Raw genomic sequence first — 144179 nt, 5'->3', positions numbered from 1 at the left:
GTTCTTTTATTGTTTTTATTGTACATATTTTGATATATAGTTGAATAGTTCATAAAGGTTTAGGTTGAATGTGTTTCAATATTTACAAAAATCCTTTTCTTGCGTACCTCAACTAAATAAATGACACACTAAGACTATTCGGTTCATTGTTACCTAAATGATAATTTTCAACAGTTTGCACACAAAAATTTCTTATATGAAACTTATTAACCGTTTATGTGTTCTCCTTGCACAGATTGTCTTCCTAAACAACACTTCGTCAAATGACCTGTTAGGTGTAATTCCACCAAATCATAGTACGTCACATCCGGTTTCATACGAAGAAGGGTCGAAAAAAAAAATATTCCCTTGAATTTGACAGTTGTAGGAAATTAATCCTACATTTCATTGAAGTAATAAATTTCTGAGTCATAAACATATATCTTGGGTGTTTCAAAGTTCCATTCTTTTTTTATTTGGTGATTCTATAAAATATTTTGAACTTGAGGTTACATGGGTACTAAATTAAAGCTTGTAAACAGGAAAAAAAAGGGGTTCAAATTTGATTAGCTAACTTCCGGTTATGGTTATTATCTTACATACAATGGAATGTTATGTGAAATATTGTCTGTTGTACTGGACAGGATAAAACTATACTCATGTCAAGTATTTTTTTATTTGAAACAAAGCTAAATTCTGCACATTTTTTTTAAAAGTGCCAATTTAACAAAGATTAACAGGGGAAAAACAATGGTGGTATTACTCCTGTTACGTGGTTTAGGTCAGAAATCTGAGCAAGGTTATTATCTCCCGTTATTTTCCCATAGCGGTAGTTAACATACTTACGTTTTAATGGTGTGCTGAAGGAAACCGGGATTTACAACATATTACAATAATAAATCTTACCATTTCAATTACATAGTTGTAGTCATGGACAAAAAGAATTACAAGAGATGTAAAACACATGACATAGTCAAAATCTCTTTGATCTTACAGTGTTATAATCTGGATAATGCACCGCTAAGGTGTGCATTAACGACCTCAGATATACTGCACAGCTCAAAAGTACTCTTATCTTTAGGGGCAGATTTCCATAAAATAGAAGTAATACAGCCGAGCGCTGCGAGCTTACAAAATATTTTGACGATTTTAGGCTAAACCATTATATATTTTCTAATCAAAGGGGTCGTACGACTATTTCGCCACCCCTCCTTTTCCACCGGAAACCGTCACTGACCTTGCAATTACAACATTGTTGATCAATTAACAACTTTGTACAAGCTTCGTCGTTTTAAAATATGAATTTAAAATTATTTTTCTACCTTGGAACATTTTATGATATTTTGCATACAATATTAATGTAAATCTTAAATCAATGTTTCAAATTCCAACAAAAATAATTATTCTTCTTTTTATATGAACATTATATGAAGTATAATTGCCAATGAGACAACTATCCACCAAAGTTCAAATAAAGTGGATGTAAGAAATTATAGGCAACCGTACGGCCTTCAACTATGAGAAAAACCCATACCGTATAGTCGACTATTAAGGGTCCCGACATGAAAAATATGAAACGATTCAATTGAGAAAACTAACAGCCATAATTTATAACTAAACAATTTACGAAAAAAAAAAACAAATATGACAGACATGAATATTTTATTTCGATAATTTCTTTCAATATTTTAGAAATTCCAAATACTTGACTAGTTTTGTGCTCAATTGAATTAATAACGACTTTTTAAACATTAATTCCTTTAAATTTTAATGACTATTTTGGGATCGAATTTAATAAGGTTTATATTTAAGTATATATGACATAAACAGGGGGGATATACAAGTAGGTTGGAGATCAATCAGATTTCGTTTAAAGTCGACATATCTTCAAAATCATACAGTTGAAAAATCGTGGGGGGAGGGGGGAAGTTAAAGATTGAAAAGTGAAACTTTTTTTTTGTTTTCTTTGCACTGGAGATTTCAATACATCTCTCGTCGATTAATTTTTCTCTGGTGATATTCTTGAGGGAAAGAAAACAATTAATGTATACTCAATAAACCCTTTCAGTTATGATTTGTCATAAACCGATTTAAAAGTACACCAAACGGAACTAAAACTATAGGAAATGTGGGTTATACGTCAAAAAGACAGCAACCAAACGACAAAAACAACCTAAGGACATATAGAGGGTAATATACATGTAGTGTTCAACAATAAACAAGGTGTCTACACAATATGCCAAGTTCTTTATCGTCACAAATTTATATAAAAACAAAACAATCAAAGATCTGCCATTAAAACGAAATTCTCCAAATAATGTAGGAGAAAGCCTGAATATCAAAACAATTAATAATTCAAAAGTAACCAACCTTTTACTTCTTAAAGGCATGTGTACCCCTTTCTTTACCTTACAAAAAACGTTCCTAGGAGCCGTGTATTGAGTATCGTCCGAATATTTCAAAAACGTTCGTGTAAATTGGTGGCGTCATGTGTTTAAACAGTTATTGGCCAATCAAATCGGTATATATCATCTAATTTACTGGTTGGGATGATCCTTTAACCCAAACTCTACGTCGTTCCGATTAAGTATGGTCACGCGAGTCATGCATATACCGATTTACTTGTTCTATGATTATAACATATCGGTATGGAAATGAACAGAAGTATTTACACAAATGTTAGAAAATGAAAATTTTTACTTATTGAATTATATAAAACCCAATCTATAACTGATACATTGTTATGACCTCTAGCGTCCCCACAAATCACCTCTTCTATCCGCTCATCATGCTTTCTTTAAAGTCAGCATTAACAACACTACACATTTATTCAGCAGTAGCGGCAAATCGCTTTTTAATATAAATCATCGCAGATACATACGCGCATAGCATCAGACGTACATTACTTTTGAATATTGCCAAAGAAACAATCATCCCGTGTTCATTACTTCTTACGCTGGAACTTAGACATACACCTCCTTTTCTGCTGGAACTTAGACATACACCTCCTTTTCTGCTGGAACTTAGACATACACCTCCTTTTCTGCTGGAACTTAGACATACACTTCCTTTTCTGCTGGAACTTAGACAAATAACTGCTTCTTACGCTGGAACTTAGACATACAACTGCTTCTTACGCTGGAACTTAGACATACAACTGCTTCTTACGCTGGAACTTAGACATATAACTGCTTCTTCCGCTGGAACTTAGACATACAACTGCTTCTTACGCTGGAACTTAGACATACAACTGCTTCTAACGCTGGAACTTAGACATATAACTGCTTCTTACGCTGGAACCTAGACATATAACTGCTTCTTACGCTGGAACTTAGACATACACCTCCTTTTCTGCTGGAACTTAGACATATAACTGCTTCTTACGCTGGAACTTAGACATACAACTGCTTTTCTGCTGGAACTTAGACATACAACTGCTTCTTACGCTGGAACTTAGACATATAACTGCTTCTTACGCTGGAACTTAGACATATAACTGCTTCTTACGCTGGAACTTAGACATACACCTCCTTTTCTGCTGGAACTTAGACAAATAACTGCTTCTTACGCTGGAACTTAGACATACAACTGCTTTGTTGCTGGAACTTAGACATACAACTGCTTCTTACGCTGGAACTTAGACATATAACTGCTTCTTACGCTGGAACTTTGACATACAACTACTTCTTACGCTGGAACTTAGACAAACAACTGCTTCTTACGTTGGAACTTAGACATATAACTGCTTCTTACGCTGGAACTTAGACATATAACTGCTTCTTATGCTGAAACTTAGACATACAACTGCTTCTTACTCTGGATGGTAGACATACAATTGTAGAAAAAACTAATGAAAACTTACAATTTTACATTTACTTTTTTCGAGTAACGTCCCTTCTATGTGAAATAAAGAGATGTGATATGATTGTCAATGAGACAACTCTCCAACACAGTCATCTAAATAAAATGAATATAAGCAAATATAGGTCACCGTATGGCCTTCAATAATGAACAAATCCCATATCGTATAGTCAGCAATAAAAGGCCCAGACATGACAAAATGTTACCCGGGACAAGCACATACAGAATGTGGAAGGGTTAAAGATATTTTGATACGCTCAACCCTCTCCTAACATGGTACAGTGGGACAACAATACAACACAAAAACAAACTGATGATCGAACTCGCGAAAATCGCAACGGTAAATCGTTCGCAAAAATTTGTCTTTGACAGTTATTCGTATTGTTTAAAGATAAAGAAGATGATATGACACAAAACCACAAATGGTATATGGTGGGTAAACATTTAATCACCCTACCTACACAGTAACCTTGAACATTGACCGCATTCACGTTGATTTAAGGAGTTTACACATTATAAAAAAATCAACAAAAACATAAATGTATGCATTAACCATGCGGTGTTCCATCATAATGAATCAAGATGTGGTTTTTTTTTCCTGGTAGATTTTATTTCCTTAAAAACTGATCTATAGCTGTGTAAGGTAATGAAATTTAAAGCAGGTGCACACGGTCCTGTTTATCACTTTATGAGATTTTACACTAAATGCGTTGGATGGGTGATAATTGATAACTTAATCAAGAGAACATGATTTATTTGATACAATGTAGTTGTTTTTGGCTTTGAACTATCTATCAGTAACTGAAAGTAATCTTAGATCGGCAATTACTGTCTCTTATCTTTATTTCTGTTGATTTTTGAGCTTCGTGCAAATCTGATTATTCAAGCAATGTTTAGCTGATTTCAAGTGTGTTCTTATGTTGTGCTGTTACACCACTGACCCAGGTTAGGGGAAGATTTAGCGCTTACAAACATGTTACGTTCCGCCGCCACATTCTTTAAGTGCCTGTTATAAGTCGGGATCCAATTTTTAGTGGTTGTCGTTAGTTGCTGTCTGTCATATTTGTTTCAAGTTTATTGGTTTGTCATAAGTCAAGTCGTTTTTTTTCGTTTGAATTGTATCACATTTCATATCGAGGACTTTAAAAGCTGACTTTACGGTATTTGTTCATTGTTGATGGTCTGACGATAACCTATCGTTGCTTACATCCAATTCAGTTCCAAATCACCTTATTTTCATAATACTTTATTATTAGTTTGAAGGCTTCTGCAAGTGGAACAGTCATCCTAATATGATTAAGTGACTAAAAAAGATCTGTATTTGTCAATTACAGACTCAAAACAAAATATTCACATGCACACATACACAATACATGTGCATATTACCAATTTCTGCGCGCACGACACATATACATGTATATATATATATATATGTATTGGGGATAACAGTCACCATGCAGGTACATGTAAGCTCCAAGCTAAAAGTTGAAAGCTAAAACCCGAAGAAATATACAATTCGTTTCAGAGCCCTGACCAGTATAGCCAAAATATTCTAAGTTTAAATTTTACCTAAATATAAAATAAAAAAAATAATAATGCGAAATGAAGTGATTGCCAATGAGACATATATCCAAATGAGACATAAAGTCGAGGATGTAATCACTATAGCGCACTGTATGGCCTTTAACAATGAGCAAAATCCATACAGTATAGTAAGCTTTTAAAGGCACCGACATGACAAAATGTGAAACCAACATCGTGATTGATTGTAAAACAAAAAACGAAAAACAAACGGATTGTTTGTTGTTGATTATCGCCCCCTCATGCTCAATCGTACATGTTTTATTAAGACACTATAATTCTGTCGTAGTTGACAAATTTTAAACCTGCTTGCTCAAACATTTATTAGCAATTAACCGTATTGTTTTAAGTGATGACAAAATTTATTTCACTAAATTCTGATGTTCCTTTAACAATTCATTACGTAGAAAAACAACATTTGCTACTTATTCAAACAAATCTGATATGAAATTACGTTTTTGTTGGGTTAAATAAACAAATAAATACAACTAATGTTCCAAATATTTGAATATCAGTATTTCAATCATGGTCTCTGCATGTTAAGGAATACTTATGACAACTCTTTGATGGGTCCATAAATAGCATGTTGTCATGCACAATTTATGTCCACAGCCAAAATACCTTCGTTTTCAAGTGACATTCCAAATTTCACGCCGTTCGTTATTGCTTTTTCGTTCTCTTCCTTAACGTGCACGAAAAATTTGCCGCTGAATATTATGCAAACAATAATCAATCAACAAAAGCTACTAAAGAAACTGACATTTCTACGCTATGAGTCCAGCATAAAATATAATCTGATCCTTTCACAATCGTGTAGCATTGAGCAACACTTACCAGGTTTTCGTTTAATATCGTAGCAGCTAGTATAGCCGCTATGTCTTAGATATCTATCTATGTTGAACGATATGCTACGAAGCTAAGCAATTCAAAATGACGTCAGTAGTAACAACCGATCCGACGCCATTTTGGATTCTCTAGATAGCATGAATTTTTTGGGCTATCTAGATCTTTGTAACAGCTGAGCTAGCTATACACGTTCAGTAAGCAAAATATACGTAGCCGTTCGTATCTGCTACGATATTGAACGCAACCCTAAATGTTGTTTTAAAAAATCATCATTATCATCATCATCATCATCATTTTATAGAGTTTAAAGAAAGTTAAAAGATCAAGAAAATGATAATGATGATCACGATAATTCAAGTTTTTGGAAACTTTGACACAAGTAAGAGGTTTAGCTAGCTATAAAACCAGGTTTAATCAACCATTTTCTACACAAGGAAATGTCTGTACAAAGTCAGGAATATGAACGTTGTTTTTCATTCGTTTGATATGTGTGAGCCTTTGATTTTGCCATTTGATAAAGGATTTTCCGTTTTGAATTTTTCTTAGATTTTTACTTTTTTGATGTTTTGTTTCTCTGATAAAAAAATAAATACTACTATTACTGATCATTGATTGCAGTGGACAATACATACACGGATAGTCATGAGCCATTCAACTAGTCCACTTGAGTTTATACTAGACGTGTTACGAAAAGGTATATACTCTACGGTGAGGTTGACAAATTAGACTTTAAATGTGGGGACTGTGTCAAAACATAGTAAGCGTGGATTACGCCACACTATACTAATTTACTACAGCTTAATCCAATGAAGTCCATTGAAGCAGTAAGCGTGGGTATGTTGCCACACTATACTGTGCAATGAAGATAAAAGTTAACTACCTAATTAAAACCAGTGAAATTGCAGAATAACGATTTCCGTGGTTCATATATATACATGTACATGTAAATAAACTGTATATATTGTGGAGGTGTTTTAAATTTTAAATTTCATGATAGTGAACTAGTTCATATTTTTACGCAGGTATATATGTATATATACTACTCTTTTAATATTAAAATATATTAACATTTAAAGATGATGGATGACTACCTACGTGAATTTTATATTTTAAACATTAAGATACACATGTACTTTTAATCTGGTTTGATGGTAATTCCAGTAAGCACCTCTAGATTAAAAAAAATCATATAAGCCAGTTTAATTTTTCTATTAACTACAGTAACTGTTCTTCGAGCATACTTATCAATCTGACACTCCACTACTTAACCTCGTTCTATGAAAGTGTCGACTGTAGTGACAGCGACTGTATGGATTGGCAATAAGTTCCACCGAGTTATGGTATATTGAAAAAATGAAAATTCATAAGTATCTTTTTTAGTTGAAATGTGTCTGAAAGTGAAATCATGATTTTTGCGGGTTCTACTGTCTGATGGTATGATAATAGCAGATGGGATTGCTACGACTTGATGGACTATTTTGTAGAACATTATAAATCTTGTGCATAGTCTTCGTTTTTGTAGTGTTGGTCAGTTTAATAAGTTTATCATGTCTGTAGGTCTACTGATGTTATGGTACCTGTTACAGACATATCTGGCAGCTTGACTTTGGACCATCTCGATTTTAGAAGTTTGTTCAACTGTGTGAGGGTCCCATACTGAACATGAATATTCCAGTTTTGGTCGAACTAGCGCCAGATATGCCTGAGTTTTGATGTTCTGATATGATGTTTTTAAGTTTCTTTTTAGGAATTAAAAATTTTTTAGTTGTAATGTAAGAAATGTATACAGTATACATTTAAGGGTGAAGACCTGGCCATTTTGTGTCAAAGGGTTCAAATGAACCTTACGTTATTGTGTTAGACATGTGCATAGTATATATTTAAAGTTTGGGGTTAAGACCTGACTATTTTGTGTCAATGGGTTATACTAAACCTTAAGTTGATGTGTTGGACATGTGTATAGTATAAATTCAGGGGTGAAGACATGGCCGTTTTGTGTCAATGGGTTCAACTAAACCTTAAAATGATGTCTTGGACATGTGTATAGTATAAATTCAGGGGTGAAGACCTGGCCATTTTGTGTCACTGAATGGGTTCAAATGAACCTTAAGTTATTGTGTTGGACATGTGCAGAGTATAAAAGCAGGGTTGAAGACTGGACCATTTTGTGTCAATGGGTTCAGCTGAACCTTAAAATGTTGTTTGTTACGGAAAGCCTCAAAGGCAAACATTACATAAATTGCTATTGTTTTTTTGTTTGACAATTATCTCACACTAATATTGTTATACGTTATAATAACTCGCTACTGCTATATTTAACCCAATCAAGGTTCACTAATGATGTTGATCCGATGTAGATTACACATTACCGAAAGATGATCACATTAACCATACTCGATGAAATTGATTAGGTGACGTCTACAGTAAATTCTTGAAAGTGATTATTGTCATGAGGCTTCATTAAATTTCAATAACATTCTACATTATAGAGACACGTTACATATCCGATTAAATTAGCTTCTAATGAGGAACTAAACTATAGTAAATGGGATTTTGACAACCATTAATATTTGTAATAAGGGACATTAGTGTAAAGTTAACCTTGAAGATTAATGTAAAATACATTGCGTAAAGAAGATGGTATGTAATGTGGCAATTTTTGCGGTCTTTGAATTTGAAAAAAATAAAATAAATTGATGTATCAAGTAGCATCTGGCCGATGTTCACAAAAGAAAAGTCTGTCATATATCAACATAGATTTGTTTCGAATTTTTACGAACATTATCAAAAAAAGGAGATGTGGTATGAATGCAAATGATAAAATTGAGAATGGAAATGGGGAATGTGTCAAAGAAACAACAACCCGATCATAGAGCAGACAACAGCCGAAGGCCACCAATGGGTCTTCAATGCAGCGAGAAACTCCCGCACCCGGAGGCGTCCTTCAGCTGGACTTCTATCCACCAGAGTTTAAATGACGTGAATATAAGCAACTACTATAGGTCACCATACGACCTTCAACAATGAACAAAAAGTCAGCTTCAATGTATTTGCTTCTGGGAACTTCTTGCATTTAAGGGTAATAACAAACTTGCTTAAGGGTACCCAACACGTTGAATTAAATATATTTGACTTGTTTAATTTTCATAAAATTTTGACAAAATATTTAAATTGACCTGTTGACAAAAATATATAAATATTTCAAGAAATTTGAACCACACAATTTACAGCAATAATTTCATTGTACATATAGCAGTTTGATAAACACTAATTTTGATCATCGAGAAGCTTAATTTGTCTTTCCTTATAATATGTGATTTAAACATTCAGCTGATTGTTAAAGCGTTAACTCTCTTAGATATGTGTACCCCCTTAATTAGCCTCATTTTGAGACCTATCGTTAAAATTTTCATATGAGCCAGAATATATAGTTTTGCTAAAAGATATCTTATGCAAAGATGTCATTGTGAGTAAAAAAAAACTTCTTGGGTAACGCTGTTGTTTATATTTAATTTTCCCACAAATTGTTTATGGTCATTTGTGGTCATTTTTGACATGGAAATGACGTAAAAATTCTGATGTTATGTCTTTACCAAGTGACTTTATCATCCTTTTCATTCATCAATAAAACAAACATGTTTTTGTTATGATTGAAATGTTGACTGTCTGATAATTTCAGGTGATTTTATTATTAGCATGACTTTTTTTTTTGTACTTCCGCCTTTATTATACATTTTACTGTATTATGTGTATAAACATAAATGTAGTAGTTGTATAATGACCGTTTGTTTTCTCTTTAAAAACTTTTTATCACGTTGAGGCCTTTAATAGCTTACTACGCGGTATGGGTTTTGCTCATTGTCGAAGTCCGCACAAAGACCTTTATATAGTTATTTACATCCTCTTGTGATTGTTGTCTATTTTGCAATCATTCTACATCTCCTTATTTTTATATATAAAATAAAGACAAATCGTTTAGACACCTTTCTATTAATCAAGACGGTACGTATGTTGGCCCATAGGGTATTTTTTTTTCTATATTTTTCGTTAAGTTGCTGTCAAATTGACGTATACCATATAAAAGTCTCATTATGCATAGAAAAAACAAAGAATATTGGGTATCCATCCATGACACAAAATCAGTACATGCACAGCAAAAAACACACAAAAAATAATAAGCAAAGGAACAGCAATTTTATTGCTGTTCTTCATCTCAAAGTCACAGTCAGGTCTTCAACACAGAGCAAAACAAACTCTCACCTTACTGCAAGTTTAAGACGGCCCCTAGCACCGGCTTGAGCGGAATTCTTTGCAAAATTAAATTTGAATAGAGAGCGGAATTCTTTGCAAAAAATAAATTTGGATAGAGAGCGGAATTCTTTGCAAAAATAAATTTGGATAGACTTTGTAAGATGTAACATCAACTAATCGGGCCCGGTCAAAAAAGAACATACTGGAAAGTAGTACATAATTAAAACAAAATAGTCCCTAAGCATTGCATGTATACATTTTATTACATTTTTAGATAACTAATCTTATGTTATGTCAGCCAAATAAAAATTGTCATGTTTGGGAGTAATATGGGTTGCTATAAGTAATTAAATCTCATAATGAATTCTACTTGATAGGAACACGGTCCGTGTATATTTGCATCCATTCGTTTTTCATTTTGAAATATCAAAAACAAAAAACAAAGAACGAGAGTGTTTTCATTTTTCGTTTTTGATTTCTAAAAAACCAAAATGAAAAACAAAAGTGTTTTCGTTTTTCGTTTTTTATTTCTCTAAAACCAAAACGGAAAACGAAAGTGTTTTCATTTTTTGTTTTTGATTTCTCTAAAACCAAAATGAAAATCAAAAGTGTTTCCGTTTTTCGTTTTTGATTTCACTAATGATGAATTTTGTATGTAATTTTATTATTTCTCGTTTTATCATGTACAATGTTTTCCTTTCTTGTTTCACAGATATTGATAGTAAATAAGGCCAATGTAAACACCCCGGTGATCTTTCAACACAATGTAGACAAAATAGACCGCCTGACTTATAAATTGAACTACGGTGATAAAAGCCTTTCAAATTACCTTGTTTATATCTTTACTAAACAAAATTTATTATATTTAAATATTAAACGAATCATAAATTTAAATTGTACAATATAATATTATATAAAGATGGTACAAATAGATAGATAGATTACAACATCACATTAACAAGGGAGGTTACTACTTTTAAAACTGATAAGAAAACTAGCCCAGTCGTTAAAGTGTATACATGCACAGCGGTTATCAGGATCTATAGTATTTAAATCGAACTTAATTAATGTGGACGGATGCAAAAGTCTTTATCAATCTGAACAATAAGGGCGCGTGATCTTTACTTTTAAGTTTAGAAAGGTTGATCTAAGATGATTAGAATTGATGACCAAGGTCCATCTGCCAGTATTATACGAACATTCAGGACGATAATGTGTTTTGCTTGATCAATTGATTGAAACGCAAATTTGCGCAATTTCACAATTCAAACCGGGATTAGCATTCAATTATTTTGCCATTCGGAGCCTATTCGGTATTAGTTTTACTTATTTGTGAAAGCTATATGGTGACCTTAACTTTAGGGTGTGGATGGGGGTTTACGGAATAGAGAATAGTGGGCAAAAAATATAAATAAAAGAGACAATGAACCAAGACATAAAAAATAGAATAATGAGGTGTTTAAATATGAATAGAAAAAAATAATTGGCAAAAAGTAAAAAGAAATAAAGAATAGAGATAAATGGCCTAAAACACTAATTAAAGAATAGAGAAAAATGATATAACATATCAAAGAATACAGAAATGAAGAACCCCGCATCCAGACCATCGTACTAGTTGCCTAAACCAAAGTTATTTTGTCTCCGGTAGGTTGTTATTGGTTATCATACGTTTTCTTTTTATTTCTATGCCTATTAATTAAGACGTGAGCTTTCATAATTTGCCAGCTTATTACATTATAAAAAAAGACTAAGCCGAACATCACCCTGGATTTTTTCTCAAGTAGACCTCAGCTACCCACCCTACCACACCATTACCGAAAAGTTAATAAAAAAATTTCTACGGCAATACTTTTGTCCGCACTAGTGCAAAGGGAAGCTGGGTAGCTGAGGTTTACAGTAGAAAAAATTCAGGGTGTTGTTCGGCTTAGTTTTTTTTTCTAAAGTAGGTCCAAAGTTGAGGTCGGATACCCTACCCAACCCTTCCCGAAAAGATAATAAAAAAAAAATCTACGGCAAACTACTAGGTGCAAACGTAAGCTAGAGATCTAGCGCCTACTTGATCAAAATTCCTAGTTTAGGTATAGCACGGATTATTTTTTTTTAAAGCTAATAAATAATTTCCTTGTCCACCATACTTTGAGTACAAAAAATAACCTTTCGTCCAATCATAAGTAAGCAAAATCCACTGGTTCAGAAGTAGAATGTTTTGTCAAAACAGTTTTGTGTGGCAAAAAAAAGTTAAAGCACGAGTGAAACTTTTTTTCTTCTAATGCAGAACAATAGTTACTTTTCATGAACTATTTGACAGGATGCTATTTCACACAATAGTGCAATTTTGCCAACATTTAAAATAATTTCATAATTATTTACGATTCTATATACACTCAAAAGTGTTGACTATTTAAAATGTAAAGCGTGCAGCACGCTGTGTGATATATTGAAAGCGATTTCTATTGCATTTATATAATTAATGAACAAGAAATGAAATTTTAAAATTCATTGAATAATGTCTTTGACTGCTTAATTATATATTAAAAACTGATAATATAGTGGTTATATATTAATAAAAACATCTGAAGAACGTTTGAATCTTATGCAACATTTGGGTTTATAGAAATATCTGAAAACTGGCTGCTAGCAAAGTGGCTGCTAGCGAATGGCTGCTTGCTTGAGCCTGGTCTTACAAACTCCGCATTTTCATCCACGTCTTCACATTACAGGTTGTAACACCATGCCAAATTATTGGGTTCCAATAAACGTTTAGCAAATTATGCAACAAAGGATTTCTAGCAGTAACTGACATGCCAGCTCCAGACCTCAATTAAACCGATTGAAAAATTATGTCTTCATCGAATGAAAATCATGCACAATCCCTCCTGTGAGGGGTTTAGTATCATACCGTCATAAAATATATGAGAAGAAAATGCTAGGCTCAAGCTAGCAGCCACTCGCTAGCAGCCACTCCGCTAGCAGCCAGTTTTCAGATATGTCTATAAACCTAAAAGTTGCATAAGACTCAATTATTTTCTATACTATATATAACTCTTTTTAGTTTAACAATCGAAGACACTATGAATGCGTTTTAGGGGTGGATCAAAGAATTTTGAAGGGGGAAAAGGGAGGGGGGTGGGGTAATTACCAAAAACGATATATATATATACCGCCGAATGGAGGGATACAAAAAATTGTTGGAAGATTTTATGCAAAAAATAAGAAGATATTTTTCCGTTGGAAGAGGAGGGTGGCGTACGCCCTCCACGCCTAATCTGATTCCGCAACTGACTTTTACATTTTCATTTCTTGATCAAGAATTAAAAGACATTTGTATATTTTATCAGCACACCGCGCTGCACGCGTTGAAAGGGTGAGACATAGATAAAAAAAAAATATATAGTACACTGCAAGAGTGGAGAAATAAGGAAATACTTTTTTAAAACACAATGTTAAGCAGTATTTTTTTTCAAACAGTTTAAATTGTAACCCTCAAAAGCATGGAAATGTGGAAAACAATTTTTGTAAAAAATCTTTAAAAAATATGACTTACCTCCCTTTAAAACTTACTACTTTAGAATGATTAAAATATTAAGTCTTCTTTGATGCGTAAAACTACAAATACTTGTATCATAAGGTGTCAAGCATTTATTCATTAAATATTAATGATCATGTAACAAACAGTTACAGAAATTATATATAATTGAGCTAATTTCAGTTTCATTTTATGCCTATTTCATGAGACTCATTGTGAATATTCATGAAGTTCGAATAACTATGTTACAGCATCAGCATTTATCCGCAAATGATGCCAGAAGAACGGGACTATTATTTATTCTAATTCGGTTGATGAATTTTAGCTAGTTAGAACTGAATAAAATCAATGAAATGAATAAGCTGTCATAGACAAAGTGAGAACTAAACATAACCTATCTTGTCGAAAACAGGATGAAATGAATATTCTATCCAAAATAAAGAATTATTGTGTACGAAATCGAAAATAAATTTTCGCCTGGCTTTGCCGGCCCAAAAAATGACTATTGTGAAGCTAGCCGGCGATAACAGATCATAACAGTCGGCAACTTTCTATCCAGTCTGCAATAATATTCATGAGCCTGCGATAATATTCATGAGATGACCTGGGTTCGATTAAGCGTTGTAAGGAAGTATCGTTTATTAGGATAAAATCATGTTTGCTGTTTATATTTGATATTGCTAGAAATAACAATAAAATCTGAACACTATGGGTGTCTTCTTCGAGGTCTGCGTTTACTTAATCAGTTATAAAAGGGGAACGCTTACGGAGAACCGATAATTACAAATATTTATTCGGTAAATTATATAAAATGCTAATTGAAACATCAATGAAAAGCCTTTTATATAAAAACATTAGGCTGAACCATAAATACAATCTACAGATGCTTCTCGGTAAAGACACGTTCCATATAGAATTACAAAATGGTTGTTATTAAATTCTCTTACATGCCGACGTGACAATTTTTACTGGTTTTAAATCACTTTCATAATTATACAGTACTCCTATTATAAACAATCGTTTTCGACCATATTTAACAGGTCAGACTAAAAGATAAGACCAGGTACCCCTACCCTATGCTGACAAACTGGTACGGATTTAGGGCATAGGTTCTATGAGCCACTTTAGAGGCAACAACTGGTACCAACGTGAATAATATCTAGGTTTGGCTAGCCAACAGAAGTGAAGTTGGACTATGTGACATATTAGGATATAAAGACCCCCCACCACACATGCTAACACACTCGTACGGGTCTCAAGCAACACACCCTTCGTTTAATAGTGACAAGCTCGTATGGGTCAAGGACATAAGTGCTCAGAGCCATGTTAGAGGCAATGTCTTCATCTTCTTCTTGTTTCATGGCCAACGTGGTGAATCTCTTAGTGTGGCCAGCCAGCAATAGTTAAGTCGAACTATGTGACATACCCGGTACCCCGACTCCCTCGCCCTATATATGCTGACACAATTAGTGTTTGACTTGCCAGCAATAGTTAAGTGAGAGTATGACATACCAGGTACCCCCACCCCATCCTTCGTTCAATGCTGACAAGGTCTTAAGGGTCAATGGCATAAGTCATAAGGGCCATTTTAGAGGCAATTTCTTCTTCTAATTCTTGTATCATGGCCAACGTGTATAATATCTAGGTTTGGCCAGCCGACAGTAGTGAAGTTGGACTATGTGACATAGCAGGATACAACCCCGCCCCCCACCCCCCCCACCCCCCCCCCCCCCCCGCCACCACACATGCTTACAAATACGTAAGGGTCTAAAGCATACGTGCTATGGGCCATTTTAAAGTTGGACAATGAGAGGTCCCCCTAACCCAATACTGAAAACTCGTACGGCTCTAGGCCATCAGTGCTATAGGCCATTTTAGAGGCAATGCATATATCTACTTCTGATATCATGGTCAACGTGAATAATCTTTTAGTTTGACCAGCCGGTAATAGTTAAATTGGACTATGTTACATATTAGGTGCCCCTTTTTATCCAATGATGACGAACTCGTACGAGTCTACGACATAAGTACTATGATGCATTTCAGAGGCAATATCTAGCTCTACCTCTGGTACCATGGCCAACGTGAAGAATGTCTTAGTTTGATCAGCCGGCAATAGTTAAGTTGGACAATAAGACATACCAGGTCCCCCTAACGCTATGCTGAAAACTCGTACGGCTCTAGGCCATAAGTGCTATAGACCATTTTTGAGGCCATTCATACCTCTACTACTGGTATCATGGTTAACGTGAATAATCTTTTAGTTTGACCTGCCGGTAATAGTTAAATTGGACTATGTTACATATTAGGTGCCCCCTTTTTATCCCATGCTGACGAACTCGTACGAGTCTACGACATTAGTACTATGATTCATTTCAGAGGCAATATCTACCACTACCTCTTGTATCATGGCCAATATGGAGAATATCTTAGTTTGGCCAGGCGGAAATAGTAAAGTCAATCTATGTGACGTTCCAGGTACAACCCACCCTTCGGCCAATATTGACAAGCTCGTATGGGTCAAGGGCATAAGCGCTCAGAGCCATGTTATAGGCAATGTGTTCCTCTTCCTCTTGTATCATGGCCAACGTGGTGAATCTTATAGTGTGGCCAGCCGGCAATAGTTAAGTCGGACTATGTGACATACTCGGTACCCCGACTCCCTCGCCCTATGCTGACACAATAAGTTGGGCTTGCCGGCAATAGTTAAGTGAGAGTATGACATACCAGGTACCCCCGACCCACCCCTTACCCAATGCTGAAAAGGTCTTACGGGTCAAGGGCATAAGTCATAATGGCCAATCTAGAGGCAATTTCTTCTTCTACCTCTCGTTTCATGGCCAACGCGAATAGTATATAGGTTTGGCCAGCCGACAGTAGTGAAGTTAGACTATGTGACATACCAGGTATGCCCCATTTAACCTTATGCTGACAATCTGCCTACAGATCTAGGGCATAATTGTGAAGTGCTATTTTAGAGGTAATGTCTGTCTCTACTTCTGGTATCATGGCCCAAAGTTGATAACCTTTAAGTTTGGGCAGCCGGCTCACTGAAATATGCTGACAAACTTATAATTGTCTAGGGCATAAGTGCTCAGAGCCATTTAAGATGCAATGCGTATCTATACCTGTGGTACCATGGCTAACGTGGAGAATTTCTTAGTTTGGCAAGCCGGCAATTGTTAAGTGAACTAGGAATCTGATGTACAGTAGTTGTCGTCTGTTTATGTAGTTCATACGTGTTTCTCGTTTCTCGTTTTTATATAGACTAGACCGTTGGTTTTCCCGTTTGAATGGGTTTACACTAGTAATTTTTGGGGCCCTTTATAGCTTGCTGTTCGCGATCGGTGTGAGCCAATGCTCTGTGTTGAAGGCCGTACCTTGACCTATAATAATTTACTTTTATAAATTGTTACTTTGATGGAGAGTTGTCTCATTGGCACTCATACCACATCTTCCTATATCTATGTAATAAACCAGGATACAACGACCCCCTTCCCACCCACCACCCCAACCCCAAAATGCTGACAAGCTCGCACGGGTCTATAGGGCATAAGAAATAGTGCTCTGAGCGACTTTAGAGACAATGTCTTCTTCTACCTCTGGTATCATGGCAAACATTGTGATCTCTTAGTTTGGCCAACAGATAATAGTAAAGTTCGACAATGAGACATACCAAGTACCCTAAACCCTATGCTGAAAACTCGCACGCGAACGGGTCTAGAGCATCAATGCTACGAGCCCCTTTAGAGGCAATGTATACCTCCACCTCTGGTATCATGGTTGACGTGAACAATCTTAGTTTGATAGTTAAATTGGACTATGTGATATTCCAGGTCCCCCCCTTTTTAGCTCACCTGGCCCGAAGGGCCAAGTGAGCTTTTCTCATCACTTGGCGTCCGTCGTCCGGCGTCGTCCGTCGTCGTCTGTCGTCGTCGTTAACTTTTTACATTTTGAACTTATAGAGAACCACTGAATGGAATGAAACCAAACATGACATGAATGTTCCTTATGAGGTGCTGACTAAGTGTTGTTACTTTGAAGCCGATCCATCATCCAAGATGGCCGCCAGCTGGGGACTTAGTTTAACATAGGACCCTATGGGAAATACATACAAATGTCTTCTTTTAGAGAACCACTGAATGGAATGAAACCAAACATGGCATGAATGTTCCTTATGAGGTGCTGACCAAGTGTTGTTACTTTGAATCTGATCCATCATCCAAGATGGCCGCCTGCGGGGGACTTCCTTTAACATAAGACCATATTGGAAATACATACAAATGCTTCTTCTAGAGGTGCACTGAATGGAATGAATCCAAACATGGCATAAATGTTTCTTATGAGGTGCTGACCAAGTGTTGTTACTTTGAAGCGGATCCAGAATCCAAGATGGCCGCCTGCGGGGGACTTAGTTTAACATAGGACCCTATGGGAAATACATACAAATGTCTTCTTTTAGAGAACCACTGAATGGAATGAAACCAAACATGGCATGAATGTTCCTTATGAGGTGCTGACCAAGCGTTGTTACTTTGAAGCCGATCCATCATCCAAGATGGCCGCCATCGGGGGACTTATTTTAACATAGGACCCTATGGGAAATACATACAAATGTCTTCTTTTAGAGAACCACTGAATGGAATGAAACCAAACATGGCATGAATGTTCCTTATGAGGTGCTGACCAAGCGTTGTTACTTTGAAGCCGATCCATCATCTAAGATGGCCGCCATCGGGGGACTTATTTTAACATAGGACCCTACTGGAAATACATACAAATGTCTTCTTTTAGAGAACCACTGAATGGAATGAAACCAAACATGGCATAAATGTTCCTTATGCGGTGCTGACCAAGTGTTGTTACTTTGAAGCCGATCCATCATCCAAGATGGCTGCCCGCGGGGGACTTAGTTTAACATAGGACCCTAAGGGAAATACATACAAATGTCTTCTTTTAGAGAACCACTGTATGGAATGAAACCAAACATAGCATGAATGTTCCTTATGAGGTGCTGACCAAGTGTTGTTACTTTGAAGCCGATTCATCATCCAAGATGGCCGCCTGCGGGGGACTTAGTTTAACAAAGGACCCTACGGACAATACATACAAATGTCTTCTTTTAGAGAACTACTGAATGGATTGAAACCAATCATGGCATGAATGTTCCTTATGAGGGGCTGACTAAGTGTTGTTACTTTGAAGCTGATCCTTTATCCATGATGGGTGCCAGCGGGGGGACTTCCTTTAACATAAGACCATATAGGAAATACATACAAATGCTTCTTCTAGAGGTGCACTGAATGGAATGAAACCAAACATGGCATAAATGTTTCTTATGAGGTGCTGATGAAGTGTTGCTACTTTGTTGCTGATTTACTGTTCAAGATGGCCACCAGGATTTTTTTATTAACTTACAGGGCCAATATTAAACCAAATTTGGCCTCACTCATTATTAGGGTATCTGTTATGATTTTAATCTATTTTAACATGATTTCCAAAACCAAAGTAGAATCAGGTGAGCGACACAGGCTCTTGAGAGCCTCTAGTTACTCTATGCTGACAAACTCGAACAGGTCTAGGACATGAGTGCAACAAGCCATTAAAGAAGTAATATCTGCCACTACCTATGGTACCATGGCTAACTTGGAGAATATCTGTTTGGTCAGGCGGCAATAGTTAAATCTGACTATGAGATATAACAAGTTCGCAAGTTAACATACCAGGTACACCCCCTCACCCTTCACCCCATGCTGACAAGCTCGTATGGGTCAAGGGCATAAGTGCTCAGGGCCATTTTAGAGGCAATATCTTCTTCTACCTCTTGTATCATGGCCACTGTTGAGAATCTCTTAGTATGCCCAGCCCTTAATAGTTAAGTCGGAATATGTGAAATGCAAGAACCCCAAACCCTATTCTAACAAATTTATACGGGTCTAGGGGGTAAGTGCTAATAGCCATTTTAGAGACTATATCTACCTCTTCCTTTGGTACAATGGCTAACGTGGATAATCCCTTAGTTTGGCTAGCAGGCAATAGTTAAGTCACACTATGTGATATACTAGGAACAACGCCTCGCCCTGTTCACCAAATGCTGCCAAGCTCGTTTAGGTCGAGGGCATAAGTGCTAAAGGCCATTTTAGAGGTAATGCCTCCACATTTTGTATCATGGCCAACATGTAAAATCTTTTAGTTTGGCCATCCGGCAATAGCTAAGTCGGACTATGTTACATACCAAGTTCCCCCACCCGATGCTTACAAACTCGTACGGGTCAAGGGCATAAGTGTATAGACCATTTTTGAGGCAATGTCACCATCTACCTCTGGTAGTATTGATTTTAGAGAATAAAGTATTGTATGGTACCATGGCCAACGTGGAGTATCTTTTAGATTGGGTATCCGTCAATAGTTAAATCGGACTATGAGATATAACAAGTTCGCCCCATCCGATGCTGACAAACTCATACAGGTTTAGGGCATAGTTGCTCAGAACCATTTTAGAGGCAATGTCTACCTATATCTCTAGTACCATGGCCAACGTGGAGAATTTCTTCTTTTGGTCAGCCGGCAATAGTTAAGTTGGTCTATGTGATATATGGATGGTAACCACCACCACCCCACCCCTCCCCTTTTCACGATATGCTTGCAAATTGTACGGTTATAGTGCTTCTTTGCTATGAGCCATTTAAGAGGCACTGTCTTCTTCTTCCTCTGATATCATGGCCAACGAATTGAATCTCTTAGTTTGGCCACCCGGCAAGTTTACTCGGAAAATGTGACATACATGGTACCCTAATTCACCCCCATCCCTCTCCTTATGCTGACAGGCTCGTATGGGTTATTATTTAGGGGCATAAGTGCTAAAAGCCAATTTATAGGCAATTTCTACTTCTACGTCTGGTTCTATTGCCAACGTGTCTTGGCCAGCCCAAAATAGTTAAGTTTGACTACGTGACAAACCAGTATCCCCCTCATAACCATATGCTGACAAAATCGTTCGGGTCTAGGGCATAAGTGCTATTGGCCATATTAGAGGCAATGTATGACTCTACCTCCAGTACCATGGCCAAAGTGGAGAATCTTTTATTTTTGCCAGCTGGTTCACTCTAGTTTGCTGACAAACTCATACGGGTCTAAGACATAAGTGCGAAGGACCATTTTAGAGGCAATGTCTACCTGTACCTCTGGTACAAAGGACAACTCGGAGAATTTCTTAGTTTGGTCGGCATTCGATAGTCAAGATGGACTATGTGTTATATAGCAGGTACCCCCTCTTTTTCACCATATAAAAGTGTACGGGTATAAGGCAACAGTGCTATGAGCCTTTTTTGAGGCAATGTCTTCTTCTACCTCTGGTATCGTTACCAACTTAGAGAATATCTTAGTTTGGCCAGCCGGTCATAGACAAGTCGGACTATGTGACATACTAGGTACCCCCAACCCTATGCTGACAAGCTTTTACGGGTCTATGGCATAACTGCTATAGACCATCTAAGAAGCAATGTCACCCTTTGCCTCTTGTAGTATTGAATTTTAGATAAAACTGTATTGAATGATACAATGGCCAACGTGGAGAATCTTTTAGTTTGGCCTTCTTGCAATACTTAAGTTAGACTATGTGACATTCCTTGTACCTCCCTTTTACCTGATACTGAAAAACTCGTATGGGTCTAGGGAATAAGTGCTTAAGGGCATTTTAGAGGCAATGTCTACCTATACCTCTTCCACTTCCTATGGTATCATGGCCAACGTGGTGAATCTCTTAGTTTGTCATACTGAAAATAGTTATTTTAACCATGTGACATATTAGGTACCCACAGCCCTATGCTGACAGACTGGTACGGGACTAGATCATACGTGCTAAAGACGATTTTAGGGCAATGTCTAATTCTACCTCTGCTGCCATTGCCAACGTGAAGAATGTCTAAGTTTGGCCAGTCGCAATAGTTATTTGGAATATGTGACACAGTAGGTACTCCTCACCCTATGGTGACAAATTCGTACCGGTCTAGGGCAGAAGTGCTATTGACCATTTTAAAGGCAATGCCTACCTCTATCTCTGATACCTTGGGAAACGCGGAGATGTCTAATGTCTTAGATTGGTCAGCCGGCTCATTTTTTCCAGATTTAGGAACTTAGTAATTTTCCAGCAAATTGAAAGAGGGTACAAGTTTTTTGTAATTACCTCGTTCTACAGTTTTCAAGCTAAACTCCTGAAACTTTGCAGGATATTTGTACATATATTGAAGCTATTATTGAATTGTTTGGGGATTTTTCTCTCATTTTTCAAGACATTGGAAATCATTCATTTTTCAGCAACATTTAGTAAAAAATGGCGTCAGGTATTTCATACCACGATTTGGAACTAATGCTGTAGACCTTCCTTGAGTTGTATCGCCTGGGCCTTTTAGTCCAATAAATATTTGGCCTCTGTCTTTCATATGCGCCTAGTGCAAATAAAATTATCGACGTAGGAATCTTTTCATAGATTAAATATTAATTCAGGCTGTGAAAAGAAACTTATCATAGATACAATGATTAAAATTGTGTACGCCAGACCCGCGTTTCGTCTACAAAAGACTCGTTAGTGACGCTCAAAATTAAAAAGTTTAAAATGGTAAATTAAAGTACAAAGTTGAAGAGCAATGAGGACCAAACAATTCCGAAAGGTTTTGCAAATACAGCTTATTTATAAGGTGGCCTATTCCTGAGGTAGAAAATCCTTTTTTATAAAAGTTTAAAGTTTTGTTAATTTATGATTATGACCATAATTATCAATGATAATTCATATCAACCCACAGTGGTCAGTAACGTCAGAAATGTGTTGTAGACCTTCCAAGAGTTGTGTTAAAATGTGCAATTTGAATCAAGAAACCGTAGGTCACTGGTTTGATTTTGTTACTAGCGGGGATAAAAGCATTGACGTATAGAGTTAGATTTAGAGTAGCTTAGGGGTCTGTTATATCAGACTCTCATATTCAACATAAAAGGTAGTCCTTGCGTGAGTCCTCATACCGGGACATTTTAGTCTAGGAAACCTGAAGTCATTGCCTTTAGGTGTCAGACCTAAAATTCATTCACTCCAATCTAGAACGTAAAAGTAGCCTATTTCTTGACTAAAAATAGTGCTTTTGATATCATTGTTTACTTAAACTGACCAAAAAATTTGCAGATATACAACTGTTGATGTAAGAAAAATATATATTGAGCCAAAATTTACTTGTCCATAAGTTTGCATTAAAAGTTGAGGATTAATGCGCTCCATAGTATACATATTCAAGACTTCCAGAAAACTAGGGGTTATTGACAGTAGTAGTTACCTTCGGAACGTTGGCATTTTACTACAAGACGTCAAAGAGAGGTGAAGGGGACATTCAAACTCATAAGTCAAAATAAACTGACAACGCCATGGCTAAAAAAGACAAACAGAAAACAACAGTACACAAAACACAACATAGAAAACTAAAGACTAACCAACACGAACCCCACCAAAAACTGGGGGTGATCTCAGGAGTTCCGGAAGGGTAAGCAGATACTGCTCCATATGTGGCACCCGTCGTGTTGCTCATGTTGGAACCCAGTAATAAGTCTAATTCGGTAGGTCATATTCGGGGAAAGGGGGGAACGGGGTTGTAGTTACGACAATCGGAACATATCCGTTATCGGTTATCATCTGTGAATCGGATATTCCATAACAGTCAACCAACACGTGATGGCGTCCGTAAAATTTACGAAGGGATGATTTCAACTTCACCACTTGGAACTCTTGGTTTAGAAGTTTCCTTGTGAGCAGCAACCCTCTATCAAGGAAATCATGACAAGAAATACAAGCCCTGGAATATCGTATCAACTTGGAGATATATACTCCGTATGCAGGCGCTGTTGGATGAGTTGAACATGGGTTGAAAATTAGCATGTAGAAAGGTGATACATGTACAATTCAAGATATAACTGGTTACCATGAAGTTAATCTTAAGGTAAAATATTTCGAAAGCTGCGAAAATGGAAAAATTGGTTGAATAAATGGGGATTTTGAATTGGTGGCCTGACATCTTTAATTTGCATCATGTGCGGATCAAAATATTGTCGTAAGAATCTTTTTAATTAAGTGATGGTAAGGGGTCATTAATCCCGATTTGTAGCCTATGATGTGGATCTTCTGTTAGTAAGCACATCTTGGCCTTTTGGTCGGTAAAACCTTATAGTCTATCCGTCAAATGCTATAGTCAGGATAAAAGTACTGCAGTTGGGATCTTTTTCGAATTAGATTTAGACCATAGGAAGGAGTTAAGTATTATCAGACCTCGATATTGGATCTGTGGTGAGATTTATCGAGGGTTTTTCCCCCTGGGTATTTTGTTCCAGAAAACATTAGGCCAGTACTATATAATTGACAGTGTGGCTGCACAAAAACATAGCACTAGGTTTTAAAATATAAACCCGAAACATTAACCCTTAACCATTACAAATAATAGTCTAGTTTGACAGAACAATTGACCTGGCATGAGAATGATAAAAAAGGAAATACAATAAAGACATGGCATTGAAAAATAAAATGGAAAGTGAGGGAGATTGTATTTACACAGATGATCTGAATGAAAACGAATAAAAAAACTATAAAATGGAAAAAAAATACCAGAAAATGTGATATTTAAAATCACAGAAATTACAGAATTGGATGTAAAATTCTGACAGAGTAAAATTTTTAATTCTTAGGAATAGAAGAACTGAAAATTAATACAGTCTGGGCTTTCACTATACTAGAAAAAAAGAAAATGAATTGGTTGTTAAAAGTAACGGTTTACAAATAAACTCTAAATCATAATAGGCTTATTTTCCATCCTTGTTGATAAGTAACTAGTATCGGGGTAGGTATAAAAGAATTATTAAATAAACTTTGAAATGATAAAACAATTGTTTAGAAGGATGATAAAACGATATACAATACCGAAATGGCATTAACAAAAAGAAGGATGTTGGATGTTGAAAAAGTAAAACAGTTATTGCAAAGAATCAACTGCTTGAAAAAATGAAAAGATTAAAAAAAGCTTATATAATTGAACTGATTCAAACAAAACGGACAAAAAGGAAAGGTAAGGAAAAGACATACAGGGAACTTTAAAGGTGGACCCGGAAAAAGAGAATCAAGGGTGTTAGTGGAATGAAAAAGACTGCTTTGTTAAAAAGTGTTGTGGAGAAACAAGAAGAAACAAGGAACAATCGTAAGAGAAGTAGGAAACCCTAGGAAAAAACCTTGGATGGGTTATTTGCCTCAAGGACAATTAAACTCACAGTCTAGATGGATAATGTGATTTTACATTGTATGATTGAAAAGATGGTTGGTGATAAGAAGGAAGAAGAAGAAGCTTAGTAATTATTCATTGCTGGACAAAGTATTCACAAAGGCGACCAACTTTGAAGATATTTTGAAAACCATGTATAATAGCTTTGGAGAGAAATTTGCAAGTTGAACATAGGATAAAAGTGACGAGGCACTGAAAGAGGTGATTAGTATAAAATTTGATATCGGCAAATATAGATCCATTGCCGGATCTCAATACTAGGTCTTTCATAATTGTCTGGCAGACAATAAAGCGATCATGGATGTGAAGAACCAGGACGAGCAATGTTTTGGCATCAATACACCACGAATGGTAGACCTTAAAAGTCACGGCCGGGTGAACAAGTACCAGCGATGGGAGATGAGTTAACGTTGAAAGGATTGATTTCCCAGTGATCTCAAGAACATTACCAAGTTTGAGAAAAACAATCCAAATATATTCATCAACATGAATGGTTTAGAAAAGAAAAAGAATCTACCAACTGATGATATGAGACACTGCGAAAAGAGAACTGAATGTGGACTTGTTGACGATTGAGAAAGACGGATTGACACATTGCTTTGTGTACTTGTTTTTTTTTTCGTCGTGCTTTGTTTTTTGCCATGGCATTGACAGTTTGTTTTCGACTTGTGAGTTTAAATGTCTCTTTGGTATCTTTCGCCTCTCTTTTAATCACTTCCAAAGTGACCCTATCCCAGCAAAAAAAGTAAGACAATAACAAGATAACTGTGAATGTAAAGATGCCGGATCAAGGGGCTTTACAAGATTTTACGAACCACATGAGATCAATGAAGGTTCCATTATTTCGAAGAGTACGCAGAATTTGACTGCTTTCCTGAGTGTCATGAAAATAGCGCAAACTACGTTCCTCTTTTATTGTACTTTCGTTTGTCGACGTTGGTACGTCAATGACGTCGGCTTGGGCAGAAGTCGAAATATGATGTTATCAAATGGTAAACCTGAACGACTGTATATTTTACATGTCTCCTGTCGCCACTGCATTTTGGTGCCGTGACTGTTGGAAATAGTGGATTCGAAGTTGAAAGCAGTACGGGCAGGACACAGATGACAAGTGACACGGTTACTAAAGAAATTCGAGGACATTGAAAAGAATTCGGACTTAGACAAAGACGAAATGAAACTGATAGCGGATGCCATTAAACAGAAACAGAGGACTATCGTGGAATTAAATGAAAAGATACTGGATTCAACGTCGGAGGAGGATGTAGCGGAGGATGAGATGAGATGAGTATATGTTTAATCAAGAGTCCAAGCTTCGGAAAATTCGAAAAAAACTGTCTCACTCTGTCTCAAAATGTAAGAGTCGCATCAACGTCTTTAGATCCAAATGCAAACAGTTTTACGCCAACTTACCCGACGAGTTCATTTCTTACCAATGGCAATGTCATACACAGCAATGGAAATGGAATAAATGTACAACAAACACATTTTGATGATTTCCGCTCCATGCTAAATATCCATCGTGACTTGCAGTCTACAAGTAATTTGTACAACCAAGGCTTTTCTTCGGTATCAAATAGCAGTTAAAACCACAGATTATCGAAACTAGATTTACCGCACTTTGATGGGGACATTTTACAATGGCAAACCGTTTAGGATTCGTATGAATCAACTATCCATTACAACAGTAATTTGACCGAGATACAGACATTTAGTTACCAGAAGGCCCAACTACATTGTCACGTCGCCCAAACAATTGAAAGTTTCGCACTGACAAATGCAAATTACACCACAGCCATCAATTTACTCAAAAAGAGTTTTGGACAGCCCCATAAGATAATTCATACCTACATGATAGCGTTAATGGAAATGTTAAACTACACTCGAATGTTTTGTTGAAAACCGCAATAGCACATTTTGAACACATTTACGCAGAAACAAACATTTTATTTCACGAGGGTGCTCATCGTTCTTTCATGACTGAGAGTTTAGCCAGGAAAGTGAATGTTAACGTCACAGGAAAAGAAACAGTTCAACTTGCTGCATTTGGAGATGTGAGTAACAATGTACGTCAACCTGAATCTGCAACCATTGATATACAGACCGATTCTGGAGAGAATATACCAATTCACGCATTGATTGTTCCAACCATATACGTTCCTATGCAGACCAACATGACACGTAACGTGAGAAATCTGCCGTATTTGAGAGGACTTAAATTTGCGTATCTACTGACTTCACATGAACAGTTTGAAATTTCGTTGCTGATAGGAGCAGACTTTTACTGTAAGATAGTATAGGATAAGGTGATACGAGGTGATTGACTCACAGCAGTTAGCTCCAAAATTGGCTTTTTATTGTAAGGACCAGTTAGCGATAACAGGACTTCATCAATTTCTCCCGTCCTTTTGAACATCATCAAGTCATCATATGGAGGAGAAAAGAATTGAAAACAAATTTAAATGATTTGAAAACGAACAGTACCAGGCCAAATTGCCATGGAAACATGAACACCTTGACTTGCCATTAACTTTTATATCGCTAAATCGGAAACAGAGAGCCAAATCAGAAGACTTTGTCGGGAACTAGAGTTACTACACAGATATGGGGATATTATTAAAGAGCAGGAGAAAAGAGGATTCATCGAAAAGGTAAATTAAGACACAATTACAGTCAAAACTCATTACATTCCACACCATGCTGTAAGAAAGGACTCAGCTACCACACTCATTAGAATAGTACACGATTGAAGCTGCAAACAATCGCAAAACCATGCCAGCTTAAACGACTGTTTAATGCAGATACCACCAGTACTTAATGATCTAACAAAAATTCTGATGAGATTTCGACTCAACAAAATTGGAGTGAGCACAGATATTGAGAACGCCTTTCTACATATTGGCCTAGACAACAGTGACAGAGATGTAACACGCTTCATATAGATCTAAATAATCAAACTAGCCAGCCGACTACTAACAGGTTTAAATCTGTTTTATTTGGCACAAAATGCTCTCCATTTATCTTAAATGAAGCATTACTGAAGCACTGAGATGAATACAAAACGGAAACTACGTTCACCATGAAGAAGGATTTGTATGTTGATATCATTTTGTCAAGCCTTGAAAATGAGAAGAAAGCTCTTAAATACTTCCGTGAAGCAAGATCATTAATGTCAGAAGCTGGGTTTAATCTTCGCTCATGGACATCAAGTAGTAACCATCTCCCGAAAACTTGCACAGGTTGAAAATGTACTGGACAAAGACACCAAAACGAAAATACTTGGACTACGTTGGGATACAACAACAGACAAACTAGTCCGGAAGTAAAATTGAACCAGGAAATCGGGAATATCACAAAGCGGGAGATTCTTAGCCAGTCTTCATGGATTTACGATCCGTTAAGTCCTATTACTGTGTGAGCCAAACTACTAATGCAAGATTTATGGAGACAGAAAATGGACTATGGATAAAACTTGCTAAATATTTAAAGATCACAACAACTGCAAAACTGAAACACTTTTTCCGAAGCTCGTCAGTCAACATGGATCACAATGAACTACATGTTTTCGCCGATGCAAGTATGGGCGCATATGGAGCAGTAGCATATATTGGTAATGAAAGTAATTTAGCAGTAGTAATGGCGAAAAATCGTGAAGCATCACTAAAGAAGTTGACTCTTCCACAACTAGAACTAATGGAAGCACTTATCGGCGCTCGCCTCGCTAGCCACATCAGGACTACCCTACCTAGCAACAAAGTGGTATTTTGGTCAGACAGCCAAATTGTTCTACACTGGTTGAATACGTCGAGACAGTTAAAACGATTCGTTCAGAAAAGAATTGATGAGACAAAAAATTTGACTGCACAGGATGAATGGAGATATTGTCCAACTAAAGAGAATCCAGCAGACTTACTGACTCGAGGACTGACTGCGGAACAGTTTTTATAGAACACACTCTTGTTTAACGGACCCGAATGGGTAACAGATGAGAAAAAATGGCCGACATGGAACTCACAAGTAGTACCGTATAATCATCCTTCGTAGAACACGACAACAAGGACAACACCCCAACAGAAGAAAGGAACAGTCTAAAGAAAACAGGAATTGATATTATTATGAACATTACTCGGTACAGCACCTTATACAAAACGATCCGAGTGACCCCCTCTATTCTGAGATTTGTAAACAACTGTAAAATTCCAAAATCACAGAGAAAAACCGACCAGCTGCTTGATACTAGTGAACTACAATAACTTGAAGTCACAGACCAGCAAAAGATTGTCACTCGTGAAACAGTTAAGATTATTTTTTTATTTAAATGGAACTACTCGTTGTGGTGGTAGGATTCACAACGAACCATTGACAGAGACTGCTAGATTCGCTTATTTATTACCTATAGATCCCCCACTTACTCCATTGGTTGTACTGGATGTACATGAAACATTGAAACATTCTGGAGTACTAGCTACAGTAACTCATGATCAGATAAGATAAACATATTAGGATCCATGCATTCGCCAGTACGCGAAGAAGGTTCTACAGAAACGTACAACTTCCCGAAAAGTTAGCGGGAAACCACACAGAGAAACTGACCCGCCACCATTGCCGAAAAGCAGATTGACAGAAGCATCAGTACGAGCGAATGAAAAAATTCACAAAATCAAAAAAGTGGATACACGGACAATAATTTGTGAAAGTTAAAGTTAAATTCACTGAAATCAAATATTTACAGTTTAAAGTTAATTTCACTTTTTGCCGTAACCATGGACATGTTTTGAGAATTATTTGATTTAAAGTCATTAATTGGTAACTGGAAATTATTTTTTTTTATATAATTGTATTTATTTTCTTTGCGTGCCCGGATAATGTCGCGAAAATAGCGCGAACTACGTTCCTCTTTTATTGTACTTTCGTTTGTTGACGTCGGTACGTCGTCTTGGGCGGAAGTCAAAATAAGATGTTATTAAATGGTTGACTTGCACGGCTGTATATTTTATATGTCTTCATCGCCACTACACTGAAGACGTCAAGTCAAAAAATTGTCAAGGGTCGAAGAGAAATCAAGCCAAAGACTTTGTAAAATAAATCAATAAACAGAAAGAGATCTCAGCCGCAGAAATTATGAGTCACTGGTGCCAAAAGAATGACTGCAAACCAGACATCAAACCCTACCAGAAGCACACACCGCCCGAAATTTGCTATATCATTAAATGCTATGACGACAGGGTGTTAACAAGAGAACCACTTTGTTATACACATTGTACAATGCAGTGGCCAAGATCTTTGTGAATAAACTAGAATAAGATTTTTGAGCGCTGTACCAGAAAGATAAATATCAAAAATACAATGATATATCGAAGGAGAATAAGCAACGGGTCTAGAGTATAAGTGCTAAAGTCCATTTAGAGGTAATGCCTCCCTCTACCTCTGGTACTATGGCCAACAAGGAGAATATCTAAGTTTGGACAATCGGCAATAGTTATTGGACTACTAGTATGTTACACACCAGGTACCCCTCACACTAATGTGACAAGTTCGTACGGGTCTAGTGCATAAGTGCTATTGGCCATTTTAGAGGCAATATCAACCTTTATCTCTGGTACAATGGGCAACGTGGAGAATATCTTAGATTGGCCAGCCGGCTCGTTAAAGATTCCAAGAACTTTCTTGTTGACCTAGTCTAAACTTTGGATATATGGTCAGTCGGGTAATTGGAGATCTCGTACCACTAAGCATATGTTTATATATGTATTTGTAAATGTCTCTGGTCTGAATATTGCAAACGAGACTTAGTATTGTGTGTGAAGCAGATCGTGGCTCGCGTTCCATATTTGGTTTTTATGTAGTCTTATTCATAATCAGTCATCAGTGTTTTAGCAGGTTCAAAATTTCCAAACGTAGGTAGATTGGTTTGTCAAATACCAGCTTGGTTCGTGTCCTGTGGATTACAGCTAATAAATTATTAAATATAGTCCGTTTCTTGAATTTGGGGATGATTGCTAGTTTTAAAGCTTTCGTGTTGTTACGGATACCAACACGGTTCCGGATATTTTCAATGCTTTTGCAAACAATTTCATCACTATTGAATTCTTTTTTAAATGTTGCCATATGTTCGGCTCGGAGTTTCGTTTTCTTGTCAATGAAAGGTTTCATTGCTGGGCTTTGGTTGAACATGATAACTTTATGTAGATTCCTAAGTTTCAACCCCGTGGCCAGATATCTCTTTAAGTGCACATGATGCACCACATATATTGTCTTGTTCTGAAGATTAGCTACTGGTTCTTGATTTGACTCCGTTCATTTACAAAGATTGTGGAGCCAGTGGACATTCATTAGGTAACATTTCTTTTGCTATCATATCTCCATCGATTTCCTTAACAGGAAAGGTGATGTCACAATCAATTACTTTTTACTTTCTGGGAACACCATTGATTAATCAAGGCAGTCTGTTGCGTGATACATATTCTTTGCGAAAAAATTAATCCATTGAACACAAAAGATGGTACATTTATCCAAACCTCAGCCGAGGTATGTAGTTTTCAACAAAGTAAAGGCCAGTAAAATTTGGTGACCATTCTTCGTGTAAATCTCATACATGTAGTCTTAGCAAATTGAAGTGTGTGTCTAATTTTTCCAGCTTATATTTTGCAATCCGAGTTTAACCGCAGTCTAGTATCATAAGAAAAACTCTTACTGCAAGTAATGCAATACACATGTATCACTGAGGCTGGCTAGGTAGTCGCGTATTCATGTTTACTGGGTAGTCGTGTCTACTGTAATTCGTTTGATATAGCAAGCCCTCAGTTGGAATTCATCCGGATCAAGGGAAAATTTCTCTAAACACTTTCCGTGCACTATGATTGGAACTTTCATTTATCTCATATGGTTTTTTAAATCTTGCAAGGTTCCTTGATCCGGCACCGTTAAATTCGCAGTCATCTTTTTTTATTACAGTATTCTCTTTGCTAGGTTAGGATCTGCTCACTTTGTGATTAAAAGAGAGGCGAAAGATGCCAAAAGGATATTTTTAAAGGGTAAGCAAATCCTGCTCCACATGTGACACCCGTCGTGTTACTCCTATAAAATATGTTCATTAACTTTATCAAAATGAAAAGATGATTTATGAGCTTGTTGAAAGCATGTTCTCGATGGGTAAAAAAAATCCAAAAACCTCGACAGGGCGATTGTTCAATTGAAACATACGACTGAATCTGAGCGATCACGTAAAACCGACAATGACAAAAAAGTGGTTAACCTCATCAAAGTCCTTTTTCCCATACTAGGTACAAACGAAAGTTGGGGAACTAAGGTCTGCCTGAGAAATAACATCCAGGGTGTAGTATCTCTTATATTTTTTTGAATAGGTTCAAAGTTGGGGTCCGACACCCTACCCTACCCTAACTTTCAAAGTTAATAAAAATTTTCCTACGGCAATACTTTTTTCCACACTAGGTGCAAATGAAAGTTGGGACCCTAAGGCATGCTTGACTAAAATTTCCAGGTGGGGTATAGCACGGATTTTTTTTAAAATTGGTCCAAAGTTGGGGTCCGACACCCTACCCTACCCTAACTTTCAAAGTTAATAAAAATTTTCCTACGGCAATACTTTTTCCCACACTAGGTGCAAATGAAAGTTGGGACCCTTAGGCATGCTTGACTAAAATTTCCAGGTGGGGTATAGCACGGATTTTTTTTAAAATTGGTCCAAAGTTGGGGTCCGACACCCTACCCTACCCTAACTTTCAAAGTTAATAAAAATTTTCCTACGGCAATACTTTTTTCCACACTAGGTGCAAATGAAAGTTGGGACCCTAAGGCATGCTTGACTAAAATTTCCAGGTGGGGTATAGCACGGATTTTTTTTAAAATTGGTCCAAAGTTGGGGTCCGACACCCTACCCTACCCTAACTTTCAAAGTTAATAAAAATTTTCCTACGGCAATACTTTTTCCCACACTAGGTGCAAATGAAAGTTGGGACCCTTAGGCATGCTTGACTAAAATTTCCAGGTGGGGTATAGCACGGATTTTTTTTAAAATTGGTCCAAAGTTGGGGTCCGACACCCTACCCTACCCTAACTTTCAAAGTTAATAAAAATTTTCCTACGGCAATACTTTTTTCCACACTAGGTGCAAATGAAAGTTGGGACCCTAAGGCATGCTTGACTAAAATTTCCAGGTGGGGTATAGCACGGATTTTTTTTAAAATTGGTCCAAAGTTGGGGTCCGACACCCTACCCTACCCTAACTTTCAAAGTTAATAAAAATTTTCCTACGGCAATACTTTTTCCCACACTAGGTGCAAATGAAAGTTGGGACCCTTAGGCATGCTTGACTAAAATTTCCAGGTGGGGTATAGCACGGATTTTTTTTAAAATTGGTCCAAAGTTGGGGTCCGACACCCTACCCTACCCTAACTTTCAAAGTTAATAAAAATTTTCCTACGGCAATACTTTTTTCCACACTAGGTGCAAATGAAAGTTGGGACCCTAAGGCATGCTTGACTAAAATTTCCAGGTGGGGTATAGCACGGATTTTTTTTAAAATTGGTCCAAAGTTGGGGTCCGACACCCTACCCTACCCTAACTTTCAAAGTTAATAAAAATTTTCCTACGGCAATACTTTTTCCCACACTAGGTGCAAATGAAAGTTGGGACCCTTAGGCATGCTTGACTAAAATTTCCAGGTGGGGTATAGCACGGATTTTTTTTAAAATTGGTCCAAAGTTGGGGTCCGACACCCTACCCTACCCTAACTTTCAAAGTTAATAAAAATTTTCCTACGGCAATACTTTTTTCCACACTAGGTGCAAATGAAAGTTGGGACCCTAAGGCATGCTTGACTAAAATTTCCAGTTGGGGTATAGCACGGATTTTTTTTAAAATTGGTCCAAAGTTGGGGTCCGACACCCTACCCTACCCTAACTTTCAAAGTTAATAAAAATTTTCCTACGGCAATACTTTTTCCCACACTAGGTGCAAATGAAAGTTGGGACCCTTAGGCATGCTTGACTAAAATTTCCAGGTGGGGTATAGCACGGATTTTTTTTAAAATTGGTCCAAAGTTGGGGTCCGACACCCTACCCTACCCTAACTTTCAAAGTTAATAAAAATTTTCCTACGGCAATACTTTTTTCCACACTAGGTGCAAATGAAAGTTGGGACCCTAAGGCATGCTTGACTAAAATTTCCAGTTGGGGTATAGCACGGATTTTTTTTAAAATTGGTCCAAAGTTGGGGTCCGACACCCTACCCTACCCTAACTTTCAAAGTTAATAAAAATTTTCCTACGGCAATACTTTTTCCCACACTAGGTGCAAATGAAAGTTGGGACCCTTAGGCATGCTTGACTAAAATTTCCAGGTGGGGTATAGCACGGATTTTTTTTAAAATTGGTCCAAAGTTGGGGTCCGACACCCTACCCTACCCTAACTTTCAAAGTTAATAAAAATTTTCCTACGGCAATACTTTTTTCCACACTAGGTGCAAATGAAAGTTGGGACCCTAAGGCATGCTTGACTAAAATTTCCAGGTGGGGTATAGCACGGATTTTTTTTAAAATTGGTCCAAAGTTGGGGTCCGACACCCTACCCTACCCTAACTTTCAAAGTTAATAAAAATTTTCCTACGGCAATACTTTTTCCCACACTAGGTGCAAATGAAAGTTGGGACCCTTAGGCATGCTTGACTAAAATTTCCAGGTGGGGTATAGCACGGATTTTTTTTAAAATTGGTCCAAAGTTGGGGTCCGACACCCTACCCTACCCTAACTTTCAAAGTTAATAAAAATTTTCCTACGGCAATACTTTTTTCCACACTAGGTGCAAATGAAAGTTGGGACCCTAAGGCATGCTTGACTAAAATTTCCAGTTGGGGTATAGCACGGATTTTTTTTAAAATTGGTCCAAAGTTGGGGTCCGACACCCTACCCTACCCTAACTTTCAAAGTTAATAAAAATTTTCCTACGGCAATACTTTTTCCCACACTAGGTGCAAATGAAAGTTGGGACCCTTAGGCATGCTTGACTAAAATTTCCAGGTGGGGTATAGCACGGATTTTTTTTAAAATTGGTCCAAAGTTGGGGTCCGACACCCTACCCTACCCTAACTTTCAAAGTTAATAAAAATTTTCCTACGGCAATACTTTTTTCCACACTAGGTGCAAATGAAAGTTGGGACCCTAAGGCATGCTTGACTAAAATTTCCAGGTGGGGTATAGCACGGATTTTTTTTAAAATTGGTCCAAAGTTGGGGTCCGACACCCTACCCTACCCTAACTTTCAAAGTTAATAAAAATTTTCCTACGGCAATACTTTTTCCCACACTAGGTGCAAATGAAAGTTGGGACCCTTAGGCATGCTTGACTAAAATTTCCAGGTGGGGTATAGCACGGATTTTTTTTAAAATTGGTCCAAAGTTGGGGTCCGACACCCTACCCTACCCTAACTTTCAAAGTTAATAAAAATTTTCCTACGGCAATACTTTTTTCCACACTAGGTGCAAATGAAAGTTGGGACCCTAAGGCATGCTTGACTAAAATTTCCAGGTGGGGTATAGCACGGATTTTTTTTAAAATTGGTCCAAAGTTGGGGTCCGACACCCTACCCTACCCTAACTTTCAAAGTTAATAAAAATTTTCCTACGGCAATACTTTTTCCCACACTAGGTGCAAATGAAAGTTGGGACCCTTAGGCATGCTTGACTAAAATTTCCAGGTGGGGTATAGCACGGATTTTTTTTAAAATTGGTCCAAAGTTGGGGTCCGACACCCTACCCTACCCTAACTTTCAAAGTTAATAAAAATTTTCCTACGGCAATACTTTTTTCCACACTAGGTGCAAATGAAAGTTGGGACCCTAAGGCATGCTTGACTAAAATTTCCAGTTGGGGTATAGCACGGATTTTTTTTAAAATTGGTCCAAAGTTGGGGTCCGACACCCTACCCTACCCTAACTTTCAAAGTTAATAAAAATTTTCCTACGGCAATACTTTTTCCCACACTAGGTGCAAATGAAAGTTGGGACCCTTAGGCATGCTTGACTAAAATTTCCAGGTGGGGTATAGCACGGATTTTTTTTAAAATTGGTCCAAAGTTGGGGTCCGACACCCTACCCTACCCTAACTTTCAAAGTTAATAAAAATTTTCCTACGGCAATACTTTTTTCCACACTAGGTGCAAATGAAAGTTGGGACCCTAAGGCATGCTTGACTAAAATTTCCAGTTGGGGTATAGCACGGATTTTTTTTAAAATTGGTCCAAAGTTGGGGTCCGACACCCTACCCTACCCTAACTTTCAAAGTTAATAAAAATTTTCCTACGGCAATACTTTTTCCCACACTAGGTGCAAATGAAAGTTGGGACCCTTAGGCATGCTTGACTAAAATTTCCAGGTGGGGTATAGCACGGATTTTTTTTAAAATTGGTCCAAAGTTGGGGTCCGACACCCTACCCTACCCTAACTTTCAAAGTTAATAAAAATTTTCCTACGGCAATACTTTTTTCCACACTAGGTGCAAATGAAAGTTGGGACCCTAAGGCATGCTTGACTAAAATTTCCAGGTGGGGTATAGCACGGATTTTTTTTAAAATTGGTCCAAAGTTGGGGTCCGACACCCTACCCTACCCTAACTTTCAAAGTTAATAAAAATTTTCCTACGGCAATACTTTTTCCCACACTAGGTGCAAATGAAAGTTGGGACCCTTAGGCATGCTTGACTAAAATTTCCAGGTGGGGTATAGCACGGATTTTTTTTAAAATTGGTCCAAAGTTGGGGTCCGACACCCTACCCTACCCTAACTTTCAAAGTTAATAAAAATTTTCCTACGGCAATACTTTTTTCCACACTAGGTGCAAATGAAAGTTGGGACCCTAAGGCATGCTTGACTAAAATTTCCAGTTGGGGTATAGCACGGATTTTTTTTAAAATTGGTCCAAAGTTGGGGTCCGACACCCTACCCTACCCTAACTTTCAAAGTTAATAAAAATTTTCCTACGGCAATACTTTTTCCCACACTAGGTGCAAATGAAAGTTGGGACCCTTAGGCATGCTTGACTAAAATTTCCAGGTGGGGTATAGCACGGATTTTTTTTAAAATTGGTCCAAAGTTGGGGTCCGACACCCTACCCTACCCTAACTTTCAAAGTTAATAAAAATTTTCCTACGGCAATACTTTTTTCCACACTAGGTGCAAATGAAAGTTGGGACCCTAAGGCATGCTTGACTAAAATTTCCAGTTGGGGTATAGCACGGATTTTTTTTAAAATTGGTCCAAAGTTGGGGTCCGACACCCTACCCTACCCTAACTTTCAAAGTTAATAAAAATTTTCCTACGGCAATACTTTTTCCCACACTAGGTGCAAATGAAAGTTGGGACCCTTAGGCATGCTTGACTAAAATTTCCAGGTGGGGTATAGCACGGATTTTTTTTAAAATTGGTCCAAAGTTGGGGTCCGACACCCTACCCTACCCTAACTTTCAAAGTTAATAAAAATTTTCCTACGGCAATACTTTTTTCCACACTAGGTGCAAATGAAAGTTGGGACCCTAAGGCATGCTTGACTAAAATTTCCAGGTGGGGTATAGCACGGATTTTTTTTAAAATTGGTCCAAAGTTGGGGTCCGACACCCTACCCTACCCTAACTTTCAAAGTTAATAAAAATTTTCCTACGGCAATACTTTTTCCCACACTAGGTGCAAATGAAAGTTGGGACCCTTAGGCATGCTTGACTAAAATTTCCAGGTGGGGTATAGCACGGATTTTTTTTAAAATTGGTCCAAAGTTGGGGTCCGACACCCTACCCTACCCTAACTTTCAAAGTTAATAAAAATTTTCCTACGGCAATACTTTTTTCCACACTAGGTGCAAATGAAAGTTGGGACCCTAAGGCATGCTTGACTAAAATTTCCAGTTGGGGTATAGCACGGATTTTTTTTAAAATTGGTCCAAAGTTGGGGTCCGACACCCTACCCTACCCTAACTTTCAAAGTTAATAAAAATTTTCCTACGGCAATACTTTTTCCCACACTAGGTGCAAATGAAAGTTGGGACCCTTAGGCATGCTTGACTAAAATTTCCAGGTGGGGTATAGCACGGATTTTTTTTAAAATTGGTAATATAGCTAATTAGTGATGTCCCTGCACACCATACTTTGATTACTTAAAATAATCCCTGCGTATCATCAAAACTAAGCGAAACCCATTGTTATAGAAAGACAATGATTAGCTAAAACAGATTTGGCTGACATGAAAGTATTAAAGTACGAACGCAACTTTGAATTCTTGTAGCGTAGAAATATTGTTACTTTTTAGGAACTATTTTACAGGATGCCGAGAATATGGAAAGCTATTTCACACAATATCGACCAAATTTTTTTGTTGGAAAAGTCGATACAATGAAACAAGAAAATTTGGCCATATTCAAATAGTTGAAGTTTTAAAGCGTGCAGCACGATGTTGAAAGCTAGCACAAAATATTGTTTTTAAAATATTGAAGAGGAAATGAAATTTCAAAATTCATTGAATTATGTTTTCGACTGCTAAATTCACGTTAAAAAAGATATTGTTGTGGTTATATAAAATAAAAACGTTTTAGTAAGTTTGAATCTTATGCAACTTTTGGGTTAATAGACATATCTGAAAACTGGCTGCTAGCGGAGTGGCTGCTAGCGAGTGGCTGCTAGCTTGAGTCTAGCGAAGAAAATGACTCGTATAATGCCAACAACCGGTTTTAGAATTAATGTGGTTATTACCGATGCAAAAACCCTGTAAGTGAATCAATATTAATACCAAAATATGTCATCTTTAATGAGCCTCCTCATGTAGTTTTTGATTATGTGATTACTTGGCTGTTTTTTTTTGTGTGTGATTATTTGATTACTACACCAAATATTTCATGATTATTTGATTATCTAGGACTGTATTTTAGATTAATCAATTACCAAATTTAAAAAATAAATTTGTGTGTATAGCAAACATATAAGATTTGGCTTGAAAGACGTCAATGTTTTTCGCCTCGCTCCGCTCGGAAAAATTGTTAAGAATTAAATCCAAAGATTGAACGCGTTTGTCCAGTAATCTTATTAAAATTCATACATATATTAACGTGCTCATACATATAAGTATAACGAAATCAGAGATATATCTGTAATTAGATTGGTTCGTTTAATTAAGTATTTTTATCTGAAGTAAATTTACTAACTTCTTTAATAAAGGATTTGAACAAGAATGTGTCCATAGTACATGAATGCTCCACTCGCATTATCATTTTCTATGTCCAGTGGACCGTGAATTTGCGGTCAGAACTTTAACTTGGCATTAAAATTAGAATGATCATATCATATAGAACATGTGTACTGAGTTTCAAGTTGAATTGGACTTCAACTTCATCAAAAACTACCTTGACCAAAAACATTAACCTGAAGCGGAAGAGACGGACGAACAGAAGAACGAACGGACGCACAAACCGAAAAACATAATGTCCATAAATGGGACATAAAAAAAGTAGTGAAATTGAATGAAGGTCTGGTAAATCTCAATGAGACCATAACAGGCATATTCAAAATAAGTTTCCCTGAAGTCAAACACAACTTCCCCCACCTGAGATCTAATTCCACTACTTCTGCAATATTGTATTTATCAATAATAATATAAATAGAAATTGTATGCATGTAAATTAAAAACTATCAGGGTAAACTTATCAATCCTTTAAATAAACTTATTTTAAAAGGTTACCAATTGAACACTGTAAATAGATCTTTGAATATTGTTTTAATTGGTATAAATATTAATTTTGTTATCAGTAACTTAAAACCATACTACATATCATTGTTATACACACCAAGGTACCTCAATCTGTTGATACCTATGATTTGGCAGTGCACAAGGTCATGTCTTTCTCTGACTGTTAATAACGTCTTTACACTAAGTCCATTAGATGTTGGATGTGCCCCTACTGATTGATATTTTAGTCTTAGATACATGATTTTTGTATTAGTTTTTATTGGCTTTAAACTAGCTGTAAGTACTGCGATTACTCTCAGATCTGTACTTTGTATCCTTTTTTTGTTTGTTAAGGATGTATAAATACCCTGCCACGTCCGGTCTGTGCTTTTGTTAGATGTTTTTTTTTCTGTTTTTATCGATCTGATATGTTAAGCCCTTTTTAACTGATTTTTATAGTTTGTTCAAGGGTTAGTAGGTTAAGGGGAGGGTTGAGCGCTCACAAACATGTTTAACCCCGCCACATACTGTATGTGCCTGTCCCAAGCTAGGAGCCTGTAGTTCAATCGTTGTCGTTTGTTGATGTCTGTCATATTTGTTTTTTGTTTTATTGTGTTATAAATTAGGCGATTATTTTTCTGAATTGAACTCTTTCATATTTTTCATGTGAGGGCCTAGTATACCTGACTATGCTGTATGGTTTTTTTCTCATTGTTGAAGGTGCTACGGTCGCCTACATTGTATGTATAACTGCTTACATCCACTTCATTTGAACTTTGGGGATAGTTGTCACATTGGCAATCATACCACATCTCCTTATTAAAAAATGTTGAGGGTTGAATTTTGTGTTTCTTAGGAAAGTTCCAATGTTTTCCTCCAAGGTCACCCAGTTTTAATTGGATATTTTCACATTTTGCTGTACCCTTGGATTTGTGTTTAGAGCCAACCAGAGCTTACTGCCTGTTGATGGGTAGTTGAAGACCATATTGTGAGCTCTAGGTGTCTTTTTGTGTATTGCATATGGTGATTTGGTGATGTCTTCATGCCATTGTCCCATTACTTTATATAGACAGCTTATAAGTCAACCTTATCTATCAAAGACGACAAACGATGGCCAAAGCTCTCCTGGGCTTTTGTATAGTCAGGCGAGAAACAAGATATAAATTGACTTGGCTTGGTATAAACATGTATATTTAGTAAACTCGTATAAATTCAAGTCAAATTAATATTTTAAGACAACAAAACATATAAAAGTGTAAAAAAAATGTTTTTTAATAAATGTTGAAAATTAGGGCCGAATGGCGGCGCCCTATAGTGATCAGTCCGTCCGTCCGTCCGTCCGTCCGTCTGTCTGTCTGTTCGTCCGTCCGTAACAAATTGTGTCCGCTCTATATCTAGAGAACCGTTACGATTTCAAAGTTTATACTTGACATGTATATTTACCAACACCAGAGGGTGTGTCATAATGTATGTACAATTTCCTAGGTCAAAGGTCAAGGTAAAAAACTTTGGTGTCAGTTGAGAACCCCATGTCCTTTGGTGAAGATCGTGTCCGCTCTATATCTTGAGAACCGTTATGATTTCAAAGTTTATACTTGACATGTATATAAACCAACACTAGAGGGTGTGTCATAATTTATGTACAACTTCCTAGGTCAAAGGTCAAGGTCAAAAACTTTGGTTTCAGTTGACAACCCCATGTCCTATGGTAAAGATATAAATTTTTCAATGCAGACTATTCACAGCAGGGCCCACAGAGATGGCTCCCATCTCAATGATAAAAAGTATTAACTTCGGGTACAAATGCCTGCCCCACCCCAGAGAATCAAATGGTTGCTTCCTTGGGAACAATAGAGATTGAAGATTTTGAGAATGAATATCAGATAATATTTTTTTGTTCTGCGGCGACGTTAAAGGAACACCAAACAGTCAATCGATCTTTATGACTATAGCTTAAGTTGTGTAATATTCCTTGTTGTAAAAGTTCATTTTCTGCTTTGTGTAGACTTATTAAGACTTGGAATAGATCTACGAAGACTAATGAACGGTCATGTGTGGTTTTGCAATTTTATATGCCTACCGATGTCTAGATATGAAACGATACTACCGGACATAGGAAAAAACTGTCCCTTTTTCATGGAAAATTAAACTGTTACAGTATATTAAAGAACACAAAACTGGCTCTCTTTTCTGTAAATACAAATAAAAAGCTGACATGGGTTAAACTAAAGCTAGAAATCCCAATCTCCCGACATCAATTCATTTAAAAAGACCATATATAGATATAAGAAGATGTGGTATGAGTGCCAACGAGACAACTCTCCATCCAAGTCACAATTTGTAAAAGAAAAACCATTAAAGGTCAACGTACGGTCTTCAACACGGAGCCTTGGCTCACACCGAACAGCAAACTACAAAGGGCCCCAAAATGACCAGTGCAAAAACCATTCAATCGGGAAAACCAACGGTCTAATCTATATACTAAACGAGAAACGAGAACACTTATTAACCACATCAACAAACGACAACTACTGAACATCAGGTTCCTTACTTAGGACAGGTGCAAACAAATGCAGCGGGTTTAAACGTTTTAATAGGTACCAAATTCACCCTTACCCGAAACATTGGTGTAACATATGACCTTAAAATTTAACATTGAAGGGCTAAACTTGCATTGAGCCTTGTTTGGGCCCTAAAATAGAAAATAAAGAGATGTGGAGTAAATGTGCATGGGACAACATCGCACACAATACATAGAAAAAAATGAAAATTATCAATGAACAGGGCTTTTATTCCTGTTCTTCATCTTGAAAGTAGCCTGAGGGTCTTCAACGAGGCAACGAACCATTCATACTCTAAAAACAACAGCCACACACCTGACTATGTGGATTACAATGGTTTGCTTTATCCTACATATGTCTTTTGATGTTGTCCCTAAATACTAAAAGTCTTACACTGAATCTATATATTTTGATATATTGTCGAAAAAATAAATAAAACAAAACTTGCGTTTTAGATTAAGAAAGGGTCCGAAAGAAACGTTCAGAATGCACGATTTTGCGTCATTTTTTCCAGATCTTTTGGGGGCCTTGAGCCCTAGACCCCTCGCCCAAAATATATTTTGCTTTACTTGTAAAAGAGGGACGAAAGATACCAGAGGGACAGTCAAACTCATAGATCGAAAACAAACTGACAACGCCATGGCCAAAAATAAAAAGACAAACAGACAAATAATAGTACAGATGACACAACACAACAATTGTAATAGAGGCTAGTTACGGCCCTGTCTTATCATCTTAGATCAACCTTTCTAAACTTAAAAGTAAAGATCACGCACCCTTATTGTTCAGATTGATGAAGACTTTTGCATCCGTCGCATTAACTTCGATTTAAATACTATAGATCTGATAACCGCTGTGCATGTATACTTTAAAGACTGGGCTAGTTTTTTTTATCAGTTTTAAAAGTAGTAACCTCCCTTGTTAATGTGATGTTGTAATCAATCTATCTATTTGTACCATCTTTATATAATATTATATTGTATAATTTAAATTTATGATTCGTTTAATATTGAAATATAATATTTTATTTTTAGTAAAGATATAAACAAGGTAATTTGAAAGGATTTGATTCATTTATCACCGTAGTTCAATTCATAAGTCAGTCGGTCTATTTTGTCTACAGTATGTTGAAAGAACACCGGGGTGTTTACATTGGCATTAATTACTATCAATGACTGTGAAACAATAAAGGAAAATATTGTACATTATAAAACGAGAATAATTAAAATTACATTCAAAATTCATCTTTAGTGAAATCAAAAACGAAAAACGGAAACACTTTTGATTTCATTTTGGTTTTTAGAGAAATCAAAAACAAAAAATGAAAACACTTTCGTTTTCCGTTTTGGTTTTAGAGAAATCAAAAACGAAAAACGAAAACACTTTTGTTTTTCGTTTTGGTTTTTGAGAAATCAAAAACAAAAAATGAAAACACTCTCGTTTTTTGTTTTTTGTTTTTGATATTTCAAAATGAAAAACGAATGGACGCAAATATACACGGACCGAACACCTCGTAATATTTTTAAAATCTTAAAGTTAATGGTTTAATTGTGCTTTACAGTTTTCCCTTTATTTGTCCAAGAGAACAAAATTTCTTGATATGCAATCTGACATGTGAAGTCATCATTATAAAATAAAGTCGTAGATATTTTGGAGCAAATGTATGTTTGCAAATTAATATTAAAGAATAAATGTATAGATCCGGGATACTTTTAGGCTTCCGAATCGCATCTTTATCCCGTTCGACCAATTTTAAAGAACAATCGTCCTTATTGGATTATTGTTATAATTGGATTCTCGTCCTGAATATGCATGAAATATTGGCCACTGGAACTTAAGCAGAAAAAAATCAATCTATTTTGTTCTTTAATATTTTCCCAATGTCGTCTTCCTCAATCACTAAACATAAATATTGGAGATTTGCCAACCTCTTACATTATTTTTATTACTGCAATTTGTATTTTGACTTGAAAGAATTAAATAAACGTATATAATTCAGAGTAATCATTTATTTTCATCGGATGCATTCGTAAGATCGTTAGATAATTACTGGATATGGTCTGCTTAGAAAATTAATTTTAAGTGAAAAGCTAGATTAGCAAGAATAAAGTTCTAGAAGAAAATAGTTTCAATTAAAAGCAAACGTGTAATTTATTGTGTCAATGTTCAGACTTGAACCATATTGGAATTGCGTAAAGAGACCTTGTATGGAAAACGATATCTAATTTCGTTAAAATTAGGAGAAGATATTGTTCATTTCCGGAATATTTGTAATCAGGAGAATGTTCGAATTATTCCAATTTCTATGCTGTGATAAACGTGTATTGACAATACTTGATTTATACCAATGTAAACGAGGTCTTACAGAGAACGTACCGGTACTGGAAATATCTATAAATCTGAACATCCGTTTAATGTAAAAAATGTCAACGTAAATCCAAAGCCGGGACTGTCACATTATAAAGCCTGTCTGAGACCGGAATAACATTAAACATTACTGCATTTCAGAAATGACGGAATGTGCATCGTATGTGTTTCGATCTCTCTTATGGATGTTATAGTCACAATTGCATCTGTCCATACATGTTATTATTTAATTTTATAAAACAATACCTAATCTTATCTTCCCCAAAGGGTGAATGGGGAATAGAAATATGGCCACTTTGGTCTTCTTCCGACCGACAGTAAAACCCTTGTTACACTATAATGTGGAGCGTCAGTTTAGCTGTGCGTGATATACAAGTACGCAGCCACGTCTGGTCAGAATTAGGACGTCAAATCTGATGTCTCGTGTAAAGAGAGTGCCTCGCTCTCTGCACGTTATGAACTCTTGTAACAACTCTTTGTGGTTCGTAGGTGGCATGTTGCAATTCAAAACTTTCTGTCCTTATCCAATATGTCCTCATTTTCAGTGGCAATCCAAATTTACCCGCCCTTCACCCCGGACGGCCTATATTACAGGACCTACCTATTATATTATTGTCAATCTGTTCTCGTCATGAATATGTTTGAAATATTTGCTACCGGAATTTAAGCAACCAACAATCAATCCAATCTTATCAAAATAAGGGGATGTGGTATGAATGCCAATGAGACAACTATCCACCAAAGTTCAAATAAAGTGGATGGAAGCAATTATAGGAAACCGTACGGCCTTCAACAATGAGAAAAACCCATACCGTACAATCGGCTCTAAAAGGCCCCGACATGAAAAATATGAAACAATTCAATTGAGAAAACTAACCGCCTAATTTATAACAAAACAATTAACGAAAAACAAATATGACAGACAAGAACCAACGACAACCACTGAACTACAGGCTCCTGACTTGGGACAGGCACATAAAGAATGCGCCGGAGTTAAACATGTTTGTGAGCGCTCATCCCTCTCCCTAACCTAGGACAGTGGTGTAACAGCACAACATAAGAACAGACTATAAAATCTGTTGAAAAAGGCTTTACTCATCAGATCTATACAAAGCAGAAAAACATGAAACATATTTATGCACCTGTCCTAAGTCAGGAGCCTGTTATTCAGAGATTGTCATTTGTTTGTGTGGTTCATAGGTGTTTCTCGTTTCTCGTTTTTTATATAGATTAGATCGTTGGTTTTCCTTTTTGAGTTGTTTTACAATAGTCATTTTGGGGCCCTTTATAGCATGCTGTTCGGTGTGAGTCATGACTCCGTGTTGAAGACCATACTTTGACCTATAATTGTTAACTTTTTATACATTATGACTTTGATGGAGAGTTGTCTCATTGGCACTCATACCACATCTTCTTATTTATATATACATTGTAAACACAGACCGGACATGGCAGGGTATTTATCCATCCCTCATCCCTAAAAACAAAAAAGAAACTAAGTACAGATCTGAGAGTACTCGCAGTCACTGACAGCTAGTTCAAAGCCAATAACAACTAATAAAAAAAAATCATGTATCTAAGACTACAATATCAATCAGTACACATCCAACATCCAATGGATTTAGTGTAAAGACGTCATTAACAATCAGAGAAAAACATGACCTTGTGCAATGGCAAAATAAAGGATCGACAGATTGTTGTACCGTTAAAGTGCATATGTGTTTAATATGTTTTCCTTCTTATACCAGCTGTATTATATTCAAGAAAAAAACGCTTCAAGAAAGTGATTGGTCTAATACAAACACTACGAGCCTTAAGGAAAGTAAAATATATATTATGAGGATCTGGATCAGGGTAATAGATTAGCGAATAATAGACAAAAATTACAGAATAAGGGCAGAACAAAATAAAAAATAGAGACAAATATAAAGAAATAGAGATTTATCGGCCACAAAAATAACGATTAGATGTAAAAAAAAATTAAAGAATAGAGAATTCAAAATGACAAAAAAAACCAATATAAAAGTACTGAAATAAAGACTCTATCCAGACCCTCATACTATGTCAAATTGTGTGCCGAAGTATATTAGATTTTTACTTGTTCTAATACAAGAAACATCAGTAATTTGCAACATTAAAAAATCCATTAACTTTACTATTACTGACCACGTGTTCAATAAAAATACCAGGATGTAAGTATAATTTATAACGTGACTTCCGTAACATAAATGTATAATAGTTATTTTAGTCCGTAGTGCGTTTCTCGAATATTACACCCCAGTTCTATTGTTATACTTCATCGTTTCTATTTCTGAAACAAGTGTAAATTAGAATATAGCAAAGTACTCTCGACCAATGAAATTGTAGGATTGGATGCCTCTTAATTGTGAATAATGAATGTAAATCATGTTCTTAGTAAGGGATTATCCTATTAATTGGGTCTATTTACAGTTCAAAACAAAGAGTTTCTATAAATAAGTTACAACTGCCCCGAAGCACATTTATCAGATTGAAAGGATTTATCACACAGTGATTGAAACTGACTAAAAGTTGAATTGTGAAACAAACAAAAATCTCAAAATAAGTTGAAGTTTACTGGTGCAGTAAAATTGGAACCGTGAATTTTATTATGAAAATATTAATAACTTCAAATTACTATAAAAAATAACCTAAATCTGTAGCTTTCCAAAACTTTGCTTACTTGATCAGCGGTTGGGGAGAATAGTTATTTCCAATACATGTATTCCGATAAAAAAAAAAACCCAGGAATTTGAGTTTGAACATATTAAAAACTTTTAAGAGCATTATTTTTTAACGTTTCCCTGACATAATGAAACAGTATTTGATGTAAAAAGCCGGACCAAATTATTGGCTGTGAAATAAAATTTTGTTGTAACTCAAATGTATTAATTGATATAAACTGTAAATAAAAAAAGGAGAATTCCTCACTAAAATATTACATGATTTACATTCATACTCACAATCAGGAAACATACAATTCCTACCATTTCTTTCTACTGTTGTGTCACCTAATATCTATAACACATTTTTTTTTTAAATATTTCCCAAATGATAAGATAGTCCTCACATCACTAAAACTAATCCATAAATGACATGCCGAAAAAGGAAGTCGTGCATCAATTATAAACATTGCATTGACAATGAAACTAATTCTTGAATAGATCATTTGAGCCTTGAGCACTTTATAATATTCTAAGTTTGTAAGAGAATGATAATCCCTTACTTCATGATAAGTACTCGCTAACGCTCGTACTTATTCATGAAGAAAGGGATTATCATTCTCTTACATATACTTGATTACATCTATTGTTACGAATAACAATGGATTATGACCACAGGGTGTGACGAGCGGGGTTTCTGGAAACCCCTGCTTCTAAAACCCGCAAACAAAGTCCATTGTTATTCGTAACAATAGAAATTGATTATTTTTTAAATAGCATGAAGTGTCGGTTAGTGTATGGAAAGGTATATACTATGAAATTTAGAGCGAGGGGCTTGCCCCGAGCTCTTAATTTCATAGTATATACCTTTCCATACACTATCCAATTTAGCACATATTTACAACTTGAGTAATCTTGTAATTAGTCTATTGATATGTTTTGGCTGACTAGGTGTAGCTCATGTACGTAGTTTTGTAAATCTACTCACTAGTATCATTGTAAAATATTGGATCCAGAATGAAAAGATGGTAGCTGCTGGTGTAAGTATATTTATTGACATAAAGCGGTGTTTTACTATTCATGTACTTCTTCACATGGTAAGATGACAAAATAAATTGACCAAAAGCAGGCAATAATTAAATTGCAGTGGAAGCTTTACATTCTTGAAAACATTTTTTCAATTTCACCTAAAAACTAAAACTATAATAAATTTTACACATATAGATAGTTTGCACTGGCGGATCCAAAAAGTGGGAGGGGGAGTTCAGGAGGGGGATGGAAAACGTCTATTTTGTGATGATCAATGCTTTTGAATGAGGACATACAGTTGGACCCCCCCCCCCCCCTTTCGTATTTGGGTTGGAACTCCTTTTAAAAATGACTGGATCTGCCCTGGTATGTACCCATAGGTAGTCTAGTGGATAGTTTACATGCATGAAATATTTGTCACTGGACATTAAGCAACCAATAATCAATCAATTCATGGCGAAATATATCAAATTGCTGTAATTTTCCTTCACAAGGTTTCATGGTTCACTCTTTTTTGTGTACAAAGTAATTGCATGGAAGATAAATGATTACAATTTTCAGATGGCGTTGTACTCTAATCAAGGTATAAAAAAAACATATGTGTTACTCTTTATTTAAATGAAAGAAACTTTTAATCGTCAAAAACATTTTTAGATCCAAAGATTAAATAGTAGGATGCTTAAAAATCAATTTGAAAACTAATTAAAACTATTTAGTTTAATTTGGAACACAGCATTTATTTAAAATAGCCAGTAGCAATTTTTGTTTTAATATCTTGATTACGATACAATGAAATCTTACCCTTGTGGTCATTCATGCGTAGTTACTTAGTACATGGAAAAAGTATGTACTATGAAAATTAGAAGGCAAATATAAGCAATTTGATTGGACGAGAAGTTGTAAGTATGTGCTAACATAAGAAAAAACTATATAGTCTTAATAGTGTTCACTACAAATTGTTTCAAGATATTAAAAAAACACATTTTAGGAAATTCCAATAAGCATCTATTTTGAATACAAAAAATAATCCTTTAAATACTTCTTTGCTTGAAGGTAATTTTATTTATCCCAGTCATATGTCTATATTCTAAAGCATTGATCTTTTTAAAAAAAAATGGGGATTCTAACTCCCCCCCCCTCCCCCCCCCCCCGGTTACCCAGTGGCCGATCCGGGTTTGGGGGTTCCGCGGTTATTAAAGATGAATGCATTTGCATGGTTGGAACCCCCCCCCCCCCCCCCCCCCGCTTTCTCTTGAGTTGGGAACCCCCGATTGGATCATTACCTGATTGCCCCCCAAAAGGGAGTTCCTCTATATTAAATATTGTATGTTGAGCTTGTCTGGTAGTCGGGTTTCTAATGCAGACACACCTATCCCTTAGTATGTTCGAATATGAATGTTTGTTTTTTTTCGAGAAGGAGGGGGGCTTTTGTTTTTGATAAAACTGTAAGATATAAAATACAGCTATGATTACCTTTATTAAACTGATACAGGTAAGTACTTTGGGTTGTAATATTGCCTTTATCTTTAGTCTCTTCTATCAAATCCAACGCTTGCCACAAAATGTCGTCCGTCTTATACCCGTCCATATTGACAACTGTATACAAGGAGCATGATGTATTTTTGTTTGTAATAAGAATACACGAAACAGTCAACCTTGACCTGCTGATCCATATTAGCACATGGTTTAACGGGAATATGCAAAGCAACAACTTTGACATTTGTAAAATATACTCACTTGTCAAAGTTTGAACAAAGATAACCAAAGAAAGGTTTCTAGTGGGGTTTCATGTATTATAAAAATATTCTTATCATGGTTTGATATTTTCAATAAATATGCTATCGTTTTTTTTTTTTTTTTTTTTTTTTCATTTAATAATCAATGTTAACAAATATAGGGTTTAGAATGGGGTGTAAGTTAGTTATACACCTCCGGCCGACGGGGTTTCTTATCCAGACACACCTATCCCTCGGTGTATAACTATTATATCTTCCTCAGACACACTCTAGATCAAAAACTTTTGAACGATCAAAGTTTTAAACGTTTGAAGACCTTGAACTTTTGAAAGCCGCAACAGCTCATTTTTTTACTTTAATGAACTAAAAATGTACATGTACGGCCAGAATGTATATAATAACTGCATAGTTTAAACGACACCAATACCGAATCACTGACTACTAGGCTGGTGTTAACTCAAACATGAATTTTCTCGTCAAAGCCCCGACACACAAATACTGAAAACAATGTATAATGTGAAAGACTTGTGCAACTCGGGAAATTTATATTCCAGTCTTTGAATTCTAGTAATGATTGAGGTTCTGGATGGGGGTCCTTCGTTTCTGTATTCTTTAATTTTTTGGGCAATTTTTCTCTATTCTTTATATTTTTTTACCATTATTCTCTCTACTGTAAACCCTCATCCACACCCCCATGACTGTTTTTGATTTTACTACTGGAATCATATTGATATATATTTAATTGCATTTATTTTGTATTCTTTTTTTTGTCTATTTTGCATGTTTTCCTTCATTAATACGAAATAGTAATAAAACCTTTATGACATTTTGTAAATATAGAATTAAATTGATAAGGATTTTTGGGATATAATTTCTGCATGCATGTATTTTGCATGTCATGTTATGATTAACGATATCTAATATTTCCAATGTTATCTTAATGAGATCAAGTAATTAATCGCTACTAGGATAATGTAGCCATCGTAGAACAGCGAGATATAATGATTGAATTATTCGGGTAAATAATATCTTAGATAACAACATTTGAACCAAATGGTACACCATAGACATTTGTCACAATGGTACGCATACCTTGTCAACACATGTTTAATAGTTATATCATAAGGAGTGAGACAAGCAGTTTCTGGAATAAACTTCATTGGGAGCACTCGAGATCAAACGTTTTTGATGCCAAATGCATATTACATTTTAAGCATCCGACATCAAAAAGACTTGAACATACAGTTGGGTAAACTTCTAAGCTCTCTTCTGAAAGTCAGGAACAGATTCTAACAGTTTTATCCTAGGAAAGTTTTTGACAGGTCAATCCTAGAACAGTTTTGGACAGTTCTACCCTAGAACATATCCTAACAGCTCTACCATGAAACAGCTTTTGACAGTTCTACCATAGAACAATTTTGGACAGTTCTATTCAAGAACAGTTTAACAGTTTAGAACAACGTGGTTGTAATTCAAGCTCTACTACAACTACAAAGTTAACTAACTGAAAGTATTGTGTCATTCAATTAATTCTAGCTGTAGGTTGTACCTGCGGATAATAAAATCCACCTGCAGTACCGACCTATTGGTAGTAATTTAAACATTGAAAGTATTAATGTCAATTTTTTCACCAAACCAAAAAAGTGTTTTCTTTTTCTTTTTGCATTTAAGAGTATTTAACTACGCGAGTTATCTTTTTTTATTGAGGCTTTTGCAATATATACAAGTATACTGATGCCTTGTTCCTTTAATAAATGCAGCTAAAATAAGGTAATGCACAAACGTGCATGTAATGTGATGTTTCCAGTAATAAGTCTACTAGTGAGCATCATTGCAACAACAAAGTTACTCATGTATAAATTAACCTCATAACACACGAGTATCAATTTCAACACATGCGATACAGTTCTGAAAGTGGTGAAGACAATGATATAATTGATGTCGACATGATAATTGGTGCCTTTTATTAAAATTCTACGGTAAATAGTTTATTTTACGTTGTTCATAGATTTGTATACTCAGCCTTTCACTTACAAACCAATGCTGTTGATACCGGCAATAAGCAATGTAATTACCAGGCTTCTCACAAAAGAAATCAAAGTTACTCAATTTTATTACGGCACAATATATAAACAAGACAAAAAAATATATTTGACAGCACAGGATAAAGTAATTAACTGTAAACTGACAGTCACATCAAAAGTGTTAGTAAGCAAATTAGCGACAAGCCATTAGAAATAAATAAATACAATAAGCCGAACAGATAGAATAAATAATTTCAACAATAAATTTCAATTGTGCCGCGAATCCCGAAACAAAGAAATATATATGAGCGTTCTATATCCAGGTAACATGTTAACCAATCAAAATAAAGAATACTCGGAATAATTTCTTCCGAGTAATAAGTAAACAGTGTTGTCTGCTCTATGGTCGGGTTGTTGTCTCTTTGACACATTCCCCATTTCCATTCTCAAATTTAGTGATCCACGTGGTAATTATCAATTTTTATAAAACTTTCACTTTTATTGTACGTTTTCGTTTCACTACAAATGGTCTTGTTAGGCAAATAAGGGGTTTATGCACACGTTATACTGGTTTAAGCCCACCGAATGCCTTGCCGTACCAAGTCACGTTATACTGGTTTAAGCCCACCGAATGCCTTGCCGTACCAAGTCACGTCATACTGGTTTAAGCCCACCGAATGCCTTGCCGTACCAAGTCACGTATACTGGTTTAAGCCCACCAAATGCCTTGCCGTACCAAGTCACGTTATACTGGTTTAAGCCCACCGAATGCCTTGCCGTACCAAGTCACGTTATACTGGTTTAAGCCCACCGAATGCCTTGCCGTACCAAGTCACGTTATACTGGTTTAAGCCCACCGAATGCCTTGCCGTACCAAGTCACGTCATACTGGTTTAAGCCCACCGAATGCCTTGCCGTACCAAGTCACGTATACTGGTTTAAGCCCACCAAATGCCTTGCCGTACCAAGTCACGTTATACTGGTTTAAGCCCACCGAATGCCTTGCCGTACCAAGTCACGTTATACTGGTTTAAGCCCACCGAATGCCTTGCCGTACCAAGTCACGTTATACTGGTTTAAGCCCACCGAATGCCTTGCCGTACCAAGTCACGTTATACAGATCATGTGTTGTTCGTTGTTGTTTGTCTTTGTTAGTACGCCCGATAAATTTACTGCACAAGAAACGCATTTCGACAATCAATGTCTCTACAGTGCTACTTCAGGATAAAATGTTTTAAAATCTAAAACCTTAAACAAATGAATCAAGTTGAAGAGCAGGTATAACCGATAAGGACTTCAAGTTTAATCAACCCCGAACAAGGAATCAGAGCTATGTGTTAGGGAGATATATATCTAAATTTAGAATGACTTGGGGTGCTCAGTCTTAAGTTTTTTATGTTGTGTTTTGTATACTGTTGTTTGTCGTTGGTCGTTTTTCTTCTTTTTGTTTGCAATGGCGTTGTAAGTTTGTTAACGACTAACGAGTTTGAATATCCTTGTGGTATCTTCCGCCTCTCTTTTACAACCTAGGCTAATTCCAAACACCAACAAAACTTAATTAACATACTTTGTTTTGTATCAAATATAAACAAAAAAGTATTTTCGATTAAGACTGTTACTCATTTAAATAAGGTTTTTGAAAACTTGACTTTTGGCTCAGAAGCAATAAGTGACATTGGTAGCAATTTTCGTGCTTCGAATAATTTTGAAAGTGCTGAAAACATAAGAGAAGATAAATAACACTTTATAAAAGTATGTTCAAAGTTTCTTCTGGATGTAGTATCAGGAACGCTCAAAACCCCAAAAATGTCGAATTCATTAACGTATAAACGTATAAACAGATACGGATCCAGGATTTTGAAAGGGGGGACAACCTAGACAATTTTAGAATGGAACAGGTAAAAAATCTGAATTCATCAAATGTAGCTGAAATGGCGGATTTTTGTTTAAGGTTATTGTTGTTTTTCTGAAATTGTTTAACATTTCACAGCGGTATAATACTGTTACTTTAATTATTCATCCCTTGTTTTATTGATTTTGTATTTACATTGTATCATAGATCAAATTTATTCGTTCAGTATATGTTCACTTGTGTTGATATGTCTTTTGATTAAGTAAAGCCATTTCAATTGATATTTTATAGTGTGTCATTCTATGTTGTGATGTTACACTATTGTTTTAGATAAGGGTGAAGGTTTGGTACCATTAAAACGTCTAAACCTGCTGCAATTGTTTGCACCTGTCCGAAGTCAGGAATCTGATGTTCAGCAGTTGTCGTTTGTTGATGTGATTCATAAGTGTTTCTCGTTTCTCGTTTTGAATGGTTTTACACTAGTAAATTTTGGAGCCCTTTATAGCTTGTTGTGCGTTTTGAGCCAAGGCTCCGTGTTGAAGACCGTACTTTGACCTATAATGGTTTACTTTTATAATTGGTGACTTGGATGGAGAGTTGTCTCATTGGCACTCATACCACATCTTCTTATATCTACAAAAAAGGGGCGGACATCCCGGCCCTTTCCACCCTTATTCGCCTCTGATAAATACCTGAACACGTGAGGTGCTATATTTAAAAAAAAGTGAAAAAACAAAAATATTGAACTCCAAGGAAAATTCAGAACGGAAAGTCCCTTATCAAATGGCAAAATCAAAACCTCAAAGAGAGGCGAAAGATACCAAAGGGACATTCAAACTCATAAGTCGAAAATAAACTGACAATTCCATGCCTAAAAAAGAAAACGACCAACAGACAAACAACAGTACACAAAACACAACTCAGATGGAAGCCATTAAAACGTGGGCAAAATAAAACTTTGCTTTCATTTATAGAAGTTTTGACACATTTATAGTGCAATCAACCACACCTTACATTTCCTGTTGTCAGTAGCAAAAATTACTCTGTCAAGAATATATTTCCGATAATATATCAAGCACTTGAAAATTGTCCGTACTTTGGTCCTTCTTTTGTTTTTGGTTTTATTTTTAACGTAATATATATCAGATTACAGAAGAATTTGAAATCACTCATTGCTAGGATTATGTGTTGTTTTCTTTGTATCATTTTTTATTTCTAAGCTATTTTGTACTTCAAATCAACCCTCTCTTTAAGTGCCTGTTCGATTCATGCTTATAGATAAAATTTATCATATCATTGCTTGCAAAGCGGATATATACTATGACAATTGTGTCCGTTCTCAAGCCCAGTAGTCAGCACTTATATGTTAACATGAAATATCATTAATATGGTTATATTTATAAATTAACTGTTTAAAAATTAGACCAGATGCGTCGACAGAGTAACATACTTTGTATATCACATTTTCTCGGAAAAAAGAGGTTGGTATCTGATAGATCTTGATAGCCCAAACACGTTACAACTTTTACAAAGTTAAGCTTTCAATTTCAATAATTTAATTTTGGATGTAATACGTATTCTGATTGGCTGAAAGTGTTTTGTCTATCAGCTCATAGACACAATTTTGTCATGTGACCGTGACGTCATCAACGTTTTTATCATGATTTACTCCTTTTTAGAACTAAATAAAAAGGAATGACTGTAGGTTTTTTTTTGTCCATTCGAAATAATCTAAATAATGTGGTGCACACCTTTAAATAACCCGTTACGCGAGTTATTCAGTGTGCACCACATTTTTGATGTAATTTCTTCATAGACAGAAAAAAACATTACTGTCATTCCTTAAATGAGCACATGACGTGTGTTTGTAATAACCCATTAAAGATACGTAGCTGAAAACTTGGTACGCCATAATCGCGTCCCGTCTCGTCTACACGAGACTCATCAGTTTCTTTTAAATCAAAACAGTTGGAAGGCCAATTAAAATACGAAACTGAAGAGCAGGAGCCTGTAGTTCAGTGGTTGTTGTTGGTTCGTGTCTGTCATACTTGTTTTTCGTAAATTGTTTTGTTATAAATTAGGCCGTACGTTTTCTCAGTTGAATTGTTTCATTTTTTTCATGTTGGGGCCTTTTATAGCCGACTATACGATATGGATTTTCTCATTGTTGAAGGCCGTACGGTTGCTTATAATTGCTTACATACCCTTCATTTGAACTTCGTTTGATAGTTGTCTCATTGGCAATCATACCACATCTCCTTATTTTCATATTGAAAGACTAAACAAGACTTTACATTTTTAATGTTCATTCTTCTAAAAGCTGTCCAGATTAAAATGACCGTTTCAGATCAAAATTGGTTTACTAATGACATTAAAAAAATTTAAGGCGACACTACTTAACAATATTAAAATGTCGTAAATCGATTATAAAGCGACGAATCAAGGTAAAACACAGAAACTGAGGAAATCGCATGAAATCAACAAGGAACGAGCCCGGCTGTATCGACAGAGTAAGAGTTTCCAGTTATGCATGTATTAAACAGCAAACAAACAACATTTCGGCAAACATAAACACGAAAAGAAAATTCCAACAGCCCATGAAACACTTAACAGAAAGTTTAGGATTTAGGACAATTTGTGTTAGCTTGCCAATTATTAAGAACCTCTGAACTTTTCCTGAAAATTTGTCAAAACTGTTGTCTTGCTTTTTATAGGGAAATTCACTTTCAAAGACTTGAATAGATTACCTTCGTCTCCAATAAAGTTCCAAATGCAGTTCCAATAAGGGCAACAATCTCTGACAAAATACAAATAATTGTCTTCTGTGTCGTTTGAAAACGACAATTTGTGAATCATTCTATGCGAAATTCCGCAATGTAATATATATATATATATGTCCTTGTTTAATTCCTACGAGAAGGTAACACCTCCCGAAACGAAAGCTGATTTTTATCAGCTATAGTTAGAGGAGGGGATAAGGCGTCTGCGCAATGCTAGGCGGTGTTGCCGTAGAAGTATGAAGTGAAAAGTACAGGTTCCAGCCCCGCTTGGGGAGGAAGTAAAGAATCAAATCTACTCCAACATTGTTAGGTTGATTTTCTAGGCACTTTATATATATATATATATATATATATATATATATTTTATTTTAAGTTTTGTGATTAGATTTCATTATTACGATATCGATCGTCATCAAAAGAATTGGTTACAGCGGGGCTGTTTGACGCTTAACGTTTATTATCGAGTTTACATATCTTCTTTCGGTGTGTTAACTCCCAAACAGAACTCAATAAAACCAGAAAAGATTTCCATCTACAGAAGCTACGCCAATAAAACTTTATTCAGTGCTCGGAGTATAAAACCTGCGGTCTAAACACCTAATCCAGTATTTTGATTAGTCTGAGAATTATGACCATACTCCGATTGTTTATGACCCCAAGGCTTTGTTAAAATACGATCTACAAAAAAAAAGAGAAGCGCTATACCATATATGACAGACAAACTGTGAATACATTTAACAGAGTTAACCTTAGTTTTGAAATCAATACCAATTAAAAAGAAAATACGAAGAAGAACAAAAAAAAAAAACAACAAATAGAACAAACGACTATGTACAAGATCTATGTATTAGTGAAATTGGGCTTTGAACTCATAACTTTTAGTAACTGCAAGTAATCTTAGATTGGTACGTTGTGTTATAATGTTGTACTGATACATCATGGTCTGAAGATGGTGCGAATTTGAGCACTCACAAACATGTTTGACTCCGCCACATTATTTGTACACCTATCCAAAGCCAAGAGCTTGTAGTCTTGTACTTATCCGTCCTATTTGTTTTTCGTTTAATGATACAAGCTAAAATCAGCCAGTTGGTTGTTAAATGCCAAAGGGTAACATGTCCTTTGGTGAATAGTTGTCTCATCGTTATCCCACCACATCTCCAGAAACATCAGTAGTTTACTGATTTTCAAATCTCGTAAATTAATTTATAAAGTGTTGTTTTAAGTTTTCAGAATATATAAATCAAGGTGAGAAACAAGCCTTGAGGAATCTCATGAACACCAAATAAAGCGAGATATGATATGCCGACATGATAACCGTCTCCTGCTTTGCATTCGACTACCGCCATGGGAATACATACTCAGTCAAAATTAACAATAAAAATTAGGCGTACAAGTAATCGGTAAATTTACAGTTCAGACATTCACGAGTATTCTGATATGATACTACATAAGACTACCAAATATGTCTATTGTGAGTTGAAATACAGATACATCGCTTCGGTCAACCAGCTATTGATTATAAAAGTAAAATTTGTGTAGTGTCAATTAAAATCATCAGGCTTGTCATAGATTCTATTTGAAGTCGTCTCTCTGTGTTAATGTCAAGAAGAAAGCTTCCAGTATAAAGCAGACCTAGTGTCAGTAGTATCCTTAATGTCAAGTTCTCTTAAATAGATGAGATGCAAGCTCTTACTAAAACCTACTTTTGGTAGGTTTTAAAATTCAACGCTCTTAATTGTTTATCTCTATCAGAGGAATAACACAAGCTATTTAAAAGATTGAACAATGAAAATAAAATTAAAAAAAACCATTTAATATCTATATATTATTAGTTTGCAGAAAGAGAAGCACATGCTTAAGTTAAAATTATTTAATTAGTAAATAAATAATGTATGCACGAATGCTCTTAAGTTACTGGGTGAAAATCCGAAGTAATTCAGTTGTAAGTCAAACAAAGGCTGAAAGGACAGTCTGTATATATGTTTGCATATGAATTATGATTTCCATGGAAGAGTCCATTTTTTTTCTATTCTTCAGATTGGAATCAAACTGTCAAAGTAAATCATAATATCAATGATATAATTAAGAATATGGTGATCTAGATAATATTAATGATCCCTTTTATAAAGTTTTCTAGTAATCGTAATGAATAAACTCATCATATATACCTGGATCAAAATTTTGTACGCTAAAAAATGATCCTGCTACTCACCATCTCAAGGTTCTCACTATGCATTGCTTTCGTATATTAAGTTATTTTGTTTTTATTGTTTACTTATGTTTGAAATGAATTTTTCATTGAATGAATATAGGCAATCAAGGAATGCAGTAGACCTGTATCTGTTATTATTTTTCAAGTATAGTGAGCTAAATGCAATTAGAAAGTAGAAAGAAAATATTTTTCTTATTTAGTGAAAGGATATCACCTATATAATTTATACAGCTTCGATTTATTCTTCCTGAGAAGCTTTAATATGAAGTCAGCACCCTGCGGACGAAACGAGTCAGCAATTATAGAAAACAAAGAGTGAAAATAAGACTAATGACAATTCTTAGATTCTTATGTAATTGGAAATATGTAAAAGTGCTAGGTCAATTTTCTTTTGACAACAGGAAATATAACTTACGATTCTTTGCAATAAAGAAATAAAATGTCGACATTTGTATAAATTCTTCATAACAAAAATTCGAAAAGGTTTATTTTACCCACGGTTTAACTGATTCCCTCTTTGACTGATGTCAAATTCATTCCGAAAGTACATAATAAAACAACATGACTTATGGAGACAATACTTAGTTGAAATCTTGTGATGATTTATACCCATTTTTTTTCATTACTAGATACTATTACAAGGATGTGGATGTCATAAACTAGTTAACCGTATTACTTAATGATGTATTTTGGCCAATCCCAGGAATTAAAAAAGAAATGGTTTTCCATACCCTGCCTTACATGGTAATTTCAATTTAAAAGCAAACAAGTATGCATAGTGTCTTAAATTCTCATTTTAGAAAAGAATTGTAATATAATTAGTTAAAGCTTTCATGCGATTACTAAGAGCATTCCATTTACTGTTTCTGAGTGACTGTTTTCTCTCGTCTGTAAACTTATATTATAGATATAACTGCTTTTTTATGGGTGTTACCTTACAATAACATTTTTGCTTATATTATATCCCCAACTACTTAAAAATGGTTAAACCGATCCCAGGAATTAAAAACAAAAAAGAATTGGTATTTCATACTCTGCTTTGCAATTCCCTTGTTGGATGAATAGAATTATAATATAATTACTTCAGGCTTTCATGTGGTTACTAAAAACATTCCGTTTACTGTTTCTGAGCAACTGTTTTCTCTCGTCTGTAAACTAATGATATAGAATTAAAAACGGATGTTTCCTTTAAAATAAATTAGATTCAGCCTTTACTCTTTATATACATTTTTGTCAGTCGCTCTTTGAAAACGGTTTGGCATAAATTAACAAAATTTTCCCAATTTTTGGTGGGGTTCATGTTGCTCAGTCTTTAGTTTTGTATGTTGCGTTTTGGACACTGTTGTTTGACTTGAAGTCGTTTTTGTTTTTTTTGCCATGACGTTGTCAGTTTGTTTTCGACTTATGAGTTGAATATCTCTTTGATATATTTCGCCTCTCTTTTCCAGTTTTTTTTTATTTTCCAACGTCGGTGTAGTTTCTATCAGTAAGGGTCTTGTCTATCCTTTTTTAAAATACAAGTTAGATATAAGTCTTTTAAAAATTGTGTAGACGTTTGGTTGAATTTAAAAGATTTAGTCATGTCTTTTTTATTTCACGGATTTTCAGATAAGTAAACTGAAAAACTTGGTTGAAAGTTGTTTTATGGGCAATCGTACCTCATTTTCTTATTTGTATATTGAAATTAGCAGAAAATATGGAGTCCTTTTTTGTATTGGAAATTAACATATTACTTAGATGAAATATTCAAAAAGCAAAAGCATAAATTCTTGTCGGTCGAATCCTGTCAAGCCGTGGTAAAAAAATTGCGGATGAACAAACTGATACAAGCAGACATTCCATTTACTATGGGAACCACCGAAATCACTCACATTATGTCCTTAAAAAATCTTTGTTTGGAAGTCTGGATGAATACTTTCAGCTTTAAAAGCTTTTAATTGTGGTTTAACAAGGAATAACAAGGACGAACACGTAATACGTCATGTGTCGATGTTAGCAATACATGTGCTTTTTTAAAGTTTTCAAATACAGTGATATTTTAGGATAAGAGAATTAACATGTACCAATGCTTCACGGATGGTAATGTCTTTAGATAAGACTTGAAACATCTTCCATTCTGCTATAGTTCAACGCTTTATAACGCGTTGAGCGTAACTTTTAAAGAAGACAACGTTTAACCACCTAGAGCGTCCGACTTCATCCCGATATTTTGTGGCATTCATTTTCCCCCGTCTTTAATTATTCTTGTAGTTTTTTTTTATTTGTTGTTGTTAAGTCTTTTTAATTTAGTAATGGTGTGTTTCATTGTTCAGCTTATGATTTTATATTTCCTCCTGGATACATCCGTGCTTTTATAGACTTATACCGCTTCATGTGAACGTTTCATCTCCAATGGTTCCAACAACCCAGTAGTCAGCACTTATGTGTTAACATAACATGTCATGATTCGAGCGCTACTAACGAGTCTGATGCAGACAAATGCGCGTGTCTCGCGTACAAATCATTAGCGTTGTGTGTTTGATCTTGGACCTTTTTAAAAATATTTCTTTAATTAGTTCATGTCCAATTATTGTGTTGTTTTTGGAGTACGCTTGGGAAAACTTTTTAAAACTTTATTTCTAGTCTCTTAATGTCTTATTTCTTAATGGTGGAAGTCGTATTTGTTTTCTTGTGTTTAAGGTCATCAGTCATAATGTTTAAAGGTTGATTCTACAGTGTATAATTTGCATCTAAGATGACGGGGGTGTGTCATGGCACATACTCATTATGGTAATTTCGCAAATGGATATAAACTTTTAACCTCATTGACAAATGATATGTTAAAAAAAGCATCTAACATCATCAATTTAGAAGAAATCAAGTAACAGTTGTATCATTACAGTGTTTCAGTATCTCATCTTACTACAGAAGTGTTTACTGTCGTAAATCACACACTGTCATCAAATGATACTATGATTAAGCTTCACCATCTCAAACATTTGAAAACCAAGGATGTATTTATAAGTAGAATCTGTTTCTGAGCGTGGTAAATAGATACATGTCCTTGGAAATGCATACCAATACCATATGATTGCTACTTTGCATGTCGACGGAACTGTTTTGTTCACATATTTGTTTGTTCGTACCTGAAAAAGAAAGTCGAAAATAACACCGGGATGTTTAAACTTATAAGTCGAAGACAAATATACGCCGCTATGGCAAACACAAAAATTAACCTAAAAAGACATTCAACAGTATACAAAACACAACATAAAAAACTAGAGACTGAGCAACACGAACCGAGCTCAGTTGTCCGGAATGGTTAGCAGATTCTGCTCCACATGTGAAATCCGTATTGTTACTTACATAAAAGACATTGTAAAGTTAAATTGAGCGATTAAGCATCAGGCAAAAGCGGATTTTTAATTGAATCTTATCTTACCATAAGACATCATCAAATTCGCAAACCATCGAATATGTACATTTTCTAACTTGACCGAAACTTGACTAAGTATGAAATTTTGAAAGTGAAACACGTTTTGTCACGACAAAGGAGAGACACAACTGGTAGCGCTATAAAGAAAATACACATATTTTTGTCTTTTATTTTGGCTTTTTTTTATTTCTTCAGCGTCTCTGTGTTCTTCTTTTTGTCACTAAGACGTTTTCGTTTGTGGACACATTACATGTATAATTAATCAAAAATTATCGTTCAAACATTAATAGGTTACATTATTGTTCATTACTAGCAGCAGGTGGGTAGCGGATTGCTAAAATATTCACACGTGCGTTTAAAAAAGGAGAGACGATGCAAATAGGAAAACAAAAAAACAAAAAATGGCGTTAACAAATTGGAAAATGATACACCAGAAAACCAATTATGACCTTAATATTTAATCAAACAATAGCGTTTTATTTGTATTGTGGTCCTGTCATGTGATGTTGTCGTTTTGGTGTTGTGTTTGACGTTGCCATAAAAGCGGAGGTTTGGCATGCCACAAAACCAGGTTCAACCCACCATTTTTTTCTTAAAATGTCCTGTACCAAGTCAGGAAAATGGCCATTGTTATATTATAGTTCGTTTCTGTGTGTGTTACATTTTAATGTTGTGCCTTTGTTGTGTCGTTGTTCTCCTCTTATATTTGATGCGTTTCCCTCAGTTTTAGTTTGTAACCCGGATTTGTTTTTATCTCTATCGATTTATGAGTTTCGAACATCGGTATACTATTATTATTTAACCTTAAAAGGCTTTGCAACACCTTGTGTTATATTGTTTCAGAATATAATTTATTAGAAGCTGACTTTTTGTAGACCAGAAAAGTGGCTAGTAGTTTGTTATTTTCAGATTATACATGTATATTCAATTTGAATTTTTGGATTATACATGTCTTGCAGTAGCTTGTGTTTTGTTGGTTACAGGTGATATATATTGATATAAGACAGTTAAAAGTAGAAAATTATCTCAACATAAATACCTGGCTTAAATTTGTGTACGCCAGACGCGGGTTTTTGTCGTTCGAACAAAACCACAAACCTGGGGCTAATTCATGTGCTACGGAAGAGTATACAGTATTTGTCAAAACGTTATGTACCGCCTCGGTGTTCTCAGGTGCGGGAGGGTATTGGTTGGTTTCCCTTGGGTCAAACCAACTATTTTAAAATTGAGTATTTCGAGTGGTGTTTCTGTGCTAAGCACGTGTCGTATAGGGGTAAGAACAAATATTTATTATTCGGTTGAGAAAGTGTCTTGGTAGGGTGACATGTCTTCCTGCGGAGTGTTGCCTAATGAACTAACACGATAAAAGTTCTTCATAGCGTTTAGATCTAGGACAAAGTGGTGTTAATATTGATATCAAATTAGTATTTATTGCCACTGAATGTTAAATCTACTGAGCGTTTAAACCAAATTGGATGATATTTTTGGGTTTCTATTTTTTTTATGAATATCATTAGGAACGATCTGATTCCTTTCTAATGATCCACACAGTTTCGTAAAGCTCTTCAATTGTTTCGGTTCTTATAAATCCTCGGTTTTCAAATATTTGGCATTGAGCGTTCCAGATGAAGGTAAATCCCGAAATGCGCTTCGCACGCCTGAAATGTATAACGTGTTGTTTTCATTTTTTCCAGAGGATAAGCTAGTTATAAAACAAGGTTTAATCGATCATTTTCTACACAATGTCTGTACCAAGTCAGGAATATGACAGATATTTTTCATTCGTTTGAGGTGTTTGAGCTTTTGATTTTGCCATTTGATAAGGGAATTTCCGTTTTGAATTTTCCTTGGAGTTCGTTTTTTTTGGTTGTTATTTTACTTTTTTTCCATACATATTTAATAAATTTGATGCATCCTTTCTTTTTAAAAAATTATTTAATAATATTATTCAATAACTGCATTTTTTTGGTGTTCTCACGTTTTTGAGGTTATAGACTTTTAAAATTTCTTTTACAACAATAAAAAATTGTTAATATATTTTACCAAACTATTTTTCTTAAATGACAGACGACATATAAATTTGATCATGCGATCGACAGAGTAAATAAAAACACAAGACGATAAACTTGTCTAAATCAATTATTTTATGTGCAAATAAATTGTTTTGACCAGCAAAGCTTGATTTCTGATATCAAATTAGAGGCAAATGTAGTTTATATCATCATACAGATCCTCAATACTTATAACTCAAAAAAGAATATACAAAAAAAGATAAAAAATATATGGAAAAAATCGCATGAAGTCCAAACGGAGCAAGTCCGAGTCCGTCGAAACTTTTATGCAATAAGTTGATGTTGGGTATGTGCGAAATCTAATTTAAAAAGAACTAAAATTCTAAGCAATTCATAAAAGACATTTAATGCCTATAGCAAGTCAGGAATATGACAGTTGTTATCCATTCGTTTGATGTGTTTGTTTTTTTTATTTTGCCATTTGATTGGGGACTTTCCTTTTTGAATTTTCCTCGGAGTTCAGTATTTTTGTCAACACGACGGTTGTCACGTGTGGAATAGGATCACCCTTTCGGAACACTTGAGATTATCCCCGGTTTTTGTAGGGGTTGTGTTCCTCAGACTAACTTTAGTTTTCTATAATGTGTTTTGTATACAATGGTTTGTCTCTTTGTCGTTTTCTTTTTTCTTTTTTTTTTGGCATGCTATTGTCAGTTTGTCATCAATTTATGAGATTGAATACCAAATATCTTCCGCCTCTGTTTTGCTTGTCGTTTACTTGCAAATACTTCATATTGTTTAAGACAAGATGCACCACATTAGTAGGAACTGCAAAATGGTCCGACTGGTAAGACGAAATTCAATCTGATTGAATTACATATTTAGTGTCTTACACTGATCTGACAACGCTCCTTTCGAGATATTCTGGTTTGTCGTAACGATACGTATCTTCAACAATTTGAATTTAAAGGCTGAATTGCCTTTGGCTAATAGATGAATTAAGACTTTCAACAGAATAGAAAGTAGAATCGAGTCTTTTCAGATCCTTGTAAGCGAAGCCTGGACATAGGAGCTGTATTTTAATCAGATATTGAGAAATTTGGACTGTTACTTGACAAAAGAGGAAATACTATATAAGGACAGGATTGTTGATTCTCAGAGATTCGATTGGGTTCTATAATAAACATATCTTTAACATGGTTATCGGATCTAACGTGTCCGTACAAGCAGGACCATCTGCCATCGCTTCTACCTTTTGAATCAAGTTAACAATATTTGTTTACCCGTAACGTTTGTGATAACACTGTCGGCAATACAATACATTTATCTTCAATATATTTATTTTCACCACTGACAATGTAAAGCAGTACACAAACTATCTTTATTTTTATTTTTAAAAGTTTCTACTAAAATTGATCATGTTGATAAGTACATGTAACGAAGTTCGTTAATGATTTAAATGCATTTTTGAAATAATTTAATATGTACACTATTTATAGATATAAGAAGATGTTGTATGAGTGCCAATAAGACAACTCTCCATCCAAGTCACAATTTGTAAAAGTAAACCATTATAGGTCAAAATACTGATTTCAACTATATATGTCAGGGTTAGATATAAATATAGTTTAACACTTTCCAACGCGATATATAAGAATGGAATTTTATTCTCAAAGCTACAACAAAGAAGCAGTAAATATTTTTTCCAAATCAGCCTAGTTCATCTCAGTGTAGATTACAGTGTATTAAACAGACAAGGGCATTAGCAGTATACTTAAATGTTTGAATTGATATTTCATAAACATTTGATTGAAAAATGTTTCAAGGATAAGTAGGTCGAGAGCAGTAAAAACTATATTATTTTGTAATGTCTATGATAAAAATCTTTGAAAGAAAAGTGCGTTTCGTTATTTGACTGCCTAAAACACAAAGGACCAATTTGGTAGGATCAACAATTTTACTTGTTAATTGGTCACCCACATGTAACAATCTTTTTAACGATGTTTTATTCTAGTTTACCGAGTTATATGCCTAGTATCTTAACAAACGCTGGGAAGACGGCAATGATGGTGGACTGATCGTCACCAAGGATACCACCAACCAAGGAGTCCGCACTACTTTGTTGTTATGTCTCTGCACAATCAAACTGACCAGCGATTGCACGGGTCTCGTTATACGAAATCAGGAACACATACTTCGGACTATAATTTGTTAAATCTGTTGAATAACTTCTTTCTTTTTATAAAGTAATATTTATAGCTGTATTCGAAGTTTATTATATGTACCTTTCTTGCCAGCTTGGCTAATACCAGAATGACAAATAATATGCAAATTGCAAAAGAGTGCCTCTCTCACTTTCTCATATATTAAATATTTTTACTTTATTGTCATCTACACATATAGTTCTTTGAGACAAAGGTAAAAACAAAATATAACAAAGTGTTAACATTTTAATTGATAACAAATGAACACATGAAAAAATGCTGAACTTTCTACCCGCAATACTGTGAGTGTTTTATGAAATAGTCAATAACCTTTACATTTTCAATACTAGAGGGGTAAATAAAATGCTTCACGAATTTAAAATTAGTAATTATACAAATCAATTATAAATTTTCAAACAATGCTCGTATATTGTAATTATTCTTTATTCATTTAAAATACGTCGTTTGGCGTTTACGAGAATATGATAAATAGATGAGGAATAAATGTTTTTGACACAGCAAGCCATTTAGAGACACGACCACAAATAAAGACATTTCAGTTACATGGTAATATTGATACATTATGTTACATATTGGCGCTTCCAGACACTACCGTTGAATGAGCATCGCTTTCATTTCAATTTATATCATGCACTGCAAGTTAAAATCATATGGCTTTTAACAGCTCTTTTACAGTATTTTCATGCCGAATAAAACTCCAATGTCTTCTTAATTATATTGTGATGTTTTCCCTTCAGAGAATTTGGTGTTAATGGCAATTCTGTCGTGGAATCCATTAAAATTTTTCTTTCGGTGCATTTTCACTTAACGTATTGTAAACTTCATCTATTCATGAAAACTTTGTATACTCATGGAAAGATGCCATTTAGATAGATATATTTTAAGGCGTTGATTTGCTATCTCTTCGCTAAATAACGGCATCCCCGTTTATTGATATAAACTATGCAGATGGTTAAAATTTGCCAACCTGGTTATATCTCGGCTTCACGTTATGGTATGTTACATAATGACGGGAGCCACATGTTGAGAAGGAACTGCTTACCTTTCCAAAGCACATAAGATCACCCCCAAAAGTGGGATTCGTCTTGCTCAGTGTTTAGTTTTTATATGTTGTGTTTTGTATACTGATGTTTGCCTTTCAGTCTTCTCGGTTTTTTGACTTGACATTTTCAGTTTATTTTTCAACTCATGAGTTTGAATGTTCATTTGGTATCTTACGCCTACATTTTTTTCAGTAGAGTTTCAAAAAACTTAATGATAACATTGGCAAGACCACAAGCATTCTTATATTCCTTTATTAAATTTCTATCGGAAGTAAAGGTATGCGTTTGTTTGTTTTAAATTCACATTAATTAAATCTGTTAGGCTTTGGTTTCATTGTCAGTTATGTGTTTTGTTCCCTTTGAAGTAACACTATATTTCCCAAGTTTATACTAGATGTAGCTAAAACCTAATACGAAATTGTCTCTTCACAATATTTTTTTAATGATTGTAGCTTTATAAAACGACCTTTTTAGATGAATGTGAAGAAACGTACAATTTCAGTGGAAAAATCTTAGTTCCTTTAAGCCATTCGTTTATTTTTGGAAATGATAAATAATTCAAGTTACTCATGTCCTATGATGTAAATTTACAAAAAACGTTTAAAATGTACAATGTGATATAAAATTGGTCGAACAGCAATGTATCGCAGTAAATAAGTTTTTTTTACCCAATGAATAATGAATATTTCTATAATTCATTAAATAATTTTGAATATGAAAATAAGAAGATGTGGCTTGAGTATACAAAATATTGTTGTTACCTTCTGCTGTTGTCTGTTCTATGGTCGGGTTGTTGTCTCTTTGACACATTCCCCATTTCCATTCTCAATTTTATTGTTCAAAGGCAAAAAAAAAAACCACCTGCATCATTCGTATTACCAGAAGACGTTGCCCTGTCGGATGATGCATTGTAGCTGACATTAGCACTAGTGACTTGAAAGGATTTTAAAATGGATTTTGATTGAATGTTATTGCTTTCCATTTTCCTTGAATTGATTTGTTTACACTCGATATTCTCATCGTTATCCTCAGCACAATAAATACGTGTTTGACAAAATTGTTTGTGCACTTTACAAACTAACCCAACCATTATGGCAGTGTCTGACTTTATGTCTTATTTACAAGCACTTTTACCGTATGAGTTCAACATAAAAAACTTCACAATTATGTTCTTTTTAAAACGATATGGCTACATATTTGTCAATTCATAATTGTATACGTAAGACTTTTACATAGAGTCACAAAAAAGTATCAAATCAATTTAGACCCAGCCACGCTTGATTTTCTATGCTGGCATTATGATTGATAATTTATCTTGGGAGATTACAGTTCTTGATACTCTTCTTTGGATTAACACAAACACATCAGTGTTCATGGTTATTCAATTTCATTTGCTTTAAGATTGCTTTGTAAATTTAATTGAGGTTTCCCATACTACCAATCCTAGTGTGATTACGGTAATTCCGTCATATTGATAATCTGGGTAGATTCGCAATATACCTCCAACTATTTCTTAATCTTTGAGATGACCTGTCAGAGTGTATTATGGGATTGACTGCTTTATACAGCGAACAGGAGTAATTGACCGTTCTTGAAATAGGCCTAACTTCACACAACAAATACTTCTCAGGAATAAAACAGAGTGAACTGCATCCCGTTTATCACCAGAATTCATAGTATTGTCATCGGCCATCAGATCATTTTTAACGACTTATGTATACGATCCATATAAGTTTTCAGTATGGCTGATACCAACCCGTTCAAATTTGAACTACATTGATATCATTTGTTTTCTTTTCGATGTGTAAATTCCCAAAACCTTATGTAGCTGAAATCCTAATATCACACGAAATTGTCACTTCAGTACTTATTTTATGGGTTGTAGCTATATAAGGATACATTTTCACATGAATTGGAAAGAACATGCAATTTTCTGTGGAAAATATTAGTTTCCTATATGTCCGACGTCTATATTTTAATAATAAATAAAATCAAGTTACTCTGGGTTAATGCATGATGTGAAAATTACAAAACCTAGTAAAATGTACAATGAGATTACAAAATTGTTATAAACAGTAATCATAATAGTGTGTAGTACTGAATGGCACCATGGATAATAGATATTTTCAAAATTGTTTAAACAATCTTTAATATTAAGATTAGAAAATATGTTTTGATTGTCAACACTAGTAAATAGAGTTTGATCTGAAAATGTCATTTTGATCTGAATAGCTCTTAAAAGACTGAACAGTAAATTATGTTGTAATTTTCATTTTTTCAGTCAATGTCCATCGCGGTATATTCAGTACTGGTTACACAATCTGCGTGCACTCGATTAAGATCTGTTCAGTCTAGATGTTCAGACTGTTAAGTACTTGAACCTATTCACATAAACATCATATTAGATTGTCTGAAAAGCTACCGGACAGTACTGGATTGACTGCTAGCAAATTGTGTCAGAACAGTATTGAATTTACCACTTTGAAAAGATATCTGAAAATTGCCTGAAAGACTGAACACGGCTGAATAATTTATTGTCAAGGGTTTTCAGATGCTGTTAAGAGATTAAAATGAAAGTTGAAGACTAAAATTCATTTAATATTGATAGAAAGAGGAAACTTAAAAACGACAAATTTGGAGAGTATGAAAAAAGACACAGAAAGGAAAATAAATCTAACTAGCGTTTAAAATTGAGGGGAAAATATAAAGATGGCAATAAAAGAAACTTATTCAAACAAAAACAGGCAATTTCATAGTCAAAAGACCAAAAAGGCAAACAATAGTAAAAAAAAAAAAAATTGAATTCAACAACACAAAGCTGACCAAAATATTTTAATCATTTCAGGTGCTATTGAAGGGTACGAAGACCAGGATGAACAAGTAATCTCCGTCGTGTGGCTCATTGAAGTCACAATCGATGAAAACAGGTAGGAATGGGGTTTGACAGATTAAAACATAGCCACGATCATCTATGATACAGATATGCATTTATCAAAATAACCAACCAAAAAATGGCTCAATTTTTAGCATTTAAAATTTCTGGTCTACTCTCGAGAAATCAACAATAGGAAACGCAAGCCTTTGATATTGTTTCAACGAGAAGATATAGTTTATATGCTGTTGATGATGAGTTGTTGCTACATGAAAGATAAGTTAAATGATGCCAAAAAATCACAAGGCCATTTGATAAAATGATGTACAAATGGTTGTGTATAAAACATTTAAAGTATACAATAGTTTTTTACGTTTTTATGTTTTTATGATCCGAACAGCTGTTAAAAGACTTAAAAGTAAATTATTACGTCATTTTCAGTTTTTCAGTAAATTTTCTGACATTTCCACTGCGGTAAATTCAGTACTGTTAATTTATTTTGCTTGTAGTCTATTAGGATGTTCACATTGTTTAGTAGCTGTTATTTAACTGTACACAAAAACATACACAATAACATCATGCTGAATTTTCTGAAATGTCACTTGAAAGTACTGGATTGACTGCAAGCAAACTGTCTCAACAGTACTGAATTTACCACAGTGGATAAAATCTGAAAATTTACTGAAAAGCTGAACATGATTGAATAATATATTGTTCAGACTTTTCAGATCCTATTAAGATCAAAATGACCGTTTGATCTTTGCGTATCTGTTTTGAATATTTCAACCTTATCATGTAGGCAAGAGTGCGCTTGCCCTGTCAACGTTACTTGTCTTGCTCCTTTTGAAGTTCATGCATTCCATTCAGTTTTCCTTGATTTGTATCTTCCCTTTGGATTTATTAGATTTGGACATTGCTAAAGTACTGTTGCCTCTAGTATATCTGGACGTGTACTTATCTGTGGTGTAATAGTAGATAAATGGATATGTCTGCGTTATGACTGTCGATGTATATAAACATATAATTTCACAATTTAAAAATATTCTATTAGTCCTATCAGTCATAAACAACAATATTCCCTATAAATTGCATCGATAAAGATTGATTTTGGCTGTACTGTTTATGAATAACGGTAAAAGGTTTCAGGAATAAGCCATAAATGTTTCATTAAATGTTATTTAAAATGTAGACATAGATTTGCAGATAAAAATCAAATGGGAAAACTTACCTACTTCATGGACGAAAATAAAATATTTTTATGTAAATTGGTGGCTGTCATATTCTTATTGTCTGTACGCTTATTTCTCGCAGACTCTACCAAAAAGATCAAATTCGTTGTATGCAGGGATCGAGTTCCGGAAAACCACTAATTCACGGTTTAAGAATCTAATGAATTCTGGGTAATATTTTCAAAAGAGTACACAAAAACGTGATTGGTTAACAAGGTATCAAACACTTTAAATTCAACCAATGACGTGACGTTATTTCCATTTTGGGGTACTTACAATAAAACTACGGAAAGTCCGTTAAATTCTGAATCTACAAATTATCAAAGGAGGAAAAAAACAATAAATTCAATGAATAAATTCTGCAAAGATTGTCGACCTTGTGGATAAGTGCAGAAATCGTTCGAAGCATAATGTCACTTTCAGACCGCTAAAAGAGTTGTTGCAAGAATTCTATAACGTGCAGATACATAAAAGAGCACGACTCTTCCTTTTTACGAGGTATCGGAATAAATATCACCATTCTGACCGGACGTTGCTGCGTATTATACTCCCTTCAGAGTCAAAGGGGAGCTCTTCTTTATTATAGGTTTTGCTGCCGATTTACTGAACTCCAGGTGACCATATTTAAGTACCTCGGTCAATTCAACCGGTGTACTTTTTAAGTTTCATACATGACATTTCCTGACTGCTAAAATTCCGGTGTTTACAATTTCTATATCGGCGGAAGGCCTCTAAAATTATAGTAATCAGCAAGTCTGTCCATATGTGCGTCCGTCCGCAACTAATTGTTTCCGCTCTCTCATTTAAAAACCTTTGGATTTCAGTGATGCCACTTTGCACGGTAAGTTACCACTATCAGATAATGTGTCGTGTACAGAATAAAATAAAATGCACACTATAAAAATATGTACAAAAATCGTTTGCAATGTTATATAATCTTTTTTTATCACCACCTGCAGTTTGGGATGTACTTTTATTATTTTTTATTTAAGTTTAGGGATGAACTTTGGCATGATGATTTACGACCGATAAAAATTGTGTCGTGTACATAGAAGAAAACAGTACGTTCATTATTATGGTAAAAAAGTTACTTGAATTTAGGCATTTGTGTGAATATACATATCCAATTTAGTTATTTACATGCAACGGACCTAATAAACATTTATACTGAATATCCTTACGTTTCGAAACAATAAGCTGACAATATACTGGATTTTCAACAAATTTTCATTAAATTTAAAATTCAATTAGAACTCAATATTATTTTTGATTTCTGTGGGAGTGTTCTGTTTTTCATAAAATAATAAATTATGTATTGATCTTGAGTGTGGTAATAATTGGTACTGTAATTGGTTTAATTTGTTTATAAAATTTATATAAATTATGGTGACGCCATGTTTAACTGTGGAGGGGTTTCTTCAATTCAATTCTTCAAGAGATTCTTACATGTACAACTACATGTGTAACCAACGATTGGTAGATAGTTGATCAATCACATGATTTTTCAGAATTCGTATTGTTTAAATTATCCATCTTTAGTATTGGTGACAGCTACATGTATGTTTCACGGCGGATGTATTCAGTTGTCAAAATTCTTTGAGAATGGGATCATAAAAAAAAACATTTAGCCAGCATTAGGTAGGAATTGGTAAGTTATTGATAAGAAAATGACATTAACAATTGAGACTAGGGAATCCAGTACGTAGACCGATTGTGTTTTCTGATTCGGCAGGCAAAAAATAATTTTCATACAGGTTAACAAAAATGAACATATTTTTATCGATAATAGTTTCGCATTCTTACCTTTAACCTTAATGATGCTTTACTATTGTAAAAGTGTGGCTGTTGTGGCTGATCTGTACTCTAATTCATAGAAATTGTCATTGTCGATGTTCGAGTATACGCGTGTTAAAATATTTTTTTTTATCACACATGCGAAATTATTGCCAAACATGCAAAATTTCAGTTCACTGCCCATGATCGCGATCATCAATTATTTATGACTATTAATACCATCTATTCATGTGCAATCTCGAGTTCAGTAAATTTACATGTACGTACACTGTTGAAGTTTTATTAGCTCGAATGATATTACTGCGATGATATAACTGTGGATATCTCTATCTGATTCAATCCTGTACATTTGTTGCTAACATCACATAATTTGTTTTTGTTTGTTGTAATTACACAATAGTTTTTGTTTATTTTAACCTAGCGTGTGCTTGTTGTCACGTGCACATATAGTATATCCACGTTATAGAATTTTTCACCGACTGTAAATTATCCACATAGAAGTAGAAGTACAAAAATAACTCTTTTCAAGGGGAATTTCAATTTCAGTGAAAATTGTGTGTAGTGAACATACATGAATATGTACATGAATGGTACAAAAAGGGGGTGTCAAACTATATGTAGCAAACTAAATTACCTGTCCAAATATTTATTATAGTTCACCTCCCTTCGGCCTCCCTCCGTTATACGCACCGACAGGGTGTGCGTTTCTATTTGTTAAAATTATGCATTATAGTTATCATTGACTTTCTTCCCTTTTTTTAGAACCGTTTTCTGATCAATTTGTTAAGTTTGTAAATATTCTATTTTATCTTAATTTCACAGCCACTTGTCTCTGAGAAAACACTCTAAACATACCTTTACAAGTTAAAATCTGTTAAGTGTGTGTGCTCAATTTTCAGAATTGTCAGACTATTGACGTCAAAAGTACATTCGGATATGATCAAAAGGATTTTGCTCCCATCGTTAGGCGTCGAATATCTTCATTAGGAAAAGTACTTGTTTTATCTACGATATAAAGTCAAACTTAACAACGAAATTCGTCGTTACACTATCGCAAGTGAAGTCAATGTCTGTCTGTTTGCATTTATCTATATTGGGTCACATTCCAATTGTCAATTTTTGGAAGTCTAGTCGATGATTGATAAGATGGCATCCATTCCTAAAAGAAGAATGACGAGTTGATGCTTTATAACGGTTCCATGCATTGTTCAATGTTTCACATATTTTTATTCTGATATACCTGTTAGTGTGTTACAAATCAAATTTGAGAGTTTGAGTCAATTTGGAGGGTAATAATTAGGCAGCTAATGCCGCTTACCGATTATATACATTTTATCATTTAACAAATGCTCGTTAATAGATCGACATAACTTTCTAAGTGGACCAGTTAAGAATTATGTTTAGTTTTTAATTGTTCAAGTGGTCGTTTTAGAGATTAGGATTTTTTACATGGTTAGGATAGACGACGGAACTAGCATGGTAGGCAAATTAGAATATATGACAATACAAGATGTCAAAAGAAAAAAAATTTTTAAGTTCGACAGCCTCGACTCCAATAAGAAAGAATACGTTACTTTGTCTCTAAAGAAGGATTTGCCAACTTGATAGGTTCTGCACACATTTTATTTGCGTTGGTTGCTTTTATAAATTGCTTGCCTAAGCTTATAAAAAGTCTTAATTGAAACTGCTTCTACGCTTTACAAATGTATATAATTATTCTAACACTGTACTTGTCGAAGAGTAATTGAGAGGTTGAACCCGAGTAGCTTCTGTTGGTTAACCGGACTAGATGTTGTATAGATAAGAAAATTTTGAGATTAAACCAATTCAAACTTTACATATGTGGCGCTTTTAAGACTGATTTGAAGTTACTTTAACCTTACCAACATTTTATTTTTGTAAATTGTTTCATTCTACAATTCTTTGAACAAATATTTATTTCATTCCTCTGTACTTCATGTCTTTTGTTTTGTGTTAGGGTTTTTATGTGCTTAGTATCAATCTAATGAGCATAGCCCTTTTCAAATGATTTTTGCAGTTTGTTTTAATGTCGTACTGTTGCATCATTGACCCAGGTCAGGGGGTGGCTTTGGCGCCAGCAAACATGTTTAACCCCGCCACATTCTGTATGTCCCTGTCTCAAGTCAGGAGCCTGTAATTCAGTGGTTGTCGATTGTTGATGTATATTATGGTTGTTTGCCGTTTATTGTTTTGTACATAAATTGTTTTGCATTTATCATGTCGGGGCCTTTTATAGCTGACTATGCGGTATGGGTTTTCCTCTTTGTTAAAGGCCGTAAGATGACCTTAAGATGTTAACGACTGTGGCATTTGGTTTCTGGTAGAGAGTTGTCTCATTGGCAACCATACCACATCTTCTTATTTAATATGTATGTCTGAATTTTATATTTATATAAACGATGCTTTGAAACGTTTGCTGCTGTTTTCACTTTATTACATCAAAGTATATATACACAACTCGTCTAAACATCAGCTCAACAATGTTAGATCTGTAAATTTGCTTTCGCAAACTTTTTGTTCTTCCCTCGCCGGGATTCGAACTCATGCTACTGAGATATCGTGACACCAAATCGCCTGCACTGTACCCGACGCGCTAGAAAATTTTTATCCAAATGCGCTAGACCACACGACCACCTAGGCTTCACAATGATAAAGCTTTCGGTGGCCGGGTGTTACCTTTCCTCGTCAGTTTTAATCTAGCGTCGTAATACAGTACATGGTATATAAGGTATGAAGATGGAATTGTTACAGATCAGCTGAAATATATATTGTAAAGGATCCTACAAATTAATGCAAGATACAATCATAGAAATATTTATATTTATAAGTACGTCTGAACCAGTGACAACTCTACACCAGATTTATCTATCGGATCACCAGCAGTGATGGATATGCATGGCTGTCTACATTCTGTATATACAACTCGTCTAAACATCAGCCCAACAATGTTAGATCTGTAAATTTGCTTTCGCAATTTTTTTGTTTTTCCCTCGCCGGGATTCGAACTCATGCTACTGAGATATCGTGACACCTAATCGCCTGCACTGTATCCGACGCGCTAGACCTCACGACCACCTAGGCTTCACAAAAAATAAAGCTTTCGGTGGCCGGGTGTTACCTTTCCTCGTCAGTTTTAATCTAGCGTCGTAATACAGTACATGATATATAAGGCATGAAGATGGAATTGTTACAGATCAGCTGAAATATCTATTGTAAAGGATCCTACAAATTAATGCAAGATACAGTCACAGAAATAATTATATTTATAAGTACGTCTGAACCAGTGACAACTCTACAACAGATTTATCTATCGGATCACCAGCAGTGATGGTGATACATGGCTGTGTACATTCTGTATATACAACTCGTCTAAACATCAGCCCAACAATGTTAGATCTATAAATTTGCTGTCGCAAAATTTTTGTTTTTCCCTCGCCGGGATTCGAACTCATGCTACTGAGATATCGTGACGCCAAATCGCCTGCACTGTATCTGACGCGCTAGACCTCACGACCACCTAGGCTTCACAATAATAAAGCTTTCGGTGGCCGGGTGTTACCTTTCCTCGTCAGTTTTAATCTAACGTCGTAATACAGTGCATGATATATAAGGCATGAAGATGGAATTGTTACCGATCAGCTGAAATATCTATTGTAAAGGATCCTACAAATTAATGCAAGATACAGTCACAGAAATAATTATATTTATAAGTACGTCCGAACCAGTGACAACTCAACAACAGATTTATCCATCGGATCACCAGCAGTGGTGGTGATACATGGCTGTCTACATTCTGTATATACAACTCGTCTAAATATCAGCCCAACAATGTATGTATATATATATGTGGATGTAACACTTAAAAATTCATATATGCTTCTTTTCCCATAATTTGATTCATTGATTGATGAATTTGGAACGTCGTCAAGCGGTAATATTACACGTTTATATTTAGGATGGTTACCTATTCATGAGTTTAATGGACCGCTCTTTCCGTTCTTTGTATTTGACGGACTCGCCAGATTTTGAATTCATTGGGATAGCTGACAGCGGAACAGTTTGCAGTTTCCAAGACAAAAGTGTGTCCAGAGAAAGACTTGATTCCATAGTAGGATAATTCCTATGGGAACGAACTGTGCGCCTCTCTTTACCTACCTCTTCTTATTTCCATATGAGTCGGAGTTCCTTCAGACACTTGTAAAAGAATTCAGATCATTTAATTTCACATTCAGATATATTTATGATGTTATTTCCATTAACAATTCAAACATTTCTGATTGTGTTCCATTAATATATCCCCCAGAGCTAGAAATTAAAGAAACGACAGACACGGCTTTATCTGCCTCATTTTTAGACTTGTACCTCGAGTTTGACATATGCGGTCATCTCAGTACCAGAATCTATGACAAACGAGACAACTTTATATTTGAAATTATAAATTTCCCCAACCTCAGCAGCAATATACCAACTTCACCTGCATATAGGATATACATTTCCCAACTCATTAGGTATTCAAGAGCTTGCAAGAGCTACTCAGACTTTATAAAACGTCACCAGTATCTGAGCAGAAAGTTGATGAACCAGGGTTACTAGTATGTCAAAGAACGTCTCGTCCTTTTTCTGAAAAAGTACATCGGAAGATACCAAGACCTTTTTGATAAATATTCCGTATCCAAGTATAGATTCTAGGTACTGACGCCGACATTGTTTATCATCTTTGTTATAGTGTTCTTTTTATTTGTCTTTGTATATTTTAACCTTTACTGAGTGTATAGTCCGTTTTTGGTAATACATGTATCCTTTTGTCGTGACTCAGTATCTATAGATCCCGCTATTGTGTTATTGTGCTATGGTCATTTTTTTGTATTCTTGTCTTTCATTTTTGCTTATGTGCTTTGTCTAAAGAGTATCTATATGCCATTTTGTTTTTCTTTGATGACATAGTTGTTTGTTTTTATAATGATTAAGATTAAAACACAATTTTTTACTGCTGTACCCCAATTTTTGACATTGTTACCTATTATGTCTGTTTGTTCTGCTCACACATTGTTAATGGAATTCTGTGCGACTGTCATGCAAGTGAGAGGTTACGCTAGCTATAAAACGAGGTTTAATCCACCATTTTTTACATAACGAAATACCAGTACCAAGTCAGGAATGCGACAGTTGTTTTCAATTCGTTTGATGTGTTTGGGCTTTTGATTTTAGTCATTTGAGAAAGGACTTTCCGTTTTCAATTTTTCTTGGAGTTCGGTTTTTTGTTGTTTTACTTTTCAGTATAAAACCAGGTGGCTTTTGATGTATATCCATTCAAAATTATTGCCTTAAAATCTCATCTTCTTTCAGCTTTTCAATTTTTTTTTATTATTTAATGTGTTTTCACATTTTTTTTTCTTTTTTCAAAACGATGTCATGTTAAAGTATTAAATTTGACAAATTCAACATTGATGCAATCAACACAGATCGGTTTTCCTCGTGGGAATAAAGATAAAGAACGAAGTTATGGCTGTAAGCAACTATATCTGTCCTCTTGTGAATTGTACATTTGGCTACAAACTAGCATATTTTACTAGCTGACAGAAAAGAAAAATGATAGTACTTCTTCGATCGACAAACCCTAAAGGCATAATACAAGGCAAAAGTAGCTAGCGCACCCAATCCTAAAATTCTTATTGTGTTTGGCATATTCGCATTCAACTTACAAACCCGATTTATGTGTATTGTTTAATTTTATCTCGTTCTGAGTATGCATGCATTATTAATTGCTGCAAGGTAAGCAATAAACAATCAAGTGGTCAACGAAAACAGTCCATGCATTTGAGAGTGATACATGTACCCCTAAAAAAGCTAGAGGCTCTAAAGAGCCTGTGTCGCACGCCTTAGTCTACGATCATCTTCAACAATGACCACTCTCAAATATCGAATAATAGAATTTATTTCATGACTAAAATCTCTTTTTTTTTTATGTTGAACTCGTGTTGCTGATCATTTTCTCCGTGTACGGTTTCGATTTTTATTCTGTAGTTTTTTTCCTTCAAAAAACACAAAAAAGGCTAAAAATCATTATTTAAGGGTTATAACTCCTATGAGAAGACAATTGCGAATTTTATCTATGTTAACATATTTTGACTTTTAAAGTTTCTATCTATTTATTAGTTTTCAAGATAAAAGGCAAAAAGGTAAAAAGGCAAAATCAGTAAAAAAATCGTCATTAAAAGGCAATAACTCCAGTAAAGAGTGGACGGACAATTTTGGCAATGTTGACGTATTAATAAATCTTGTCTTGCTGCTTATGTGTGCTAATTAAAATACATATATATCTAATAGTATAGTTTTCAAGATTATAGGCAAGCATGCAAAACATTCGTAAAAATCGTCATTATTAATGTGCAATAACTTCGACAGGTCGCCTGACGATTTCGGCCAGTTGACTTTTTTTATAGATCTTGTCATGCTGATAATGTTATCTATTTAAAGTATCTGTCTCTCTATTATAATTTTCAAAATAATAGGCAAAATTCGTCAAATAACGACAATAACTCCTATATAAAGTCGTCTAACAGTTTTGTTGTAAATGAACAATAGGTAGATATCATTATTTTGAACATTATTGGCACTGTCAGATTTTCTCTTTTTGGGGTAATTTTTAAGTGAATAGACAAAACCTGAGTTTTATCCCTATGTTCTATGTTTAGCCATGTTTGTTGGCAGGAGGGGTTATCGGACACTTTATTTTACCCCAATGATATTGCGATCTAGTTGGTTAAATTTTGCTCGGTAGTTTGACAGGAGAAGATTTGTGTAAAAGTTATCGGACGAAATCGACAGACTGGAAGTGATGGCAAAAACACTAGCAAATGAATTTTAGTCTTAAACGGTCATTTTGATCTTAACATCATTTGAAAAGTCTGCACATAGACTCTTAATTGACTGCAAGTGCATTGTCCAGTAGTGAATTAATTGCAGCAGCTAAGTCTTTAAATTGACTGAAAGACTGAAAATGACTTAACGATTTATTGTTCAGACTTTTTAGAGCTTTTTTTTTATCAAATTGACCGTTTCAGGTCAACCTTGGTTTACTAGAAGTGTAAATAGAGTGGTCAAACAAATGAAATACAATATAGACTACAAGATCGAAGAAAAGGTATCGCTTATCACCTCACATAAACGGAATATATATGGTACGAATAAACGCTCTTTAAAATACATACCATTATATATTATTTTAAAATTGAAACCTCTTATTGCCGTTTCAGAATCTAAAGCATTCTGGGTAATATTTTCACAGGCATACACCAAAACGTTGTACCTAACAACGTCATAAACAATGAAAATGCGACCAATGTTATTTTCATGTTGGTGTACGAACAATGCAATTATCCATAGTCCTTAAGATTCTGAAACAGTGAATTGTTTTCAAATTATTTATCTCCACATCAATGAAATGTATATATTTATTGTCATTGGAGTATTAAATACTGTTTATCTATTGTGAACAACACTACAATAATTAATATTTGACTTTGGTGTTTCACTTCTTAGTTAAACATTTTCCAAACACCCTTTTCTAGTCTGTTCGAAACGTTGGATTCATTAATCTGTTGTGAACAACACAACAATAATTAATATTTGACTTTGGCGTTTCACTTCTTAGTTAAACATTTTCCAAACACCTTTTTCAAGTCTGTTCGTAACATTGGATTCATGAATCTGTTGTAAACAAAACTACAATAATAATATTTGGCTTTAGTGTTTCCCTTCTTAGTTAAACATTTTCCAAACACCTTTTTCAAGTTTGTTCTAAACGTTGGATTCATGAATCTGTTGTAAACAACACTACGTATACAATAATTAATATTTGGCTTTGGTGTTTCACTTCTTAGTTAAACATTTTCCAAACACCTTTTTTAGGTCTGTTCGAAATGTTGGATTCATGAAAGCGTAAATAAATGGATTGACAACGTTGTATACGAAATACGAATAAAAGACAAATTTGATATACTGAACAACCATAAGAGCCATTAGCCAGGGAGGAAGATAAGCTATGACAAACACAACAGCCACTACGAATAGCATCACAGCCGTTTTTATATTTGCTAATGCATTATGGTCCCTTTTCTCTCGCACTGACTTCCGCTGTTGTCTCATCTGTTCATCCTGGTGGTCCGGAGGTAGTAAGGTCGTACTGACTCCATTCTCGTTCACTTCAACTTTTGTAGGATGCAGGTGATCATGACTGTCCTTGGTGTTATCAATTTGTGACGCTTCTGTCTGAACCATTGTGGTTGAAAACTGTTTGGCATTCTTCTGTTTTTGGCGTTTTGCCCGTCTGGATGTGACATATTTATAAATCATTATATAAAGTGTAAACACTAAAAGTAAAGATATCAAAAAGAAGGAAGAATATACTTTTTGATAATATAAAGTAAATTCTACACTAAATAATCTACTTGTAGGTTTGCAAGTTCCTGTGTAAACGGTTTCGCATCCAGCAAAGCTGATGTTTTTCTGATATGGAATTTCGAGTTCCAAATCTAAAAGTTCTTCTGGTAGGGCATACACAGAATGCATCAGTGCTGTTATCAAACCAAGTATTCCAGCAAAGACTAACTGTATTAGCAATACAATTTTAGCTCTTGGAACTGTCAATAGATGAAGGAATGGATGACATATACAAAGATAACGATCAACAGCTATAGCCACCATGATAAAAGCCGAGAGGGGCACATTCGAGGTAACGAGAAAATAAAAGATTTTACATGGTATGTCAAAAAGCACTTTTTCTTCCAAAAAGGTAAACACCACAGTATATGGCATTATCAACAATGACGTAATAAAATCAGTTAAAGCTAAACCCATTATAAACACGTTAGATGTCAATTTATCACGTTTTTTCGAGTACACATAAATTACTAATCCATTTCCAAACGTTCCCATGACACTGAATACTGACAGCATACACATCACGCCAATGTTTTCAAAATCAGAACCCGTTTGTGGTATGATTTCAGCTGTACAATTGCTTTGGTTTTCCATGGTGACGTTTTTATTCATGGTTACTTGTCAGTAAAATTTGAATCTGAAAAAACAAAATGCATCAGATCATTAATGAAGACCTATAATGCGATATGTTTTCTTTTTAAATACAGCATTTCTAAACTCCAAAACGACTTTCATCGTCAAATTGATATATAGTCTTTTGCAGTCACTAAATATCTTACTCGGTATAACTTATGAAATTTAAACTTCCTCTTTAAATCTGCAATCCTCAACTCCTTCAATTGCTTTGTTTTTTATTGGGTGTCCGAAAAAAATGTTTCCCGAAAGACTCTCAGACTCATGGTTATTTAAGACAGGCACGTAACAACCACATATTTTAGGACAGATATTGACCTCACATTTTATTTGTAACAAATGATTATATTCCAATTTTGGTAAATTTCCCGAAAGTCTCTCAAAACAATTATAATTGGGAAAAGCACCTAGTAGCTATGTTTTTTAGGAAACATTAAGACTTTATGAAATAAACACAATAAATGATATCCAGCCGAATTTCCAATGGTCATTTCTATATTTTCTGATTCATCTTTGTAACATAAAACGATTTGTTCAGTGATTTCCGTGACTTTATAATTAAATTTTTTTTGATGCGAGGTCAAAAAACGGTAAAGTGTATAACGTATTAAAATATCTATACAACACTTGTTATTTTTGATTTTCAACAATATAATTGGACATATTCCCCGTGACGTTTTAGGTAACGCTGTACCCAAATCATGTATATGAAAATAGGAGATGTTGCATGATTGTTATTGAGAGAATTGACCCCTAGCATTAAAATGACGTGGGTGAAATTAACTAGGATACATGTTTGCTAAATCAATAAATAGAGTTTGTGCTATAAGGAGATTTCGTAATAGCATCCTGTTACAATCATTATTTTTAAGGATGTTCGCTCATCTTGTTTTTGAATTTTTGCAAGATATATGGAATCCTCTGATTTTATCCATGTAGTGCCATTTGAAAATGTTGCCTGCTAACCCCTACTTTTCTTTTCATAATTTTATAACATATATTTTTAAAAGCCATATTTGAAAATCCTATAAAATCTTTGTTATTTTTTCATAGGTTTTGAAAGAAAAAAGGTGCCAATGTAAAATTAATGAAAAGTCTAGAGAGAATCATTTCCCACCAAATTTTCAATTGCTTATATCTCGAAAACAAGCGCACGGACCCTTCATTTTTTCTGCTATTTTAGTTCCTTTATTTATATACTATCAATTTATAGCAGTCGTATGAAAAGCTTGTTATTTTGAAACCACAAAGGAGCGAACATCCTTAAGTCAAAATATCAGCCTACCAAAACTTTTTAAGTTTTTACTCTTGACATCGTTTGATTTAAATCACATTTGCTAAGGGGACCGTTTATATCTATTTGTATATAATTTAACCTTAGTAATATACATGGTTACAATGTTCTTTTATTTAATGCACAGGTGACTTTTGATCGATATCTTACAAAGAGTAACGCTCAATCCGTTGCATTTGGTCGTCTTGATCCTGTAGTGAAGTTTGCACTTTTCTCCATCATGTAGGCCTCGATGTTAATTTGTGATGTAAGTTAGAACAACATTAAAAGCAATCTTGAGTTTTTATTTTATTGTCTTAGTAGAAATGTTTTGTTATAAATCATTTCACAACATCTTTTATATTCAAATACCTCAATGTACCGACCTATCATGTAAATTCGTCTCTTCAGTATTTCTTATTTATTTTATTAATAAACCCTAATTGATCCCCTGTGATTATACATTCAGTGTATCTGAGTTTTTATAACTTGGTATTATTAGTTACATAGTGTGCTAGTGACCTAATACGGTATATATGGGGTCAGTAAATTCCATATGGGGTGAGAGCGAAGCTCGAATCCCCATATGGAATTTACTGACCCCATATATACCGTATTACGTCACTAGCAGACTATGTAACGAATTTATCTTTCCGACTATCTTAACATGTGAAATTTAGTCTAGTGACCTATCAAAATGAGCAAGTCTTCAATACCGTTATAGCATTAAGAAACTACTTCCATTGATCCTACAAAAACAGATGCCAACAATAACAACTTGTTAGGTTTAAATGTGTTTTATGAATTTATTTCAATCTTCATCATCAATTTCTTCGTCTGTTGAAACCTTTAAGATTTTTTCTCAGTACCGTTTTGTTTTTATAAAGTGACGTAACACCACTACTAACCGTGTATGAAATAAGCCCCGCCTCCCTACTAGCCTAATATGGAATATACACGGTCTCCACGCGGACGCTTTTAACCAATCATATTCCTAGAAATGTATAGGAGGTAAGATAAATGTCATTGTTCTCTATAATATTTTGAAAGAGATTAATCACTTTAAAAAACTACCCAGCCAAAACTAATATTAGCACTAAAAGCATTTTACAGATCGTTATCATAAAACATTGTCACAGTTGGTCGCATATATAATTCCCCTGTCCTATAGGTCTCTTAACGACTGCGACTTGTTGAATTTGTCTTATTAATACCGGCTTTAACCACTTATCTAAAACATCTGCTGTCATATGCAGAGTTCAACATTCTTATTCTCTTAGAACATTCGATATTGCTTTAAATATTAATGTGAATGTGGGTTTGAATTGTTTAAAAATAGGGTTGTTTTCTGTCTGCATTTATACGTCTGTTTTGATATAATCTGATGATAATGCAGATCCTTGGTTAACACTTCACTTACAAAAGTCTGACATTTCTTTGTCATTTTCTTATATGAAGAATTTTCGAAATTCTCGGGTTATTTCATAGTGATGCATACCTTGGAGGCGGAAATTTCATCGGTTGACGTACTTATTAACCGAATGCTAATGTGAATGAAGTTTTATCAGAAGTTCTTTCAGCGAAACGTGGACACAGATCTGTATTCTAGACAGTTTGTGTGTGTGGGCAAATAAACTTCTCTTTTTCGTTTGTTTTGTTTCATTCACGTCATTGCCTTTTAAATTTAGGTTTCATGAATAATTTGTAGGATAATTCATAGCTTTTATTTTTTTCCTAATCCTATCTTATGAAAGCGTCTTTTTACCTCAAATCACAAGGAAAAGGAGCACTGTTGTTTTAGGTCATTGAGTCAAAGGTCAACTTCACAACAGTAAAATAATAAACTTAATTGTTTCCAAGTAAAACCTTCTCGAAGAAACTCCGCCTACATTCTTATGAAACTTACAATATGCTGGATGACACCAACCATAACAAAACATTGTCGCTATTACATATTGAGGATGACACATTTTACCACGTACAGTTGTGTTACTTGATATTAGCTTATGGGATAATATATAAATAAAACATAAGTGAGGGGATTACAGAAGAAAAGTCAAGGTTGACAATGTTTTTTTAAGGGGTGACAATCTTCTCTATCATCCTCTCAGCTATGTGTTATATAATGTATTATACTGAATATTTTGTTATTTTGAAAACGAAAGAACTAAACTATGACGTCATCTGCATAGCAAACATCCGTATTTGATAATGCGCACAAATGAGCAAGCGTCTCCGTATTAACCAATTAAAATCTGGTATTTTAACATTAAGTATAATAAATTTAAATATATTTTATACATGCAGGCTTTATGAAATATTGTTTTCTTTGCCAAGTTGTCACTAAGTCAGAATAATTTTGTTTTTTGCTATCTGCATTTTTGGTATAACAAATATTTATTATATGGGTTATTTTTAAAAAAATGTCGAATTTTCAGTACACCTATGCTATTATTTTTTTTATTATTAATCGAAAATGCAGTTAAGTGTTTAAATGAAAGTATGTAGGATTTATGATTTGGAACATCAATAATAAAGATTTAGATCCATTTTGATAAGATTAAAATATATATTTAAGTCCGATTTTTGCGTAAATTGTGTGCGTATAGTGTCAGGGTTACACATTTCAAATGATTTTTTTCCTATTTTCTGATTGCCTTGATATCGGCAAAAGGGACTATTTTAGAATGTTAATGAAAACTCTAACGAAAAATTACAGCTTCTTTATTATTCTATGTAACATGTTTTCTGCAAACAGACTTTAATCGGCGTACATGAAATGCATATATATTCTGTTACCGGTACTAGATCAACCGTTAAAGTGTTTCTCCCAATGAATATTGAACTATTCAGTGATGATTTCAAAAGCACAAAGCATCCTGAAATTTTAACACATCACGTGTCTTGCATAACAGTGTAGGGAAAAGAAAGTTCAAGATATTTAGTGATAAAAATAGTGGGTACTCTTTTATGCTGTCTATTCTGTTACCAATAAATTCATTATTTACAACAATATTATACTTGTTAAAAGTGTAATTACGTGTTGGAAACTAAAATCACAGCAGAAAAAAAAACATTATCACTGCATTTTAGGGAGTAGTTATTTCACAACAGCGCTTATAAATGAAGACATTTGTCTATACTGCTATATGTCTATCCTGTTACTATGGTTGCTATAGTTACAGTAACAGGATAGACAATATTTGACTGAAAGGTCTTTAAAAAGTATATAATTACATAGGATTTTACACATAATGAAATGTTTAGTTGTTTGAACTCTTGAAAACCATCTTATTGCCCATGAAAAACACGCTTAAAATTTTATCGAAACTTTTAGAAAATAGCCCAAAATTTCTATGGAAAATGGTAATTGGAGAGACAATATATTGCACCACCTATCAACAAATGATTCAATATATTCTTTTATGACATTATCAAATTGGCATCTTTTTTATATGATGTTCCATAAGTATTGTTTGTTTTGATTTGTATATGAAGAGTGTAACTTTTATTAAATTTTGCAATTTCAGAATTCGACATTTTGTTTTAAATGTCCCATATGCATTTGAACTTTTAACGTTATGGAGATGATGGATGAAATAGCTCTAGAAAAGAAATTGAATATCGTTTTGTTTCTATGATAATATATTGTACAAATCAATACAATTATTTAAAAAGAATTACATATATGATCATTATATGTACGTTGATGAACTATATGAACCTCATATACAAAATGTATAAAATAGTCCAAGAAAACAATTTATATATCGTGTTATTTCTATAAATATATTTTATAAATCAATGTATTGAATGAACATATATACAGGTTGTGTTGAGAAACCCTCTAAGAACCAGGATGTACTTTGTATTGTAGTTTAAAATAATTCAATTAAGAAGGAACAGATAATCCCCAACATATAAACAAGGAAGGGGAATGGTGGCTGTTCATGTACTGTCATATTAGTCCCCTAGGGTATCATCAGCTCAGTAGTCAGTGCTTCAATACCGATATGATTAATAACTTGCTTTTCTTATATAAATTCTCTTTTAATGTACAGTAATATTAGTCCCTAGGTTATCAAGAGCTCAGAAGACAGTGCTTCAGTACCGACATGATTAATAACTTGCTTTACTTATATACATTCCCTGTTTGTGTACTGTTATACTAGTCGTCGAGGGTATCATAAGTTCAGTAGTCAGTGCTTCAGTACCGTCATGATTGATAACTTACTTTTCTGAGTTTTACGTTGATACATTTGTAAGATATTAGGGACCTAAGGTTCCAACTCTCTCCGGCGAAATTTGTTTATGATGAATTTGGCTATCATACTTTGTGGGGTCCCTTTTGTTGTGTTTCACTCGTCCCGTTGGTTGATAACGTTTGATTTTTTCAGTTTGTATGGACTTCACCTTTGTTTTTTAATATACCTTGGAGTTATGTTTTTTATGCCTCACCTAAGCGTTATGTTTTTCGGTCTATGCGTCCGTTTGTTCGTCCGTCCGTCCGTTCGTTCGTCCGTTCGTCCGTATGACCCGCTTTAGGTTTACGTTTTTGGTAAAGGTAGTTTCTGAGTAGGTTGAAGTCCAATCAACTTGAAACTTAGTACACATGTTACCTATGATATGATCTTTCTAATTTTACCCAATTTCACGGCCCACTGAACATAGAAAATGATAGTGCGGGTGGGACATTCGTCTACTATGGACACATTCTTGTTTTGTTATACTTTTTCGGTCATATAAAATGTCACGTATTCAAGTATTTATATATTTAAATTCTTGGTTTTGAGTGTTTCGTGTTCCTGATAAAGGAAAGCTTTGGACGCACTTCATTTATTTACGTGTTGTTTTTATATATTGTCAACGGGTTACAGCAAAATGCCTTGAGTATGTAGCTAAAGGTCATATCTTTGGTTAGCTTGCTTCCTAGCTGAGCCGTGAAGTCATTATTGAGTTAGGTCGTCTACCCTCCTTTAATAGTAGACTAGTCCGACAGATAACAAATCTATCCGTCTGTAGGACTACACTACTCCGAACGGAGGGTAGTATACCTTACCTAATAATGATTTCACGGTTCAGCTAGCAAGCAAGCTAACCAAAGAAATTACCTTTACCTACACACTCAAGGCATTTTGCTGTAAATATTTCACAAGGAAGCCCTATGTATAACAGTTTTCACTGCATGCCATAAACGAAGGAAAAAATAATTCCAAGCATATGAGACACTCAGATGGAATGGTGTTTACTGTTGTATTGTTAGTCACCGAGGGTATTATCAGCTCACAGTGATTAAGTACTGTCATGATTGATAACATCCATTTATTAAATTATCTGATGATAAATTAAGAAAGTATTTTCTCCTGCTAAGTTGATTTTAAAAGATGAATTTGGCTACTAGTATACTTTTAATGTAAAAAGAAGATGTGGTATGAGTGCCAATGAGACAACTCTCCACAATAGACCAAATGACACAGAAATTAAAAACTATAGGTCACCTTACGTCCTTCATCAATGAGCAAAGCCCATTCCGCATAGTCAGCTATAAAAGGCCCCGAAATGACAAATGTAAAACAATTCAAACGAGAAAACTAATGGCCTAATTTATGTACAGTATAATGAACGAAAAACAAATATGTAACACAGCACCAAACGACAACCACTGAATTACAGGTTTCTGACTTGGGACAGGCACATGCAGAATGTTTGTTGGCGCCAAATACTCCCCCTAACCTGGGACAATGGTACAACGGAACAACACAATAACAAATTATACACACAAATAATAGGTCTCTTAATGTATTTGATTAGTTATACTCATGTACAATATAGTCTTTCAAATGATTGACTTTGAGCGTTATTTTCATTACTTTGTCAACAACTTAAATTTGCACGAAGCTTTACACTTTGCATAGTGTGAAGTATAGGTTCCATGCATGATATTAGCAGATATATAAAAATAGGTGATCATGAGCAACACGACGGGTGCCACATGTGGAGCAGGATCTGCGTTCCCTTCTGGAGCACCCGAGATCGCCCCCAGTTTTTAATGGGATTCTTGTTGCTCAGTCTTTGGTTTTCTATGTTGTGTTTTGTGTACTGTTTGTCTGTTTCTTTTTCAGTCATGGCGTTGTCAGTTTGATTTCGACTTATGAGTTTGAATGTCCCTTTGGTATCCTTCGCCTCTTTATTTTTTTGTATCTTAAAATTTGATGGTAGAAAAACCAGTATTTTAATTCGTATCCACTGTTAAAAACTTGAAAAACATAATATAATGTGCATTTCATAAATATTTGTTTATTTACACAATAATATACAATCTAAAGATATGAACCGTTGAAACGGGGTTTTGAATTACAACCAGTTAACTCATTTTATCTTTTATCGTCTAAAGAGCGTTTAGCAAACAATTAAGCTTACTTTTAAAATATTCTAACGTAATTTCAGTTTAGGAAGCGTCGTTTTGATCTATGTATATTATATAATTGATCACTGACTGAAAACAAATGAGTCCTAATATAGACATGTGCCGTGCAATATAAAGTAAATTTCATTTTCTTTTATATCATTCATTTGGTTTTTCCGTTTGCCATCGTCACAACTATAAGTTTTATCCGTTCAGATCAGATAGTTTCCGCTCACGCTATGTTTACAGAACGGAATAGGAAACAGTTTCCTATTTCTAAGACATATTTTATATCTATGCTTACTATCTCGCCCAGAAATCTCTTTAATCGGCGTCATAACATTAACACGTTTAGTCTCTGTGCACCAAAGTGTTTTTAATGTAAAAATGTAATGAACTTTCTTGATACCCTCGCTGATATGTAAGAAAATTGGACACCACATGCTAAGTTAAGGATGCTATTACTGTATCACTAATTGAAACTCTCAGACACTGTTTTAAGAATATGCAACGATTCATTATATATGAGGGTCTGAGGGGGGGGTGGTGTCCTTTCTTATCCGTATTCTTTAATTATTTAGGTCATTTTTCTCTAATCTTAATATTTTTAGCCCATTATTCTCTATTCTGTATATTTTAGTGCCCCATTTTTCTCTATTCTTACTTTTTTTTACTCTCTTTTTCTCTGTTTTTTATTATTTTTATTATTTTTTTTGTTGATTTTTCTTACATTTGGCCCATTATTCTCAATTCTGTAAACTCCATTTAGACCCTTATATATTCACTCCAACAATTCTGTCTCCCTTGTGAAAATTGAGAAGAAAACTGTCATTTTCATTAATTGTCAAAGTGTCTTTGTTACACAGTAAAGTAGATATATTGCAGCAAAACTTATATGATATCTTCGGCACATAAACACATTTATCCTGCAATCAGCTAACTAATGTACAAATAACAGGTACACAAATAAATTTTTGCTTTATTTGTACTTGTACAAATAAAGTCTCCTGTTGAGCAAGCGGTAATGTGGATATTTCTTTTTGCGTACCAGTTCATTTTGGGGTCCTCTTCGCGGTCCGCGTTTAAACTATGTCGATTTCTTTGAAAAATTAGAGACAATGATTTAAAAATATAACAACTAAAGTTTCAAGTGTTGGGTGTAAATTTCAGGATAAAAACAATATTTGTACATTGTCGGAAAAAATACAATGCACATATATTGTATATTACTACATAACTCGGCTAAGCATAATATAGTTGTGCCAAGAAGACACAAAACGAAGCAGAAAACACATCCTATTTCATGGAAGAAATTTGACAAAACTATATCAATTCAAAATTATCTCCAAGCGTGTTATACAATGTATCATGTTTTTCTATAATTCGTAGACGATCTATATTTTTTCCAAGCCGGTTGATTATATGTTTTATAATCAAGTTGTGGTTTAACTTAGTTTGAACCGTCAGTTCTTCGTTGGTAAAAATTCAATAAAGACGTCAAATGTTCTTGCTTTTCGCTGAATTTCCTTTTGAAACGACACAAAAAGAGGCTACATTGCCAAATGGAGTCACAAAAAATAAAAACACATCATTTTGCAGATCATTGAAAAAAGGACAAAAAAAATAGAGAATAGATTCCATCACCGAATCTCGTGCAATACGATAATAGTAAAATTTTAAATATTTGAAATGCTTTGCAAGCCTCGCGTTTTAAATTTGAAAACTTGACTGTAGAGTTTGAGAAATATCTTACCGTATCACACTCGATGCAGTGGTAGAATCTATATTCATTACAAAAACAAGTATGCTACAAAAAAGGTTAAAACCAATACATTTGATTCTGAAACCTGTGGATAGTTTCATCGGATTCAATATCGTCATTCCACACGAACGTGGCTGCAAATTTATACATTCCACGTTTTACCATGGATTTCACTGCCAGATGGGAGAGGTCAAGGTAACCATATGTTTATACCTCTGTCAACCCTTTGAGCTGAGACATAAATGTATATAGTTATATACTACAATCATAACCAAAACATTGAACAGTAAAATAAAAATTAAAAAAAAAAACATTTAAGAGAATCAAAACAAATATGAATTTAAACATTATAGAAAAACGACCGAAATCAACTTTGACTATGGTTTGTCAATCTTGTCTTTAGTATGATTTTATATGAAACTACCATTTGATTCATGTTTATATCGATAGAATCTGCCACAGAAAGTTAGCTTAATTTTCAACATTTTCTAGATAATATCTAATCAAAAACTCTTGCAGTTTCAGAAATTAACATTAAAGTACTTTTTTCTGATAGTACATATATCACAGTTTAATATCGACCGCTTTACTTCAAATCATTGTTTAATACGGCAACGGTATGTACAGTGCAGCAAATCAAATTGTGAAATGTACATTTTAGAACAAAATATTATTTCAATGGAAATATAGACCTGGTATCTTTGGTAGTTTTTTCAATTATTTGCAGTTGAATAGTATTTATCAAAGTACTTGATAGTGGATCCCACTCAGAAAAGGAGTCTTTTCAAATGTTTTCGATAATGTTGAAAAACAATATAGAATATGGTGGCAAAAAATGCAATGCATTAAAAGCGAAAATAGATTTTACTGTTGGATACAAAATGTGCGTCATTGTAGTATTTACGTCATATTACTTTTGTATGGTCTGTGTCGATAAGCCTTCACAAATTCAATTTAATTTAAGTCACTGCTTTTCCCTTCAATAGCTAGCTCTATTTACAATATATCGTTAATGGTGATACAATTGAATCATTTCAATGTTGCAATTGACTGAATTGTTGGAAGATATGTGGACAAAATTCTTAAAATGATTATAGTGTCTGTAAGGAATTACAGTGGTTCACATAAGACAGACGATAAAAGAACTAAATTGAAGCAAATTGATAAAGGAAAACGACAGTATTTGCTTTTAAAATGAACTGACGGTATATTTTTTTTAATTCGATCAAAAGCTGTTACAATATATTCATAAACTACATTGAGCAGATTTTTCAATATGCTTAGCACGAAGGTCTTTATTTTAAAAAAGTAAACAAACAAAAATGTATACAGATTGTAAATGTGCTACTGAAACACTAGTACGAAGAACCAAAAAGATACAGATAGACAATGAAAATATACGGTATGGGTTTTTCTCATTGTTGAAGGCCGTGTGGTTGCCTATTATTGCTTACATCCACTTTATTTGAACTTAAGTGGATATTTGTCTCATTGGCAATCATACCTCTTGTCCTTATTTTTATATTGGTATGCTAGAAAAAGCACAATTAAATGTTTTAACATAAAAACTAAGTATATAAGGGGTATGCATCCATGAAAATGCAACTTATCAGAGCAGACAAATAAAAAACACACCAATAAATCAAATTCAGACAGCTTGATTTAAGAAACATGCGTGTAGATGGGAAACGCTATCACAACTAATTTTAGGAAAATAATTGAAAAAGTATATAAATTCTAACGAGTAGCACGTGGCAAAAGCTCATTCGACCGGAATGTAATAGAAATTAGCATATCAAAAGAACGAAATGAAGTGCTTTAAAATTGAAACTGCTTAATTTGTAGCTGGCTCTTATGAGAGGCCAGGGGATATACAGATAAGAGGAATATTTTGTTCAAATGAATATATATGGTACAATGTATAACTATATAGATAGATGATAATTATATATAATGGGAGTTTTTTTTCTCATTTGCATTTCCCCCGACAATTGAGACTGTAATAATGAGGGGTCCCCTTAGTTGTTTCCCTTGACAACTTATAGTTTTTGGTGGGGTTCGTGTTGCTTAGTCTTTAGTTTTCTATGTTGTGTCATCTGTACTATTATTTGTCTGTTTGTCTTTTTATTTTTGGCCATGGCGTTGTCAGTTTGTTTTCGATCTATGAGTTTGACTGTCCCTCTGGTATCGTTCGTCCCTCTTTTATAGGGTGTATGTAACAAGCGTTAATTATTAAAAGTATGCTGAAGATTTAAAAAAAAAAACAAAAAAAAAAGTATATAGATTTTCAGAAAAACACAAATTAAACAAGGTAACCACTTAAAGAAAACATGAGAATAAATTCAGTATTTTCAAATTATTTTTTTTATTGAATAAATGCTACCGATTTCAATTCTCACGACGACACATGGTGTATTTTGATTTAAAATGAAGTTTTAATGTTAAAAATATTTGGCTGTTAATATCTCTTCTTGTTAAATGTTTTTCTTGAAATGTTCTGTTCAGGTTTTAAGAGACATCTTAGGTACACACATATTATTTGAAAAGGGAATGGCATTTCATTTTGGTTTAAATAAATAATACTATTACGATGGATTTAATGTTGTTTTTTTTTGTTTTAAAAACTTCACATATTTAGTGTAAATGATAGGAAAAAAATAAAATAACAAAAAAACCGAACTCCAAGGAAAATTCAAAACGGAGAGTCTCTTCTAAAATGGCAAAATCAAAAGCTCAAACACATCAAACGAATGGAAAACAACTGTCATATTCCTGACTTAGTACAGGCATTTCCTTATGTAGAAAATGCTGGTTTAAATGAGTTATATCTCACATGTTTAAATGTTTATAAAACTTTAAATTTTCGAAATACTTAAGATTTTTGACCTCCGTAATAAATCACCTTCGCTGTATTTGGCAATACCTTTCGGAATTCAAGGTCCTCAACGCTCTTCAACTTCGTACTTATTTGGCCGTTTTTGAGTTGAGCGTCATTGATGAGTCTTTTGTAGACGAAACACGCGTCCGGCGTAAAAAAATCAATCCTGGAGCGTATCTATAGTGACTTTATGTACATTGTGTACATTGTACAAGACATAGTGTAACTGCCGAAACGTTTTGATCAAAGATTTCCAATGATTTAAGTTTTTTTTTTCTGAAGAATATGACGGCGCGGATGCCACTAATGAGAGGCTGTTAATCCTTTCCGAGCACCTCGGTTCTATTCTGAATGGTCTGAGCGTTGTGTTTTTGTAAACTGGTGTTTTTCTTTTCGTCTTATTTCTCTTTATCATTATGGTGTCTGTCTTTCATTGTCTTTTTTAATGTTCATTTGGTTTTTTCTGAGTATCTTTAAGGATGTTCGCTTATCTGTTTCAAAATAATATGCTTTTTAAAAGACTGTTATAATTTGATAGTATATAGATAACGGAACTTAAAAAGTAGAAAATGATGACAGGTTTTTGAGATATAATCAATTGAAAATTTGGAGGGAAATGATCCTTTCTAGATTTTTCATACATTTAACATTTCTCAGTGCCGGTTCCGTTAATAATGGACGATCAGTCTTTAAAAAAACAGTCGCCCATTGCTTCAGTATTGATATGTTATAAATGATGCAATTTGTAAATATATTTTCAGTCATTGTCAAAACTAAGATACAGTTATCCATAGACGATTTTGAATGTTCTATGTAGGCGCTTTGCTTTTTATGAACCCAAACTTTTTATATTTTGGTCTTTTCGAACTGTTGGTTGATAGCGCAAATAAAGCTTCCGGTTATTCCAGAGAGAGATGGACACTAAACAAGGAAAATTGTTCATTTCTTGTTGTTCTTGGTATGGTTTTATGTTATGCTTTTTTTGTATTGTTTGTTTTGTGTTGTTGTTGATGTGTTGTTCGTTTGGTTTTTGTTGCTGTTAATTTGTTTGGACTTGTTTTTTTTTTAATTTTTTTTATATTTTTTTTTTTGTGCTGTCTGGATATTATCTAAATTTATTATTCTGCTATGAATTATTTTTTGTCAAAAGGCATTGGTAAATTAAGTTTTTGCTAAAATAATGACAAATTATAGCGCTAAAATGGTTTATACTGTAGCGATAAAAACGTCCGATTTATTTTGCTAGTGTCATATCTTTGTACTAAAATGTCCTCATCCGGTACAAAGCCAGTAGAATTCACATAAAATTCTAATTACGAAGTCCAATTTCAAGACTTTTTGATTTGATTAAAGAATTAAAATAAAAGATCTTAGCCAATATAAGGAAATTTGAAGGATTAATTTTTATCCAATACTAATGAAATGAAATGAATTTTTCAAAATTTACTTTGAATTGATAGAATATTGAGTAACAGGCGGAAAGTTATTTTTCAATTATTCTAAGCATTAAATCTCATTTTGTGTTTAATTTGTCGGTAAAGTGAGTTTTTTTTAAAGTAATGAGTTTTCGGAATAGGAAAAACAAGAACTACAATATAATACCATTATCATCTTCAGCTCTTTTCAATGAATGCAAATACGATCGAATGCAAAGACAATTTAAAAGACCAAACAATAGTGAAGATTTATATAGTTGATCTAAAGTTTAAGTTCTAAATCAATATATTTGATCAAAATGTGCCTTCAACTAGTCCATTATCTTCGTAATTATATTCTTTGTCTGTGGTATTCATCTTTAAGCTGTATTGAAAAGTTCCGAGTAAACAGATACTGTTGAAATAGAGAAATGAACTGAGTTTCACAGAGGTCGTCATTTGGATTTAGTGTTTGTACAAGTTGATATCTTGTGGTTTTTTTTCAATTAAAGAGTTTTTGAATTGATTTTCTTGAAAATACACTTACTGAAGATAAAAAAAACCAGAGATGTGCATTAAAGAAACGATATTACCACACAACTGAAATGTGTGTAATATCCTAAAATGATGTTATTTCATGGGCTTCAATTTGATTTCTTTTTCAAAATTGAAAATTAACTCGTTCCTTTGTATATATTTTTTTTTAAATCTTTACCATTGCAATATGTACACCATGTACACGTTGCAGGTGATATTAATATTTTTAGAATTGCATTATTGTTTTTATACAAAAGACTATATTGAACACTAACATTGATTAAATGGATAATATGTGTAAAGCTTCTAAGAATTTTATGTAGAATATATAAAAGGGAGGCAAAAGATACCAAAGAGACATTCAAATTCATAAGTCGAAAATAATCTGACAATACCATGGAAAATGAAGGGCTGCGCCATGAGCGCATGATGTGCCCGTCACCTTTTTAAGCTCGTCCTTATGCTTTAAATAAATGTATATCATCATCTAGAAATACTGTGATCACTGCTCAAGTAGACCCCCCCAAAAAACAAAAAACAAAATTTTTAAAAAAAATTAAAAAAATAAAAAAATAAAATGAAATGAAACAACAACATGCACACACAGTGGTACCCATTGACACAAAACATGAATAATTTGGTAATATTGAGGCTACCACAAGTTTAACTAAGTTTATGGCCCCCATGTTTGAACGAATGGAATTCTATAACTGTCCAAAATGTGAAAAATGGATATTTATCGACAATTTTGCCGCGAATAAAGTTCCAGAAATCTGCTATGTCATACATAAGATATTTATGAAAAAGCAAAAAGGAGTTTATTTCAATAGGTATAGACAAGCCACCAAAGTTTCATGAAAACTGCTCAAAGAGTTTCTGAGTTATTGTCCGTAAACTGGAACATCCCTTCTTTTGGTGAATTAAGTCCGAATACTCCAAAATATGGCATCAGACATTTTTAAAAATCGAAAGGGAACTTATGTCAATATATGAATAAATATTGCACCGAGTTATAGTCAGAAAACTGAAAAATCACCCATCTTTTATGAATAAAATCCCATAATTCGGAAAAGTAAAATCTATTTTTTTTTAAATTCGAAAGGGAGGTTACGTCAATAGATATAAACAATTCACCAATGTTTCTTTAAAATTGATAAAAGCATTTTTGAGTTATTGTCCGAAGTGTTGACGACGGACGGACAGATAGACGGACAACGGTATACCATAATACGTCCCGCAAACGGGCGAATAAAAACGAAAAAAGAACAAAAGACAAACATTATACGAAACACAACATAGAAAACTATGAAACTGAATAATGAGCAACACGTACGAACCCTACAAAAAACTGGGTGTAAAGAATGTAGAACTTTGTATGTTGTAAACTCAGTGTGTATGTGTGTTAATAATCATTTCCGTTATTTCGTTTTTTCTACGAGAAAATGATTTATGTTCTTTACTTTTGGGAATTATTAAATTGATGAAATACAGTAGTTGCTTTTCAGTGAGTTAAATGATTTTCGTATGATAACGTAATATAAATTCAAATATTTGAAAGGTATTAAATATCAGTTTAATATACAATAAATCTAGACATTTTAATTAATTTCAATAAAAGTACATGAAATGTAGTTCAATATTAATTAGAAAGATAAGTTTACATCACCATTTTCATTAGTTTGCTTTAGTTTTCATTGGTGAATATGTTGAATATAAAAATAAGAAGATATGGTATAATTGCCAAAGAGACAACTCTCCACCAGAGACCAAATGACATAGAAGTTTACAACTATAGGTCACCGTACGTTTAATGTTTAGATCAATGGCGATCCCAATTTAACATCAATTTTTAAGAAAATTTGCAACAAAGTTATTTTCCGTCATTAATGTTAAAAAGGTCTGCAGCCCATTTCCCAATATACTTGATTTACACATACGGACATAATTATGAGTACGAGTCTGCATCCTATACATGTACACGAAGACCCGCTGTCCGTCATGAATGTTAAAATGGTCACTTCACTTGATTTACCCATACGGTCAAAATTATGAGTACGAGTCTGCATCCTATACATGTATATGAAGACCCGCTGTCAAAGTATTAAGGAATAGAATAATTTCATATGCAAATGTCTTATATTTATATGTTTACAATGTTATATAAATTGCTCATTGTTGGAGGCTGTACGGTGACCTATATTTGTTAATTTCTATGTCATTTGGTCTGTTGTAGAGAGTTGTATCATTGACAATCATACCACATCTTCTTACTTTTATATGTATGTATTTTCGCTCCTGTTACACAGTTACTGCGGCTGAGCTGTATTTTGAAATAAACACATAAAAGATAGCAGGCTTCCAATTTGATATACAAGACCGGCGTTTTGTCTACGTATGACTAATCAATGGCGGTCCAACCAAAACAGTTTGAAGGCCAAATCAATGTTTTTTCGAAATGTAATAATAGGATATCAGTTGTACTTGATAGTACTAATACACCTAATCGCTATTTATTCCATTCCGGATAAGTTCTAAAATTACGCAACTTTTTAATCTAGTTGAAGCTATCTGGGGCTCAAAGTCTGTTTAAACATTGCACCATGCATGATACTTTTTAATGAGACCTGTTTAAAACATCGTAAATACTTCAAACAATTTTTTTTTTTTTACTTTAATTTGAGTTTCGAAAAAGTGGATCATAATCTATCAAAGTTTCCTACACTGAACTGCAGTCAAGTTTAGCGTTTGGTAATTCATTGATAACATTCTGTCCTATCACAAACAAACAACTTGTAACGTCTGGTTTCATTGGCCGAAAGATTTAAATACAACAACAATCTTAGTGTGCACGTGAAATGACACAGGTGACCGACAATGTAATGCTGAGTCGTTGCCTGATTTTCAAATAGTGGGGTCGAAACATTATTGTTTGTAGAACAAAAGATTGAAATGTATCATCGGCGAGGATTTTTCTTTTGTAATGATGTGTAGAACTAAAAAATGAAGAAAAAAAAAATACTTGGATGCACATTTGTCTTTTGATTTCATACTTAAAGGAACCTACCCGAAGAATAGTCTTAGAGCTTTGCATAACATAACGATACTGGTAGTAAACCTAGAAAATATTTCGTTTTTCCAAAAACTAAGAACAAGTTTATCGAGAAAGATACAATATTAATAGAATTGAAGTACAATAAAATTAAAGGTAAACAAATGTACAATACAAAAATAGAGATGTGGTATGATAGCACATGATACTTGGTCTGCTATGAAAATGTTTACAATATTTATAAATGTGTGTCGGTTTTTCAATTGAGAACAGCAAAAAATAATTATAATAAATTCATCAATTATTATATATATATCGGCGGAGTTACATTTCCTTTCACAGCGTCAAAGTTTTGTCATATCCATTTTTCTCTAAACAAAGTATGGTTACCTACTCAGAATTTACTGACAATTTCGGGATTTATTTTCAAAAGGAAGTAAACTGATTAAAATAAAAACACTATCCGAAGTTGAATCCCTAAAACCCTATTCTCCCTGGCTTAAAAAGTTACTAGATTATGCCATATGATGTAAATGTAAATTGTCATCTATAACTAGTCATTGAAATTCCTTTTTTTTTCTGTTTCTATGTAGTTTCATTTTTACAAAAAAGGTTAAGTCTAAGTGAGCCAGCCTAGTTTTAGGGTCGATGAGGTGGCTTTGATAAACTGGCGATGGAACACGAAGAGTTATAATTATTCAAAACTATTTGAGATGAGACAGTTGGGTTCAATATTTCGTCGTGAAAAGCGTTAAGTCTTTGTATATAAGAAATTCAAAAAAACTTAAAATAAAACTTTATTAAAACTGTCACAAAATTATAGTATCAATACATCTTACATGCGATGATACACTTTATTTAAGGTAGTATTACCATGAGATAATCATGTACACAATTCTGTACGTAATCAGTCAATTCAACTTTGGATCATTAAAAGTACACGTGTTCTAATTTCGCAGGTGTGCTTGGGCGGCGGTAATTGAAAGTTTATGTGAGGTCGAAGTTTTGAATTGACCAATGAGAACGGTCGTTCCTTGGCGAGTTGATCTAATTAAGTTTGTTTGACTGATTACATCGCACGGCCTTTCGCTAAGCTTGGCCGCAGTTAAGTGTTTTGATCGCTTTCTAAATTTTTCCCTCCAGCTCGTTACTGATGACCTTTGATTTTAACCTGTTGACCCAAACAGGAAGTTGTCTAAATGACTGTTTTTCCCGGATTGGACTAAATAGCGATAATGTGTATTGTTCCATAGAAAAACCGGAATCAGAACAATTGAACAAATAAGCAATAAGCACATCGAAGTCATGATATTGAGATTAATTATCACAAATCTTGTAATTTTTCAAAACGTTTTCGGCGAAATAATATTCTGCGTAACATTTCTGTTGTCATTTATGATTGAGTGTTGATGAGGTCACATGTCAAAAAGTAAGTTGCCAACTACAAATTGATCAATCATTGACTGAAACGACTTCAGTGCTCCATTTTAATACATCATACTAGTTAAGAATCACATCTTCATAAAGATCTAAAGTAAAGCTTGGATTTTGTCAAAATGTCACTCCGAATTAGTGAACTCATTCATGTTGAAACCCATTTGCACGAATGTTAGTTTCTTTTATTTGGATTTTCTACGTTTCCTATTTTGTTAGCATTACGTAATATTTTCCTGTCAAAAACATTTCTTTTCTCTTCAATGAAGTCATATTTGAATAGATATTTACCATGATTCCCATAATAAAGTGTGTGTGTCTGTATTCTTTTTTATTGGCGAATAAATCAAATTTAAGTAATTTTGAATTTATGTTGCTTTTTGATTGATATTTTTTTTCTTACAAATATTTATATAATTGCATGCTTCATGAACAAACATCACCTAAAACTACTGATATATGACATATAATGTCTTGATTTTCGCTAGGCAAAAAAATGGTTTTTAAATTGATTGATAAATGTATGAATTATGCAGACTTTATCAGTATTTATATTTATTATTCCCTTTATCTGACGTTAGTGTTTTAAGTTCAATGAAGAGTAGGTTAGATTCTAGTATTAAACCTTCCAGAGACTTTTCCATGGAATATGGCTTATGATAGTTTTCTTCGATAACCGTCATAGATAAGAAGATGTGGTATGAGTGCCAATGAGACAACTCTCCATCCAAGTCACAATGTATAAAAAGTAAACAATTATAGGTCAAAGTACGGCCTTCTTCACGGAGCCTTGGCTCACACCGAACAGCAAGCTATAAAGGACCCCAAAAATAACTAGTGTAAAACAATTCAAACAGGAAAACCAACGGTCTAATCTATATAAAAAACGAGAAACGAGAACACTTATGAACCACACCAACAAACAACAACCACTGAACATTAGGCTCTTGGCTTATGACAGGACTAAGGACATGTGCATACAAATGCAGCGTTTAAACGTTTTAACAGGCGCCAACATTCACCCTAACCTGAGATAGTAGTGTAACATTACAACATAGAACGACACACTATAAAATATCAATTGAAATGGCTTAACTCAGACATGCGCGATACTCCTGACCGCATGCAATGGCAGTAAAAACAACAAAACAAACAAGTAATACAAAAAAAATTAAAAAAAACAACACTTGAGCAATTATATCGAATTTAAGATCAGTATGAAAACAAAGAGTCGCGTGTTTTAATTTGCTTATCTGGGGATTGACCAGGACCAAAATGAGGTAGGGTTAGGTACAGGGTTGAGGTTAAGAACAGACTCAGGGAATGTAAATAATAGGGCGGAGACAGGAAACGCTTTTGGCTATAATACTGCAATTTGGATAAAATATTAGGAGATAAACATTATGTAAACCAAAATAAATTTAAGACAAGAAAGTTTCTTGAAATGCTGACAATATTGATAAGCGAATCTGTCTCATTGAGCATCCGACGCTGCTAATTTTATTTGGACCTGTGCAATGCACTATGGAAACCACACGTATCATAAAAATTCTTGTGCCTCTCTTTTAACTTAAGCTGCTAATTTCATATGGACCTGTTCAATGCACAGTTGAGACCACACGTATCATAATGTTCCTCGTGCCTTCTTTTTAATCGAAGCTTCTAATTCCATATGGACCTCTGCAATTAATGCACTGTTGATAACACATGTATGATATTGCTTCTCGTTGTACCTTCATTTGAAACGAAGCTAGTAATGGCTTTTGCAATGCACTGTTGAAATCACACGTATCATATTGTTTCGCTTATTTGACATGATTTATAACAAACATATTAAAAAATTTTCCCATTGATAAATTATTAAGAAAGTGAGATTCCAATTCCGACGTGCAAATTTTATCTTTGATTTTTTTTGGCTGTTTCTTTAACGTTTACTTTTAGTCATATAGTCCCTTGGGTATTTAAAAATACATTATCAGCGCTTAAATAATTACATTACATGTATGTTTCATTATAATACGTTATTTTGATAGGCTAACAGCCATCTCGCGTCATTCTGAAATTAACCTTCATTTCAAAATGAAATGTAACATTCATGATGACACGAGCTTCCACAATAAAGTGCACAGGTAAAAGAAAAACTTGATAGAAATCGTGTTTTCATGATCCTAGAAAAAAAATGTAATTATAAGTATTAAATGCTTCTTTTAGTAATTTTATAGGGTTGTAAAAGCGGTGACCGTGCGCACATTTTTAGAAGTGCTTCCGCGCTTCATACAAAATGTACTTCGGTCAACGCTTTTACACCCCAATAAATTTACAAAAAGAAGCATTCAATTCTTAAATAAATTCATAGGTCACGTTCCTGGTGAAGGTAAATCCAGAAAAGCGCTTCGGACGCACCAAATTTTAAAAGTTATTTTTTTATTTCCTAGCACTCAGTAGATACCGCTGCTGGTAGACTGCATGTCCCCAAGGGTATCATAAGTCCAGAAGTTGGTACTTTGCTACTGTCATGATTTATAACATAGCAACCGTTCTTAAATTTTCCGTTGATACATTAGTGATCCTTAAGAAACTGAGGTTCCAAATAACCCAGGCAAAGTTGACCTTCGATGTTTTAGACTATATAATGTCTATATATATATATATATATATATAATGTCTTTTAAGGCCCGTTTTGGTCATGTAAAGGCAATCATGAAAATACGCTTCGGATGCACCAAATTAAAGTCGGTAATATGAAAATAGTCTATTGGATATTGAACTTATCCTTTAGCTTTCTCTTATAAAAAAATAACACTTTCATTTCCTTCATTTTTCTGTCTTGTGATATATTTGAAAATAATTTGAGAATAAACTCAGAGCAAACTTAGGTTACGGAAATAAAGATGAAAATTGTGTTTACGGAAAAGAAGAAAAATGTGTTTATGAAAAAAAAGCAGAACATTGTGTTTACGGAAAAACGAAAAAAAAAAATGTATTTACGGAAAAATAAAAGAAAATTGTGTTTACGGGAGAAAAAAAACTCTAATTACCTTACCTGCAAACACAAATATGTTTATTGCTAATATTATAATTGAATATCCCTGTCGTTTCCTTCATTAGTATAACTTGTTAATAACAATAAAAACAAACGAAAATTAAGTATTGATAAGTCATTTAGTTCACACAACGTTACGATTTGTCAACATTCAACATAATATGAATTAAGATAAATGAAATGCTTGTTGAATAAATAAACTGAAACAGTAATTTACTGATGTTAAAAACTCGTAAATCCATTATTATAAATCATGTCAGTACCGAAGCATTGACAACTGATCTGACGAAACCCTTGGGGACTAACAGTGCACCAGCAGCCGTGTCGTATATTGTTCTAATTAATTTCATTTACTAACTACTTTCATTAAGGATATTAAGCATATGACCAAAAAAAAAACATGTACTAGTATTGAATGAAGGAGATGTTTGGTAAATATCGGTGAGACCTGGACAGACATTTAAGGATAAACTTTCATGGCATCACTGAAAAACCACTTGACACTTTGGATTCATAACTGAGTCCCCAAAGCTAGAAACATGAAATAGCAGATTTATGAAAAATGAATTTATAAGTCATTGAAATTCAAATGATATAACACGGTAAGTAAACGTTTACAAATTTTACATCTATATATCAAACTGTAATACTTGTCACTGCATACCTCAAAATCAGGAGGGTCCTGGACTGTTTAATGATTTTTTTTATTTATTTTTTGGGGGGATGGGGGGTTAAACTATATTGTTCAGTATTTATATTTCAACACCCAATTAGTCTTTATTTTTTATTTTTCATTTTAGTATCCCATTAGTCTGTACTCTCCTTTTTTGCACACTTTTTAAAAAAAATTTATTTATTGCCATTATTCTGTATTCGTTGTTGCAAATTTCAATGTTCACGACCAGTGTTTCTATAGTAACTATCATTATATAACGAGACATTTGAAGTCTGCTTGCTAAATTGAATGAATAAAACGCTTGAGAGAGCACAAAAACAATAAAGATCAAACGATTACCACAATGAGTAAGTTTAAATCTTTATTTTACTAATTCTACCAAAACAATATTATCATTATTTTTTTTTTATATAATTTTCACTATTAATGATCAATCTTTAAATAATCATTAACATTTTATTTCTTTTCGTTAATTGTATTATCTTAATTTTATCATTAGCATTATTATCGTTTACATTTTGAACTATTAAACTTTGCTCAATCTTTTTATTTTTGTTTTGTCATTTATGGCCCTTTTAGCATGCCGTATTTTTCCCAAGCAACTAATCTATTACAATGAACTTCTATGAAAATAAATTGTGAAGATGGTGTTTTAATTGAACATGACAGCTGCAAATTCGTTGGTTACATTATAAGTATAGAAAATCAGATTTAACATACCTTGACGTGAATGAAAACACCATTCTGAATTAAACATCACAGAAAATTGTTTTTATATTAATCAACCGCTTCCATTGAACGTCATTGACAAAATATCCCTTCTAACGACAGAATTACTGCGATGTTAAAAACATATCGAGCGACTCTTAAGACTGATAATTTGAACAATTGAGATTTCTCGCTGTGTTATATTTGTCATCCTTTTAATGAAACTTCAATTTACAGAAAACTGGCTCCCGGGAAGCAATCGATATCTCTTTATCATACAGTATACCATATATTCTGCTAATTCACTTTCTTCAGATTTTTCCAACACGAAAACTATCAAATGTACTCCCAGAAGCTACAAAACTAGCAAGAACGCTTATTTACAGCACGTTTGAAAATACCATTAAATATTAATTACGTTTTCCTACACGAAAAATATCTAATGTTCCTCCAGAAGCGACAAAACTAGCAAAACGCTAATTGCACCCCGATTAAAAATACCGTTGGAAGTTCATTATTTTATAACATATCATTGTTTTATCTTCCTTGTAATTCATTTCGTCATTAGTTCCAAAGGTAGAACTGAACGAATCAATTCAGTCAGTTACTATTATGAAGGTCTGAATGAGCGTTACAGAAAAATAGAATAAAGGGCAAACAAAATAAAGAATAGAAATAAAGGGGAAGCTTAATTATACAGAGAATAATGGGTAAAATAAGTAAAGAATAGAGAAAAAATGGTCTGAAAATTAAAAAAAAAAAAGAGAATTGAAGGAGCCCCCACCCAGACCCTCTATAATGTAGATCTTTGACAATGGTTTCATAGAGTTAGCGCCTAATTGGAACATCTAAAAATCATATACGTGGAACAGAATTAAAAAAAAAACAAAAAAAAAAAACAAGAAAAAAAAAAACGAATCAACTTATTTCAATCATAAATCAAATAATGAATCAATGAATATGCAATTATATTTTAAGTGTCAGGAACTCTGGCTTAAGTAAGAAAGAGGTAAACTAGTTTAAAATTTGTTAAAAAGAATTCTATATGTTCGTTCGTCTCAAAAGTCGTTTATGAATACCGTTGAAGCTTTATTATACGATTTGAGGTCGATTAACTGTATACTTCCATCTTGGATTGTAAAATATCAGTATACAATCGGTCTTGTTCTAAGCTTTAATCTGCAAATTTTAAAACAGATTGGCAAGTAATGTACAAAACTGTTTATTTGAATAAAGAAAAATAAGTTATGTATTGCATTATTTACACTGTTTTAACTAATACCAAATATTCGTTTTTGTAGAATCGTTTTTTCAACTTACCCATTTAAGGGGAGATAACTCTAAGAAATATTCTATAAAGGAATGTTACAGAAGTTTTCATTTTTTATTTGAAACAAGAAAACAAGATGGGTGACACCATCTTTTCTTTTTATTTTCTTAATGCATATTAAATGTATTATAAAACATATCTTCTCATATTTTATTTTAAAATTCTATCTCATAGATTTTTTGTAATTCACAAAAAAAAGTGTTTTTTTTCATGAATAAACTATTCAAAATTGACCACTTGTAGCTTAAAATATAGCACGGTGACCCATACTTTTATTATATTTTTGAAAAAAGCATTGTAAGATCTACATTTTGGCAAAGTATAAGAACATTCTATCTGAGGAAATATAAACCAATGAACCACCTTAAGATCAGTGCTTTACCCTTGTGGTTATGCTATTCGTCACTAGTTAAAAAAGTAGAATTGAACGAATTATTTTAGTTAGTATGAACACAAGAACATGTATGAGTGAAGATTCTTTATTGTTTTGTCCATTTTTCTCTATTCTTTATAGTTTTTGCCCATTATTCTCCATTCTGTAAACCATCATCCACACCCGCATGAGTACACGTCGATGAGATAGCAAAGAAAACGACAAATACCTTTTTGACAGCTGTTCAATCTAGTTCGCTTTCACGTGGAACCTCTACCAACCAAGAAACTCGGTCAGTTTTCACGTGTCCTTTGGTACGATGAACCTTATTAAAATGCAATAACGGTACGAGAAACCGTTTTTAAACAGTTTTTACCATTGCTTGCAAGATGTTTCTATTAATAAAACCTTTCTTAAAACTGTAAACTCCAACTGCAAGTTTAAGGATCGTGTGCATCCTTTGGTTAAAAGGCTGTGTTTACACCACAAAATTTACCTTGAGTGCAAACAAACCTGGACAATTTTTAAGGGATAGCATACCCTAGATATAAAAAATTCAAATACATTTTATGTTGCTTGCAACTCCTTGCTTTATAATGCGTTGGTTTGAACTATTTTTTACGGCGCGCCAAACAACCGAGTTGTAATGATTTATCTATGATATCGTGTACGCGCAAGGAACATTGCATATTCACAATTCACACGTGTGCATCTAGTTAACGCACCACGTGTTCGAACATGGCATGATATTTAATGCCTGAAATAAGTTATAACTGGTGTTAATATGTCCTTTGATTGAGTTAAGCTATTTCAGTTGATTTTTTATTGTGTGTCTTTCTATGTTGTGATGTTACACTATTGTTTCAGAAAAAGGGTGAAGGTTTGGTACCATCAAAACGTTAAAACCCGCTGCATTTGTTTGCACCTGTCCTAAGTCAGGAATCTTATGTTCAGTAGTTGTCGTTTGTTGATGTGGTTCATAAGTGTTTCTCGTTTCTCGTTTTTATATAGATTAGACCGTTGGTTTTCCCGTTTGAATGGTTTTACACTAGTAATTTTTGGGGCCCTTTATAGCTTACTGTTCGGTGTGAGCCAAGGCTCCGTGTTGAAGACCGTACTTTGACCTATAATGGTTTACTTTTTTAAATTTTGACTTGGATGGAGAGTTGTCTCATTGGCACTCATACCACATCTTCTTATATCTATATAAAGTGACTTCGTATTAATTTTATACATTTTGCAAAACTTAACAAACACTTCTAGGCAGTATGCTGTTTTAAAACGCTTTTACGTACAGACAGCCTCGTATAAATAATCACAGTATTTATATGACATAAACTTTTTTTGGGTTTTAACGAGTATTAAAATGGTATATTTAAGATTTGGAATCTCATTACTGCATTTGCTGATGTTTTTTTTTAAATTTTTTTTTTGGAATATGAGGCATTTCACATAACGTTAATAAGCAAGTTCACAAAGTATATGACTATGGTAATCGAGAAGTTGGCATTTCTTTCATTGACAACATAATATTTGTGTATAAAGGTCAGTTCTAAATTTTCTTTTATTAGTACACGCTTCTCCTATATCAGCTTTTTGTGGTTTGATTGAAAAAAATATTCCCATTCTGTCTTACGTGAATGTCTATACAATTATACTATTAAAAACAAACTCGATTCGTTGGTCCCCGATGGCGTCAGACTGGAAATGTCTGTATTTTTTAAGTTTTATATTCTTTTGAAATTTTAAAATCAAACTATACTTCAGACTTCACATTTTATTTGTGTTGTTCTCAAGTATTTTAACAAACTACTTTTGAGTATTATCTAGTCATATTTGCATTCGTAATTTGATAAGAATCTTGCATTCGCTACATGTATATGTTATGGCGTTTAACAATCACTAGTCAATTAAAATTTTTAAAAAAATCCTCAGGATCGATTAATTGACGGCATCTATTTCTATATCAGAACATATTTTCAAAAGGTTTTATCCCTCTTACAAAAATCTTACTTAGTTGACTCATTTGTACACAGTTCAAGATTATATTTTGAACGATAAGGAGAAAATCGGTTGATTTTGCGCGACAAAATACGGAACTAACCCGAATAATTCAGTCGTTATATTCCACTGCTCTACGATGGCTACATCGCGAGTGGGAGAGTCGATCACGGGGTGGGACTGAATTATTCGGGTTAATACGGAACATGATGATATGGGGTATCCATCCATGACACAAAATCGGTACATGCTGTGCATGTTCTTCGTCTCAAAGTCACAGTGAGGCCTTCAACACGGAGCAAAATAATTCTCACCTCACTGCAAGTTTAAGACGGCCGTAGCACCGGCTTGAGCGAAATTCTTTGCAAAAAAGATTTTCATAGCTTTGTAAGGTAAAAAAAGAACATACTTGAAAGTAGTACATATATTTTAAACAAAATAGTTCCTACGCATAGATTTAAATATAAAACTATGTAGAACATATTTTAGTAATTAAGGTATCAGATGAAAGATGCGGGACTTGTGATCCTTGTAAAACACATATTGACTGATAATTTTGAATAATACAAAAATGTATGAATGAATTCTATAATTGAGGGCTTATCACAGGCACTTGTTTCTATCCATGGGAAGGTCGACTATCCATATGTAATAGAAAAAGGTGGCTAACGAATGTTTGTCAATGATAGTAAGGTTAGTACCATAAAGAGGAACGCTGAGGGGGATATAAAATTTGTTTAGTGTTAAAGAGGAAAATATTCAATGAATCGATTCATATAAGGTAAGGATTTTTTGCATTAAGTTAAAGGTAACAAAAAGCGTCGTGACATTCGTTAGCCACCTTATGATAGTCGACCTTCCCATGGATAGAAACAAGTGTATGTGGGGCTTATGCATATTTTATACAAGTAACGACTGAGCATTTTCATTTCAAAATTGCAAGCATTTGTAATGATATTATTGTTGCCCCTATTTTACATTGAAGCTTTAAGTAAGGTTAGATTAAGTGATGAAATGATTGTCAAAATTGAGATGTATTTCTATAGGATTCAGCTCTAAAACATCACAATATTTTATTCAATTTCATCTCATTGATGACAAAATTAATCAATTTATAATGTGATTTATTTACTTAATTAATTTTGGGTGTTTAATCCCAATATTTTTTATATTCAAGGCATAAAATAATTACATGTGTAAGGTCATTTATTTATTTAACCCGATTAGAACGCAAACTGCAGTTGTTAAAAGACAGTACTAGTTATTTTTTGTTGTTGACAATTTGGGTTTTACTGTACATATCTTCAAAAACTTACCATGACCATGATGACAAGAAAAACTACTTACGCAATATGTTTTCCAGATCTTCTATCTGATGATCCAACCGTACTATAATGTATTCACTGTAAATACAAATCAGATGAAATTAAATTAAATTAAATATTATGATGTAACAGAACTGAATTCTACAGAATATATTTCAATTTTGACAATAGTTTTATCACTCAAACTAAACTTTTATGCTAAATGGGGGCAAACAATTATGGCGTTACAAGTGCATGCGATTCGAATATAATACAGACACGCATAACACGTCTAGATAATCACCAGAGAGCAAACACAATAAATACACATGTTCTCTGTCGTCAGTTACAGCAAAATGCCTTGAGTGTGTAGGTAAAGGTAATAGCTTTGGTTAGCTTGCTTGCTAGCTGAACCGTGAAGTCATTATTGAGTAAGGTCGTCTACCCTCCTTTGATAGTAGACTAGTCAGACGGACAACCAATCTATCTGTCTGTAGGACTACACTACTCCGAAAGGAGGGTAGTATACCTAACCTAATAATGATTGATCGTAGAAAGCGGAATAAATAGCTACATATACATACTAGGCAATATGTGTTTAGTGTCTCTTTATTTCAGCTGTTTTTGCACGAGTCTAAGAAACGGGTGAAATATTTCTTCTTTATTTCCTTGCCCGTATTTCTCTAACCTCCATAATTCTCTATTCTGAATAACCCATTGTAGCATGGACATTAACCCCACGCCTATTATTTTAATACCAGTCTGTGAAAATGCTTTGCGTTGTCACAATGTATTCCACGTATCATTTTAACAAGTTCGTACATTGACAATTGCAATCGCTTTTCCATGTGCATTAACCCCATGCCTCCTACTATTTTAATACCAGTCTATGAAAATGCTTTGCGTCGTCACAATGTATTCCGCGCATAATTTTAACAAGTTCTCACATTGACAATTGCAATCGCTTTTCCATGTGCATTAACCCCAAGACTCCTATTATTTTGATACTAGTCTGTGGAAATGCTTTGCGTCGTCACAATGTATTCCACGTATCATTTTAACAAGTTCTTACATTGACGCAATCGTTTTTCCATGTAAAGGTAAATTGCATTGCAAAACAAATGTCAATAGAAATTGAACAAATCAATTTTGTGATGTAATTACCAATATATAGAGCAATGATTTTAAGTAATTTTAAAACCTTGAAATTACTTGATAGCACGAATGAAATATTAAACAACGACTACTTTATAATATTTCAAATACCAAATTTTATTCTGTCAGAGTAAATTAAACTTATACGAAAAAGATTAATGTCAAGGTAATCCAACTTTATTCTACACAGGCTAAATCAAGTAGATTTCTGTACTACTAGTTATAGATTAAAATTATATTTCAACTTGAACAAGGCTTAACATATAGTTCTGCTTCCCGTCTCCCTATCTACCCTAGCCCTTTTTATGGACATTTTGTCTAAGCTCTTTTTAATTCTAGAACACCAATCCATATAGTCTATGTGATAAATTGAAAACCGTAAATTTATTTTACTACCTTCCGGTACTCATTTTCCGCCAGGCGACAGGTAACACATATAACCTTGTGTATAGCCCAGTCAAAAATGTACAATTCCGATACAGATTTCGGTTCGTATAGGCGAAAATTTTATCCAACATTAGAAGATAACAAGGCAGGAATTACAAACCATCAAACCATAAACGAAGGAACACAGACAAAAAGAAAAACGAAAGATTAACAGACGATTAACAGTACACAGAAAACAGACCACCTACTGACTCATCAAAGAGTTGTTGAAAGGGTTTTTTAACGTGCAGAGAACAGGCTACCTTCACGGGCGTCGTATGTAACGCCCCCGTATATAAGATAAGCAAGATTATCAAAATGCATTGTTCAGTTGCCTCGGTCCTCTTGAGTGTTTTATTTTTTATTTTTTGGCCTTTCCTGTTTTTTTGTTTATTATTTGTTTCTTGTCAAATGTCAAAATCTTAGATACTTTATTCCTTGGATTTGCACAACGTGACGTCAGCCTTTTTATTTGGATTACTTCACTTAGTTATAGATTGAAAAATATATATTATATAAAATTTGCGGATAATCAAGACATTTTCCGTCTTGGATCTAAAACTAATGTGTCTTTTAAAACTTTCTTTTGGCGGATGTGTACAAATATGCTATGTAATTCTAAGGTAAAATCATGTTTTTAAAAGAATTTGGTCGAAAACCCGAGAAAAAAGGCAAGATAAAATTTTTTCGTTATTTTATATAGCAATTATACTACGGTTCCGCCTCCGAATTTAAAATTGTAAAGTCTGAAAGTTTTCAAAGTTGTCAAGATGAAAATAAGGAGATGAGGTATGATTGTCAATGAGACAACTATCCACCAAAGTTCAAATAAAATGGATGAAAGCAATTATAGGCGACCGTACGGCCTTCAACAATGAGAAAAAACCTATACCGTATAGTCGGCTTTAAAAAGCCCCTACATGAAAAATATGAAACAATTCAATTGAGAAAACTAACGGCCTAATTCATAACAAAACAATTAACGAAAAACCAATATGACAGACATTAACCAACGACAACCACTGAACTACAGGCTCCTGACTTGGTACACGAACAGAGGGAAAAACAAATGTACAATTCGCCTACATTGTATATGCGGACAAATTGATGATGCGACTCATGAATATGCATATTTATTTTAGGGGCATGTATAATTCTTCTAAAATGGCTGTCATCATGATAAGGCAATATGGCCGCTAAGTAAATTAGCAAAGTACTCAAAATTATTCCATAAGTTTTTTTTTCTCGTCGTTTTTGATGAATATGATGTTGATTGCAAATTTATATACTTCCTGTTATATTTAATTACATATGTTTTCTAAACTCTGGGAGATTTAAAGCTTTACATGATGTGAAAATATATATGTATATTGTTGAACATTAGACCTTTAGATGTGATTTTGTGTCGTTGGCTTTCCGTCTTATTTCTTATACCCAACATCTTCTTTTCAAATTAGAAATTAAATTATAATCTACAGTGATAGCAAAATCTTATCACAATACATGAAATGAGTAGCATTTGAGTAATGAGCCTTGATTTGAGGAACCAATTTAACTATTGTAAAAAAATTACTTATTCTGATTATTTTGCTGTGCTTTTGTACCAAATTGACACACTTGCTAAAATTGTGTCTGCTATATGCATTTCTGTTTATATACCACCAGCAAACAAGGTTATTATGGCGTGCATATATGAATCGCCCTGTTCGTTCGTCTATGCGTGTGCCTTGAAAGTGTATTACCCTGCTGAACAAATAAACAGATATGAGCGGTGGATAGGGTTTACAAAATTGAGAATGATGGACAAAGTGTGCAGAATAAAGGGCAAAAAAATTAAGATAAGAGAAAAAAATTTAAATACGCAAACAACAATAAAGATTAGAGAATAATGAGGTGCTAAAATATAAAGAATAGAGACTAATGGGCAAAATAGATAAAGTATAGAGAATAATGGACAAAATAGATAAAGAATAGAGAATAATGGACAAAATAGATAAAGTATAGGGAATAATGGACAAAATAGATAAAGAATAGAGACTAATGGGCAAAATAGATAAAGTATGGAGACTAATCATATGGACAAAATAGATAAAGAATAGAGACTAATGGGCAAAATAGATAAAGTATGGAGACTAATGGACAAAATAGATAAAGTATAGAGAATAATGGACAAAATAGATAAAGAATAGAGACTAATGGGCAAAATAGATAAAGTATAGAGAATAATGGACAAAATAGATAAAGAATAGAGACTAATGGGCAAAATAGATAAAGTATAGAGACTAATGGACAAAATAGACAAAGAATAGAGACTAATGGGCAAAATAGATAAAGTATAGAGAATAATGGACAAAATAGATAAAGTATAGAGAAAAACAGTCTCTTGGACACCTTCCCCGTTTCCATTCTCATCTTTATTCTATAAAAGAATAAAGAAATGAACGACCCCCATCCAGACCCTCAGATATTGATGAAACTTTCCACAGTTGTAGCAAACTACTTAAATGAAAGGGGCGATAATCGACTTGCTTACTTCTTCGATATTGCAATTTCTCTAAAGTACAACTCCCCTGAACGGCTCGTTGGATGTTAATAGAACTTTACACGAAGAACACTACCTGAGGATGTTATTAAATGAATATAATCCAGGTCAAACATTTTAAAGAGAAAATAATCGAAATGCGGGGCGGGATATCTTTTTATGAGTTAACTGTCAGATCTATCTTTTATTGTCATGGAATTTGTGTCGTTTGTCATCAAGGTTGGTCTTATTCAATTTGACGACTTTTATAAAGAAATTACAAAAGACATAAACAGTATTTACCTGTTCAATTTGCAATCACGTCGATACTTGCCAAGCCTTAAGAAAAATCGTCAAGTTTCCAACACAAAAGCAGCTGTTGCTTTCAAGGACAACTAATGGCCCTATGACATTACAATATAATCATGATAATCAATTTGTTGGAGATTTCTCATTTCCAGCATGCGAAAAGTGTCATAAATCTTATAATTTAGTCTATTCTCAACAAATATTTCATATACAATATCTGTACCTTCTGGCAATAATGTTCAGAAAGAAAAAAAAAATGAAATTGTTTTCATCATGCGATATTTGCAGTGTTTAGAATCATGATATTTAAGGCGGAATTTGCACGGAATCAAAGATATGAAATGTAGAGAAAATATGCAGAGGTGATAGTAAAACGAAAGATAACTGCTTCAAAAAATCTCGAAAGAAAGACGAAAAGAGGTATGGTCAGTTTCTTCTAAATTTGTTATTTAAAGTCGATAAAAATCAAACGACGAAAATTAGGTAGGCCTTCCGCAATCCAGAAGTAGCGGGATTACTCAGCGTATACAAATCTATATATATAAAAATATATATATACAGTATATGTACCCATCAAAAAATATATAAATTTATTAATTCGAGCTTTTGAAACAGGACGAAAAGCGAGTCTTGCCCAGCTTTTCTCCTGTTTCGTAGCGAGTTCCAATACATTTTATATTTCCGACAATGTACATATATTGTTTTTTTCCTGCAATTTACACCCGGAACTTTAAACGGTTTAGTCCTTCAATCAAAATAGTTGTCTCTGATTTTTCAAAGAAATCGACATATTTAAACGCGGACCGCGAAGAGGACCCAAAAATTAACTGCAACACAAAATAGAAATTTTCACATTACCGTTTGTTAAATTTGGAAGCGTAGTAACATGAAACTTTATTTGTTTTAAGTACAAATAAGGCAAACATTTATTTGTGTACCTGTTATTTGTACAATAGTTAGCGAATTGCAGGATAAATTTGATTATAATAGACAGAATTTGTGAAATAGAAGTTCATTCCAGACTATGCCAAACAGAAGTTGATAATACATGTACCAAACTATGACATATGTTTGTTGAAAATACACTTTCCGGAAAAAGTAGTAATTTGCTTCAAACGTGCATCAATTCAAATGTATCAACTTTAATCCTAAATGTCAAGGATACGTTCTTCTTAACGTGTTTGTGTTTATATTTTGTCGAGATGTCAAAATTAGGCAATTGTTGTCAATTTCTTTATAAATTGCTTATTACCAATAAGAAGCAGAATATCAATTTGCTAAACGTCTAATTTTAAAATCACTGCAATAACATGTAATGTACTTTGCTAATTTACAGCAAGCCTCAGGCACAGGGCAATCTTCGACAAATATATATTATTTTCGTTTGTGGGGGATAAACCTTCGTTAAAGGAGACAAAGTTAACGTAAAATCAGCAATGCGCTTGTAAGGATAAATTCAGTAAATAAATATACCAATATCAAGGACCACCCCAAATTGGAAACTGATTTATGGGTAACATTTAAGACCAGTGCTCCCTTGCTTAGTCGATAATGTTTACTATGAATATTTGTTGATCAGATCGATGGATCAAACCAAGGGTTTGAAAAATAAAAAAAAAAATGAATTCTGAATGCCTTTATTTTTTTCTACTGCAAGATGGAAAAGTAATGGGGTCGATGTAGGAATTCTGTGCTAATGTATTGTAAAATTGAGAATGGAAATGGGGAATGTGTCAAAGAGACAACAACCCGACCATAGAGCAGACAACAGCCGAAGGCCACCAATGGGTCTTCAATGCAGCGGGAAACTCCCGCACCCGGAGGCGTCCTTCAGCTGGCCCCTAAACAAATATGTATACTAGTTCAGTGATAATGGACGTCATACTAAACTCCAAATTATACACAGGAAACTAAAATTAAAAATGATACAAGACTAACAAAGGCCAGAGGCTCCTGACTTAGGACAGGCGCAAAAATGCAAAAATGTGTATGTATACCAGGCCATGTAAATGGCACAAAATAATGCCGCATGACCCTAAGGTGTTTTTATTGTTGCAAAAGATGGTGTTACATTTGTAATTTAGTGAATGATATATGAAAGCATCTGATTCCTTAAGGTTAACCAGGTATAAGTTTAATGCAAGACATAGGTTTGCATTGACGTCAATAATAATTTTAATTACTGAATTTACACCGTTAAAAGACAGTGTTATCATTGCCCTTTAAACATTCATTTGACACAGAATTTCTGATACTTTGAAGCTTAGAATATATTTATAAAAATGGTTGATGTAAACATATCAGTGAGTTTTAAGAGTTATGTACCTTAACTCAGATACAAATCCGAACTGGATTATTTATACATCAATCGGCGATCCTCGGGTGAATTCGTTACTCTAACGGAATCGGTCGAGTTTAGACGAGTGGTTTATAAACCTTGGATTTTTTTTTATTTTAATTTTTTTTCCTACATAATTATGCCATTTTCACTGTGCTTAATTTGGTAATCTTTAAATTCAATTTTGTCTCATACAAAATGATAAAGTCATAGCTGTTTGACATCTAGCGGCAAAATAGTATATGCATATCAATGACATGATGATAATATCTTAAAGCTATCACTATCTCTGGTCTATACTTAACCATCGGGCGGAAACGGATTTTAACGTCTAGACTCACAATGTCATATAAAGCAGGAATAATTATATTTCTTTCGGACCCATTACTATAACTCCAAACCAACCGGTCTTTGTTTCTTAATGTTATTATTTCAAAAAGCCGTGTTCCTTCCAGATTACAATTATATTGTCAAGTCATTAAAGTTCGCGCTTTGATATGATCAGGGATGTATTAACGACCTCCAGCATTCGAAATGAGCATGCTACCGAGATATTATGAGGCGTTACAGACAAAGACGTCATCAATTATCAAGAATTAAAAGACGCCAAACAGTTTTTACTATTACACAAGATTCCTTTTGTTGATTGCACTGAAATCTGTACCATATGTTTATTTTACTTGTAACGGGATTTCTTCGTCTAGATGTTTGTCCACGGGGACATTCATACGGCTTAATAATGTGTGTCATATCAATACAAAAGATGTTCTCGGGAGAAACAAGAAGTAAGTCGAACCGACCGCTAGAGTTAGAAATAACACGCAGCTTGTTAAATTTTTAGCCTAAAAATCTCTAAAACCAGATTAATTTCACTCAGAATAAATGGAATCAATAAATGAGGTGCATGTATTTCTTATAAGTACTTTTTACCAGGATGCAAAGGAAGATTGATATTTAATATCGACATTAAAAGTTTAAAGATTAGTATGTATTAACACCGTCTACAGTCTATTTTGCAAATGGGAGTTGTAAATTGAGAAGAGAATTAGAAGCATATACTTTCTATCAATGTTATATATATAGCTCATGTGTATTGCTTACTTCGGAATATTCAGTAGAGCAGGGCATTAGGGGTTACAGTGGACTACGGAACTAATGTGGACCACTAAACTGTCTGAACAAGTATTTCTTGGGATTTATGTTGTCCATTTTATGTATTACTAACACCTACATGTTGATTTTTACTGCTGGTCCATCACACACGCTGCATTTAAATTGATTGATTGTTGGTGTTTTATGCCTCCTTCATTTCTATACCATAGTACCCAGAACTAAATTTATACGTTGTATTTGGTTTACAGCTTGATTTAGAAGAAACACCGACATAGCTAGATGATACAATTAATTATCTAATTACTACCACATTTTATAATAATTAGTAATGTAATTTTCATTGTTATTAATAAATGTTATATGAGTATTTTAAACCAAATCTTGAATTCTATCCTAATTCTATCCTATTTTGGGTAAATTTCAGAAATTCAAATGTGACGTCATCTTTTTTTGCGTTGATCTCTTTGGCTAGCTCGGCTGTGAATTTTTATGTGCTGGTTTATGTTGTTTTATGTATCCGTTTTTATTCTGTAGTTGGTCACCACTTCTGTGTTATCATGTATATCTATTATATAGTCATTTTTATACATTTACTATTTTCAAAAGTATGAACTATTCTAAATACTAAGAATTTTTTTTATCCCAGACAAATAACCTTAGCCGTATTTGGCACAACTTTTTGGAACTTTTGGTCCTCAATGCTCTTCATCTTGTACTTGTTTTGGCTTTCAAACTTGTTTGATCTGAGCGTCACTGGTTAAGTCTTGTGTGGACGAAACGCGCGTCTTGCGTATTAAATTCTAAACCCGGTACCTTTTGTTAGCTATTATTCGTATGTTTCTCTGTCCTATATGTTCTCCCATTTATTTGTATTATAGTCCTGTCATGTAATGCTGTCATTTTAATGTTATATTTAACATTGCCATAAAAGCGGGAGGTTTGGCTAGCCACAAAACCATGTTCAACCCACCATTTTTTTCTTAAAATGTCCTGTACCAAGTCAGGAAAATGGCAATTGTTATATTATAGTTCGTTTCTGTGTGTGTTACATTTCAATGTTGTGTTTCTGTTGAGTCGTAGTTCTCCTCTTATATTTAATGTGTTTCCCTCAGTTTTAGTTTGTAATCCGGATTTGTTTTTTTTTCTCAATCGATTTATGAATTTCGAACAGCGGTATACTATTGTTGCCTTTATCCAGCAACACGACGGGTGCCACATATGGAGCAGGATCTGCTTACCATTCCGGAGTACCTGAAATCACCCCCAGTTTTTGGTGGGGTTCGTGTTGCTCAGTCTTAATTTTTCTATGTTGTGTTTTGTATGCTATTGTTTGTCTGTTGGTCTTTTTCTTTTTTAACCATGGCGTTGTCAGTTTATTTTCGACTTATGAGTTTAAATGTCCCTCTGGTATCTTTCGCCTCTCTTTTATATTGGCTGAGGAAGACAGAGTATCCGGAGAGAACCCCTGATCTAAAATCTAGTAATTAAAGTAAATCAAGATCGGAGGTAAAACCACTTTGCCGAAGAGGAGTTCGAACTCCACTTTTAGTGTTGACGGGCAAGTGATCACTGCAATTGAATTACTTCGAACACTCGGCCATCAAAGCGCCTCGGCTGTATTAAAGTATTACTATGACACTTTTCAGACAACATATTTCTGAGATGAATAAATGGAGACGTACATCAATAAGATAGCAACCCATTAAGTGTAGATTGACGTTTTCTTTTAACTGTTGCTTTGTGTGTTAGCACGTTAAAATGCAACTTTGGGCAGTTGTCTAATACAAAGCAGGGTATATTTGTGTCTCAATTGTTATAAATAGTATCGTCCTCCTTATGCAAATATATGAGTTTAAATCCCGCACGTGACAGGTACGTTAGCTCTAATCTTCATTTCCTAGAATAGCCAGTTTTCCTGTTGAAGGTCGGTGGTTTTTACCGAATTCCTCCACAAATAAAGACTGGCTACAACGCAATAGCCAATATTGCTGAAACTGGCGTTAAACACTAAAAATCAATCAATCAAACAGCTACCAATCCCTAATCAAATAAGCAAACCATATTCTTAAATTCACAGTAATATTTAAGTGTGTTTTTCTTCTATAACTTGCAATGATAAATTGAATAAAAAGTAAAATAACAAAAATACCGAACTCCATGGAAAATTCAAAACGGAAAGACCCTTATCAAATGGCAAAATCAAAAGCACAAACACATCAACGAATGGAAAACTACTGTCATATTCCTGACTTGAAATAAAGCCGTCTGTGATGCATGGAGTTTTTTTTTTTTTTTTACTTTTGATTTTTGATTATCCCATTAAAAACAAATCAGCGTAAACCAATCAATTAATGCATTTAATCGTACCTCATCATTCTGCTGCTAAATATTGAAATTATAGGTTATAAGACATCAATATGACAGCATTTTCATGTTACAATAATGAGCGTTGGAATCAATTTCAAAATAATTGGGGAGATAATGATGCATCCTGGGATAGGTAGTTATCAAAGAGAAATGAAAACTTTAAAAAGATTAAATTCAAAAAAAGTTTTAAAGATCAAAGATTTTAAATCAGCTTAGCATACCCACTGCTTATTAAATGCCTTGATGGGATTATATTTGAATATCAAAGGGATCATTCGCTATAATCAATGTCCTGAATCAGGATTCATTTCAAAACTGAACAGAAACCTTGGGATTATTTATGATCTTATGTATTAAGATCTTAGTTTTCTAGCAAGTTGACCAATTGTAATTTACTGTTAGAACTTAATAACGGGTACGCGTAATGCTTAGAACGGAGAAAACCAGTTTGCCAAATACCAAAAAGAACAAAAAAACAAAAACCAAAAGAGACCAAGTTAATGCTTTACATTTAAAGATGTTTCAGATTATATACCTTGTCTCGAAGAGAGGTGAATATAGTGATGTACATGTCCGTCCGTCCGTTTCACCGAATGAGGCAAAATGATTTGATTTTTGATTATCCCATTAAAGACAAATCAGCGTAATCTAACCAATTAATGCAATTAATCGTACCCCTGCTGCTAAATATTGAAATTCGGTTATAAGACATCAATATGACAGCATTTTCATATTACAATAATGAGCGTTGGAAATTGAAGGGAATAATGATGTGTCTTGGGATATCAAAGAGAAATGAACACTTTGAACAGATTAAATCTAGAAAAAGTTTTAAAGATCAAAGAAATTAAATCAGCCTAGAATACCAACTGCTTATTATATGCTTTAATGGGTTTACATTCGAGTATAAAAGGGATCAGAAGTTATAATCAGGATTCATTTCACAACTGAACAGAAACCTTGGGATTATGTATAATCTTATGTATTAAGGTCTTAGTTTTCAAGCAAGTTGATCAAATGTGGTTTGGTGTTAGAACTTAATAACGGGTACGCGTAATCATTATGCTTAAAACAGAGAAAACTAGTTTGCCAAATACCAAAACAAAAACCAAAAAAGACAATTTGAAAGTAAATATTTTACATTTAAAGATGTTTCATATAGTGGCTTTAAAATCTAGCAGTTTGTAGAGAAATTGAAAAAGTTGTACGTAAATAAAGAAATTTTATAGAGTTGATAATAAGACAATAGTTTTGAAAAAAAAGACAGAATGGCTTTATAAATCAGAAGATGTGATATGAGTGCCAATGAGACAACTCTCCATCAAAGTCACAATGTATAAAAAGTTAACAACTATAGGTCAAAGTAAGGCCTTCAACACAGAGTCCTGACTCATACCGAACAGCAAGCTATAAAGGGCCCCAAAATGACTTGTGTAAAACAATTCAAACAGGAAAACTAACGGTCTAACCTATATAAAAAACGAATAAAACCTATGAACCACAGCAACAAACAACAACCACTGAACAATAGGCTCCTGACTTAGGACAGGTGCATAAAAATGCAGCGGGTTTACCTTTTTTATCCAAATCTATAGCAGTAACTGACTTAGCTATGTGTTAGATATAGACATTTGATTCTGTGCATGTGTATCATTTAAAAATGCAAATATCACTTTTTGTACCTTTAAGCCCCATACCGCTTTCAAATTACAGTGATCACTACTAGCCTGTCCTTGAGATTTTGAATTCTATCTTTGCTCGTGGCAAAGTGTGTTCGACTCCGACTTTAATTGAAAAAGATTTCCCGTTTTCCTTCAGATCGTCGATTTTTCTCTAAAGCGCTTTTTACCACTGATAAAAAATGACCGCAATGAAATAGTCAAGAGTGCTGAAAGTGGCGATAAAAATACAACAATAAATCAATAAGAATGGAGCGTTCCGCAAAATGTCCTATATATCTCAATCTGTGAATGTTCTCATCACGATAAACTTGAAGACGAAATCAAAAATCCAAATTGGATAAAATTATAATATATATGTAGCATGTTAAATGCTATCACAAACATGTCCGTTAAAACCATAGCAAAGTTCGTAAAATAGAGGTGGAAGATATAAAACGGAACATACAATACTTCGAAGAGAGAAATCAATTGATGTAGAAGGCACCCAATTAGATTTTTCGTTTTATTTTAAGGATATTCGCTCCTCTTGTTTTTGAATTTTTGCCAGATATTCGGAATCCTCTGGTTTTATCCATGTAGTGCGTTTAAAAAATTTTGACCACTAACCCTTCTTTTCTTTTCATAATTTGATTACATATAGTTTAAAATGCCATCTTTGAAAATCTTATTAAATCTTGTTATTTTTTCATATTTTTTGACAGAAAAAAGGTGCCAATGTTAAATGTATGAAAAACCTAGAGAGAATCATTTCCCGCCAAATTTTCAATGGCTTATATCTCGAAAGCAAGCTCACGGATCATTCATTTTTTCTGCTTTTATAGTTCCTTTGTTTATATACTATCAATTTATAACAGTCTTTTTAAAAGCTTGTTATTTTGAAACAGAGTAGCGAACATCCTTAAGATACATTTTTTCAACCGTTTTAACTATGCATCTAACTATGAAAACCATGAAATAAGTTTGTATGATTACTGCGGTACATAAAATATGTAAATAAACCCAAAAGGGAAGGGCGTACTGACCTCGGAATACTGTTTCCACTTTCCATTTTCAAAATAATAAATAATAAATACAAATGGCGGGGGTTGGACAGTATTTTGAGCGCTCATCCCTACTTCTAATCTGGGATAAAAGTGTAACAGAATAACATAAGAACAAACTATAACAATCAGTTGGAAATGGCTTGACTCATTACACTTGTATTGCATTATGTTCACTTTATGATTACCAGTGCCAGAACAGTAATAAATATTAGAATCAATGTATATGAATGAGAGATAAACAAAATTAATACTTGTAAATTATGGATCCGATGTCAGACTTGTTATGGTCGATCGTCGCGATATCGCCAGGGGGAAACCTCATCCAATAGACCTAATCAGAAGATCCTAATTTTTGTGGACATTCGAAGTAATATGTTCAATCCTGTTGATAGGATCATATCTAAATTGTCTCTGAATCTCCATTTATAATCAGCTTTATTAATCTGTCGCCATTTTATCCTGTCAGCTCAACATAATTGGCTGTAACTATTAAAGATATAACTATACATTCAAATAGAATAGATAATAAAATCTTAAGTTTCGTATCTCCATTTGTATTTTATATCTTTGCCGAGATTGTTTGAGAATCTCGGACTGAATGGAAATGAGTTTTGCTGTGCGTTGCATTATTTGTGAATCGCTTCTACGGATTAACTTTATATGTGACTGTCAATGAACTGTTTATGTCGCTAAAAGAAGAATATGCGGAAACAACCGCCATAAAACAAAACAAAAATGACATGCATGCAGATGTTTTAATGACTAATTAAATAACAAACATGTATAACTGTATCAAGTTAAAAATCATCGAAAGCGTAGACAACTTAAGATGTGTCCTTGACATATTTAATTTGGGTAGGTTAATTCATTAAGAACAGCATCCAAAGGTGATTCTTCTTACGCGGGAACGGCAAACTTCTTACGCGGGAAGGCAAACTTCTTACGCGGGAACGGCAAAAAAGCATTTAGTGAAGGCTACCATTTTCTATACACTCGACTCTCAGAGGAGCGTATATAGAGATATACATGTCTGTCCGTCACAGATTTCGTTTCTGGGTAATAATTAAAGGACCACCAAACAAATCATTTGTTCGATTTCGATGATTTCGACAGTTATCTATAAAAAATATTCCGTTAACATGTAATTACCTTAAAATTTGCAATTTTTTGGTTTCAAGTTGGACGAAAAAATTGACGTCACATTCAATTTGAATTTTGCTTTACGCATTTACCATTTAAGGGTTTTTGTGCAAACGGGGGTAGTCTAGTTTCATTTCGACTAGTTAATGTTAAAATAAAATGATATTACAAGTTATCATAAACAGTTTAATAAGTTATTGTAATCATGATTTTTTACAAAGATATACAGGCTTGTATATTTCAAAGTAGATTAAAACTGGGCGTCACATGTTGAGGATGATCTGCTTACCCTTCCAGAGCACTTGAGATAACCCCTGAGTTTTTAGTGGGGTTCATGTTGCTCAGTTTTCAGTTTTCTAGCAGTGTTTTGTAGACAGTGTTATGGCTTTTCGTCGTTCTGTGTTTTTTTTTGTTTTTTTTTTGTTTGCAATAGTGGTGTCGGTTATCTTTGACTTTTGTATTTCTCAACTTTTTTTCATTTTTTGGAAATAGGATTGAAACGAACATCATATCTTACAATGTAAATAAAAACACGTTGAAATCCCCAAAATACAAAAACCAATACAATAAGTAAAAAAAAACAAAAAAAAAAACCAAACAAACAATATAATCACAATCTATAAAACAAATAAATTCTAACAAAAATTAACATTACCAGCAGGAGACTTGAGGTAATCGTCAATAAGACAGCAGTCAAGGACAAAAATAAACAGTTACCATAAAACTGTTGACTGGAAATAAAAAAGCCAGTTGCCATAAAACTGTTGACGGCAAATAATTAACCACCGTTTAATTAACTATGAGGGTTGATTCATTCTTCATCAATCGACATTTTATTTATAATAAAAATTAGTGAAGGTTAAATAATGTTTTTCTTTTGTCTTTCCTATATAATGTAACATTGTTTCTCTATGAGGGTCTGAATGGGGTTTACAGAATAGAGAATAATGGGCCAAGTTGAAAAACAATCGCCATAAAAAAGAGAATAAAAAAATAAGGGGATGCTTTAATACAAAGAATAGAGAATACCGGACAAAAGAAAAGAATGACAAAAGAAAAATTACATAGAAATTTAAAGAATACAGAAATGAAGGAAACCCCCGCCACCCAGACCCTCCTCTATGCGTATCTCGTAACTTGTGTTATTTTACTGATTTTAAGGCTGTTACAAACAAAAAATGTACCTAACACTCGCACCATATAACTCATTTTCTAATATTAGTTAAATACATTATTCTATAAAAATATAAATGAAATTTGCTTGAATGTGCAAGTAAAATTTTATGCATGTACATTGTACGAGTTCCATTATTTCATTTGTATGTTGATGACTATGGCGGCGGCGTCAAATAAGTGCAATCAACTCAATTTAAATGGTATTCACAAATTATCTAGGTTTTGTGCGAATTATAATAGTTTATCAAACGGTTATCTTCTCCTAGAAACAGTGCTTTGCTTTTGCACCAATTTACATTTCACTCGCACCACAAACAATATTTCGTTTGCGCCAAATTAAAACATTTCTTTTGCGCTAATATCAAAAGTTACCCCTCTCATACATCATCAATTTATAAATTGAGAAGTCAAAATCGAATTTGACAATATACTGTTACAGTAATTAAAATTTAAATAATTAATGTTTCGGTTCTATTTAAGAGTTTATATAACTTGAAAGTTGTAGGAGCTACAATTGCAAATATGTTAAAAAAAATTAAAAAGTCTGTCTCCTAGAAAGAGGGGGTGGGCGATTTTTTAAAAATTTTTTATTTATTAGAGAAAAAACCTATGATTTAGACTTAAAAATGAGGATAAAAAAAAAAACTAGCCAATCTTTAAATTCTGAACAGCAATACATTTTTTTTCAAATAATAAAATCACAAATATTTATATAAACTAAAGTACATCATGAAGAGAACTAAAGGCGTTCTTAGACAAGACAAGGGAACGAAGGTAAACACACATTTAAACCAACACCAGATGATAATTAATAAATTCTCAATATACAATAGACTATTTTCATATTACAGACTTTAGACACCGAAATACATCATTTTCAGACAAGTTATTCTGTTTTTGGACATTCTTATGCTCGGTCAAGTAAGAGCAACTTAAGAAGAAAAATCAAGCTTACAATCTGTGCAATTTAAGGAATTAACTGTTTTTCGATGATTATGTCGTCTATAGAATACACATGACACTTATTTGTTCAATAATTACACTGATTGTAAAAATTCTTTGAAGTTGCTCTTACCAGCAAGTCCTTCCACAGAATAGGTAACTTATCAAAAAATTATATACTCGGAGTCAAAAGTCGGTATTATGAAAAAATGATATTTGCTTACGAAAAAATCAATGCAAATCTTTTTAGAATGTAATGATGATGTAACTGACGTTCGCAAATCTGAAATTAACTACTGTAAATTCAGAAATTATTGCGATGTTTTTATTATTGCGAAAAATGCGACAGGGTTATAATCGCAATAATTTAAATTCGCATTTTGAAATTTTTTATATGAATTAAACAGAATTTTTCTCAATATCGCAAAAATTAAAATCGCATTTTAGTCTAAAAGTAAAATATCAAAATCGCAATAATAAATGCACGCAATAATTTCTGAATTTACAGTAATGATGGAGACTTGTCTAGTTATTCTACCCACATAAGCATCAGGCTTAATCGACCTTCTTCAAAGACAAAGCTGACAATTATATCGCACGTCAGACCGGAAACAACGTCAGATCGGAAACAACTATAATATCTTCTGATATTTTCTTCAAAGAGGTTCAGACGTATAGGGATTTCAATTAGAGCTTATTGAAAGTAGAAAATTGCCGAAAAAAAAAATTTATGTAAACGTAATAGCTTTTAATTAGTTTTTGAGTTTTATATGAATAATTTTGATCTATGAAGCTATCAATTTTGAAATGATTTTAATGAACGTTAATTATAATAGTACTTGGAAAGTGCCACAAACTTTGTATGAGGTTGGGGTGGTTTAACAAATAATTTTTACTAGAAGAACATCAATTAGATATTTTCTATCATCAAAGTAACATCAAAAGAAACTATCAACGGGAAAATGTGCAAGGGAACTATATGTATCAACTCAAATAGGTCTCATTAGTTTCTGTAAACATTAATTAAGACACGATTGATTTTACTGGCAATGGTTTTTGTTCAGTTTGATAATTCTACAAAACAATCATTTTATCAACCTTACAGTAGGTTCGACTGGTACAAACTGGCCCTTATTTTCCAAGATGATGATATATGAAGACTGGACCCTAAACGTGGCCAAAGCAGCTTAGAGTGATATTCGAACAGTCCGAGTCCTAAAAAAAGTTATTTCCGATCGTCATTCATATACATACTGATTTAAATACATTTATTGAAAAATATGGTATGTTGGATATGACATTTCGGCAACGGACAACCTATCGACCTTCAAAGAGTTGTTATAGTGGGTTCTTTAACGTACAGAGAGTGTGGCAACTTTCTTCAAGAAACAGTCCGGATCTGGCTCCTCGTTTATCTTGCATTACTCACAGCCAAACACACGCACCTCTTTCGCATGGATTTTTCATCCATGTCAACTGGGAAAGATAAATAAAACTTAATATATAGTATTTTTAGAATCAGATTAATAGAATCAGAAAAAAATCCATTATGGGTTTCAAGGAGCCTGTTGTTCAGTGGATGTCGTTTATTGGTGTGGTTCATAAGTGTTTCTCGTTTCTCGTTTTTTATATAGATTAGACCGTTGGTTTTCCTGTTTGAATTGTTTTACACTTGTCTTTTTGGGGCCCTTTATAGCTTGTTGTTCGGTGTGAGCCAAGGCTCCGTGTTGAAGGCCGTACTTTGACCTATAATTGTTTACTTTTTACACATTGTGACTTGGATGGACAGTTGTCTCATTGGCACTCATACCACATCTTCTTATTTATATTCAAAGAAACAATTGGAAATAAAGAGCCAGAATTAGGAATGATATGCGGTCACCAAGAATGTTACCTAACCATAACTAAATGAGAATATTTTTATATACTAACACGATAATGTTAGCTATCTTATTACTTATTTTATAATATACACACGATAAAGTCAAATCTATATCAGAAAGTCAGACACTTTTATTCAATATGTCATTGAGTCGAACAACGTCTTTTCAATTAGATTTTGCAATAGAGTTCTGTGAGAAGATTTAGAGAAATCATTACCATTAACTCTGAGAATTTGATCCTCAAAGGAACGCACCTTATCCAAGGTGTACACGTTTGTTCCTGTAACGTAATGTAGAAGTCAAATCTTCTAAAAATTAAATATAAAAGAGTCTATATAGTTGGCATCTATTTTACACATTTCCGTGAAATCAAAATATTAGCCATAGTGCTGTTGAAGTCATTTATTTTTCATTTTACATCCGTTTCTAATTATTTTGGGTGTTAGAATATCCCTCTTGATCAATATTTTGAATACTGTTCAGGACATGGTTTGTATATATTTGTGGAGGTTTTGTACATGTAGTATCGATAATTTTTATAAAAATTGAAGATTGTTTTATTGAGGACATTGTTTGTACATATATTTATACCAACAAAAAGTCAAGACACTCAAGCTGTATTAAAAGATGTCAGAAAAGTAAAAAATCTATCTAAATTGTAGTTTTTATATATTTTGATTTAACAGTTACGATAAAGAAGAAAAGGCAATTTCAAGTGAAACTATTCAATACTTTTCGAGATATTTACGTGCATTCTATACATTTGCAATTGTTATTTCAGGGCATTTACATTTTTAATAAAGACATTTGTTTAGAAATAAGACACATTGATGTTAGAACCTATTTGCACACATGAAACAGTAACATTGTGCTTTTTAGTCAAGATTGAAATACTTTTTTTTTAAACCCAATCTTCAGGGGAACTTGACCCTATCTTTTTGTTTGATTCCAGTATTCAAATAAGCATTAGAGGCCAGGAGACATCAATCCAACGACATAAAACACAAAAAGACATCTAGAGGTTATCCTACTTTCTTCAACAACAGACAAGTGTATTTACAATATGTCAAGCTCTGTACAAGTTCCCTGCTCGTTGATGATAGATTGCCCGTCATTGATAGATCTTATTGAGTCACTCAATTTAGTGTTACGCAACGACAACATGTACGCGTAACCTTATAGGAAAAAAAACGAGTCGTAAAAATCACAATGTTGCTCACTGATTTTTAATCAGATAGTATTTTAATACTACTTGTACCCAACATACTATTTTTAGAATGTAGAGTTTTAATTAACTTTGTAAATAGTTACAGAAAATATGCATGAAGAAAATGGGTTTAATACAACGAGCATGTAAATGACTATTGAGCTATAAATTTTAATCATGACTTCAAAATCTGATCAGACAATCAAACCTCTTGTGATATATCATGAATTATTGCTCTTATTCTCTATCATTAAAACATATTGCTATTTAATACGAATAGGTTAGAATTTATGTGCAATGAGACAATCAACGGCTTCATTTGTTTCACGTTTGATATCAAACATGTTGTACCAGACTGAAAATCACTGTCAATGTTAGTGTTTTATGTTCTATGAGTCGAATTGGAAAAAAAATTCCAATTTCCATATCCTGATCAGAGCAATAAATCAACCGCGGCATCTTCCCCGTTATAAATCAAATAATAGCAAATTACATATATATTAACGATAACATATGAACTTAAATGGGGAATGCTGTGACAAAGTAAATTGGAAGCACTTTGTGATTATCATGTATATTAATGACACGGCATCACTCTGTAAACATCCGATTAATTTGTTATACCTGCCACTGACTATAGTTTCCAGAGACTCGAAATGGATTGGATATGACAGGGACACGCAATACAGAATAAATCTGTGATATAAAATTGCTATAACCACCGTCTCTGTTTTGAAATAAAAATTCTACAGGAAACACTCGTAAAATGTCGGTGTATTACATTAGCGCTTTTGTATGTCCGGTAAAAATTCCTTAAATATACTAACTAGCTACTGAACATGCTAAAGGGTCTTGAACGATCTGTTTTACACATAAAGACAGGGCTTATAATTAAGTACTCCAGACGCAACTTTCTACTTCATACTAAGGAGCATCAGCTGCGCTCGGAAGTCAAAACAGTTGGAAGGCTAAATTATTAACGAAGTTGATGATAATTGTAAATCAAAATTTATGCGAAATCTGGCTAAGGACATCCCTGCATAGGGATTTGTAACTTTCATCATACTATCATTTATTTATTCTGTCTGATTTCTTTTTAAAATATTTTACGAGTATCTATCTGTCTTGAAATATATTTATAATTATCTTTTTTTCATTTTGCAGTTGTTTGATTTCTATCTGTATTTTATATTGACTTTGTAAGCTTACAAAATTAAAGCGCCTAAATGTAAAATTTGAATCGAGAAATGTTCAAATGCAATTCGCTTAGTACGTGAAGTATTTAACAAGATGTCGTACAGCACTTTATCATCTAACTAATATCAATCCAATATGTTTGCTCTTCTCATTTTTTAATGCCTGGTAAAACCTGTCATTGTATTGTCTTTTCTAAACACAGAAAAAATTCTTTCCGTATTTTAAATTTCATACTCGTTCCGTTGTCGTTAAATTAGAGAATTTACACCGGTGATTTACAAAATTGAATCTTGTTATGACAAGATATATTTCTATATCCAAATTTATTATGACTTGTCATAGGAATTAACGCTTGGAACATAAACAAAACGGAAATCACTAGTGAAGCCTTAATAACTTGATCTTCCAAAACAAGATGAATTAAATCCCCGTAGCCAAACGTCATTGATTTTACATATATGAAACATTTTTTTTGTATTTGTTTTTTTTGTGTATTTCGAGTTTGTAGAATTATTGCAGTTGTGCCGGTAAATCCTTGGTCCTTGGATACTGTCTGTTACATTTGTTTTTCATAATTTTAATAATTTGTCAAAAATCAGGCCGTTACTTTTCTCGCTTGAATTATTTCTCATTGTTTTCAAGCCGAAGAGATAGCGGACTATACGATTTTGGTTTTGCTCATTGTTGAAGGCCATAGTGACCCATAGTTTCCCGATCCACGTCTTTAAAAATTTTGGTGGATAGTTATCTCATTGGCAATTTTACCACATCTTGTTTTTCTGTTTAGGCCTTTTGCTCTCAAATGATTAATATTTGAGTACTTTTATCTTTATTCTTGAAACATGCGTATTCGCAGAGAAATCATAGCATACATTTTGGAGGTGTTCATTTTGCTCATTTTTAACCTTCGATGTGTGATATGTTTTGTAGACATTTTGTCTATGTCTATTTCCTTTGGCGTTTTGGTAAGATTTTTGTCTATTATTTTACTTGCTTTTTACAGCGTATTTGAAATTTTATCTAATGAACTATTTCTCTTAAAAAGGGACAGATGATACCAAGGGAACATTCAAAGTTCATAAGGATAAGGAAACTGAAAACACCATGGCAAAAAACGACATTCGGCGAAAAGACGAAGAAGTCAACAACAAACTACTTAGAACTGGGCAATACATACAAATGACAGGTATACATTAAATCAAAGAAACGTAAAAAAGTACCATTAGTGGGGAAAGATCACAGTTTACTGCTGACCTATTTGGATCTCCTTCTTGTGTGCGTCGTCTGTATGTTGCTTAATCTGAAGGACTCTGTATGAATGAAGGAGCAGTAGGGTATATGTGAAAGTTTTATGCGCGATTAATTTTCGTCATTTTAAATTTTGTCCATGATGTTTTCTGCATTTCTTTTACTTCTGATTATTGTTGGTCTTGGTGTATGCTTACTTTTTGCATGTCGGACTTATGATTTACGACTAACATTTTTAGTTCTTCACTTTTTGTCTTGTTAGTTTCTACCTTTATTATTTGACAACAACATTGTCGGTGTTTAGATCTATGTTCTAGGCTATCAAATATTTTCTCATATAAAAGGGAATGCGCGAGGTGCGTCAATTATACGGCAACAACACAAGACAAAAGGACAGATATATATATATATATATTAACGTTGTCAAATTTGAAATATTTACAAATTTAGATCGTTCAGTGCTGTTTATTTGGAATTCTTATTGACGCAATCGTTCTTGTAACATCATAACTGTCGTCACCGTTAAAGCTTTAGAATTGTGCTAGTTCATATCGCACATTATTATTTTTATTTAAAGCATATATTTGAACTCACTGCTGTAATTAGTCATATAACCTATGTCGTGTTTACACATATTTAGAATTGTGCAAGCGTCTTACCTGATGTTCGGTTTGACTTTTTTATTGTATAAATTTCAAGATTGTTATAGTTTAATTTAAGTAGACTGATATATGATTCATTCAACATCACAATCATATTTACTAATGAAGGATATCTGTAATCCGAAATATTTATAAATAATTACATTTATAGTTCCTTTTTTTGTTATTGGTGTTGTTGTGTACACTTTTTAGGCGTTTATATAATTTATTTATTGTGTACATGTATCGTTACTCGTAACGATCCAGCGCCCTCGTGGGAAAAATCGTTGACTATTATTCAGACGTTTTATATATATATATATATATATATATAACAAGGAGATATGGTGTGATTGCCAATGAGACAACTATGAACCAGGGACCAAATGATGAAGATATTAGCAACTATAGGTCACCGTACGGTCCTCAACAATGAGCAAAACCTATATCGCATTGCATGTTTTCAAAGGCCCAGATATACAATGTAACAAAACGTAAAACAATTCAAACGGAAAACCCTACAGACTGATTTACTAGTATGAAAACAAAACAACAAACGAAAAACAAATGTGATATACAGCAAGAAATGACAACCACACACTGAGTAACAGCTTCCTGACTTGTCTGTTAATGACAGAATGGATGAATACGGATGACAGAGATATGACATCGAATGACAGAAAGAGATATACTTTATCGGTAATTAATCCGACTTATCTTAAGAGACAACTATATGTACTTTTATTCATATTTCGCTAAATATGTTTTTGAATATGACTGTAATTTAACTTCAACTGTATGCGTTCTATGATGAAATTATAGAAAAATTGTGATGAAGTTACAGTTTTCTGCCGATTCGTTTTATTCGTAGATTTATTGTCATATAATAGTTTAAATTTGACATAAAGCTGAACTGGGAAAGAAGGGATATGGTGCAAGGGTTGACCAACTCTGATAGAAAACTAAACCGGACGAATGTGCAAAAATCTGTATACTTGCTACATCATTTGTGAGTATTGATCCCAAAAATTAAATGAATTTAATTATTACCAAATACAGCATTACATATTGCCATTCATTTGAGTATCTCAATGAAAGTTGCAAAATCATTTCTACTATTCCAAGCATTACTGTTTGTGCACATCTGTGTAAACTTTCCTTCACTATGTTATAAAGTTTTAGACAAGATTGGAAATATCTTTACAGATAAATGAATGGCTTGCACTACTCCGGTATTGTGTCAGATTTCTACATTTATTTATTTAAATGTCCATATCTGATACATGTACAATATCACTACTCAATGAAACAAAATAAAACGCAACGACACTTGAGTTTTATTGTTGTTTATCATCGAAAATTAATCCCCAATGAGGCCGTAACCTCGCTCACAACTCACTACAAGTTAAAGACGGTCTATTGTACTGGGTCTTTGTGTATTTCATTGCAAGACGTCGATCACGCTATATAGCTTTTCAATGTAGAACAGAGCTGCGGGGAATTATAAACAATTTATGAACTTTTTCGTGTTAAAAATCTGGCAAATACATATGGTGTCTTCTTTTATTTCTTTCTGGCATGTTGTTTAAATTTACTTTAGCTAGCCGTACGCGTGATCTTTTGCAATTAATAAATTATTGCAAACGGTAAATATTGATATAATACACATCAACACGTAAATTCTCTACAAGAGTACATTTTATGAAGTAATCGGGAATTACACAACACATTTTATGAATTAATCGGGAGTTACACAACAAAAATTCTTATAGCATTAATAATGCATGTTAATATGAATAAACAAATCAATAATAAGTCATATAAATAGATCTGTATCATTAATGAAATCATAACGATCCGTTTCTCACATCCACATTAAAGTAAATTAACGATGGTTTATCAAAGGGAGAAATAATAATGGCTTAGCCGTTACGTGATCATTATAACAAATGACCAATATGAGGATACGGACAAAACTATTCCAACATGCAATGTCTGATTTGTTATCATATTAAAGATGCTGCCTTTTCTGTTTCTTTGTAAGAGACGGTTCTAAATTGATGGTATATAAATAAGAGAAAAATGAAAGGACCATCGATGTCCTTGTTTTTGAGATATAAGCCATTGAAAATTTGGCGAGAAATGATTCTCTCTATATTTTTCATACATTTAACATTGACACCTTTTTCTTTCAAAAACTATGAAAAATAACAAGGCTGTTATAAGAAGTTCAAATATGGTTTTTTACTTATATGTAATAAAACTATGTAAAGAAATATAGGGGTTAGCAGGCTTAGTTTTCAATGGCATTACATAGATGAAGCCAGATGATTTCAAATATCTGACATACAGTCAAAACCCTGATCAGTGAACCTCTCTTACGTCAAATCTATCAACACAGGCATGCAAATAAAACATTTTAGGTCTGAATCCTTGTGCGGAGATCTATTTTTTTCCAAGAGTGACCGATACTATTGACAAATATTGGGAAGCTTGTTCCGGTTTGTTCCAATAAAACCTTAATTGTCTTCATAATTGACCAGTTCCTGTCAGGTACATAGCATATTATAGTTATTTATTTATATAATATTTAGACAATACATTTTATCATGATTTCAGACGTTTCAGTTTAAAGTTTAAAAAGTGATGCAACTCCCGGAGAATTTATTTCACACTAGAGATATTTTCTCTTAATCCTTTAATCATTACTAAAATTCATATTATCATTGATTTCTATAAGGACATGTATACTTGAAGGTTTCAACAGAATTTCGGCGTATTTCGGAATATAACCATATATATTATATATAAGTGCATAAGATAGCTCAAAACAACAATATTGATAGATTTTGGCAGAATGTTAGTAATATTTAATCGACCATTGTAAAGCTTATTCTATGCAATTTTCTTAAATAAGTACAACTAAAAGTTTAAGTTTTAAAATATTGTTTTTGGAATATGTTCTTTTAATTCTAGCATTCATTTATTATTATTATCATTATTTATTTTATGATGCGTTTTTTTTTTCATTGAGAAAAAAGTAAAATAACAAAAACACCGAACTCCAAGGAAAATTCAAATCGAAAAGAAAAGTTCCTTATCAAATGGCAAAATCAAAAGGCCAACACATCAAACGAATGGAAAACAACTGTCATATTCCTGACTTGGTACAGGCATTTCCTTATGTAGAAAATGGTGAATAGTGAAATGAGAATTAACGTATTATCAAAATATACTGTCTTTTGTGATGTCGCCCTGTGTATGCATGAAATAATAACATCAATTAAAGCAAACAATATTCAGAAGATCTTACTTTAAGTATATTTTATAAAGAAGATAGCACACATTTCCCTTGATTTTTTTCCACACCAATATAAAAAAAAAGATGTGTAGGAATGACAACGAGACAACTCTCTAACAGAAATGACGTAAAAGTTAGCAACTACATTTAAACAGATCACGTTATGACCTTTAACAATGAACAAAACCCATACCGTATAGCAAGCTATCAAAGACCCCCAAAAGTTACAATATTATTATCTACAACAGCAATTTGTAGCTGAACGTCAAATACAGGGGAAATTTGCCATACCTCTTTTTCAAATTATTAGATTTGTCTTCTTAATTTAAATATGACCTATCCAGGAATTCTTATAGTTTAAAGATAGTAACTGGATATAAGTTGTACATGTGGGAAAAAAATGAAACTTGAAAATAGCTTTTAATCTTATTTTATTCAATGACAACATTCACAATTTATTTAATATTCTACACCCGTAGAAGGTCATTTTCATTTTTTTTTTTTCAATTTTTACATTATTTCACCGTATTGCTCCTCCATATGTGTACTTTGAGTTTGTAACTATATTATAACTCATTTCTAAACAGATGAACACTTTATAACACCCAAAGATAGCTCAAAACTGTGATTTTGGCAGATTTAATTATTTATCCAATTAACATAAAACGACATTCTTATCCAAAAACAAAAGTTTGAATTGAAGGTGTGTATTGTCTTTCGGGTACAAATTCATCCATGCTCATAAGTTGTATTATTTTATGGAAATATGTTTTAAGTATATAGCATAAACTCTTCAATATTTAAAAACCTGTATACAGGGTTTGACAGCTTTTATATTTTAGCTCTGTTGGTGAATCCCATATATATATATATAAAGAAAATGGCCAAACACATTCCTTGAATAAATAACTTCAACCTTGCGTATCGTTACCTTTAGTCACAAAATAGATATTTCCTTTTTGTTGGATAGTTTTTTTTTCGTTGTTTCGTAAATTATACTATAGTTGTTGTTGAAACCAACGGCCATAACCCCAAAAGACTAAGTTATATAATTTGTTCGATAGGAAGATACCCCATTCTACTTAGTTGCAGTCATATTAGATTTTACAACAGTTGCAGTCATATTAGATTTTACAACAGTTGCAGTCATATTAGATTTTACAACAGTTGCAGTCATATTAGATTTTACAACAGTTTCAGTCATATTAGATTTTACAACAGTTTCAGTCATATTAGATTTTACAACAGTTGCAGTCATATTAGATTTTACAACAGTTGCAGTCATATTAGATTTTACAACAGTTGCATTCATATTAGATTTTACAACAGTTGCAGTCATATTAGATTTTACAACAGTTGCAGTCATATTAGATTTTACAACAGTTGCAGTCATATTAGATTTTACAACCACCTGTGTATTTACGTCCAGAAATTCAAGTGCAGTAAGTGTGTATCTAGCAACTTATGGAAGTGTTATTGGTCTCTAAACTTAGTGCGTGGGACATTATCCCAATGGTAAGAAACCACTCTAGTGATTGTTATAGTCCGTGAACAAGATTGTCCTTTAACATGTTTAACTTGTAAAAAGTAAAATTACCAAAATACCGAACTCCGAGGAAAATTCTAAACAGAAAGTCCCTAAGCAAATGGCAAATTCAAAAGCTCAAACACATCAAACGAATGGATAATAACTGTCATATTCCTGACTTGGTACAGGCATTTTCTTATGTAGAAAATGGTGGATTAAACCTGGTAATAGGTTTCAACAATACAATCCCTACCAGTTTCGTGATATTGAAGAAACAAAAATTAAATAAAAAAGAAATAAACAATTAAATCAATTTTGTTTTCTTAATCTTAAACCTGGTAGTATATAAATTCCAGATAAATAAGTCTAAATTGAAAACAACGTTCAAACCTATGATTGCGTTGGATAAAAACCGCAATTTTTATACGCGTGCATGGAAAACAAATTTCGTGGAAGAGGGGTCTAAATACAGCACAAACAACATTTTCCAAAAGACCAAAAAAGTGAAAAAGTATATTTAAACAAAATGCATTTGACTAACAGGTCGAACAACGGATGTTCTTAAGCCCTGCTGACTGCCATTGGCGATTGCCAAATAAACGGATCACAAGGTGTAACAAAATGGATCTTTACTGTTAATTTAATACCAAACAGAAAACAATAAACTTGCGGAAAAGATGGTATACCGCAAACATGAGGTGCAAAAATTTGTACACCATATCTGGATTTCGACAATTAATGTCTCTTCAGTGATGTCAGAAATCGAAACGGTATCCAGATATATATATATTTTATGATTTTTTTCGAAATACATTTTATAATTGCAATAAAAAATCGAAACAATAACCATTAAAATTCAACGCGTTGATAAATTTAATAAATTATATACTTACCATTGAAGAAAGGCCATCAACTTATCATCTAAACGTCTAGAAAATCTTACATATAAATCACAGCCATTTCTATAATTATCTCTTCTAACAACAATTGCACTTACCTGTTTATAGATAAAGAATCCTACACATTTCTGCCTCTGATTTCTCATTAGAGGAAACTTTTCCGTATGTTACCTACTATTGGGAATACGCTGGCTTTATACCTTAAAATACAGATAAATCAATACAGTAATGTACGCGCCTTCAGCTGTTTTATAGCCATAAAGGCACGTGTTTAAGACAAAGAAGTGAAGTGCAGTGATTGATTTTATTGGAAAACATTTCTTAAGAGACCGGGGTAAATATTTGATAGTTAACCTTGTCCAATATAATAGCTTGAAATGATTAGTTTTAATTAATTAGAAAAAAAAACAGTACTTTAATCGTTATTTTGTCAGGAAACATAACTTAAAGATAATATAACTATGTTACTCTTATTGCTTTGGTATCCGGTAGAAAAGCGACTTTCGAGAACTTCTTTTCGATTCTAATAAGGTGTAATGTAAATATAAAAGTTTTATTAAAACCAACAAATAAACAGATGCATTGTTGTTTTCTCTCACACCTTCAAGATGGACAGGGATTGTGTAATGTGGATTGAGCACAGTACACAAGGTGAAGGGGATGAATAAATCGGCTTGCTAAAATTTAATGGACCCATTCGCAGGTCGAAACTAAGGGCAGAACCACGGTAGTATATCATTCAGGGGCCAACATGATATTTAATTAAGTTCACGATCTTGAGGTTTAATGACGTCATATCATGGTAAAGCCGTTAACCGGACAGGACATTCATAACCTCCCGAATAGGTAGCATGTCTGGAAATCAATTGACATGAAATTTAGTTATGAAGATGCCATCGTTGAAGGTTTAATATGTTTGCAATCCATTTAGTGCGTTTTATGGTACAGTTATGGAATTGATATCTTTTAAAATCCGGATTAATGTGTCTATTGCGCGCGTCTGGCGTGCAAAATTATCAGCCTGCTATCTTTGATAAGTTTTGTTTTGTGAGGTTCATACATGTACTATTTGTATTCTCCTATTGGTGTGTGGTAGATAGACTTTTGATGCTTTTAAGTACTATTGCTTCAACGTAAGACCAGTTTTTATCGCCTTTACGTTTACGTCTGTAAAGTTAAAACAAACGGTAAAAGGTTCAGTTAGCTATTATCGCTTTATTATAATTGGGATGGCGGTGTATTAGGAAATAAGCCAATAATTATCAGAAAGTTCGATGATAAAAATTCTCGTTTATCGTCTCCATAGTTGTTATCTCATCACAAAACTTAAGTACAAAGTTTACTTTGCTAAAATACTTTGATTGTGACGAAAAAAACTCCTTAGAACTTACGTCATCTTATAGTTTAATAGTTTGAATTACAACGTTTGGTTGACCTGTGTTACTTTCAATTAGAAAATTAACAAAAAATGCTTTCAAATAGCTTTCAGTAACTGCGAGTACTCGTAAGATCAGTATTTCTTTTTTATCATTTTGTCTTGTTGTTCTTGTCTGTAGTGCCGATCTGAAGAGGTAAGCTAGTTCCAACTAATAAGTACAGTTTGTTCTCGTGTTTTTTTGCGACAAAACTGTCTCAGGTCAGTTAGGGTAGGATTAAGTGCTCACATATATAGATTATGTACAATCCCGCCACATTTTGTATTTGCATTCGAGGGCTTGTTTTTTTTTGTAGTTGTCGTTTGTTACTGTCTCATATCTGTTTATTTAAAATTTTTTAGCATAAATGAAGATGCTGGTTTTTTTCTGTTGAATTGTCTCACATTTTATCATGCCGGGACCTTTTATAGCTTACTATGAGGAGTTTTGTTTTACTAACTCAAAGTTTTTCGGTCTGTGCGCCCACTAGTACTATTTGTCTGTTCCATATTTGAGTTAAGGTAGTTTACTATAAAATTATGATCACATTGATTTGAAAATTATTGCACGAGCATGTTCTTGATGATTTAAACATTAATATATGAACTTGTGGAAGAAAACAGACACATCAAAATGTATCTCTTCAAAAAGTTGCAATCCCATACAATGTTCCAGTGGTAATCTTTTCAGTCAGGCATTGCGAATCAAGAGAATATGCTCCGCTGAAAATAAGCAAAATTCCAGACTTAGTCATTACGTACATGTAAACATTTAGTTGCTCGAGGATTGAATAACAACAGCATAGATACAGCTTCCGAAAAACAAACAGAATTGACCGCAATGAGGTTCTGGTGTGCAGAGATAAGAGTCAAGGAGCAATTTTTCAAGATTGATCATTCATTTTCATCTGTTGCGTTATTTTTTCCGCGGTTTTATTGCATCCCCAACTACCCTGCATTTTATGTTGCAGAATATTAATTTTCTTGTGCAAAACCGTTTAATTTCAGTTCTTACCAGGCCAAGTAGTTATTCGTTTTCTTAGGCCGCAAAATTCGATCTTATTGATCAAAATGTACAATGAGCTGCAAAAGTTTCTATTAAAAAAGAGGAGCAAAAGATACCAGACGGACAGTCAAACTCATACATTGAAAAAAAACTGACAACGCCATGGCTAAAAAATAAAAAGACAAACAGACAAATAATAGTACACAAGACACAACATAGAAAACTAAAGACTAAGCAACACGAACCCTACCAAAAACTGGGGGTGATCCCAGGTGCTCCGGAAAGGTAAGCAGATCCTGCTCCACATGTGGCACCCGTAGTGTTGCTTATGTTATTACAAATCCGGTAAAAAGTCTAATTCGGTAGGTCACATTCGTGAAAAGGGACGGGTATTGTAGTTACAACATAAGGAACATATTCGATATCATTTGTGAAACGGTTATTCCACAACGGTCAACCAACTCGTGATGGCGTCCGTAAATTTACGAAGGGAACTCTTGGTTTAATAGCTTCCTTGTGAGCAGCAACCCTCTATCAAGGAAATCATGATAGGAAATACAAGCCCGAGAATATCGTATCAATTGAGAGATATATACTCCGTATGCAGGCGCTGCTGGAATGTTGCTACATGGAAATAGAAAGTTCACAATTGGGAAGCTGAAATCATTTCTTTTGTCGTAAAGTTTTGTTTTCAACCGACCCTCATTGTCAGTTTCTAGATGTAAGTCAAGATATGAGGCAGACTTAACTGTATCTGTAGTATCCTTTATCTCTAGTTCAATAGGATAGATTCGTTCAACATAGTCACCAAATTTTGTATTATGTAGTGAGAGAACATCATCTATATAGCGGAACGTAAAGTTAAAGGATATTGCTAACTTCTTATCTTTCTTCCTATGAAGTCAGTCTCATAATAATAAAGAAACAAGTCGGCAAGAAGAGGGCACAATTGGTTTCAATTGGAATTCCGACAGTCTGTTGAAAAACACGTCCTCCAAACGTAACAAATATGTTGTCAATCAAGAAATCAAGCATCTTGATAATGTCAGTTTCAGAGAATTTTTTGTTTGAATCAGAGGTATTCTTTACAAAGTAGGATTTATCCTTCCCAAAGACAAGATACTTGTATACTTTGTCTTTTAGTTTGGAATGGGGAATACTTGTGTAAAGTGTAGAAAAGTCAAATGTTTTAATACTATTGCTAGATGAGAGAGTCTTAGATTGTATGTACTCTAAAAGATCTTTGGAATTTTTTAGTATCCACATCTGATTCACGCCACCTCTAGAATAGGCAGTTTCACAATAACTTTGAAGCCCGGCTTTGATTGCTGATAAAATAGATGTTAATAATTTAGAAGAGGTTTCGTGGAGCACTCGGAAGACCCAGCAATATACCGTTGTTTGTAAGGACACTTATGTAGTTTAGGTATCCAATACAGTGGTGGAAGATCCAGTTCTTCATCTTTGTTTGAAGTTCCAAAGGAACATAGAACAGACCTATGATTATCAAGGATTTCTTCTTTGGTAAGTGTCGTGAGAGTATATGTTGAGTTTCCAAGTGAATTGTCAATACCTAATTCATTTATCAAGCAGTTTATGTAATGAGATATACTCACAAAAACGATGTTGTTGGGGGCTTTATCTGCGGGGACAACAACATATTTGTCATGGTGGTAGGACAAGTGTTTTGCAACATTTGGGTCTTTAAAGATTGACGTAGCATGAGTATTGATAGACCCATTTATTTTCTTAATTCGGATTTGTATCAACGACCTCACAGCCTTAATCCATTCGGAAAGAGTATCTACGTATTAAATCAGTTTCCGATTGAACCTGGATAGATGTAAGCCCGATGAATCTTGTTTGTCTAGCCAAATATTGCGTTTATTTTCTGATCGCATTGTTAAGATTTTCAATAGTTACACACTAAAATGTAAATAATGTGTTAAAATTATGTTGTAGGTATACGGACTGCTCAAAGAGTTGTTTGAAAATTCAATTAACCACAAGTAGCATGGCACTCAACCTACACTTGGCATTTGATTTAACGTCCCGATTCCGATCAGACGTGCTAGCGTATTTATACATCCGGCTTAGCTAAACGGAAGCCCATTCTTCGCATTCGTTCTGCTGACGGATGGGAGAAGACAACAGATAACCTTAGTTCTATATCCCAGTAAATTGTGTTGGGTTTTTTTTTCTAGAGAAAGCACATGCTCTCAACTTCGTTTATTATTCGTGCTTTCAACTTTTTCTGTTCAAGAGTCACTGATGAGTCTTTTGTAGACAAAACGTGCCTCTGGCGAACAAAATTGTAATTAATGATATCTTTGGGGAGTCCGACCCCCTTCCGATTTCATGTAGTGCTTAGTAGTTTAACTTTGAAACCATTGTGATATACATTTTATGTACCTGTATAATACGTCTAGTTACTGCAACCATTCAGATACAGCAACT

General features: G+C 33.8%; 1 protein-coding gene across 1 annotated transcript; it reads right to left on the bottom strand.

The window, feature by feature from the left end:
- Nucleotides 1-81239: 81239 nt before the first annotated feature.
- On the bottom strand, nucleotides 81240-139478 carry LOC127720310 (orexin receptor type 2-like). The gene is made up of 3 exons (XM_052226880.1): nucleotides 139401-139478; nucleotides 111230-111285; nucleotides 81240-83001 (listed from the first exon to the last, which is right to left on the bottom strand). The coding sequence occupies exon 3, from the start codon at nucleotides 82974-82976 to the stop codon at nucleotides 81795-81797; it is 1182 nt and encodes a 393-aa protein (XP_052082840.1). The 5' UTR covers nucleotides 82977-83001; nucleotides 111230-111285; nucleotides 139401-139478; the 3' UTR covers nucleotides 81240-81794.
- Between the last annotated feature and the right edge of the window lie 4701 nt (nucleotides 139479-144179).

This window comes from Mytilus californianus, unplaced genomic scaffold, assembly GCF_021869535.1.
Source record: "Mytilus californianus isolate M0D057914Y unplaced genomic scaffold, xbMytCali1.0.p SCAF_11, whole genome shotgun sequence".
NCBI lineage: Eukaryota > Metazoa > Mollusca > Bivalvia > Mytilida > Mytilidae > Mytilus > Mytilus californianus.
The sequence above is the reverse complement of the archived record's forward strand: the minus strand, read 5'-3'. Positions and strand labels throughout refer to the sequence as shown.

Bases quoted from the DNA above. Each gene is read 5' to 3' on its own strand.
- LOC127720310 (XM_052226880.1), bottom strand. From the start codon at position 82,976: ATGAATAAAAACGTCACCATGGAAAACCAAAGCAATTGTACAGCTGAA.